The sequence below is a fragment of the Cyrtonyx montezumae genome, unplaced genomic scaffold (assembly GCF_038088225.1).
Source record: "Cyrtonyx montezumae isolate F1298 unplaced genomic scaffold, pur_monq_1.0 scaffold_11, whole genome shotgun sequence".
In the NCBI taxonomy this organism is placed as follows: domain Eukaryota; kingdom Metazoa; phylum Chordata; class Aves; order Galliformes; family Odontophoridae; genus Cyrtonyx; species Cyrtonyx montezumae.
The window spans coordinates 10988318-11131395 of NW_027071837.1; the positions used below are offsets into that span (position 1 = coordinate 10988318).

Sequence of the window (143078 nt, forward strand, 5' to 3'; positions counted from 1 at the left end):
GAGACTGCTCCCACCTGGAGGGAGCAGTGCAGCACGCTGTGACAATGGCCATGAGAGCTTCCCTTCCAACCTCCCTCATCTCCTCCATCCTGAGGACTATAAACCCCACAAGTCTCCCTCTGATTCCCTATCACAGAGCTGAAGCTGGGACAGAGCCATTAAAGTTAACTATTACCCAAAGTGAGTGTTTATTTGGGATAATAGAGGCCCTGGGGAAAGTGAGGGAGGGGAGGAGGAAGGCTCTTGTTGCCTTTCTGCAAGATATGGCCAGCCCTGCAGCGCTGGGGCAGCAGCCAGCCTGCCCTGAAGTGGTGCTTGAACAAGACGAATGCTTTAATAATGGTGGGCAAACAACTGCTGGGAGCTGGCTGGGAATGCACAGGTCACCGCCAGCCACTGAGCTACAGCCAGCCCCAGAGCACAGTGATGGGAATGCCTCAGGGTTTCCCAGCATGGGGTTCCCATCCCCTGCTACCTGCAGGGCTGTCTTGTCCCACCATGTCATCTCTCTCCTGCCTCCATCAGGAGATTCTGTTGTCCTGCTCCCCACAGGTCATAGAATCATTGAATCATTAAGATTGGAAAAGACCTCTAAGATCATCTAGTCCCACCAGCAACCCATCCCCATCATGCCCATTAATGCATGTCACTCAGTGATACAACAACCCTTCTCTTGAACACCTGCAGGGACTCCACAACCTCCCAGGACAGCCTGTCCCAATGCCTCTTTCTGAGAATAAATCTTTCCTAATATCCAGCCTGAACCTGAACCAGGTGAGTGGAGGATGCTGAGCCTCCACAGAGGCTGTCTCCTACCTGTGGGCTATGTGAGACCATTCCCAGCCCCTGGCAGCCTTTGCAATGCCCATCAGCAGCCAATTCTCTGCAGTCCTTTGCTGTCTGCAGAGATACCTGAAGAACCTGCCTGGCAGCTCTGTCTCTCTTAATTGTGTTTTCCCAAGTCAATGGATAACTTTACAACCCAGGACAAGAAAACATCAAACAATATAACCTTGGAAGAGCAGCTATCAACAGTAGGGCAGACGTTACGTTAGTGGCTGTGGGAGGACAATAAAGTTCAGAACCAAACCCATTCTGAAAGTCACTGCCACAGCTTGAGGGGTCTTCTGTGGCAGTGAGGGGGGGATCCATGGAGTCTTCTCCAGATCTCCACCCTGCTGTCCACCTCTACCAAGCCCATCAGCCCCCTGTCTTGGTGGCTGCCATCACTTGCCTCTGATGCCAGGACAAGACATGCACAGCTCCGTTGGGTGCCCCTGTGGTGTGCAGGGCCAGGTCTGGGTGCAGGTCCAGCACTGCCTCCCACCCAGTGCAGCTCAGCCAGGCAGCAGGACCCTCTCCTCCAGACTCTCACCTCTGCTTTTTGTTCCTCCTCCCCACCTTCTTCTTCCCTCCCTGTCCTTGACCAGCCACGATCTTGGCATACCTGCAGCTTTATAGCCCCATAACCACATAGTGGGATCGAGGCAAAGTTTTACAGTGGTGTTGCCTCATCATCAGAGCACAAACAAGGCCAAGACAGCACCAGCAGCTATGGGGAAGGCTGCAGGGGGAAAGTCACAGGGGGACAAAGGGGTCTGCAGGCACAGTGAAGGGCTTTTGGCAGAATGAGGCCCTTACGTGCTGCCTAGGTCTCCGGAGAATCTGAGCGGGGGTGAGCCTGATTCGAGCTGTGTCCCAGATTTGACAGCATTTGGAGAAGAGTTTTGTTGCTTTTTTTTTTTTTTTAATTGCTGCTTTCTCCTCTCAGAGACAGACAGAAGCCACTGGGCCTGCCCAGGGCCTTGCATTCCTCTCAGGGTTACCCAGCACAAACAACTTCCTACTGCCTGGTGTGGCTGTGCCCTCCCAGGGCCTCCAGCTGTGGGCTGGAGCACAGCATCACCACACCTTGGGTTCAGCACTGGGACTGAGGGGAGGAAAAGGCCAGGATGGGGAGCTAGGGGTGTGTGCCACTACTACTCATAGTTGCATGATGGCCTCAATATGTCCCAGCCAGCACTGTCCCTCAAAACTGAGCACGGAGGAAATCCCTCTTGGCAATGGGGCTACAGATGAACAAAGAGAGACAGCCATGAGTAGGCCTGAAAGGTTGTGGCTGTTGGGGCTCCCATTCCACACAGAAACAACACCATCAAGAGCCTTCAGGGCCAAGGCAGCTCTCCTCTGATGGGGTTTCCTTTCCACAGCTCTGTTGAGGAAGGACACACTGGTTTCACATGCAATAAACAGCCACTCTCTGGACTTTCATGATGTCACATTTCTCATATTCTCAATGATCCTGCCAGGAACAGTTTGTCTTCATAGCCAGAACAAAGTGCAAGAGACAATGATGGGCCAAAGGGCAAACTGAAGTGTGTTGGGTAGAAGGAGGAGCTCGATGGGAATGTGATGCCTCACTACAGGAGCTGGGAAGGCATTTATCAAGGAGGAGCAACATCCTAGTTCTGTCCAAAACAGCCAGCATGAGACCGTACATCAAAACAAGTTCCTGCAACATCTGTGGAGAAGGAGATGGCTTCAAGGAAGCAGGTTGGACCCACCAGCCCATCCATGACTGACTGGGACATCCACAAAGCTTTTCCCAGTCTTCCAACCTCCCTGGGGGCTCCAGGTGCTGTTCCACATTCTTCTAATGCCTCACTCCACAGAAGCACCCACCTCCTCTACAGCCCCAAACCACCTTCCCCATGCCACAAGTCCCCTGTCCCATGGCCAACATTATCCCCTCCCTCCTCCACTCCAGTTAGGACATTATTTGCAGACAAGACTTCAGAAAGGTAAGACTCAGGCTGTTCAGAAGTTCAACAGCAAATGCCCACAGGTTTCTTCTACCCTTTGCCAGCTATGCAGTGAAGAAGCAGTTTCCAATTCCCATGAGACCCTGCATCAATCACAGCATAAAGAGCAGTGGCCAGCTTCTTCTCAGGCACTGCTTCCATTTCTGTCCAGGTAAGGTGCAGAACTGCAGAGAAGTGACAACAGAAGGTGTGTGGCTTGGTGTCCTGCTCTCGCTGTCCCTTAACCAGGATAACCTGAGAGTGATAGTGAAGCCTAGAAACAAGAGAGGGAGAAGAACCCGGAAAGAAAAACAGTGCCACACCTGGGGACTGTCTAAAAGCCACAGGAGAAGGATGTCAGACAGCTCCTCAGCATCACAACGGAGTTCCAGTTGGGGGAACCTAGACACTTAATGAAAGGAGAGGATTTCTATAGAAAATCTAACTGAAATACAAGTCCTGTGGAAAGCAGTAAGAAAATGTTGATTTAATGTGGAATAAGGCTCATGATCCCACAGGTGTAGCCAGGAGGCAAACACAAAAATGTTGGATAAGACACACGAAGGTCCAGAAATAGTTTTTATGGAGCTGTTTAGTTTAGCCTGTATATATACAGTGTTAATATATATGTGTTTGTGTATATGCCTACAAATACATATTTTCACTATATATGTACTTGTAGACATTTGTGTAAGTGCACGCATGCAAAAGGCACGAGCTCAACAGCCCTGGCAGATGCACAGCTGGCTGTTTGCATGTGTACAAATGTGTGCATACACACAGACTTACACCAAAGGGGATTTTGCCTGCCACCTCCCCAGCCCAGCACTTCCTCATCCCTCCTCTCTTGTCTAACCCCTTGGGGAGGAGGATGCTCACATCCCTGAGGGCTGCTCCTTCCCTCTTTCCAGGGCAAAAGGTGGAGGAACTCCATGAGCCCCTGCAGACAGCAAAAAGCCTCTCCTGCCCTCCTCCTTCTCTGCACAGCATTGCAACATCAGCTGGAGGAAGGGCTCAGCATTCCTCTGTAGTGTCAGCCTAGGCCACGGAACTGCACACACAACATTGCCTGGTACTGTGGGTTATCCTCACACACCAGTCCTGCCCTGCTTGGATACCTGCTTTCCTAACCCAACCAAATAAAAAAGCCTTTTTTCCTTTTACTAAGCTCATAAAACCAACACACACACACACATACACACACACAAGCAACAGGTAAAGGCAACAGGTGCACTACTTACACCAGGAGGGAAGAGAGACAGCATCTCCATGAGATAAAATTTTATTACAAAATATTAGATAGATTAATAGTTGTATGGGCTGTGTAACAAACAAAAAGCATCACCAGCAAAAAAATAATAATAAACCTTCCACCCAAGTTTTCCAGGTCCCAATTACTTTTCCTCGCTGTGCTCACTCTGGGCAGTGAACGATCACGTTCAGCCCGCACAGACGTGCCAAGCGATGCAGTGCTTTCCTATTTACAGCCATTCTGCTGCTATGATACAGGCTGCCAAAGCCAGGTTTGTTCTGTGCAAAGCACAGGAAACCTTGCAGGAAGAGCCCCCTGGGCTCACAGACCTTCCCCAATGTCTCCTCTCTGTCCTGGGAAGGGACAGGGTACAGAGAGTACCTTCCTCCAGCTCAGCTCACTCTCCCTCCCCTGCTGCTGACTTTGCTCCTTCAGCATCCCTCCCCTACTGCCTCAGCTTCTTCTGGGGCTCGCAGGCAAAGCTGCCTTCAGCCACCAAACACAAAGCTGGAGACAGAAATAAAAGAATAAAAGCTGAGACACGCTCTGGTTTTGCCGGGGACTCTTTTACTGTTGCCTTTGCACTAGTAAAACATTTGCATGGCAGCATTTTGCATACAGACCAGAGGTACAAAGATGGACTGGGGTGGGTTATCCATCACGACACTTCTTCCTCAGTCCCCCACCAAAACAATCTCAAATGCAACAAAAATATAGATGCGTGTCTAAGTGAGGATGAGCAGATGCATTTTTTCTGTAGTGAAAAGAAGATAATCAGGTAAATTATTTCAAATTCCCCCAAGATTTAAAGCTGCCTGTTGCCTGGATTGGCATTTGCTGTTTGTCAGCACGTGGGTTTTGGGGATCGGGAGATAGAAATGGGGGCAGCTGAAGGTTTTCATCCCCAAAATAAAAGGGGAGTAATGAAATCCCTCTGAGAGGGTGACAGGTGAGGGGTGAGCCCACCACCAGCCCCAAGGCACATGCAGTCAGCTGGTCAACCCCATGCCTTGTAGTTTAACTCCCATGTTTAGGAGGCTCAGCCCCTTTCACACTGCCCCTGCCCTGAAGGTCTTCAAATGGAAGCAAGAGGAGAAACCCGCAGCACCTGCCCCAGCATGGTGGCTTCTACCACTTGTAGACAGCAGACCTCAGCACACGCAGTGACCCCACAGCCAACAGGGTGAAGCATGGATAAGCCCATTGGCCCCAGCACCCACTGCTCCCCATCAAGACATGATGGAAGAGCTGAAGAAAGGACGTGAGGACATGACCATGACTTGGTGGCCATGGCTGCAGTAAGTGAAAGCTCATTTATGGGCCTGAAGATGCTGCAGTTCAGTTGCCAGTGAGGAGGTGCATCCATCCACACATTCCATAAATTTGTTCAAGGAAGAATGAAAGAGAAGCCAGGGTTGGGGGAGGGGGGAAATCAATATTCTGTTGAACGCACCGGGCCCACTATTTGTTCCTGATTTATTTATTACCTCCACGGCTGCCGGTTGAGCTGGCGTGGCCTGGTCCTTGTTCTGCCCACACCTAACCCCTGGTAGGCTTTGAAGGGGAGCCAATATGCCCTATGCGTCATGGCACCTGAGGAAGTGGGGGCAGGTGCCTTGCAGAGCCTGGGGCAGGGAACCAGTGAGGTAGGTAACACGATCACATTCTGAACAGCAGGATTTATCGGAATTTGTTTTAAAGACGCTTCTTTAGTTCTTTTTCCCCTTTCTGTCTGAAGGTGGTGAAACAAAACAGCACAGACCCAGCGTGATGGGTGACGTCTGGTTCCTCATGCACGTGGTCAAGGCATGAGCAGAGCCTGCCCTCTGGAGAAAGGCACAGCACATTCTGGGAAGCCAGAGCTCACAGGTGAGTTCCTTGCTGTCCCCAGGGTAGCTCGGAGATGCACCCTGGTCCCCTCAGAGTCATCTGGAGTCACATTTCATCTTGGAAGCAGAAATGCTATGGACATAACCAGAAAATCTAGCGAAGCAGGGCAAATGCCCTGCATTCAACAGCACACAGCTTGTGCGCCGTCCCCCGTGTGAGTATTTCATATTTTCTTCCAAGCCCCCACAGAGACCGGGGTTGTCAACCCACGCAGCCATGGGCCGCACTTCTCCATGTCACCAGTGCCGTCACAGAGTAGTTCAAGAGGATTTCACAACTGCTAGGACACCTGGGTCCACCAGCCTTCCCACCCGACCTTTGACTCCTCAAAGGCACAACTCTGAGAGGGGCAAAATGTCCCCAAGAGTTCCAGACACCAAGGAGAGCTGGTCCCAAGTGACAAACAAATAGCAGGCTTGCTGGAAGAAAGATTTTTGCCATCCAAGGCCCACAGCCCTTGTATTGCAGCGAGCCTCATGGCAAGATCAGTCTGTAATTATAATTCATTTTTAATGGCATCTGTTTAAAAACCAGGAATGCTGGGGGTGGGATTCACCTTCTGTCCTGTCAGCTGATCACAGTATGGGGTTGTTCCATGTACGAGCAGAGAGAGGTCCCTCAGAGTAGAGTCCCAGCTGCCCGTGGAGACATAGCAATGGAGGTGATCCCTAGTTCTGGTGTCGCTTCATGTGCAGGGCCAGGTGGTCAGAGCGAGAGAAGCACCGGCCACAGGCCAGGCACTTGAAGGGCTTGGCACCTGTGTGCTTGCGGTAGTGCCGGGTCAGCTCATCGGAGCGGGCGAAGCGCCAGTCACAGCCATCCCAGGTGCACTTATAGGGCTTTTCACCTGTGGGGAAGAGCCACAGGTCACCATCAGAATGCAGGGACAGCATCACCACCTGCCTGCCTGGCTTGCCCCGTGCCCATCTCCTGCCTCAATATGGCCAAAAGGCACTGCAGCACCACAGTGATGGTCTGCACCAACAAAGGTCACCACTGTGGGAAGCAGCGACAGAAAGTCTGTTGGATATTGGAGCATTTCTGTGTACAAATCTTCCAGAGCTCTTTTTGACTAAAAAGTCAAAAATTGCTATTTTCACTGTTAACGTGGGATAAGGGTACACCATGAGGAAGAAAGGGGTCCTCAGAGCCTTGCATCTTGGAAGCCACCACCCGGTTCTCCCAGCCCTGTGGCAGCTGGCTACACGCAGGGCATTGTTTTTTTCCTGGGATCATCAGGCATGACATAATGCCTCCTCTCCACCCACACACCCATTCCCCAACCTAAATCAATGGCGTTGTGCAACCCCCTGCCAGCTGGGAACCGGGTTGGAGAAGCCCGTGCCCTCCAGCAGCTCCCGGCCACCACGCTGAACCCTGGCTGCAGCCCTCTCCCTGCTTGGGTGTGGTGCTCTCAAATATTAGCCCTCGCTCTTAACAGCCTGAACAAGCAGGCAGAGTTCAGGGAATGTGCTGACTTTCCCGACCTCAAATATTTACTGTTTCATCGGCCAATTGCTGAGCGCACCATCGCGGCATGAAGGCACGCACGCACGCAGCGTGCATGCATGGGCATGTGTGCGGCGCTCCGGCACGCTCACCGGCAAACGGCCTGATCCTCCCCCAGCCCCGCTGCCAGACAGGCTGCAGATCTGGCTGGGAAACTGAAAACACACGGCCGTAGCAAAAGCAGCGGCCTCCAGCACACAGCAGACAAAATAGGGTTGAAGGTGCAGAGTTAGATCTGGAGGAGACAGGGCAGTAAGACGACAACTCGCTCCCCAGGAAGCTCTGCACCGTGTGTTTTTTGATGGGGGTAAAGGTGGCACTTGCAGCCATACCTGATGGCAGGTTCAGGGGTCTGTCAGCAATCATGCTGGCATGCTAAAGCGAGATTTGCACTGTGCAACCACAGACATTGTCCCAGGCAGGTGACCTGGCTGGGTCAACCCCACCAAGGCCCTATAGCTTCAAACAATAACAGGTTGAGCTCCAGAATGAAGGGAAAATGCTTTCCATTGTCCCATGAGCTGGCTCCATCTCCCAGGACAGCACGGCAGGGCAAGCTCAAACAAAGGGCCTGAGCTGGCATTCCCAGCCCTGGGGGGCGGGGAGCTGATTGGTTATATATTTAATCTCACAATGGCACCCAGGAAATGAATGGTGTCTCCAGGAGATGAATACAGCCCAGCCCATGGCAACGGACAAACCGCAAGAAAAGACCTGAGTAATGGTGTGCTCCCACGGGCTTAACCCCTCCTGGCAGACAGAACAGACCTCAAAAACTGAGTGCAGACACCCCAGGCTTGCCTGCATATAGCCCTCAACTTTGAGTTCCCATGGTGGCTCAGGTCACCTCCTGGGCCCCTGCCCTTCCTCCTGCAGCAGGTGAGCTGGAAGGAGGCAACCAAGCTCGGGTTTCCTGCCTCGTTACTGGGAAACATGAAAAACAACTGCACTTTATTGGGTTCAAAAACCACCCAAGTTTGCCTGGATACATCTTTACAGCACGGTTTGTAGGGACAACGTGTGTCTCATATAGGCTGCATCCCTCCAAGCAGTGCTCCAAAAAGGAGAGGAAGAAGAGAGATTTAATTTTAGAGCCAGACCCCTCGCATGGCCCCAAGCACAGATCGCTGCTGTGACAACAGTTTATCAGTGCTGGGACAATGTCCTTCCTGCACCTCACTGCCACCCCTTCCGTGTCACTCCCTGCCCAGAAATACTGCACCTCGTGCACAAAGAAAATCTCCTGGCCAGCTTGTGGGAAGGGCTGATAAGGTGGAAAAGGAACGGAGCCAAGCACAAGAGCTGATTCCCAGCCTCAGGATGGGTTTTGTTCGTTGTTCATAAAAAAGAAAAGTGAACTCTGGGCCAGCTTAATTGCTTTCAGTAAAGATCAGCCCTCCTATAAAAGAGATTTATGAGGGCACTGATGGTTCCTGGACTACCTGGTGATCTGATAAAGTTTCAGGTATAATAAATACCTTAATGAGGAGACCTGTGCTTGAATGCACAAGTGAGCTGGGTCTGCAGCAGGCCAGCTGGCTGTGGTGGGAGCATGGGGGCACCAGCCCTTGTCTTGCCTCAGCACCCTCTCCCTACAGCCAGAGGACAACCACTGGGCAGCAAGCAGTCTCACAGGAGAGATGAGCTCACCATGAGCCACGAAAATCCAGCTTGGGAGCCATGGACACCTCTTCCGAGGTCAAAGATACCCATCACGTGCCAATAGGCAATTTTTCTGTTGGCTAGGCAGGATCTGAGCTGGCTAGGATTTGTGAGATCCAGAAGGAGGATCCTTCAGGCTGCACGTGACAGAGGACTGGGGACACCTCCTCCTCCCAACCCACTGGAAGAGCCTCCTAGGAGTTTCCTACGTCCTAGACTATCCCTCCAGAAGGAAAGCAAGCTGCATAGAGTTGTCAGAAACCAGTGCAACCATTGGTTTTTTGTTACTGTTAGCATCAACAGGCTGTCCTGACAGCCACCCCAGCTCAGGGCTGGCAGGGTCTGCTGGCAGGATGTAGTGCTCTTACCTGTGTGAGTCCTTTGATGTGCCTTCAGGTGGGAGCTCTTGGTATACACTTTTGTGCAACCTGCAAAAACAGCAAAGACAACTTCCTGGTGAAAAAGGGGCCCTTGCTGCAACAAAACTAGAACATTCATGTTTGGGATTAGGGGTAGAATGGGCCTTGAAAAGCACACTGAATAGCAGGATGCAAACAAGCCTGAACATCCCATTTTGCTTCAGCCATATCTAAAGACACTGATTGATCTCCAGAGCAGAAAAACACTGACAACTCACCATCTCTTGCTACACAACTGTGACACCCATAGGCACTGTGCTGAGAACAGCAGGGGATAAAGCCAAACCCCGCATTTCAGAACTTCCCTGACCCTCCAGGCAGGATGGAAATATCAAATTCACCACCACAAGCTGCCAGCTGCATGCTGCTGCTTGTCCTGCTGGGCTCCAGAGGTGACTGGTACCACCACAGCAAAGCGAGAGGGCAGGTGGGCTCTGCACCAGACCCAGCAGGCATGATGGGGCAGCCCCAGTTCCCACAAAGGCACACATTGGGACGTTTTTCAGATGAGCACCAACAGGTTTCATCAGAGAAAGACTCCCAGCTGAAACAGTGTGATTTTGAAAAGAATTTCTACAACAAACATCACCCAACAACTGACTGCCCATTCTTCCTTCATGGCCCTGCTTCATTTAGTTGTGATGTGCATATTAAAATATAAATTTGAATTTTGATTACCTTTCTAAGCAACACAGTCATACTTTTTCCTTCCATGTTTCCACATCGTGTAATAAAGCTTTGTGTTACTTCCCCATCCACTTGCAAAGTACAGTTTATTCTCCCAACGCTGGCATTGCCACCAATGTAACACCACGCCTGCAGACACTGTTTGCCATCCTGGAGCACCCACAGAAGCATTTCTCACCGCTGGACTTCACAGACATTAAGAGCAGTCATCAATTGAGATGGACCCAAAAAGGCCTCTTAGGGAGGTTTCACTGAAGGCCCTCAGCAATGCACTGCATTCCTCATCCCACCCACAGTCCTGAAACAGTTTTGGGTCAGAGCTTTGCTTTCCAAACCTTTCAGATGCCAGCAGAACCCTCAGCAGCCCAGATCCCTCTGCATCACTGCTCATGAAGATTTCGGGGCATCACAGTTCCCAACCTCTGCTCCCCATTGTTGTAGACACACCTCTGTGCTCAGTTACAGCTTTCCAGAGGAGAGAGGACAGAGAGGCTGAGCACTCCCCACAGAGCCCAGTTTAGCTAAAATTTTTTGGTTTTTCAGAAAAAGATGTCTCTAGTGTACTCATCCAATTGAAGGAGAAGCTAGTAACTCCTGGATGGGTCTACCAGCTCCTGATGAGCAGGGATGCAGGAAAGCCACCACATCCTCCCAGTGGTGAAGCTCCTAACAATGAAAACCAAAATGACTGACCAACACTTCCACTTCTGGCAGCTCCCTTCATTGGGACGGGCTATCCCAAGTTCCCTGTGGCCCACAGCCCCATTGTGCACAGGAAAGCCCACCTGGACGTGACCTTGCCCTTCCTTTACCCCTTTTCAGCTCCCAGCTTCCAAGAAACGCTAACATCTGGCAAAAGGCTGAACACTCAATAGAGGGAATGCCTTTTTTTTTTGACATGGCACAATCTGTGCAAGTCCCTGTCACTGTATTTGCTGGCAGCAGGTGCTTCAGAAGGTTAAAGCCAACCTCTGCATTTCAACTCCTCTCTGCTTGCACAGTTGCTCTGATGGAAACAGGGCTGAAACAGGCCGAGCTCTAAGCAAAAATGAGGTGAGCTAGTGCGTAGAGACTGGGAAGCAAAATGATTTTTCTTCACCAGCTGCAAGACTCTGCTTGGTCCTTTTTGCTAAAGTCAGAGTTGAGGATTTCCCATTCCTTCTCTCCAGTTCTCCCAGAGCAGCCAGTCTGGCTTGTAGGGGAGCAGTGCCTTGGTAATGCATCCTGCAGGACATGACTCACGCTCTGAGCAATCCTGACTGGAGCAGAGGAGCAGCCTTCATCCCAGAGCCATGGTCCGTCCCACCACCTCTGCCCTATCTCCCACAGCCATTAGCAGGAGGCATAAAATTCAGCACAAGCTGCTAATAGCAAAAACATGGCTGCAGCTTTCAGTTCAAAGTCACAGAATCATAGAATCACCTCAGTGCTGTAGCTGAGGCTACTGATGGGTATGACTCTGTCTTCTTTGCAAAGAAAGAGAATTTGGGCACCATAAAAAGACTGAAAATGTTGCTTGTGGAAATCAGTAGATGGTCTGCCACTTCCCATGGGAGGATGGGAATGGAAAGTAGACAGGAGGCATGGTTTTGCCCATGCAGAGTACAGTGAGCTCCTAAGGCAGTTTGTTTTTGGGAGCATCCCCATGCTTGGGTAGCACTCTCTGCCTCTCAGAGCCAGGCTTGCTGCTGCCAGAGATGGAAAAGGGAAGGGGAGAGAAAATGCATCAGTGAGAGCAGGCAGGGCCAGGACCTCGCCTCTCTGGGGCTTTCAACTCAGGGCCATGTCGCATTTCTTCACACAGAGTGATTCCTGGTCCACCCCTAAGCAGTCCACAGTCTCCCTGTGCCAAGAAGAGACCCCAAAACTAAGCCAAAACAGTGAAAATACCTGGGTAATCACAATGGTGGATCCTCCTTTTCTCCAGCTCAGGGTTGTTGCGTCTGTTATATTTGAGGGTCTGCATGACAGTGTGCCCTTGGCAGAGGGTCCCAAGGCTGTTGGGAACCGAAGGGACCTGCGATGATTGGACCATCTTCAGTCCAAAAGTGGCTTCATAGGATGGTGGGGGAGAGATGGTGTTGATGAGCTCTGGTTGATTTTCTGGGCTGCCAGGCTGCGAGTTGGGGGGCGAAGGTGGCAGGTTCACCCCTGGCACAGCATAGAACTGCCCTGAGATGTTGAAGTTTTCCTGTCCTTGGGAGACGTGTGGGTACTGCTTAACTGGCTCTCCAGCCTGGACATGTCTGTGAAGCACACCGGACATGGTGTTACCCGTGGACATGGTGACACCACTGAGGCTGTTGATGGCTGTGGTGCTGTTTGAGGAGGGCGTCAGGTTGGTAAGATCAGTGCTGCCATTGCCAAGAGGCATCTGGTAAAACTGGGCTTGCTGTGAACTGCTGGAGAGCGGGATATCAGAAGGCATCTCCTGCTTGATGAAGATGTTGTTGACTGCCACTGACTGGGGCATGCTGAAGACGCTGGTGAAGTCAGGCAGGGTCTGTGTGGAGCCCGACGTGGAAGAGCACGGCTGGGAGAAACTGGTGCCGGGCTCAGTCTTGATCTGAGTGAACGGCGTCATGGGTTTGGGGGACCGGTAAAGTCCAGTGCGTAAGTGCGTGGTGTCGGGCAGGATCACATTGATGTTCACACTGTAAGGCGTGGAAGTGGGTTTCTCTGTTGAGAAGAATTCATCTACCACCGAGGCGCTCTCCCGGCGGTACTTCTTGTCTGGTATCATGGGGATGAGTGGCATCTGGCTGGAGAGGTACTTATCCATTTCAGATCGTCCCTGTGGTGGAAACACAGAGAACAGAATCTGTGAAGAGCAAGTTCAATAGGAGTTCAACATTCAACAAATAGTAGAAGGGAACCAGGAGTGCCACAAGAACAGCCCAGGTGTCAGGTGCTGCAGCGATCAGCTTCCATCTCTGACTCCCAGAGATGAAGTCACCCTGTCCTCTGTCCCACTTCCCTTCTACCCACCTGCAGTGCTACAAAGGCTGAGCAAGGCCAAGGATGCCGTCATGGAAGTTCATCTTGATAATGATGAGGCTGGAGATATTCAAAACTCGCCCGGACGCTTTCCTGTGAAACCTACTCTGGGTAACTTGCTTTAGCAGGGTGGTTAAACTAGATGATCTCCAGAGGTCCCTTCCAATCCCTACAGTTCTGTGATTCTGTGATTTAGCACAGTTCTTTGGTCCCACAGATGACAAAATGACAGAATCAAGTGTTCGACAAAAACATCAAGTACCAGATAAAACCTGGAGCTCTGCCTGAGTCAGCCTGGATGTGTTTGGAGCAGCTCACCGTAGACATGCTGACTCTGGCCTGCTTTAAACTCAGCAGCCTGAGCGTACTCATTTTACTCTATGGTGGACAATATTGAGAAAATTAATTGAGACAATTAATCGAGAGTAATTTTGGCTGCAGCCCTAGAAGTCTAAGTGATGTTGGCAAAAATTCCATGGACTGTGAGCCTAAAATGGAAACTGCTAGGCATGCTGTTGCTGCCTTGTCTTGGTAAAATGACTCAGCCCTTGGCCAACCTTTGGTTGAGTTCTACAGCTCTGGACTGCCAGGATAACAGAACCTATAGCTCAGCCACTGCTTGTCAGAGTTCATGCTTGATGCAGCATCCCACTGGATCCAGGCCCAATAATTCAGCAATGTGATGGAGCAACCCTCTAGGAAACTCATCCCCTGGCATTTGATGACTCAACTTCTGCTCTTAGTGGTTAAAAACACAAGCACTAATGCTCTTCTATAAAGCCTCAGCCTTTAATTATGTGGTTATCCCTGTGTCAAGCTGATTGCAAAGCCCTCATAGACTCATTGATATGTAGAGGAGCTGGCAAAACTGCAGGGCTTCCCTGGCAGAGCCTACAGTACATCTGAGGAGTGCAGGCTGCTCCCATCCCACACCCAATACGCTTGAGCTGAAGGCTGTGCAGCTCTGAATGAACTATGCCACCGGGCCAAAGTCATCCCTGCTGTAAGTTCATTGCTTTTATCAAAACTGGACAGGATCCAAGGTACTTTCCTCGCCCTTTCCAGTGAAACACATCACCTGTGCTTCCAGAGAATTCAAAGAGCCTTTGCACCTCTGCAAGCCACACTGGTGATGCACGACTGAGCTGGCTTCCACCCAAACCCACATACATGCCACCAACACATCTTCTGCATGGGTGGAAGTTCAGAGCAGAGGACCCATCCTCAAATCCTGTCCCTTTCTCTGCTCCCTGTGCAGCATCCTGTCTGGGAGAGCCATGCCACAGGTTGGGAGCAGAGCCCTGGGTGCTGCGTGTGAGCCCACCCTGGCACCAAACCGGACCCCTGGGGTGGGACCGGAGGCTCTGGATGCCGCACATACCTGAGCGATGAAACGGCCCCACTTGCCGGGGGAGTGAGGCAGGGGGAAGGCGCTGGATGCCTTTTACTTCTGCCCTTCCCTTATCTCTGGTATTTGAGTTTCTCACCTTCAGTTCCCAGGAAAGGTCTCCCCCCACACTCTAGTGGGTTCTTATGCAGCGGGTGGCCAGGCAGGTATATTCAGTGGAGAAAGGGCTCTAGGTTTAGGATCCTAAACTGCATTCTCACTCAGAGACCATCCGCCTGTTCACCTGCTGCCGTTGCCTGCCCCTGCCCAGTGTCTCCCATCCCTCTCTCCTCACCTCTACCTGCAGATCAAGGTGTGCTTGGTCCCACTCCATGGAGCCTCATAAATCCACTTCTGATCCTAGGCGGCCCCAGGGACCTGGGGAAAGGGTGTGCTAGGGCACAACTTCTCAGAAGAGCAAAGCAATCATTTTTGATGGAACAGAGAAGACGTCCAGCCCTGTCCTTGGCTACGGAACCACTATGGAGGTGGAATTGCCACCTCTGGAACCCAGAACATCACAATGGACCTTGTGATGCTCCAGGACTCACAGGACTCCAGGGATGTCCTCAGAAGGGCTGCCTGATTTGTTTACGGCCCAGGAAAACCTAGCAACACTAGGCAGCTCCTTGCTTGCTGGGCATTGAGCAAATACTTAACACCAAGCTGTTCACCTAAGCACCTCCCACCCAACACTCTACCCAAAAACCACCCTTCATTCCACAGCTGACACAAGAGCTGGGATGACTACGTGCAGGGATGACTTCCTGCCATGCCTGGGTGGGATCGGACTCAAGAATCCCAAACGCAGGTGTCTCTTTCTAGATGCTGCTTACACAGCTTTTCACAGTGGAGGAGACAGCCTCACTGCCACCCAGCTGGCTAGCACCGATTGAGACACCCATAGCCATGGTGGCATGCAGCCCTGCTAGGATCTCAAGGAAGAAGAGGGGAGATCACCATGTCCTCCCCACTTTGCTCTGAGTGGGCTGCTGGATGGCCTGCAATGGGATGGGGGATCTCTTACAGGTACCTCTTACAAACAGGGGCAGAAACAAGCAGGGGGAGGAAGGAGGAAAGCTCTTCACCTCGAGAGGGAGTGGCATCCGCTGTTCCATCCTCATGGGGTGTAGCTGTGGAACAGACAGGGCTATGTTAGTGGGAAGGTCCTCCTGAAGCCAGGCCACCTCCCGCACCCCTCAGGTATGTTTCACCCCTGCAGCCCCAGCCAGCACTCCCAAGACCTCGCAAGACTCTGCCAACAGAGGCTGATGGAGGAACAAGCAGGGCTGCAGGGTCAATGAGTAGAAACCTGTCCCCTAAACTGTTCTCTCCAGTACCCCGTTTCCATTGGGATTTTACTCCAATGGGTGAAACCATTCTTCAGAGGTTACCCAGAGCTGGGGAGCCATCCTGAGCAGCTGGGAGAGCCTCCATTTTCCTCCAGCCCGGAGGTGGGAACAGAGCCATGATACTGCCTGCCCTCTATTCACCAACAGCAATTTTTTTTGGCTTGCTTTCCTCTTTGGAACCACAGGCAAGGGGAGGAGGGGCAAACACGGCTCCCAGCTCACGCAATCACACTCTGTTTTTATGTCTTAATCCTCACCAAGGGGTGGAGAGGGCCCTGACACTGTGTGTGCAGGATCAACAACAGCCTACAACCCACTTTCACTCCACACCCTTCTCCTGCAACTGCTGCCGCCTCACAGCGTGCCCTGCTTTTTCTCTACTAGCATTCACTGAAACCATGAGGTTTCCCCAGGACTGTGGTAGAGCCTCATCTTCTCACCACAGGATGGTTCATACATTTAATAGACTGGGCAGTCAGAGCAGCAAGGGATGAAAACCAGAATCAAAGCAAATTAGCAAAACCAACTCTACTAAGTTTTCCCACTTTTGAGATGTATGTATTCTGAGAGCTACTTCCAAATGGAAGATGTTTCTTGCAGGTTGATGACACAAAACCATGCGGCCTCAATAGGACAGGTGCCAAAAGAGCTGGGGACATGAGATCTGCCACCTCTGGAGAACTGCTGGTCCCATGGGCTGACTGGAAGCATGAAGAGATGCTTCATGGTGAAGCCTCTGGGTCAGAGTTATAATGGTTTTTGGAGGTTTGCATCCCATCACCTGCAAGAAACAGCTTCATGATATCACATGCACAGTTCAGCTGCTGAGAGGGCAGCTGAGGACTCTGTGGTGGCTCACATGAGGCAGGAATGACCAGGCACATGCTAACTGTTTTCTTGCCTTCTGAGAACTGAACCAGTCACGCAGCCTCAGCACTCAGTGCATCTCAATACTGGAAGAGCCATCCCACCCTGGCTCTGTGGAGAAAGACTACAGGGCCTTCCAGCTGAAGGCCCAGCGGCTCTTTGGAGGGCTCAGTGACCCAGTTTCCCTTACAGGCATTACTAATGCCATTGCTGCAGACAAGGATGAGACATGGGGTCAGGAGACGGGCATGCCCCAGGCTTCACTGACTGCTCTCACAACGGTGCCAGAAGTCATGGGTCACTAGCTCCAGCAAAAACTGAGCCAAGGGGAAACTCAGCCAAAGCAGACATCAACAAAACCTCTGTGCATTAGAAGCATCTCCTCCAAAACGGGATGTTTGGTTTGGTCAGGAAGGAAAGATCGCTCTTGTGGCTAGCAGACACTGATCCAAGCACTCCCACTCTGCAGCCACCGACCTCCAGAAATCCTGCAGGAAACTCCTGCCTTGGAGATCCCCATCCCTCGTCTCAATCCCATCCGAGGCAGGCTGAGTAGTTATCAGGACACTGATCAACAAACACAGAGCCCCAGACAAACATTTCTTGTCAGGACACACAAAAACGGGAGCTTGAGCCAAGCAGGACATTTTGGGAGCAATTAACAGTGAGCATCGTTAAAAAAGCGCGAGGCATAGCCAGCTGATGAGGGAGGAGGTGGGACACGTCCTTCCCATGATTAAATGCTTTCTAATCTGTAGTTGATAAATAACAAACTGCCACAGAAACATCAAATGTGGTCACCACAGAGGAACAGGGAGAGAAATCGATGTTTGCTAAACAGGCAATGAGCTCGGGAAGTTGGCTGAGGGAGCAGCTGGTGGGGGTGGGGAAAGCAAGCTTCTTTGCTTCTTAGCATCTTCCAGCTCTCCTGGCCACAGACCCCTCCTGCTGTGCAAAGTGGGGACCCTGAACTCCCTGCCTACTCCCCAGCTCTGGGGGACCTCCCCGAGCACTCATAGTGTAAGGGCAATGGTGGGCAGGCCGTGGGATTACGTAGCGCAGTCTGTTTCTCCTGCCTGCACCTGCATGAAACTCCAGCCTCCAAGGGAATCAGCAAACAATGGGGAGGATAATCATCAATCAAAAGCCATGGCAAGTACCTGGCAGTGCCCCTTTAAAGGGACACGTTATAAATAGACCGTATTTATATACAGATTTGGTTCAATATCAGCATTTATTGTCTCCCTAGTTAAATATTGACTTGGGTAAATATTTGTTTCTCTGATCATTTGGTTTTGATATTGACCTCGATCAACGTTATTTTCTGTTTGTTCCTCAAGTCTTCTGGAACTCTCTGCAAAACAGGATTAGTAGAGAAAGGCCCAGGACTCTTCCTTTCACGTGCACAGGGCCTAGCACTAACTGCTGCAAACAGCCCAGCATGACTGCAGGCAGACTGCCAAACCCTGCTCCTAGCTAGGTGGGTGCTACAGGTGGGCTCCTCTGATTGCTCACCAAAGAGGTGAGCAGCAACTCTTAGAGGCTAGCGCTGCCCCCAAAGCATTCAACATTAGGTGCAGTGGGGCAAGATTCATCTTCACGAGCCTGGGCCACCTGGAAAGCGAGCATCTAAGCCCAAGTCTCTGGGCAAGCTCGCTCTGGAGCCCATGGAGACAGCAGCCAGAGGTGATCTGCCCCACCAACTTCCTATTTTGAAATGTTCACACCTTCTTATTGGCAAGAGCACCTCTGGGAGTAAGATGAGGCCACAGGGATGCACTCTTCTCCCACACGGACGTCCCATGGATATTGCAGGAGCTGAGCCACACTGCCTTGGAGGGTTATTTGGGAGCTCTGTTCTGGCCTTGCAGTTGAACTACCTGAGTTAATTATCACCTCTTGGAACCGAGGGATTTTCTTAAGCCCAAGATTTGCCATCGAGGCAGATGTGGCCAGATGGCCTCCGGCTGAGCCAACAGGCAGCAGTGTTTCCAGCAGGCTTGCTGACTCTGTTTGCTATTCCTTTCCTCCAATGGCTGATAAGGACTTGCTGAAAGGCAGTCTACCTTGGTTATTTATCACAGAAACCATGCCACCACAGCGAGTGATCCCAAAGGCCAGAGAAAGCAGAACACCGTCATCTAGCTCCAAGGTCAAGTACCCAGAAGCAGGCCAGTTTGGAGCACTCAGGCTTCAGGGGGCTTTGAGAACATGAGCAGAAATCTTTTCAAAAACATCACCTTAACTGAAGTGAAAAATATCTACGATAGACCTTAGAGGAAGCTCCATCCCTGCTGCACCATCTCTGAACACCACAGCTACCTGGTCCACCTCTCCTTGGAGAGGACTAGGTTGGGATGAGAGGTCTCATGTCAACAGTAGAGTAAATACACAGATTTCCCTCTTCCCAGACCTATCAAGCACAAAACAAATGCCTGGATGGAGCCTGAGAGTGGGTGGGAAAGAGGGACAGCTCTCTCCTTGCCCATTGCTCCCTACTCTGCCCTGGCAGAAGAACAGTCCTCTGAAATTATGTCTGCTTGGGAGGGGATGACACAAGAACATCTTCTTCATAAGTGAGTCATGTCTTTGTATGCAGTTTTCTCTTTCTGAAGTGCTGTTGCTCAGCAGAGGCTGGGGCCAAGCCCATCAAAGCCAACTGGAGGCTTTTCATCAACCTAAATGGGCACACGCTGCTGGAGCCTGCACTGGATGGACTTGAGTATGGATGCTTTTTCTGGAAAGATCAATGATGCAACACCATTTCAACTCTTGGAAGATCAGCCCCAGGCAAAGCATGCAGGAGTACAAATGCCCCCCAAATCCACACATACAACCAAAAGCTGACTTTCAAGAGCCACGCAGCCTCTGCTGCTCTCTTCAGCTAGAAACTAGCCCTCCTGCTGCACCATTTTTCTATCTTGATTGAAGCCTCTGCTCCAGCACTCCCTCTCCTCCAAAACTGACACGATGGAGGCTCTCATACATACCCCAGAATGACCTAGACAGATTTATCCACCTATTTCTAGCTATTGAGTGGCCACTGAGTGCTGGGCTGGTCCTTGAGCTCTCCAGCAGGTCCTGAACCAAGTATGACAGTATGACCAAGTATGGAGGCTGTTAGCGCTCACAGGAAACTTAATCCAGCCAGATAATGGGTGGGATTCATTCCACCTCACTCAAACCATCAGAAAGCTCATACTCATCAACCAGCCTCTTCCAATCAGAAGAAAAGATGCACGTTCCCAGGGCAAGGTCTGACAAAGGCAGAGTGAGTCATCTGCTGCTTGCTGGGGCTTGTGAAGTCCTCCTGGCAATCAACAAGTGATAAGACAGGCCCAAAAGCTTGTTCTTCCTCGTACAATGAGTGAGGCAGACCCAATGCCCCATGCACATCTGGGAGAAGCAAGGTCAGGTTTCATGTGTGGACAGAAATCCCACCATCTCTGCAGCTTTCAACTTCCTCGCCAAACCAGTTAGCAAAACAAAACAAACCCTAAGGCACGTGGAAACATTGCATTTGAGTGAGTAGGTCTTTGGGCCAACTTCTTTCTTCTGGGCTTGCACAGCGCCTAGCATGTTACAAGGCCAAGTAAACACTGCCAGTACTTTCCAGTGCCACACGCTTTCTGGTGTGCATACTGCCCTGTACATTTTCTAGCATCCATGCTGCCAGCAGGATCCTCAAGCAGCAAGCCTCAAAGACTGTCCTCCAGCTTCCTTCCCTCAGCATAAACCCTCTCCTTCCACGTTCTCCCTGCATAGAAATGAATAGCTGGATGAATATGGAGAAATGAACAGGTGGATGATGAACAGCCAACGGGTGGATAACGGCCTCTGCTCCCACAAGGGATCAGTACCTGTGTTTTTGGAGGCCGGAGGATCCGACCAGACCCTAATGGGACAGATCTCTTGCCATTCTCCTGCTAGTACTGGAAATACTACAAGGAGCAAGGTCATTAAATACATCTGAATACTTGCAAATCCTGTCCTTGGTGGAAATTTGAAGGTCCCTGTCGCATTAAAAAAAAATTAACAAATAATTTTCAAAGAATTCTCCGAGCATTTCTGAACTTAATGAAAGATTCTTTGTTTGAGTTTCAATCTGAGCTTGGAAGGGGCTGAGCCTCTTTGATGTGGGAAACAGCCCATGGGGGTTTTTTGAGAGTTTTCATGCTAGCTCAAGTTCTGAGAACATCTGAATTGTAAACACTGCTTATCCAATCCCCAAACACCAACAGTACCCTGTGACTCATGTAATTCACCAATGCAGCACAAGAAAAGCAAATATTCTAATCAAGGGGCTCAGCTAACAAGACGGTGGTAAGTGTGATTATTTGCAGTGGATGGGTTAGATAAAGGAGTTCAGTGGACCAGGGAGCGGGAACAAAGTAGCGTAGGTAGCTGACCAAACAGGTTTGAGAGAGGAAACTTCGTAGTGGATGATGCACCGCTCAAAAATGAGCTTCCCTAGACCTTTGTGAGTAATTCCAACCAACGTGTGCTTCCCACAGCCCATTCAGGAAGAGCGATAAAGAGAAATCCGTTGCATTTATTACAAGTCTGAGTCCCCTGCTCACTTTCCTCCCCCCTCCCTGCTTTTCTAGTGGTCAAAAGAAAGCAAACACGCTTCCCTGGCTTATTTGCAACCTCTCTCGTTCCAGCAAACAGAGAACAGGCGGGAGGAAAGGCAGCAGCACACCTGCAGCCCCCCTTGGCTGCATCCCCTCTGCAGCCATGAGCCCGGTGTCCCGCGGAACAATCGCCCTTTGTACCACGTGCACAAAGCCACTGTGCTCCTGCAGCTCAAAATGCAGCCGAGCTGCTTGGGCCCACACCTCGCCACCAGGGAGTCTGTGGGTCTGGGGGATGAAGCAAAATGAAGCAGCAGTGGTAGTGGCTGAGCTGAGCTGAGCCCACCATCACCCCAGCAGGTCTTCTTGCAGGGACACAGGGACGAGCCCATCCTCTCTGCAGACACCTGCCAGGCAGAGAGCACTGTCCTTTACACACGCAGACCTGCAGGCTGGTCCTGGAGGCTGAGGGCCTCAGCTGATCCCAACACAACGACTGCAGTCCCCTCTAAGCACCCACCGCCCCGGTTCCAAGCAGGCTGTGCAGGGCACTGGATCACTGAAGAACAGGAAAGCTCATCCCCAGTCCTCACAAGACCCACAAGGAAAGGGAGGCAATGACTCAAAGAATATCCTGAAGTTGGAAGGGACCCACAGTGACACTGAGTCCAACCCCTGGCTCTGCACAGGACCACCCAATATCCAAACCCAGTGTTGGAGAGTGATGTCCAGACGTTACTTGAGCTCCATCAGCTCAGGGCCATGCCCAATGCCCTGGGGATGCTCCATGCCCACAGCCCTCCGGAGCAGACCCATTCCCTGACCCCACCCCCTCCTCTGACACAGCTCCGTGCTGTTCCCTCGGGTCCCTTCGCGGTCACCTCGAGGTGAGGACACACCAGTGCAGAGCAGAGTGGGACAATCCTTTCCCTTGCCTGGTGGCAGCGCTGGGTCTGTACACCCCAGGGCATGGTTGGCCCTGCTGACTGCCAGGGCACACAGGGCATGGCAGGGGACAGGCTGCGTTTCCTCTGTTCTCTGTTTCCAGCCACTTCTTCCTTGTGTCCTGACCTAACCCAGTGTTGCAGCAGGCCCAAGGGACCCTCCAGTTTCAGCTCTGCACCTGCAGCCGATGTGACCCACCAAACCACCACAGCCATCCTCAAATCCTACAACGGGAAGGACGACTTCCCTGCCAGCCCCCACTGTCCCCAGTTTTAGCAATCCAGCTGTGGTAATGAGCACCACATGAGCTGCACACTAGGAGCCAGCTCCTGTGCCACGCACTTGGCAGGGACCAAGGGACACGGCACCACCATCCTCCTCTCCGTCACCTCCTGGCTGTACAGAACCACCCCCAGGATCACAGAAACCTGTTCTCATGTCCTCACTTCCACCAGCTGTGGGACAGCTCTCACAGGAGGGCAGGGTCTGGGTTTGCACCACAGAGGACAGCACTTGCACCCAAGGGAGGCAGGTGGAAAGCCATGGGTGGCTCCAAGAGGCTCAGGGAACTCGGCAGTGGGGTAACTCAGCAGCCCAGAGAGCAAACCCAGGCCAGAGGGATGCCTCTGACAGCACCCAGCCCCAGGGGTGCCACAGTGGGGACATCTCCTTCTCCCCTGGAACCCTCCACAAATGTGCCTTGGGTTTGTTTATTTTCCTTCTCCCTCTTTCTGCTAGTACCAGCCCCTTGGGATTTCAAGGGAAAAATTCTTTTTGGTCAATCTAGCCAAAACAGGAACGGAAAAACATTTCTCTCTCCTTACTTCTTGCTTTATAATTTGGGTCAAAGTAGCTGGAAAGGCTGAGAAAAGGGCCAAAACAAGTGCAAACTCCATGAGTGCCAGATCTCCACCCAACACAGATCGAGCGATGTTTCCACCAGCAAGCAGCTGCCCCCCTCCCCTCTTCAGAGCGGCGATTTGTTGAGTGGGGAAAAAGGACTGAGATAAGGAGACCGGTGGGACCGTGGTGGGTGGGCTCTGGGGGGCACTGGGACACACTGTAGGGCCGGAGCAGCGACAGCTCACAGCCTTGTCCAGCGGCACCGACAGCCAGCCCTGTCCTGGCAAGCCACGGGCAGAGGGCAGAGCGGGACGAGGTGCCCCCATGGGGCAGCCATGGGGCCGGGAGCCGCCCTCTCGCCACCTCGCGGGGCCCTGCTCGCAGTGGCACTGGGAACACAGGGCTCCTCAGCCATAGCCCCACTCACCCCGCTTCTCTGGGGAAAGATGCCAGAGCAGTAGCTCCCACCAGATTCCCATTGGGAAGAATGGCCTGTTGGCAGAGAGAGGCTCGAGCACCCTAAATCCTGGTCTTTATCCCCCGAACACATCGGGGGAAACCGTGGGGCTGGGAAATTTCAAAGTGCGTTCTTTCCCTGCCATGAGGCAGAAATACAATTAATGATCTTAAAAACCCTGCCCTTCGCCACGCATGGAGTGATCCCAAGTGTCTGCAGTGTCTCCAATGGTGCGGGGCCCTGGAGCTCCGCTCCCAAACTCCAAAACAGCAGCGCAGAGAGCAACGCAAAGAGGGGAAGGACAAAAACATGAAACCAAACACGGCTAGAGAAAGAGCCATGGAGGGGAAAGGCCAAGCGGGCAAAAAAGTGCCGAAATCAAGAGAAAAAGCAGAATCAAACCACCCCGTACACTGAACAGGACAGAATCCAACCAAATGCACGCAGCTATCGGTCTTCTGCTGGGCTGCAGCACCTTTACCGGGGGCCTCCGCCTTACCTGAGCCAGGTCGGGAGGGTTGTCCGGGGCCCGGGCAGGAGGTTTGATGTCCTCGAAGACGGAGGAGTCCTCGCCAGGCTCCCCCGACATGGTGACGGGCTTCAGAGGGGTGAATGCTGAGGAGTCGTCGGGGAGCGGAGCACGCAACACCAGCCCGCTGCTCATCCCTCCACAAACCCACTCCCGGGGACGGAGCTGGGGGAGAGGTGGAAAAGGGAAGAAGAAAAGGGGGTGGATAGGAAAGGGGGAGAGGTGGAAAGGGGGAGGGGGGGAGAGTGAGGAAAGGGGAGAAAAAAGGAGAAAAAAAAAAAGGAGGAAAAGATGGGAAAAAAATAGAAAAAGGGGGGAAGAGGAGAATAAAGGGGGAAAAGGAGAAAAAAGGAAAAAAAAAGGAGGAAGAGGGGAAAAAAAAGGAGAAAGAGGGGAAAAAAAAGGAGAAAGAGGGGAAAAGTAAAGGAAAAAAAATATAAAGTGGAATAATGGAAAATTAAAAAAAAAATAAGGGGGGGGGAGGTAAAAATGAGGAAGAAATGGGGAATAATACAATTATTTTCCTTAAAGGAGGGGAAAAATAAAAGGCGAAAAAAAGGAGAGGAAGGGTGGGGAGGGAGAAGGCGCCGGCAGTGCGGCCCCGGAGCTGGCTGGGAGCCGGGTGCCGGCCGGGGAAGGCTTTACCTGGGCTCGGAGGAGGATCGCAGACCTGCAGCGCGGTGAGGCCGGGCCGGGCCGGGCCGGGCCGGGCCAATCAGGCCCCGCTGCGGCCCCGCTGCCAGCCCCGGGCGGATAAAAGCGGCCCCGCGGGGACACGGCGCGGGACGGCGGCGGCGGGGTCGGCTGCGGTGCGCTCAGCCTGGGGGTGCTCCGTGGGGAGGGGCGCGGGGGTGAAGGGGGTCCCGCTTCCTCACACCATCGGCTGCAGAGAAGGGCGAAAGGGAAAGCGGGTAGGTGAGGGGGGAAGGAGATCACTTTATCTTTCCCTCGTTTTGTTCGTAGTTTTAAACAAAAACAGAAGTTGTAGAAGGTGCGGGTGCGACGGCAGCGAGCGCTCGTCCCGAGCTGCGGCGGGAGAGCCGAGCGATTCCGCACAGCGTTTGTTGCAGTTATGCCTTGTTTGGTTGGGGTTGTTTTTTGTTCTTTTTTTTCCAGTTATGCCCAGTTCGTGTTTGTCTTTTCTTTTCTTTTCTTTTTGTGGATTCCTTGTTGTTTTTTTCTTTTGCAATTACAGCCGGGTTGTTTTTGAAGTCAGGGAAAAAAATAAAATAAAATACAAACAGTGCCCAAACCTGGAGCAACACGGGAATACGAACTGCCTTCCTAGCCACAAAAAGAGCCCCAGAGCATTTCTCCTGCGGCCCCGTTCCCCGCAGCAGGCTGCTCCTGCACTGTGGGGGTCCCACCGCACAGCCCTACCTGGGGGCACCCACCTCTCCATACGGCCCCAAATCCTCCCCGACTTCGCCTCCCATCAGGTGCAGCTGGGCCGGCCCTGGGGGAGCCCCACGCAGGAGGGCCCCCTGGGTTCCCTTCTGCCACCAGCAGCAGACAAAGCTCTGCAGGGCTGCCCGCTCCCCCGCTGAAACCCAAAACCACCTCTCCTGCCTTCTCCTTTCTCCTGCGGCCATCGAACCTTTCCAGGGAGCCCTTCAAAGCGGGTGGCTGCCCCTCCTCTTGCTAAACCAGTCTGGTGAGTGCGGGCAGGAGGTCCCCAGCCCCCCCAGAACCAGGAACAGAGGTGACCCTGCAGCACGGGGTGACCCCGCAGCCTGGGGGGAGAAGCGGGGATGAGGTCCCGATGTGGGGTCAACCACTTGTCCCCCACCAATCAGTGCCCAATTCCCATTGGGAAGTCAATGAGAAGAGCTGTGGGCGAAGCCAACCTGAAGCCCAGATCCCTGCTGAGGGCAAGGCAGGGTCTGCAGGTGCCGTGGTCACCTCAGCACAGTGTTAGAAGGGCCATGGGTCACCATGGCTGTCTTGAGGAGGGAGCAGAAGACATAAGAACGGGCCTGGGGTTACTGAGCTTGGTTGGGATCCATTTCCTGCCCCAAGGAACAAGTTGGCCTGGACATCTCTGGAGCTCACTTTGCCCTTGGTCTGGGCACACCATGCAGAGGTGCAGATCAGAGGGGGATCCTGGCTGTGCACGAGAAGGTACAGATGTGGGATTCCAGATCTGTGGATTCCAGATGCGGGGAAGTTACCTGTGTCACCATGCTGAGTTGTTTACCTGCAGCCTTCAGAACACATCCTGGAGGCCTTCGGGGTCTGTAAGGCTCATGGAGGAGGTCATGAGGTGTGCGTCCCCATGCACTGGGCACAGAGAGGGCCAGCAGCTCCCATGGAGACTCAGCAGGTTGAGGTCCATGGGGACAGGGCAGGCCTGACATCAGCCCACGGGTTGGGGTCTGTGGGCAGCACCACTGCACGGCTCAGGATGGTGAGGGAGCTCCATGAGAGCCCTGGGCTAAGGAGGGTGGGTAGAGGTCTCTAGTGAGGAAGCTCAGAGCAATTAAGGGTGATTAGCCCCCTGAGGGCACAGGGGATCAGGCTGGGATATTTAGGGAGGAGGCAGGAGCCCAGCAGGACCCAAGAACCTTCCTCAAGCACAAGCCATGCCCAGCCTGCACAGAGGACTGACGGGAAGCTGGGACAAGGTGTGGGGACATGCACGTTGTGTCCTTAGGTGTCTCCATCATGGGTGCAGTAGGTTTCCCCTCCACATCTCAGCTCTCCTCTTGGGGCACCTGGAGACAGCATGGGATGCGGCTGTAAAGCACCCGCTATAGGTTTTGTTTTTTGCTTTCTTAGACCACTTGCTTTTCAATAAAACCTCAGAAGAGGAACTCAGGGGTCCTGCAAAGGAGACAGCGAAGTCCTGCCATGCCATCCCCAGTGCTCGCCCTGCCACTGCTGCAGCACAGACACACACCACCAGGCTCCTCCTCTTCCAATGTTATTCCCCTGTAGAAAAACGTCAAATGGTTTTGTACAAATATCACAGCTCCAGAGTTTTAAATCCCGTGGTTAAAAAAACAAAAAACAAATGAACAACAACAAAAAAAAAAAACCCACAGAAATGTCCTCATCCCCTGCCCCAAAGGGTTTTACCCCACTTGTCCTGGGCAGACTTGCAGACAGACCTTTCACTGCGGGACATCAGTGGTGCTGGCCCCCGAGCACTGTCCTAGCTCCTGGTCTGGGGCTTTATGTGTCTCCCCAAGGCTGCAGGGAAGATGTAGGGGTGCCTCCCACCACCGAGCATCCAGATCAGGTGGGGAGTGCTGCTTGGGTACAGGGGACATGACAAGGACACACACACACACACAGCCATGATGGAAGACCAAGGAGCTCTGCCTCCTCCCAAAGTTACAGAGAAGCTTTTTGAAGCTCCTCCCTCCAAGAGGACCTGAGGGTCCCGGTCCCCTCACCCACCCCACCCCACAGCCCCGTACCCCACTGCTCTCCCAGCACAGGAGCTGGGCCAACCCCACAAAAACAATTACAAAGAAAAGTGCGTGGCCACAGTCCGCAGGGAGGCTGATGCCTTTTTAACTTATAAATGGTTCAACTGTCCCATAGTCTCCAAAAACCGAAAGTGTGCCCCCCCAGCCCTTCCCCCTCCCCTTAGAACTCCATAAAAATCACAGTTCCACATTCCACAAAGTTTCCCTTTTTCTGGCAGCGGTGGTCTTCTGGGTGGGTCAGGGGTGGGTGGGTTTCTTTTTTAGTCCTCCCCCTTTTTCCTTTCTCCCTGTTCCTCAGCACAGGAAGAGGCAGTGCAGGTGGGCTGGGAAGGAGGCACACACAGCTGGATGCCTCCCCACCTCGGCTGTCACCGTGTCCACACCGCACTGCCCCTGGGAGGGTGAACGAACAGAGCCAGGAGGGATGTCCAGAGGCTGCAGCGAGAGGAGCTTCCACGCGTTGCCAGTGGGGAGGAGAGGCTCAGAAAAAGAGGAGTGTGTTTCGGAGACCATCCTGCACCAGCGCAGGGCTCGCCAGCCACCAACCCCGCAGTCCCTCCGCTGCAGCCAGGGAGCAAGGCTGCCTCCGTGTCCCTGCTCCCCGTGCTGTGCTGCTCACATCATGATGTGCCGCCGGCGGTGCAGGGCCAGGTGATCGGAGCGGGAGAAGCTGCGGTCGCAGTCCGAGCAGCGGAAGGGTTTGATGCCCGTGTGCTTGCGGAAATGCCGGGTCAGCTCATCGGAGCGGGCGAACTTCCAGGCGCAGCCCTCCCAGGTGCACTTGTAGGGCTTCTCACCTGCGGGGAGTGGGGGGTCAGCACAGAAGCGGGGTGTGCCCAGGCAGCCCCAGCCCTCCTCGTCCGCCCTTCCCCGGTGTGGCACGGGCCGCGGGCGCCACCGGCTGGACGCCGTGCTGCGCGGGCCGTATGTTAGGTGCAATACGGTAGCGTGCATGGAGTGGTGGTTCCTCATGTGGGCGAGCACTAGGTGTAATACGGTAACGCCACTAAAGCGGTGGTGTCCCAGTATAGGTGTGCATTATGGCAACGCCCCTTAACGCAGTGGTGCCTCGGCGTGGGTGTGTGTCGCGTGTGGCTATCTATTAGCTGCACTGTAGTCTAATAGCTGCACCACCATCACAGAATCACAGAGCGGTTGGGTTGGAAAGGACCTTAAGCCCAGCTCCACTCCCTGATGTGGGCTGGCTGCCCCGGGCCACATCCCACCTGGACCTGAGCATGTCCAGGGATGGGGCACATGTCCAGGGATGGGGCAAGCTGTGCTCTCTGGGCAGCAGTGCCAGGGCCTCACTGCCCTCTGAGTGAAGAATTTCCATTTAACATCTAAACTGTATCTCCCCTCTTTTAGCTTAAAACTGTTTCCCTTTTGTCCTATCAGTATCAGCCCACACAGAAACTTGCTTACAAACACCCTCCAAGTGCTGGAAGGCCACAAAGAGGTCTCACTGGAGCCTCCTCCAGACCGAACACCCCCAGCTCCCTCAGCCTTTCTTCTCAGGAGAGGTGCTGCAGTCATCTTCACGGCCCTCCCCTGGTCCTGCTCCAACAGCTTCACACCCTTCCTGCCTGCAGGTGCGCAGCCCCCAGTACAGCACTGCAGATGGGGCCCCACGAGGGCAGAGCAGAGGGGGACAGTCCCCTCCCTCTCGCTGCTGCCGCCCCTCTGTTGAAGCAGCCCAGGTTACTGTCGGCTTTCTGGGCTGTGAGCACGCGCCGCTGGCGCACGTCCGGCTTTTTGTGCACCAGAACCCCCATATCCCGCACACACACACGCGGGATCGCCCGACCCAATCGCAGTTAACGTAGCACTCGGCCTCGCCGAACCTCACGAGGTTCCCACGTCCCCGCTTTCCGAGCCTGCCGAGTCCCCACCCCGCGCAGCAGTGCCCTCGCGCGGCTCTACGTTGGGAGCGCGGCGGTAACGCCCCCTACGCTCCCGGGAAGGGGGGTGGTGGTGCGCGTACATTCGGAGCAATACGGTACCACCCCCGCGGCGGCGCGGGGCGGAACGGCGCCGCGCCCCTCCACGCCCCGACCCCTCCCACCCCGCGCCGGGGCGGAGCCGGGGGCACGCGGGGGCACAGCGCCCCGCCCCCACCCGGGCCCCGAGCTCCGCCGCCCGCCCCGGTGCCCCCCCCGCCGTACCCGTGTGTATCCGCCGGTGGGCCTTGAGGTGAGAGCTCTTGGTGTACACCTTGTTGCAGCCCTCAAAGTCGCACTGGTGGATCCGCCGCTTTTTCAGTCCCGGGGAGTCAGCGCGGGGCAGGCGCGGCGTGGCGGCCCTGGGAAGGATGGAGGGACGGATGGCTGTGAATGGAGGCGAGCCCCCCGCTCCCCCTCCCGCCCCATGCTGCCACCCGCGAGCGCACTCACTCTCGCTGCAGGTCCTGGAAGGGCGCAGGGCCGCTCTCCGAGGCGCTGTCCTCGCTGTCACTTGGCACATCCATGGGGTACACGGCACCGGGGTCCATTTTCACTGGGGAGGGTGGGAAAGAAAAGCTATTGAGGAACAAGGAGGGATGGGAGGGGGTGGGCAGGCTGGTAAGCTTGGAGACAGATGTCACCAACCGCCCAGAAAAGCCACCGCACTGGAGGGGTCACCCCACCCTACAGCAGTCTGGGGCAGAGCTGACCCCCGTGCTGTGTGGGTTCAGCACAGGAATATGGGGAAGGGGGGGAAGGGAAAGGGGTTCAGCTTGAGGACATCGCTTCCTGCCCGAAGCGGGGAATGTCCAGGGCACCCCACCCTTGGGGAATGGGGACGCAGTGGGGACTGAAAGCAAAGCTGGGCGGGACAGGCAGGCAGGCAGCCAGCAGCACCTCCCTGTCCCCTGCTCGGCACAGGCGGATGGCCAGGGCTGGGCTCCCTATGGGGGCTCTGGTGCCCCACGCCAGGGCCTGGGGACACTGTCAGGAGGTTAAGCTCCTGGTGGTCCTGGGGAGACCTTGGGGGGAGAAGTGGGGTCCCTCCAGGGGTCCTGGACACATCCTATCAGGTGAGGTTAACCCGGTGAGCCAGCCCAGCACCACGCCAGGCCCACAGAACAGGGGGTCCCGAGTACCTTGACAAGCCCCTTACCGGAGCCGGTGTTCTTGCCGTCGCCCCCGATGAGCGGGACGGTGATGGCGGTGACGCCATCGGTTGGCATGGTGGTGTAGACGACAGGCAGCGACTGCACGACCACGGGGATGGTCTGCAGGTTGCCCATCTTACTGGGCAGGTTGACGGAGGGGATGGTGTGGATGACGTGCAGGATCTGCTGCCCGCCGCTGCCCTGCGACGATGCCAGGATGGAGCCGGGTGACAGCACGGCCGGGATGGCTGAGGTGGTGCCGAGCCCCGAGGACGCGATGGAGATGGTGGGTGCAGGGACCGGGGGGGCCACCAGCAGGGGCGAGGACTGGACGGGGGGAGGCGGCGCGGGGGCCTTGGACTTGTTGAGGGAGAGGTCGACGGGCTCAGCCTGGGGCTGGCTGCAGTCGGAGGCCAGCAGCTCCTCGGGGGGCTCCGTCTTGATGTCAGTCAGCAGCACTGGGGGCTCCAGCGGCGCCTCGGCCAGCAGCGAGGACGAGCTCATCCTGGGGGCCGCTTTGCCCCGCCCCGAGCCTCCTGCCTGCCAAAACTGGGGGTGGGGAACGAGGGGGTGGTCAGGGCACTCCGCACCCAGACCCATCCCTCCCGCTCCCCGCCCCCCCGGCTTATTCGTTCATTAACATTAACATATCCATCAATTCACCAACTCGCTGCACACCATACCCACCACAAAGGGTGGGGGGAACCGGCAGCCCCGCACCTGTTCCAACCGCTGCCCCCACGCGCCTTTGTGACGGAAGGGGCGGGGCCGATACACAACCACCCCACCCCGCTCCCCTCCCCCGCGCCTTAAAGGGACCGCGCTGCCCTCAACCGACCCTCCCAACCCCCCCCACCGCACACACCCCTTCCTCTTAAAGGGGCCGCTCACCCGCCAGGCTCCGCGGGGGGAGCTCCTCCGCGAATGCGCGGCGCTCATCCCCTCGGCGGGCAGGATCATGCTCCCGGCCCGCGCCGCTCCGCGCCGTACCGAGCCGTGCCGAGCCGTGCCGTGCGAGAGGTGCGAATAGCCTCGCGGCTCCACCCTGGCTCGGCCCGGGGTGGAGCTCCTTAAAAGGGCCCGGCCGCGGCGGGCGAGCAGCAGGGAGGGGTTGCGGGCACGGCCCGGCCCCACGGGCACTGCACGGAGCCGCCCCCCTGCAACCGCCCCAACGGGCGTACGACCCCACCCTCCTCCCCACCCCCCCAACCCCGAACGCCGGAACCACCGCTCCGCACGACCCCTTCCCGGCCAGCCGCCCCCAAGTACGCACCTTGCTGCGGGCGCGGAGCGGCCCACGGCCCCGCACACCCACACCCACGCGTGTCCCCGCCCGGGCACGCCCGGTCCGCACACGCCCCGCACACGCGGAGCCGCCCAGTGCTCCTTTGGGGGTGGGTGGGACGCGAGCAAGGACCCGTGGAGCGGGGAGCACTCGCGGACCCCACGTCCGCGGGAGGGCACAAAGGGGTGTCCCCTCCGCTGAGTGCCCCCCAGCGCTGTCTCAGGGGACGCCGCACCCCGAATCGGGTTGGGGTGCAGCGATGCGAGCCCGGAGGGTCCCGATGCCCCATTTCTCACCACGGGAAAGGGAACTCAACGGGAGCAAGGGGTATTATGGCGGGGGAGGGGGCTCAGCCTCACCTACGGGGACCGGCTCCTATAGCACTCCTATAGCATCCACACATTCCCGCCCAAAGGGCACGAGGGACGGGATCCGCGCTGCCCTGCAACCCCAACGGAACACTTCGGGGGGGGGAAATCACCCCTTCTGATCCCGTTTTGGCTCCTGCCCCCCCGGCAGCCGCGCAGGGGGGGCCCTAAGCGCCTCGGGGGAGGGTGGCCCGGCCACGCCCCCCCCAGGAATTTCCGCCCCGCCTTGCCCGCGGTGCCGGAGGTCGGGAGGGAACCGGGTGGAGGTCGGGAGGGAGGGGTGGGGGGAACACAGCTGGAAGGGGGGAAAAAGGAGGACGGGGTCCCTTCCCCCCCACCGCGCTCCGCCGGTCTATCCCAGAGCCAGCCCCGGGCATGTCCCTTTAAGAGCAAAGGGCGTGGGGGGGTGAGGTGGGGCGGGGCGCGCGCGCGGCGACGTCGCGCCTCGCACCCCCGCCCCCCCCCGCCCCACTCTCCCCCGCTGTGACCTTCTCGGCGCGCGCCCCGCAGCGAGGCCGCTCTTAAAGGCGCCGCCGCGGGCACCGCGGGGCCTCCCCCACCTCCCGAGCATAGCCGTGCGCGCCCACCATCCCCCCCCCTTATACAAACGCTCCCCGTTCACAAAATGGCCCCCACCGCACGCCCGGGCCCGCCCACGGCCGCCGCCCCGAGAAGGCACCGAGCGGCCCGGGCGGGGCGTACCGGAGCCGGGCCGAGCCCACCCGCGGGGCGCGCGCTGCCCCTTTAAGAAGCGGCGGAAGATGGAGGTGGCCTCAGCGGCCCCCGCCCGCCCGGCCCGGCCGCACTCACTTTGCCGCGCGCCTCCTCGCAGTGCATCGCCGCGCTGCCCCGGCCCCGGGCGGCGCCGGGCGGGGCGGGTGGGGCCGCGCCGCGCCCACGGGCGGGGAGGGGCGGGGCCGCGCCGGACCACTCCCACACCCCACCCCATCCCCCAACACCGGGGCGCCCCCAAAAGTGACATCAGCGGCCGCGGCAGCCAATGGGCGGCTCCCCGCGCGGCCGCGTTGCCGTGGAAACGGATGAGGGGTTTGGGGAACGGGTGTCCCCCCTCCCCCCCCGATGAGGGGTACCCCCAAAACGTTGGGAGGGGGCAGCCGGGGCTTGGGAGATCGCAGCAGCGATGGCAAGGTCTGCAGCCCCGCCGAAGGTTGGGGGGGGGGCGGTCCGCCCTTGAGTGCCTGGGGGTGACACGGTGCCCCGCGGAGCTGCTGCACTGCTGCGGGCCGGAGCGGGCGTTCAGGGGAACGCTGCGGGTTTTGCAGCCGGGAAGTGGTGGGAGGTGCAAAAAGTGCCGGGTCAGGTGTCTGCATCCCCCGGCCCTTCGTGGGACAAGGCACTCACCCTCCCCAGCCCACCCCAGCGTAGTGTTGCTTGCAGGTAGCCTCACTCGTGGGCCCTGTGGCCCTCCAGCCGCTCCACACCTCCTGTCCTCCCACCTACCCAGCCCACCCCCCCTTTCATGCACCGAACTGCATACACATCTAACCCTGCGCACCCACCTCACCACCCATTCATGCAGCCCTTGCACACTCACCCACCCATGTGTGCCACGTCCTGTCCCACCCACCCCATATCCATCTACCTCTCTCTCCTCACTCATACCCATCCCTTCCCCACCCTCATCCCCACACATCCATCCATTCACTCATGCATCCAACCATCCGTGCACTCCCCCCATATGCCATCTAACCCTACATCCCTTCAACCTCCCTCTTGCCCTCCCTACACCATCCCATTCATCTCCTCTAACACCCACATACCCACCCACCCTCACTCTGGCCCCATCTGACATTTCAGCCCTGCAGAGCCCTGGCTTTGCCACATCCTTCTGAATGGAGGGCTCCATTTGCACTGGTCCTAAAGGTTCCACTTTAGGGCCTCAGCCCTGTGACACGGCACCATCACACTAAGCCCCAGGAGCACACAGCCCTGGCAGGAGGAGGGCTGAATAGGACAAAGGAAAGGTAAAATGGGACAGGATGAGGCACCCATGGGTGGAAAGGCCACAGTCCAACTGTGCCAAGATGTCCATACAACCCTGTGAGGGTTGTGGTGTACTGGCTCAGTTCCCACCTTCTTTCTACAGGGGACAGTGGTGGACTGAATGACCAATCAGATTCAGACCTCACTTGGAAGGGATGAGGCCCTCCCATCCAAGGCATTAACCCCTCAAAGCACACCAAGGAACAATGCATTTTCAGCCCCCGTTTCGTTAAAAATAGAAAAATAAAACTCTTTGCATCGATGCTTGGTTCAGTCCAAGCAGCAGGAAGGGAACAGTCAGAAAACCCACAAGCAAAGAGCGTACAGCGGCACTCGCTGATGGAGGAAGGTCAGCCAGGCTCCCAGCAGCCCCCGCTATTTGGAAATGGGGCCAAGTGGGGGACTTGCAGTGCTTGAGGCACTGGTGACATTTGTGATGTGGAATGCTGGTCAAGCCCCAAAGGGTGGGCCTCTACAAGCTGACCAAGAGGGATCAGATTTGTGAGAAGCATCGCTTATTTAGGATGGCAAGATTCTGCCAGGCTGCCCAAGCAGGGAGCCAGTAAGAGTCTACTGGAAAGCAGGATGAGGTGCCCGAGCCACCCAACCCAGCAGTTCTGCTGACACTCCAGGCTCCAAAAGAGGCCCCCAGGTTTTCTTCTGGGAGAGAAGACAGCAACACATAACACGGTTCCACCAAAAGGTGTCAGTCATCTTGAAATGAAACCATCAACATATTTCCATCAGCACTGCAGGTGCTTGTGCTTGATATCCTGTGCAGAGCAGCACCAGCACCAGCACTACTTCTGCCAGAGTGCCAAGTGTTGATTTCCACAGAACCCCCAAATACATACGCTCGAGGAAAACAGATTTTGAGTATGAGAACAGCAACACTTCAGCCATCATCAGTGACCATGGAGGCTTAGCAGGCCGGGACACCTGCAAGGGGGCTTTGCTCCCATCTGTTTCAGATCAGCTCCCCACACACACACACTTAACCCCAGCACCATCCCACTTTCACACAGCAAGCAGTTTATCCCTCAAGGAAACCCAGTGGCACCTCCCAGCCCGCTCACACACAGCACGAGATAACCCCGCTTGGTTTGTAACCATGGGAATAAGGCAGCATTCCCTCTGTCCTGGCCTCATCCATCACAGAACAGCTGCCTGCTAGGAAAAGGTACTCTGAGCTGAAGGTGTTGGGATCCACGCTGGCACTGCGGCTCTCAGTCCATCTCCTGCACACACAGCTCTCAGAGGCTCCTGACAGCACACAGACAGGCAGCTCTTCCTCTGCAGGGCAGGAGAGAAGCCATGATTAGAGCAGAAGGAAGGACTGACCTCAGAGCACTGAGGGAGCACCCACAGGAGGACCTGCAGCTGCACTCAGCTCACTTCAGCCCATCAGAAAGCAGCCACGCAGTGTGTGAGATCTGCTCTTCCCTTTCCAGCAAGAACCTGCAAGCACTGAAGACAAATAACCCTCCACTGCATCTCAAACCCATTCACAAGCTCCCTAGAAACTCAGGCATTTCAATTTGTAAGCAGCACCTAAAGCTTCTCTCCCACAGGGACACTGCCTTGATGGTCCTCACTGAACACAATCCCAGCCCTACAGATCACAAGTGCATCTGCTGAGTAGGCGGTGCAAGACATGGCTGTTTAATACCACGGAGGTGTAGGATCGATGGAAGATCTTGTGCACAGCCCAGCCTCAGCCCTGCAGCTCTCAGGTCCCGTATGACAGGCACACCCTTGCAGGTACTTTCCCACTGTGTGGGCCAGAGATGCAGGGGAAAGCATCATTTTGAGAATGCAGAGCGGAGAGCCAGGATTACCACACCCTCTTTCATACAGTAACTGGATGCAGCAAGAAATAAAGGAAGAGGTGCTGACGAGCAGCAGCTCCCCCCCAAGTCAGAGATTCCCCTAACTCACAGTGCTTTTGTTCCTCCTATGTTTAATGGAACCGCACACAAAAATCCACTCGAGACGGACGTAGCATGAAGACATACCAGTGCCAAACACTGCCCACCTGACTGCCACAAACAGCTAACACAGCTCCTGCACACACAGCCCGGAGCTGCCACATCCTACAGCTCCTGTGTACCCACAGCAGCCCCAGCAGGGAGACCAAGCATGCCAGGACTCTCCTGTGCGGCCTTTGGTTCCTCTTTACTGTCATCCCAGAAAGCGTGGAGAGGCCAGTGTCACATCCTGACTGCTTCAGCTGCAAACTTTGCCTCAGCGTGGGAAAAAAGAAAATCTCAAATGAAACTTTGGAATGACCTTCAGTCAATGCCCCCCAAAATGCTGCAAGAGGAGAAATGCAGCTGTTACACACCTGCTTGCCAAAGCTGCCCTGGGTTTTAGAAGAAAGAAAACCCACTTTCCAAAGCTCCAGGATCTGAAATCCCTGGTAGCAAAAATTTATTTTCATGACTGAAGACAAGGAGAAATTTATAAATGTATTCTAGCAACCTACCAATAAAATAGTAAATACTTCATCCCTGTGATTTATATGATCACCTGGGAGCAAACATCCAAAAAGGCTCTGCCACATGCCACTGACAACCAGGAGCATGAGAGCTCGTGCACATCACCTGTCCTTACTTCTTCCCAACCCCATAAACACCAGGAGTCTCTTCTGAAGGTCTGCAGTGAATCCAGACATCATCCATGTGAATAGTGTCCAACGGTAAAAGGAGAAACAATAAAGGTTGTGGTGGTAAGCAGCACACTCATTTCAAAGCCCACAAATACATCCACATTGTTAGATTCTCCTAAGAAAAAAAAAAAAGGTAGTTCCAATCCACTTTGTCTCCTGCCAAAGACCACGTGCGTTGGGCCGCGTTCAGCGCATGAGCAGGCTGTGCTTTGGTCCATCCACTCTTTCCAACTTCTCAAAGTGTTTTCTGGCATTGCGGATGTTGATCAGCGTAGCTGCAGAAGCTGGGATGGAGAAGGGACAGGGAGGGGAGAAAAACAGTCAGCGAGGATATGAGAAAAGAAACCCTCAGAAGCACCGCCTGGGGACAGCAGTTATTTGAGTTCCTATCAGCAAAAGCGAACCCAAATCCCCACGTGCCCTCAGTTCATGCTTCTGAACTCCATACAATGACTGCAGGGTGCTCAGCAGAGGGCCAGGTGCTCTGCAGCTGCTACCTGAAGCGGCCAGTACTGGACTGCACTTCAGTGTGGAGAAGGGACATGGTGTGAAACCACATCTTCCCTAAGGGAAGCAATGCTCACAGAGCAGCAACATCCCAAGCAATGAGCTCACAGATCAGCCCTGCTGCTCCCCAGCTGTACAATGCAGTGCTGGAGGTGTGGGCTGCCTGCTGATGGCAGAGCAAACTACACCGATGCAGTCTGCTCACAAGGCAATTTAGAAGTCACTTCAGATTCTCATTTGCTGCTCAAGCACAGCAATGTCACAGCTCAGGAGTTCACTCAGGGTTGTGGTGTTCACACAGGCTTTCCCTAATCCAGTAATGCAATCTTCCTGTCCTCTTCCTGGATAACAGCTGTGAGTCACACAGCCATCCAGGACACTGGGGCAGCCCTAAGCACTCCAATTTTTAACACCTTCAACTACAGTTGTGAAAACAACTAAGCACTCAGATGTGCCTCTGGCACCACTGCCTGCAGGTTCTTAGATGAACAGATGCTACCACCACGCTACCTTGCCCTCCAGGACAGCTCAGGCAATAAGAGCAGAAGATCGCACACGATCCACCTCTGCTTCCTTTCCAAGAAATCGCTGTGGCTGCCAGATCAAAGCAGCCCAAATTAGTTATTAGATAGGACCTATTGAGTCAGGTCACAGCTGTTACGGTGTCTCCTCTGCAAAGTCACTTTCTAACCACCTTCCCCTCCCAGTGCTCAGAGAGGGCATGCCAGGAGGACAGATCCCCCTGTACCTCTGAGCTACAGTCACTTCACTGCTTTGTCTGGCATCTGCTGCGCTCTGACAGAAGAGCCAGGCTTATCCAGCTCTTTGTCTCTGTGAATAAGAACAGGCCAGAAGCTCATCTTCGCTTCAACTTACGTATTGAAGGGTCTGACATAACCACCATCACATATGTATTTGACGTGAAGATGTCAATAAAAGCAGCAAAGTTAGAGTTCCTGACCTCCATGCTCTGGAAAGAAGCAGCCAGCTTACTAAAGAAAGGAAAAAAAAAAAGTAAATGCACCGTTACTCTAAGAGTGCTCAGACAGATCTTCCCCCACTTCATCACATCCCATGTTTATCTGCATTTATTTGGCAAGTGTTGCTTGCCAAGATGGCCACCAGAAGAGGCAACAATTTGTATAAAGGAAAAGCTCTAGCTTTAGGCTTAATTGAACCAACAAGAACAGTATAAAACCCTCTGAGTGTTGATCAGTGAAGGTTTGTAACTCAAGATATACAACCCCACTCTGCCTCTCTGAGGACACTGTGCCCAAGCAGTCAGCACTGAAGTAATGGCTCAACCATTCCAAAGGAGGTTTACACCCTCTGGAAGTAAGCATAAGGCTGAAATACCTGGAGACAGCTCCCTATGGCATGCTGCCACTTCTCTGTCCCATTCAGGCTCTAAACTCCTGACAAGCTGTGGAACCCCCTGAAGGTGGTTCAAAAGAAAGATACTCTGCAGGAAGCTCTCCATCTTTCAATTCCACATACTGACAATTAGTGCTTGTAAGCCCCTCTCTTCCCAAGCCAGCGTGAGTTTACCAGATCAGTTCTGGAATGTTCCCACCCCACTCAAGAAAAAAAAAAAAAAGGCCTAGAAGAAAACAGTTGTTTCAAAACAAACCTCTTTCACCAATCACCAAAGGAGGAAGTTATGAAAGATAACACACACTGACATATTTAAACATGGCACTTTCTAGCAAGCAACTTAACTAACGCAAATCCTCAGACTGCTGAGGAGGCACAGAACCAGTAATGAGTTTGGAGAGTTTCCTTGCTTCAGCACGAAACTGAAATACCTGCCAGGGTATCTTTCCCACCTAATGACTAAACCAGCTCACCTGCAACTTAGTTTGAATTGTTTAATAATGTTGCTGATTTTCTCAAATCTGTGGATATCCCGCTGTTCTTTGCACTGATAGTGAGAAATGACCTGAAAGGCAGAAAGAGTGCAGAGTTAGTCACATTTCAGTACAGCTTTCTCATGTTCAACAGCAGCTGCGAGAAATTGGTGGTGCCCAGCTCAGGGATTCCCTTTGTGGAAATCATTTGCAGCAATACTAGTGGTGGTTTCATGGTAAGAGGGATGCAGTCACACAGTCCCCAGGAAACCTTTAACAAGAACAGATACAAATCAGGTATGTAAGAAGCACTCCTGTCCTCGTGGGGTCTAAATACCCCAACTTAGCAGCCATTTAAATCTTGACTCAAAGAACACAAAGGTGCAAGGTGGGGAAACTCAAGACCATCACCTCCTGTAGGGCAAACAGGCCTTTGACAAATGCTCTACCATGCAGCATCTAGCATGCTGCAGACTTCCACAGACCAAACCTGAGAAGCATGTAGGATGCCCAGCACTGCTCTCAAACTAAAGCAAGCTGTTCTTCTCCAGCTAGGACAAGTGGAACAAAGGCAGCTGTTTCCCAGGGAGCTCACTCTCCATCAATTACCTGAGTCAGACTAAGGTTGTGCTAAGTTGCCTGCGTTCAGATATGCTTCCCTCCTTCTCCTCCCACACAGAAATCTTGCAGCAAGGTGCAGACCTTAGAGCCAGGCTGCAGAGATGGAAAGGATCAAGTTTTCAGGAGTCCTCGCAAGATGATCCATGCCTGCTTCACTCCCACTGCTTCCACATGGCTGGCAGCCTACAGACCTTTCCTCTCCAGCCAAGCCAGCCAGCAGGCCAAGGAGGGAATCTGCAGCATGAAGTGGGATTGCACACATTCAAATTGTTGCATCTTCATTCCCACAGAGGCCTCCAAAGGAATATCACTTTGATAACATTATAAGAATGATGACAGCATGACATCCTCCTGCACAAAGATGTTAAACTCATCATTTTCTACCTATGGAGCCATATTTAACAGGCCTTCAGGAATTAAGGTGGGATTGTTGTTTGCTTTGCAGGTTTTTTTTGGTCTTTTTTCCCCTCCTCAAGGAGCTTAGAAAACCATTCTCTGTTTTCTACATTTACAGTTGCCCAACTATTCCTACTGGTACAAGTTAAGCCACATTCAAAAAGTCACATGCACGTAGCAAAGGCTTTGGTATCAAAGTTCTTTCCTCAGCTTTCCAGGTTTTTCTGTTACTATGTTCTAAGCACAACTTCAGAATAAGATTTCACTCAGAGAAAGCAGCCCCTGCAGAAACTTAGATGTATGAAAACAACAAGAAGGGAGAAGTCTTTAAAAGCCACCTTTACACTGAGAAAGCAGAACAGAATTCCTTGCTACGAAAATTATTTTTCAGTTAAAAATTAAAAAAAAAAAAAAAAGCATTTTTGAGTGCATATAAATACTACTATGTATCAGCAAGGTGGAACCATTTATCAACTACATGAGGCCAAAAAGCAGAACCTGTCAGAAATAGGAGGTGTCTACTTCTGACAGTAGAAGTGAACAGAAAAGAAACAGCACCAGAACTTCAAAATCATCTCTTTGTTTGCCAAGGAAAGACCTCAGACTTGAAAAGGTCTTCAGGTCAGCAACAGCACTGTTATAAAGCCCAAAGAGACCCATCTGGAAACTAAGAGTATGGTAAGACAAGCAGCAACGATGTGTTTCACCTTTTGGACACAAGAAGTTAGAAGCAGTTACCGCACAGATGGTAACTTCAAAACTCACAGCAACCCAAATGCTTGCGATCCTCTACCCACACTCCAGGTTTGTAGAGCATCAGGCACTTGATAAAAAAGGAATTAGAAGGGGTTAAAAAGCCAGTCTAGGAGGAACTGAAAAGACTTTTTGCAAGCCACAGAGGGTTCTTGCCCTTTGGAGAATTCCTTTCTGCACAGAACTCCCATGGCTGACAAGAGAATGGGGATATGAAACCCTCTCACAGCCTGGATGAGGGAAATACCAGCTGAGCCCTCATCCCAACAGCCAGACGTGGAAACTCTGGGAAGGTCACACGAGCCACCATGTCAGTCAGCTACTTTCAATATCACAAGGCCTGGATCAAAGCATTCTGCCACGTGGTGCTAGCTCCTCTCTTTGGGCAACTGCCTGTTGTGCACTTTCCTTCCAGGGAACTCCATCCTAGGCTGGGCAGAGAAACATGAAGGGCAGAACAGCTGTATTCACCAGGAAAGTGGCTCTCTCAAACAGAAGCACTTCATCTGCCTCAATGATCTGAGCAAAGTTCCTCAGGTTCATCTCCAGCTGCTGGACATTGGGGATCAGCTGATAGACTATACTGGACCAAGCCTGTCAACAAAGAAAGACAAGGACTGCATTATCATTTCTGCCTCATGCCCATGTTACACAGCATGCTCAAAAACTATTTGCAGTTGTGAGCACTTACAAGCCTAGACAAGAGAGAAACTCTTATCCCACTCCACTGTGCATCTGTCTGCTACACTGAGGGCCACCAGTGGTATCTGTTTTCCTGAGCGAACTCTTCAGCAGTCACTTGGTGACCAGGCAAAACATTTAAGCAGTGTTAAAAGAATGCCACAGGCACAACACTTTGGGGGCTTTATTTATTTCTTTATTTTTAATGAAACCCAAGATGTTCTGATGCCATTAACAAAGCTAACTTCTGGAAGCAGGAGTCGCTGTAGACCTGACAAGGGCCACTCAGTAACTAACCACTCACCCTCCTCACGCTCTTGTTTGCAGGTGAGAGGGGGAAAAGACCAAATACAGCAAGGATGGTGTACAGACCTTGTACAGCGTCTCATCCCAGATGGAAGTTCTAAAACAAGCACATTCCAAAGGTCGGGAAAGGCGCCTCAAGTCTTCCTCACGCTCCTTAAAAATCTGTGAAGTAAAATGATTAGCAGTTGAGTGTAAATATTTTAGCCTTTGGTGTGGTGACTGCATTGCATTTCTAGCACACATGTCAAACAACACTCGAGCAACACGCAGCACGGAAGAGAGCAGCAGAGCTTGCTGGCTAGGGCAGACTGTCAGAAACCTTTCCACTAGGTTAGCAGGGATAAGCAGACCTTGGCTGTCACACAGCAGGGGACTCAAACGTGGAAAAACTACAGTGTTATGGGCTGCAAATGTATGTGCATGAGGTTTATAGAGGACCTAAAATCTGACAAGCCCCTGGTCATACGTAAAAAGCTGTGTCATCATGAACAGAGTAGAAGGAAAGCACTGAGAGTTTCGTCACTAAGAGCTGTGTTAGCAAAGCAGCTCTGAGGCAAGCATACAGCCTTCTCCCATTGAGTTCTGCCCTTAAAAAAGCGGGGTAAAACAAAGAGGACAGCCTTGCACCAAACTCCTGAATAGGCAGCAAAAAAAAAAAAAAAAATAGCAGCAAGAGTGCTGGTGCTGTGCCCCTGCAAGGGGAGGCACGATGCCTACCTTCAGCTCACCTTACTGTTTTTAGGAACATGACAGAGCAAGCTGATCTCCAGGACACGCTGTGTAGGCCAACACTTGCCATCCTGGGGCCTGAGATACCAAAGGTTTAACAACAGTTTACAGGGACAGAGATCTGGCCCAGTTCAAGAGTTTTTTGCATGTTCTTCTGAACAGCAGATACTTTTAAACAGCTTTGATGGGCGTGCAATGATATGCACTAAAAATATACTCAAAGTAAGGCCCCTCTTCTGCCTGTCTACCCCATGCTTCAAGGCCTCACTTGAATTTGCACAACTATATACAGCCAGCCAGACAAAACAGCAACACAAAGATCTTAAGAGTCCCCATTCAGTTTGTAGGGAAGAGAGCTGAAAGTGAGGAAAAAGTCCTTGACTCAACCCTCCAAACAGGCTCGTTGAGCTATCTTTGCACTGAGCTGGAGGGCAGAACTAGGAAAGGAGAACCACCAGGCAGAATAAGGGATCTGGAGCCAAAATGCTGCATGGAAGAAGTCTGTCTCTGAAGGGAGGTCAGGGTGTGGCTACAGCCATGGGACCTAGCAAAGCTGCCTCCACTGCTGCCCAGGCACACACTCACCAGGAAGCAGAGCATTTAATGCCACTTTGTACTACAGCCTGAAGGGGCCTCCAAATTTGCTCCAGGTCATGGAGTGGAAAGCAGCCAAGCAAAGATATCTAACCACAGGTTTTTTTCTCCTTGGTATCAGGAGCTGGTTGCTTTTAGCCATAATTGAAAAAAGCAAGGTTGGTAGAAACCCATCATCTTTCAGTCTCCCTGAAATCTTCCAAGAGCCCTGAAGAGAGCAGAAAACACAAAACCTCTTTGTGAGGCTGATCCTCTGCCCAATGCCTCCAGGAACACTAAGTGCTAAACCAAGAAGTGACCTCTGGGCAAATGGGCCCCAATGAACACCTGACAGGAAGCAGAAGCATCAACTGACAAAGAAAGAGGTTTCTCTTTCTAGTGAACCAGGGGTTTCAACCCTTCTTTCTGGTATGCTTTAGAACAGTGTTTACGTAAGACTGAAAATGAGAGCTAAAAAGAAACCAACCACCACTTGTCATCACTGCAATCCTCAACGTCATCCAAATGGTCAGAGGAGAGGTCGAGTTTGCCAGATTTCGTTCAGTCCTACCTCCATCCCTACCCTCTGGAGCCAAGATCTGGTAAAGGCTTTACAGTTGATGTTATAAAAGAAAAGGTTTAAGAGTAGTTCTTCCTAAGCAAGTTCATCAGGTCTCTCCTCCACTGGACTACATGCAAGAGGCAGCACTGACATACAGTTTGAAAAGGCAGAAAGGCCTTGAACAGCTCTCAGCACCTGAGAAGCCCTTCCAGGAACACTGCTGATGGGACCGTGTCTGAGGTAGGAACTAGCAATGCTTCAGCACAGCCAAAAGATGCTCTATTTGAAAGCATTTCTATGGCAAGTATCAGCTTCTCACCAAGTCCCGCTGGTCCTCCTGCACCAAGTCCATCTTGTGCACTAGACAAAAGATCTTCGCATCGGGAGAGTTCTGAAGAATTGCCTCCAAGCATGACTGGTAGTAGTGCATGTCCTTCTCCAGTTCACGGCTTTCTACATCGAACACATAGATGAGGACTTCTACGTTGCGGAAGATGTTGTCCCGCTGACTGGTGAAGTAGTTCTCCATAAAGGTGTCCTGCCTGAGGAGGAGGAGCAAAGAGACTCCCATCAGAGCAGCCAGGCTTCAATGCAGTCAGGGAAAGTGCTGTAAAATATCCCCTGCTAGACACGTCTACATGTTGAGCTGCAGATCACACCACAGGAGGCCAAAGAAAGAGCCCACAGGCAGCTAACTTCCTCAGGATATAAGGCTCCCTCAGCACTTCCAACTGAGCACAGTAGGATGCTCCTGAAGAGCATCTGCTTCCCAGTGTCTTGGTACAGGACATAGCTGCTGCTCGGGGCTAGCACAAACAAAGCTGCATTGCTTTCAAGGAGCTGCATACAAAAAAGCCACAAACCATCAGCACAGCCTGTTTTACAGGATTTAAATGCATTTTGAGTAATTTCTGCTATACACAGCTCAGACAAAACATGAGGACATTAGATCTGGTGAAGCTTAGCAAAGTTTGTCAACTTTTCTGAGGCTCTGTCAATGGGAATGCTCTTTAAAAAGCTGCTTTCAGGAACCACAGAATCACCATCCATCTCTAAAATCGCTTCTCAGCATGCACCTCACTTGGATCAAACTCATGAGATGCAGTTCCACAACCATCATCGCCTGCACCATCACCACGTTCAAGAGACAGTTCAGGTGGAGGGCTCAGGCTTTCTGGCAGATAAACAAAGCAGCCAGCAACGAAAGGGTGGGCCTATGCACCGCACCTTTCATGTGGTGATAACTCAGACTGCAACCAGGGCAGCCTCCTCCTCCCAGCTCCATGCACAAGCCTAAGATGTGGTATCCACTCTCCCCAGAGCTGCCCCACCAGTTTCATTGTGGCATGCACAGTTTGTTCCACTCTCTCCACACACACAAAAAGCATGGCAGTGCTGCAGGGTAGCTGCTCTAGCTACATCCCCAATCTTATTTGACAGAGCTAGCCCACAACAGTTTCAAAAACAAAAAGAAAAGAAAAAAGTACCTACCCTCCACAGTCCCAGAGGTTTAATACCAGGTTTCCTAGAAATCTAACATGGGAGTGTTCCACATCAACTGAAAAGAGACAACAGTGAGATTAGCAGCTGTGCCACACGCCCAGGGCAGAGCAACAACACCATTCTCTTCGGTACAGCCCACAGTTTAGAAAAGCCCATCTAAGCAGCACTGTTGTATGTAAATCCACAGGAGCCCCAGCCTTCCTGCTTTCTAACCAGGATAGTGCCCTCCTGAGAAGCACAGCAGGCAGTTTCCCTTCAGAAATATGCTCCTGATTTTTGTGATATTTTAAGACAGCTTCCAGCACATTCTGCAAGGCTTTGATTAGCCTTAAAAGAAAGAAAAAAAACCCCACACAACAGTTCATGAAAAGACCAAACCTACAGTGAGCACACAGACACTAATTCTCATGGGTGCCTCACAGTACTATGTTAGATCCCAGTGATTCAAGCCATTGTTTCAGAGGAATCACCTGAGTGTCTTTTCAGATCAATGTCTTTGGAAAAAAAGAGGCAAAAGAAGCCAATCATCCTGCCAAAACCCCAGGCACACAGTGAGATCACTGTGCCTCCAGCTGAGCTAACCATCAGCACCCAAAGGGGACCATGAGGAGGCTCTGAGCACTCCTCCAATAACACACGTGGCAGCAGAGGCTGCTGACTGATCAAAAAAAAGGAAGGATGAAAGTCCAACCATAAGGCAGCAAGACTGGATACAGCATTCCTTTCTCTTTCACTCCAGCCTCCAGCTGACCTCAGCTAATGAGATTTGCCATGAAGACCAACAGTCTCCATGACCAGCAGGCAGCCCCTGCTCCTGCAGGGGGAAGGCAAGGAAGGGCCAGCTGGAGGAACAGCCTCATCCCTTGCATGAACAGCACTGGAGCCCTGAGAAGGCCCAGCTCACACAAAGAAGCCTTACTTGTGGCACCCAGGCGTCGTGTGTCTCTGGCAATGTAGTTTGCAAAGATAATGGACCTCATGCTGGTCTTCCCAGACCCACTTTTACCCATCAGCAGCACCTGGGGAGATTAAAAAATAAAACAACAGAGAATTAGCTACCACAGAGCACTGCCTCCTCCATGGCTCCCAACTTGTAGCAATCAACTGACAGAACTCTGGTACCACTGATTGAAATGGCATCAGAAGAGAACCATACCTGGGAAAGCAGATGGACAGCCTTAACTCCTTGCTTCACACCCTAAAACCCTTTCCATCCTGTTTGAATTCTCAGCACCATGCCCATCACCCTTCTCTTTTGCTCTCTCAGGAATTGCTGCCCTTCAAGGCACTGTGCTCCCGTTCTTTCAGCTGGGTAAGTAACACTCAAAGTTCAGCCAGCCCACAGCCACTGCTGCCCCTGACCCTTTTTCCTACACACCATGGCAGAGGACCCATTGCCAGCCTCCTCTTTCCCCAGCCCTTCACAGGCTGCAACGTTTTCCAAAAGCAATGAGAGCAAAGGACCAGTTTTACCTCAAGCTGTTAAAACCAGACTGAAAGCAATCACTTGCCTACTCAGCACTGGCATTCTCCACTCATTACTTCTCTCCTAATCTTGCTCTTTCCTTTTTCATAACACAGCTTGGTTTCTCTCCCCTGACAGCAGTGAAATACAAGTTCCATGCTGAGTTTCATGTGTCAGAATCCTAGCAGAAAACTAAAAGCCAATAGGACAGTACAGCTCAAATACACCATGCTCCCATGCAGGGAAAACAGGCTCCACCCCAGAATCCAGACTGCAGATCCTCAGGCCAAAAGAGAGCCAGCACCTCTGGCAGCAGAAAACTATGGGATGGCTGAGTGGAGAAGAGGGGGAGACGATCCCACAGGGCACAACTCTGCATCATGATCTAAAAATAAATACAGAACCGGTGGCAGCCAACATGGACTTGCACACAAAAACAGCTGTGAAACAAGTTCCAGTTACAAAGTCAAATCCACCCTTTGGCAACAGCTCTGAAAATCAATCGTCAAGGATCAGTTTAATAAGAGCACAACCAGTGCTGGTGCATTACCCCAGTGCCAAGGGCTGGCTGGGAAGGGGCTCGCCTGGTCCTGACCCTGCTGCAAATGCCTCACAGCAACATGGGCAGCAGTAGCCTATAGCATGAGGTGCTCTTCTGGGAGAAACTGCAAAACCACAGCAGAGGCAAAGGCCACTCTCAGAAGGAGCTGACCACGTAGTCAGGATACTTACTCAAGAGTTCCCCATTCTGCTCAGAAGAGCCCCGATGGCTTTGTGACAAAGGCTTTTCTCAAAGCAGTTGGCTGCTCAGGTTACACCCTCCAGCCTAGCTGAAGCCAGACTCCAGAAAGCTCCATGCAGAGCAGGAAAAGAAAGGCAGCATCTTCACGACACCTGCAGGCACTCAGCATGGCTCCACAGCACACGTCAGCCTACAAGGGAACTTAACTCCCAAGCATCAGGCTACAGTGGCCTTTTGGGGAGGTCAGACACAAGCACATAGGACCAGAGGGGAACCCAATCCTCACTCAACACAGAATGAGAGCCAAGTGCTCCTCACATCACCGCCTGGGCCAATCTGAATCTGCTCAGAGCTGGGACACACAGGGCCCAGTGCTGCTGCCTCCCCCTGCCAGGAGCCCTCAGAGCAGTGCAGCACTGTCCTGTTGCAGTTCCTGCAACACCCAGAGGGTCTCGCTGGGCCGGCAGAGCAGGTTGGGGCACATCCTCTTCCCTGAGGCCGCAGGAAGCCCTCAGTCAGCAGAAGGTTTTCGCAACACACACCAGAAATACGCACACAGCCCTTACTGGGACGTGCAGCTCTGCTGCCCGCCTGCCCTCACGCCACCAAACTAACTCCCAATTTACTGCCGGTTTCTAGCACACAAAGCAAACACCGTGAGAGCCCCCGGGAGCAGCTGACAGCCACGGAACGCCCCAGGATACCGACGTTAAGACGCAGCCACGTTAGCAAACGCAGACAGGGAATGGAAATCGAACCGCTCACCTTCTTCTTCATGGCTGTGCTCGGCATCACCTCCCTGCAGAGACAACAGCACTATTACATCGCTCCCGCTCGCAGGATGAGCGTCAGCCCCAGCTCACAGCAGCACCGTGTAAAGGGGAACCTCCCGCCCCGCACGGCCCCGCACACTGACAGATGCCGCTGCGGGCCCGGCCGGGAAGCGGCCCGCGTCACACGCCCACGATGAGCGGCATCCCCACGACCGCAGGCCCAAGCAAGGGAACCGCGAGCTCCCGCCCCGCTCCCGCGCAGCCGCCGGGAGCACCGGGCCTCTCCCAGCCGCGCCCCGCTACCTCTATCCGCGCCGGGCACCTCCCAGGACGGTTCGGCGGTGCCCGCGGGCGGCGGGAGCCGTGGGGGCGCGTCTCCGGGCTGCCCGCCGCGCCGAGCGGGTCTGGGAGCCCCGCGCTCCGGAGCGGGCCTCAAAGCCACGGCCTCGCGTGAGCGCGCCGCCCCGCTCGGCTCCCGCCCGCTGTGGCCGCGGCCGCCCCGGTTCCCCCCGCGGCGCTCACGAGACTCGGAGCTCGGCGGGCCTCCGCCGGTCACGTGAGCGCTGCCCCCCCACCACGCCTCCGAAATCACGTGATCGGGCACCGCCAACGGCGCAAAGGGCGGGGCGAGGGGAGGAAGAGGCGGAGCTGCTAAGCCGTGGCCGCCACGTTGGGTGAGGGCAAGCCGTTCCGTTGCCAGCAGTTGTAGGAAGGAGCGGCCCAGGGCGCAGTGTGCGGGGCGGCCGAGTCGATAGCGATCCCGCGGCGTTTGCAGCGCGGCCCGAAGGGGCTCCGGTGCAGCGCTGCGTGGCGCCATGTACAGAGGACTCAAACGATGGCGGTAGTGAACGTTTTGGGGCGGGCTGAGAGAACCATTCTCAGCGCCTCCCATATGGTCTAGCGGTTAGGATTCCTGGTTTTCACCCAGGCGGCCCGGGTTCGACTCCCGGTATGGGAAGCAGTTTCACTTTTTGCTCCTGCTGCTTCGGAAATGTTCACACGGTGACGAACCTGGCGACCGGAGCCGCGCAGCGCTGCCACAGCTCCGCAGCCATGGCAGCGCGCGGCCGGGGAGGACGGAGCGCGCCCCTGAGCGAGAATCACAGCTGCGGACAGCGGCCGCGCGCCGCGCGCTCACGGCGAAGCTGCCGAGGTAAAACTGAAGTATATGGAGTCAGTCCACAGGACGAGTGCGAACAGCACCGCGCCGTACGTTAACAGTCCCTCGCAAAGCGGAATTCCGCAGCAAAGCCGAGCCTGCTGATAACGCCGTCACCGCCGCTGCGGGCAGCACTCAGAGCCCCGCAACAGCCGCTCGGCACGCGGCAGCACCGTGCCGGCACGCCACACAGCGCATGCGCAAGCTCCCAGCGACGGCTCACGTGGCACCGCAGTGAAACTGCACAAGCACTGCAACTCCTTGCGCGCTCCCTCCCGCCTTATCGAGCACGGTGGCGCGCGTGCGCTTTCCTCTCCCGTTTCGCAGCGAGAGACATCACAGCTGCACACCGCCCCCTGCCGCTACTGCGAGACTGCGCGCACGCGCACCTTATGTGCAACGCAGCGCGCATGCCCACCGCCCTCCTGCTGTCGCGGGGAAGCGCACCCGCTTCCCGTTCCCAGCGCGGGGCAGCATGTATGCGTAGCGCACCGCCCAGTGACGGGAGACTTGGCGCATGCGCTGCTCTAGCGCGACTCACTGCGCATGCGCTGCTCTAGCGCGACTCACTGCGCATGCGCTTCGTGCCCGGAGCGAGAGCGCGCGCCTGCGCACAGCCTTGTCTTCCGGACGGAGCCCGCGCGCCCGCGCACTCCTTACACTCGCTGCTGCTAGGCTGTGCGCATGCGCAGTGCTGAGTGCTGCTGTTGGTCCCGCCCTCCAGCTGGTCTTTTTATTAGGGAAAAATAAAAATAAAAAACAAGGAAAAAACAAAGCACTCAGCCGCACCAGCACGTCTCCATCTACCACAGCAGGGAAAGGTGAATGAACGGAAGGCAGTTTCCACCTCAGGAGAGCAAATGACCAGTCTGCCTGTTCCGCGTACATAAAAGCTGCAATTACTCATTATTTAAGTAGTGCATTTCTGAGGCTTAATTAAGGGATTCATTCAGATGCCTCACAGTGTTTCTGAAAGGATCCTCACAAAACTCAGCAGGGCTGAGTCGTTTTTCATGTCATTCTCCATTTCTGTGAACACACTTTCCTCGTAACTCTGTACTCAATAACTGCAAACCTGAACCACACGAACCAGTCCGACCTTAACGGTTCGACATTTCAAAAAGATCCCAACCACAAAGCACACAAGCTGCCCCCTCCTTTAAGAACAATGTATGTGTTCTGACTGCTTTTTCCCCCACTTGAGTGCAGCAATGGTATGGCGATGAAATTAGCAGAAGCCCTACAATAAAATTATTTCTGTGTTATTTGCAAACCAACGGCTCGAGGCTGTGAAAGTGATGTTTATGTCTGGCTTCCAAGCAGACAAAAACAACGTGTTACAAAGATGAAGCAGCTCGTACCTGCAAGTGCTACGTTAAGCTCCTTATTTATTGCTCCTGAAGGATCTGTTTCATTGCGTTATAGCTCATACTCCTTTGGTCAATGAAAACTGCCAGACACCTGCTGGGTTTTCTTCTCCCCGTTGTTCAACAGAGCAATTTCCTTTCTCAGTCAATAAATTGCTACAGTATTATATTGGTGTTGCTGTAGAAATTAGTCATAGGGCACAGGCAACATTACATGAGGCCTGGTTAAAACATTCCCCTGAACAGAGCACGACAGCTATATTCAATGAATTAAAGTGATACCTCAGTTCTTTTCAGTCTCTTTGGGCCAAATTCTGCCTCGAGTGTAAATCTAGTCAGATGTCTGCTGATCTCACTGCAGTCCCCATGTATTTTTATATAACAAAGCAGTGAGCAGAACCTGGCTGGTAGTCCCCAACAGGGAATTAGCATTTGCATCACCTCCTTACAGTTAGCTCTGAGATGGCAGGACACGTCCAACCCTTAACTAGCTGGCTTAGCAAAATGCATCAAGAAAGTAACAAACCATTCCTGTCATTTCTAGAAACTGAACTTCTGCTTCCTTCAGCCAGACAGCACTGACCTGACGGCCATACTTCAGTTTTACCTGCAACACCCCAGAGCTGAAAGCTGGCTGACAATGAAAGGTGTGCAGTGAGACCCCCAGTGGCACCAAATGAAGGCATCTGGTTCCTTCCAGCACCTTCCAAGAAGATGTCCAAGAAGACGCTGAGGTTATTCCAAGGCACTGTAACAGAGGAACATAGAGTTAAGGTTTAACTCAGTGAGAAAGGGCTTCTACATCTCACTGCTTTAAGTACCAGTGACCGTGCTGTAGCTCACTCCCCTCACCTTGCACGAGGATCTCTAATCTGGAAGTTCTCGTGCAGTGCTAAAGTGAAAATTCATTTAATGTCTACAAACTGTAATACATTCATAGTGTCTATTGGCATCATTCTCCAGGAAAGCAAAAGTTCAAATTGCTTCATCAGAGGCTGAAAATTATCACCGAGCAAGACACAAATGAGGAACAGAGGAATGTAATACAACTCTAAATTAAATCATCCAGAGAACTGCTTGAAGCGAGGCAGGATGCAGGTTTCCCAGGTCAGCAATCTGAGCAAACTGAAATACATGCTTGCTCCTGTTGAACTCTGGAGCCCTATGTATCTTACGTCTTATTCTCATACTACAGTTATCTCAGAGGGCAATATTAAGAAGCCTAGTTAGAGAAAACTGGGTTTGCAGCATATTTATTTTGTGCCTCTTTGCATGTTTTCACTGTTTGACCAGCTATTAGTGGCAACATTCTGCATGACTTATGTCTGAGAGAAAAGAAAAAGAAGAGTTGGAGTCTGGGATGTGTCCCCCCATTTTTCCCAAAAGGATGTGTCTGTGTCTGTTCTTAACCCCTTCAAGAAGACCTAAAATACGTTAGTGAGAAGCAAGGGAAGGCTGTAAGTAGCTTCACACGTACAAAATGATAAACTGGAGAAATAATGATGATTTGCCAAAAGACAATTAAGATTCTGACACCCTCTGTCAGAAAAAAAAAAAAAAGAGGAGTAGGATGTAGTGAAAATATCATGGGATGGTTCCACCACAGTGCTCTTTCTGTTCCCTCCTAATGTGGGGACTCTTTGAGGACATGGCCAGCCCATGGTCTCCAGAAGAGCCACTGGCCTTTGGGGATCCCTGGCAGGATGGACCACTGTGTATTTGCAATGGCTTTACTGATGGGATGCTCCTGCAGCGTGCTCAGGAATGTTTCTGCACCTTCATTGCCATTGCTGCTAAGCACTAAAACATGAGGCCATACCAGGTGAGCCTTATCCACATAAAACCTAAGGAAAAATAAAACAGCAACAGTACCCTGGCTCTTCTTCCTGGTTAGCAGTGGTTAATTTGCATTTTGTAGTCATTCATCATCCCAAAGCACAGACACGCAGTTGGAAGTGAATATATTACTGCAAATTGCCACCTGCCTGCTACCTTGTGTAACTAAATGCATATTTGCTCTCAGCCAATTTCATGTGCAAAATGGGTTTTATCTCACTGCTGGGGTGCATGCAGAGTGTTACTGCAGCTCACCTACCAGACAATAATTTGATAAACCACTTTGTTTTGATCACGTATGAACATACTGGCTTAGTTTGCCTTCGTATTTATAGCCTGCCTTGCCTCTCAGATATGGTCTGGGACAGCCTGGCATGGCTCGTGGCTTCCACGTCTGTAAGGAGGTGCTTTCACCTGCCAGCCCCTTTCAGCACACCTGGAAACAAAAGCAGGCTCAAGCCTGGCCTGCTTCCAGCACGATCTTTAAGCAATGAGTTGAGCCCAGTCCTGCAGGAGGCAGTTAGCCATGGTCAGTGTGGTAACCTTCAGACAGAACTCCTGAGCTGAGGCTGTTTCATGGCACGCTGTCTTAGCTCCAGGACAGAAGAGCTAGATTGACCTGCACGATTTTAACCTGAAGATGTTCCTTTATTGTGACTCACAGGCCATTGTTTAGTCAGGCATACTGTATGATCCAGGATGTACTCAGAGCAAAGTAGCTTCAGGACAGGAAACCACAACAGACCCAGGCTTATCCTGGCAACAGGATGCTCATTGGTAAGCAGACCCCTAAATAAGGTATTGGAGCAATCTGTCTGCAGTTCTGCTGAGCAGGGCACCGGATGAGCTGCAGATGGCTGACATTTCCAAAGGACTTATGCCCATGGAAACAGTCCTCACAGCCCCTCTGGCACCCACCCTTTGGTCATTCATGCATTCAGACATACCAGCTTTAACGATGCAGTCAGCAATGTGCATGATGACATATAGCTCAAAGCAGTGATACTGAATTATTTAGGTCTTTGGAAAGAAGCTTAATGCAAAAGAAGCTTTTCAGAATATGACAGCAGACAGCAGTTTCCAAAAGCTCTGCAAAACGTGAGCACTGCCCAGAATGAAGGAGAGCCCTCAGGGCTCAATCAGCACAACTGACTCTGGAAACTGAAGTGACTGAAGGGAGTGGGGAACACAGAGAGCAGCATCCCACCTTGCAATCCAAGGGACAGATATTACAAATAGGATATGCATGGCCTGACCTTAAAAACGTTACAGAGTCACTTCTGCCCATCTTCAGCAGGAATGCCTGAGTGGGGAACTTGCACAAAAGGAAAAGTTTTGTCTGTCAGTACTTCTGGGCTAAGGGTGCTTCATCGGTGCCAGTCACTCCTGATCCCAACTGTGATCACCCAAGGCTGAAGTAGACTGAAATCCATTGTTGGCATAAGCTGGCAGTCAGGTACTCCATTGTACATATTCAACAAAGCAATGTTTCTGAGAAATGGTAATTCTGCTGTCTCCTGATTTCTGAGTTCCTGACCAGAAAGTATTAGCATTTCTTTTAAATTCCTTGCACAGGTCTTGCCACTGACCTAGAAATAATTTTAATCTGATAGGCTATTTTGTTGGATGGCAATTAACTAAATTCACTCTGAAGTTTATTTACTTTAGGAAATAAAATCTGTTGTGTACCTGGTTTTGTTTCCAGAAACAGAAGAAAACCAGTGCTTTGGGAGTTTGTGTCCCTTCCAACACGCTCCCTATTCATTTAATGGCAATCAAAATAATGCTAATCCTGGCAACATTTGCTGCAGTGATAAAAATGTTGTCTAGGCAAATCCAAACACTCTGTTCCTCAGCTCCATACAATCCCACCAGCACTGCTAATGAAGATTAAACTTTCAGCTCAGAAACTTTAGAGAGACACAGCACCCTGCATAACATTGATGCTTTCTCTACTACATTAATTTTCTTCTCAGCAACACTGCTTCGTATGTCATCGTTAATTGCTGATAGTTTTTATTCCCTTAAGGAATGTTGCTTCAGATCTATACCATTTGATCTGCTCTTGATGCTAACTATTAGAGCTCATGAATAATTTTACTGATGTTTAGCTTCAATTTTTGCTGCCTCAGCTTCAGGTCATCACTCTCTGTCCTATCCTGTATGAAATGGATTTATGCTGTCCCACAGGAAAGGAATTAACAAAGTAAGGAATATGCACTAGGTGACCTTGAAGACAAAGCCCCAGTTATGTCTCCTCAGAGAAATTTCTCTCCTAAATTTTAAAAATGTAGTTGTCTCCGTCTTTCTGTTGCCAAAGTCTTCACTGCAATGCCCTCAAAGTCAGACCTGCCCAACAAGTAGCACAGGTTGTTACTGATCACCAGTGATTAAGTGACTTTTAATAGTACAGAAGAGTGCTCATTTTCTCCTGAGTTTCATGTTCTTTAACCTAAGCAGTCACATCCTCCAGCTCCAAAAGAAAGTTTGAGCTGCTTATACTGTTAAGAGAGAGTTCTCCTAAGGACTGAATTTGAGACTCAAGCCCATTTCTAGGAATACCAGCTTGCCAGCAGTCTGCCCAGAGCAGTGGGAAGGAGAAGATGATGCCCTTTACAAAACAGATGACACAATCAAGAAAAGCTCACCTGGGCCCGATGCTACTCTTCTTTGTATGAAGTGTTCAGAGCTCAATGAGTGATTCACTCCATAGATAACCAAAAACACAGAGGGCAACTAAGCAAAATATAGACAGTGCACAAAAGCCAACGGATTTATTGCTCTCACAGCTTGTGTTGTGGAGAGGAGTACTTCAGAACTGTGTCTTCCAGGGAAGAAGGGAAGTGTGAAAGGCTGAGCTAATCAAATTAGCAATGACAATAATTGCAAACAACTTCACTGAATACATAACGCTTCTGAAAAGAGTTATAATTTAAGTGGCCTCTTTGCTGTTCCCCAGAAAATTGGCTGATTTTAGACGAAAGACAGCATGAATAAGAGGGCCTTAAAGAAGCCCTAGCCCTGAGAAAATAAATCCAGTTGTGATTCAGACAGATAAACTGGCTGAAAATAACTAAGAAAGAAGTTACAGGCCAGGCCCTTTGCTTCTACCAGATGATATGGGAACTTCATATATATTTTTTCCCCTCAGAAAAAATAAGCCACCTATGAAAGCATTTGAACCTATCAATCAGCAAAATATTCTTTGAAAGACAGACTGAGATCTGCCTTATCAGGGCACCAAGAAGCTTAAACACTTCTAATTATTTTTGGATGAGATGCTTTCTAAATAATTACCCGGGTTTGTCTTTGATGCAATAGTGGCAGCTAAATCCCAAAACTGCCTTCTGACACCTCTTTGGGTCTCTGTGCAGTTCTGTGCTCCGAATCCCTCAACGGTGGTAAGTAATTCTGCCCAGACTTGGAGAGGAAATTCCTACTTAAGACAGCCTCAATGAAGTTGTCTGAATCCTGGCGATTTAGGAGATGAGAGCTCCATGCTTTCATGGACTGAAAGCTGAGTGGGTTTCAGAAGCAGACTTGCAGAGAGCGGCACGGCTCTCACATAGATTTGTTGTCAGCTCCCCTGAAGCCACTGGAGCAATGACAGCTGACACTGACAGGTCACCTCAGGGGAACATCTACAGTTATATGAACAGGAAAAAAGATATGCCAGAACGTGGTCTATGTCAAGACACCCACAGCTGGAAGCTTTCCCTTCAGACAAGAGCCTCCCTGACTTCTTTACAAAGGCCCTTACAAAGCGGGTGGGGTGGCTGCTCCCAGAGATGGGAGGAAAGGCTCAGATGAGGCTCTCTCTACAGTCCCCTACAGCTCTTGCAAGACAATAGTCTTCCTGAAGCCAAAGCGATCCGAGGGAAACAGAACTGTGCCATTCCACATCTCTGACGGTAGTACCACTGTTGGTATATATATGCAAAACTGGCCAGCAGATTTATCTATTTGCCAGCCAAAAGGCCACGTTTGCCAGTACTATCTTGCTTTAAGTTCTGTGAATGGAATAGGGAAATACAAAATTAGTTTTAGAACTGTGAAGTCAAAAAGAAAAAATAAATTCCAGCAAAACCAAGATATACCCTTTTAAATACTGCAAATGCATGCAAGCTCTTTGTTCTTACACTGGATTTCATTTTCAATTGCCTAATATGATCTGAAGAAAGTATAGCATCCTTTAGTAGCACATTTCTGAAGTATTTAGTTAATGAAAGAAAACTAAGAAAAAAACTGTAATGGTTCATGTGAGAGCCGTAACAGACAGTAATTGCTATTAGAGTCAGTGTCATTATTGAGACCAATAAATAAATACTGATTAGTATCAAAAGAAACCAACGAATTTTCATAAGATACTCTTTTAGGGAACATGAGAAATTTCTATATATGCCTTTAAACACATACACCATTCTGACTGCAGGTGCTCGTGTCCCATACGCCTGTGGATAGGTAAGGTTTTTATTATTATTATGTGTCCACAACTATATTGCTACCTAAGAAATAGATCCATTCTTAAATTCATTTGAGCTTACATGCTCCCTCTTCCTAGTTAAAATAAAACATAACTACCTGATGTCCTTTGATGCCATTGCCAAAACATAAGTAACACAGTGATAGGCTCTCATGTTAAAAGGAAATAAAAAACACAGCATATAAGGTACATATTTGGTCATGATGACTCCCAAACTGTTGATGCTTGCAAGTGCAACTCAGCTGATCCAGAAGCTTCTTTCAGCCACACAGTCCTCTATAAAGTAAAATCTGTTTTGTTCAAAGGACAATGCCAAGATACTAATTAAAGAAATGCCCTTCTTTTGCAAAACCACTGTTCTGTCTAATCCAATGACAAAATGCCAAATGTATGTAGTTTCAGTAGGTAATTCAGTAGCAGTTTCAGTAGTCTCAGAGCAGTCAGGTTTAAGGTCAGCCCAGGAAATACCAACAGTGACTCAGGAACGTGGCTCAGGCAAGGACAGTGTGCCCTGGGCTGAGGTGGGACCAGGCCCGTGGGTCAGTGGCTGTGGGTCCTCTGTGAAGGTTTGTTAGCTCCCTGCTGCAGGTTGCTGTGAACTCACCTGAGAGATTACTTATAAATTCAGTAGCCTCACCTAAACTTTTACCTTTGAACACATGTGAAGACTCTTCCCATTTCTGGTAGAGATTTGCCTCGATGTTGTGTCTAACAGAAGGCTCCATACAGTGCTCCTCATTGTGTCACCCCTGCCCTTCTGCAGCAGCTCTGGAGCTGTTATCACCCAGATGCTGTTCCTCAGTTCCTAGGGAAAACACGAATAATCACTGAGACACAATTGTAGAAATAGGTCTGCAAAAAACAATGGCATGAGGAACAAACTGAAATTTGGCTCCAGACAAACAAGTACTAAAACAAGGCCTGGTGAGATGAAAGGAGGAATCAGTGAGTGAAGAGGAGTCTCCAGGGCCTTGTCCTCTTTTTATTTATGCCATACCAAGACATACCAGACAACAAAGACACACACACAAAAAAGCCAAGTCTTTGTTTTCTTTATGATTATATGCTTCAAGCAAAGGGATGAGTTATATACAAGAAGTGTACCCTTCTGTCTGAAATGCCTTGTTTTCTTGCCTTTGAACCAAACTGCAAGGTATTAATTTAAGGGAAAAAATGGCGTCATCCAAAATATCAACAAGTTCTGTTTATTAAAACAAAAAATGTTTAGCATCCTGGGATTGCACTGAGAATGAGAGGTTTATTTGCAAGCCTATTTTCTACTCAACAGTCTAACTAGTTTCCTGCTGTGCTGTGTCCCTAATAGGCCCATGGATTAAACACAAAGTGTCTTGTGCTAAGAGGCTTCAGACTTATTGCAGGGAGAGACTATGTATGGCAATGAAGGAAAAGTTAAAAAGTAAAAGAAAGGGAAAAAAAGAAAAAAGAAGAAAAAGTTTCTTAAGCCTTTTGCTGCCCTCTGGTCTCCCAGGAGGATTCAGAGCCAGAAGAGAAAACACAGAGAAACAGACTGAATTGCTGGAGGTCAAACTGGAATTTACTGTGTAATTTAACGACTGACATGGACACAACAGAGATATTGCTATGAGGGGCCTATAAGAGGCCAATGGAACTGTAGGTATTGCACCAAGTGCTATTAACTCTTTCCTCCTGTTACCAGTATCACAGAATTATGGTTGGGTTGGAAAGGACTTCAAACACCTCCCAGCCCTACTCCCTGCCATGGGCTGGCTGTTCCCCACCAGCTCAGGCTGCCCAGGGCTACATCCCACCTGGCCCTGAGCACCTCCAGGCATGGGGCACCCACAGCTCTCTGTTCAGCAGTGCAAGGCCCTCACTGCCCTCTGAGTAAATAAAATTTTCCTAACATCTGACTTAAATTTCCCCCCCTTTTTGTTTAAAGCCATTCCCCCTTGTCCTATCACTGTATTCTACCACCTGTAGGCCAAAGCTCATCATCTTCATGAAGACATGAATGCTGGATGTTAAATTTGGCTGTCCTCATACAAAGACTGCTGTAGTAATGGTAAAGGAGAAAAATACCCTTCTTTTGCCCTGATCCGAGTTTGGTGCTTAGGTAACATCAATTGAGGGCTTCAAAAAACAGCTGCAGGAAATTATCTGGCTCAGAAATATTACAGAAATAGTTGAGCAGCTTTGTGGAGTCAACCTTTTTATTTTTATTTTTATTTTTATTTTTATTTTTATTTTTATTTTTATTTTTATTTTTATTTTTATTGATAAGTATTACATGATTACCAGTGTAATCATGGAATGATTTGGGTTTGGCATTGCCAACAGAGAAACTAAAGCACATTTCAAGATCAAAGTACAAGACAGAAATACAGCGTACAAGAGTTCTGGGGCATTATAAATTTCATATGTTATTATTTCAGACATATTTGGGGAAGATATTTGCACCATCTGACGTTCCTGGAAGGCTTTGCACTGCTTTCAGTGATCCCAGTCGTAGCTCAGAAAGAGCTGATCTAAATCTAAAATAAGGCATACAGAAAATAAAGCGTCTGTTTCCTTCTTTAGATTTAGATTTGAATCTCAACCCCATCACTGAATTTCTTCATTAGTTCTGGTAAATCATTTTGACTTTTATTACTTCTATGTCCGAAGCTCAATTTCCAAGATAAGAATCATTTTTTTTTCCACACAGCACTGCAAGGGTTCTTAAAAAACATGTAAAATACAATGACTCCATCTGAGGGAAGATTGATAGATAATTGAATATATCTTCTTAGAAGAAAACATCTTTAAAGCACCAGAAAAATCTCTTTCTGTCCATAAGGAAAACAGAATTTCCTTTAGCTGAAACCCTGACTAGACATTAGAATAGGCTGCAAAGTGTGCTTAGAGCTGCCAGGAAAACCCTGGGCAGAAAAGATTTTCAGATTCCAGTATTAATTTTCAAGGATTTTGCTTTTAAAAACAAAGTCCATGTGAATGTTTAGTTCGGTCTTGAAAGACAGTTGGGGCATCAGATGTCCCGTGAGCTAACCAGCCCTTATTTCAGTTACATAGTGAATGACACAAAGGCTGGAAGACTAATTTCAAGATTACCTGCCTACAGCCTTATGCAAAATTTAGAAAGAAAAAGTACTGTGTGCTCACTTCCCCTGAGCAGCGCGGGCCTGGTGGCAAGGGATGCAAGAAGCTGGTATTTCACTCGGGCAGCAGAACAGGCTTCACATTCACAGCATGGGGAGGAACTACAGCTCCCTTTCTCCATTAGAAATTTTGATGTGAGATTAAACACTGGTGCCCATGAAATACTTTACCTGGCCTCTGAAAGAAGATTAGGTGACTTAGAAGAGCTGCATTTGTCTTGGGAAGTGTCTCATGAAGCTCAAGGTCAGGACAGTTGTCAGAATTCTGAGTAGAATCCATCACATACAAGGCTCCTAATCTTTATCCGGATTTTAATATACCAAGACTTGGAGTACGGGCTGCGCTGGTGCTGCAGAAGTACAGCAGCTGGTTATCTTTTTCACATCCTTTATGTCCCCAGTGAGAGCACAGTAAAGTCACCTGTGGCATGTTCCCAAGCACAGCAGCCAGCAAGGGTCCCTGTGCAGTCCCAACACTGATCTTTTATTTCTATCTCCAGTTGCATGCAGGCAGAACTCTTCAGCAAAGTCAACAACAGGATTTCTTCAGCTCTGCTTTCCTTGCACATCTTACCAGTCTCTGAGAGCAGTGTCACACCAGACCCATAAAATAGCACCTCCCCTCAAGACCGAGCACATTTTAGCGTTGCAGATACAGACAGCATGCTTGGCAGTGTTATCAGTGCTTTGCTTGGAACCAAACTGTATTCAGGCCACGAATGCAAATTCTTCTCCGTTTTGGAAGAGAGTTGGGCTGAGAGGAGAGAATAAATAAAAAACTATTTTCTCCTCCTTCATTTTCTCAAGTTCAGAAAGAGGAATAAACTAATTAGGGCTGAGTTTTCCACTACAGTAGGCTTGTTAAAAATTTGCTAGAAAACTTATAATTTAAATGAATAAAACTAGTGTATATGAACGCTGACAGGCATTTCTCATTGCACAGGTCTGTCACAGTCGTTTACAGGCAGGAGCATTTCCTTCCAGTTCTCTTTTATTATGGGGAACACAGAGGGCTCCTGTCAGACACAGCTCTGCCAGCACACCCGATCCAAATTTACAGCAGCAGCAGCATACTGTAATCCTCTGTCCAAAGACTCAATGGGCTGTGTACTTCCATCCACACCACTCCTGTGTTTGAACGCTCACCTGAGCCATCCAAGATCTCAGGAGTTTCATTTTAGCCTCTCTTTGCACTATGTAATTTATTCCAGGACGAAAAGTCTTGCATGCAGAAAACCAGCATATCCATCGGGCAGCACTCAGGAACTGACACTAGAATGGCATTTTCCAAATGAGACAGATCTCCAACTTGCAGTGAAAATCAAGGGCTCCAGCTGTGCCCATTCATAGGATCAGACTCAGCAGAGGTACGGACAGCCAACCCCTGCTCCTTGAGGATGTGTCCTCCTGGGTTCGGCTTTCAGAGCAGTCCCAGTTCCGAAGTCATTGCTTCCATTCTGCGGTGGAATGAGTTTTCCCTGCACACGCCTTTGCAGTTAAACTCCTCGGCATGCCCATGGGGAAGCTGGTGCCTGGCACAGCTGGCCCTGCAGTATTACATCTAACCTGTCAGAGCGCATTTTCAATCTCATTATTCTGGGGGCTGGCGCACCGCCAGATCATCTCCAATGGTTCGGCAGCACAGGATCCCCTGGGGTATATTTTGTTTTCAAATGTCTCTCTGCAGCCTTACACAACAAAGCTCAGCCATAAAACCTGCACAGAGGGCGTATTTCTGTGCTTACTAGACACAGATTAGTGGCATGTGTATCTGGCTCTGAAAGTCCACACGAGTGTCGGTCTGCCTGCTATCATAAGCATCTCTGCTTGGCCTGACAGTCCCATGTTTGTGATGCTGAACAGACCAAAAAACAGCCTTCCTATAGACTAAAAGTCCTTTCTGGAAATACAGGTTTCTGTTCTCACTCTCCCTGCATTCAGCAGTAAGTAAATACACAGTAGGTCATATCAGCTTGAGTTGATTTTGAATGCATTTTCCCTGTCCTTTTCACACCCTAGACCTCAATCTTCCTTTTTTGCAGCATTTTCTCTTGTAGCTCATATAAATCAGAGTGAAGCATGTAGAAAGTATTCTACATCTGCTACCTGTTCTTTCTGCCTCACTCTATGCTCATCTGCTCTGCAAGAACAGGCAGACTTGCCAAGTTGCAGGCATCAGCATCACACAGAGAAATGTTTCCAGCTACAGGTACCTTAAAAAGGAATGAAGACAGTTCAGGGAAGTCAGGACTAGAGGCACACTGCATCCCCTAAAAACAGCACAAAGATAACGGAAGTGCACACATGGAATATTACTTGAAGTTGGAAGGTAGAGTTACAAGAAATAACATATCTAATTAATCTTCCAATCTTCCAAAAAGAACCAAGGAACATAAAATCACAAAAAATAAAAATAAAAAATAAAATAATTAAAAAAAAGATCTATATAGTATTTTCTTTCCCAGCAAGAGGCTCATGGAGGATATCTATGAATGACATGTTAGCTTTCTACCCCTGAAAAGTAGCACATTCTTTTCTTGAAATGCAGTATGAAGACTATTTTCCATGAATATCTAAGAAGCAACAGGCCTGAGAACACTACACTAAAGCAGCAGTTACATATCTTGCCATGTAGCAGGTTTCAATATATACTGAATAGAAATGTAAAATATTCAGTGAAGAACTCGGAACGATATTTGTTAAGATGGGAGGACTATCAGATCCTCTATCATGTCAGTTCTTGAATGGTCAAAGTGTGGTGTCAGTTTGAGAAGAGATGGATTTGGATACTGAACCTGGGACTAGATATACTAACACTCATAGATTTCTAAGAGTTGAAAAATTTGACATGAATTTTCTGAAGAGTGCCTCAGGTGGGCTCTTAGTCAGGAAAGAAACAAGATAAGAGAGAGCAAAAGAATGACCAGCAGGCTAATACTCCTAATTACAACCCTGTAACAGATTATATCTGTAGCCCTAGGCAAGCTGCTTCAGCGCTCTGCAGGGCCTGACAGCTAAGGACGAAGCAGCAATGAGCAGCAGTACAGACAGGCTCTTTGATGTGCATTGTAACTTGCTATTTCATGTGGATCAAATAGTTACCAAGCACTGATGGATTGGTTGAGTTCAGGGTACTACAGAAAATCTCAATACCCTCTCTAAATCCCCTACAGTCAGCTGTCCTCTTGATCCATATCCTTAGCAGCGTGCTCAGGAGGAGAATTTCTTCTGTGGTTGCTATTTCTCTAGTCATATACTAAACAAGAATAAGCATGCTAAACGAACAGAGTTAAACAAACAAACACAACCAACCATCCTCATACAAGAACAAACAAACAGCATCTCTGAGCCCAGCCAAACTGCCAAAGCTTTCTCAAATGGGGTCAAACCCAAGGCTTTTTTGAATCAGACTGTTCATGTAAGCAGTTATTGATCCAGTCCCTTTAAACTAATTACTCAAACTATTTATCTGGGCAAAAAGAAACAAAAATTAAGTCTTTTATCAGCCTCAGCACATGCTTGGCTTTCTGGCAGTGCCAGTCAATCCCTTTGTAACACTATAAATTGGTTGCACAATTTGTGTCTTAAACATCTTTAAAAGCAGACAACTGGCAGTGAGATGTGCATGTAGCTTAATCTGGTTGTATTTCATAGCATGTGGGACATGACATTGAGAGGTACCTCAAGAATTCTGACAGGTTTTCTTAAACTACAGGTTGTTTTGTTTTGCTGACAAAGGGGCACTGAGGTATTAGTCTGCCAGACAGAAATATTCCTGAGAAGACGTGCTCCCAGGAAAGTAGCACCACCAGTCATTTGATCAGTATTGGCTTAAGCAGTCCTCACCACGGTGCTGAAGGTCTCTGGGCTCAGCCCTAAGGATGATACAGCAGAGACCACAGGGTGAGTTTCAGAGATGGGAAAGGTCCCAGTGCTCTTCAGAAAGTACAGATCTCTCCGAAGGCTCTCAATACTTGACTTAATGTTTGTACAGACAGTGCTGAAGTGCATGAGTATACAGAACAATCATCCAGCTGTAAGAAAATAAGCACTGCACGTACTCACCTGCTTCAATGATATGCATTTGTCCCAAAAGCAGTAACTTTCCTCTCACAAAAATACAGTTTGTACTGAGACTGTTGTGAACAGGATTAATGTGGTCATTTGGAGAACTGGGAACAAGGAAAACCCTGCAGCTAAAAGACATTGTTAGGTGTTCAGATGGACAGCCTCACCTACATTATCTGTTATTTATGCAGAGATAGACGCATGCATGTATGCACACATCTGCCAACCTGCTGGGGAGTACGTCACTGCTGGAGCTGCTGCAGCTTGCCAGCACTGGGTATTCAGTGAGAGCCTCAGCTGAACATACTGTTCAGATATGTATCCAGCTGTTCATACAGAACAGTAATCACGACACCATCGACTTTCAGAGCAGAGACTTCAGGCAACACTTGAGACTGCAAACCATCTCAGTAACTACCAGCTTGAAAGATCCAAGCTGGTATCTTCAGATTCCTCCATCTCTTCCCTTATACTTAAGCTTGACCTCATCCTCCTTTTATGAGACTCAGGTAACAAATTCCTGCCACCAATGTGCCCCTAGTTGTCCAACACAGCAGTACACATGGTACGAAACATACTGATGCATCATGCATCAGAACTCAGCTGGCTCTGCAGTGATGGCATTTATTTAAAACACGTCAGTATTTTGGATTTTTTTTTTCAACTACAGCTCTGAGCCCTATATGAATATAACATCTTTAGATATTTAATATTTTGATATAACCATGACTACCTGTGACTGCTCTGTCTGTCTATAGTGACAAGAAAGATCTTGAATCTGCCTGCTGCAAAAAATATCAGTTACTGCAGTTTGGCAAAGTACAGCACCTTCCTTCAAGGTGTCTTAAGCAATGGGTCAGACCCAGAGAGAGCTGCTATAAACACTGACTTTACCATTTCTGCACCAATTCAGCTACCTCAGATAATTCAGCTTCAAGACAGGACAAATTCAGCTTCAAGACAGGACAGTGCTTATCTGGGAGTCACAGACAGTGAATGCACAACTGTCGATTTCAGTCCAAAAATTATTATTTTCTGGAAACTGTGTAGTGACACCTTCAAGCAGTCAATTAACCTTAGCAGTGCTCTGGGATATTCCCGAGGCTTTTTTTTTTTTTTTTTTTTTTGAATACTCAGTGATAACTATAATGGATTATGCTATCCACATGCTTCTACATTCCTTCTCTGTCTACTGAAAAGCATGGAGATGCCAAAAAGACAAAGTTCAACAAGTGCACATACTGTGCAGTGAAACGCAGGTCTGAGAGGAAGGGGAAAATCTGCATTTGCTGTCCTTCTTTGGGCCTTACCAAGAGTCTGAGCAATTGAACAGGAAATTATTTACTTCATTTCCTATCCCATTGCGTACCACAAATTTACTCCTGCTGCAGTAATCTCAGCTGCACTGACCACGGCTTTCAAGCATCTGCACCTTGTCAGGGAGATGATCCCTGTCTGCAGGATCTCAAAAGTCACCACTTTCACATTATATTTAACTGGCAATATTTTACTGACCTACTGCCCCTTCCTATAACCCCTAGCTATGTAACTGCAACAAGAGTTAGACTCTTCCATTTAACAGGAGTGTATCTAAACACACAGTTTATTACAATAACTGTGTATGACAGTCTCAGATTGTACTTTGAACATCCAGGTAAATTTAAAACATACTGCTAGCACATATAAATACTCATATATCCACAGAATTCTGAGCATCTCACAGGTATATTATCACCATAACAATTTTTTTTAACAGAGAGGGTAACTTTTAAAGTACACAGATAAAAGACTCAATTTCCTATATGAGAATTTCAGGAGACATCCTGTAGGAGAGAACCCAGCAGCAGGCTCCCAGCTGTGTGCATGCTCCCCACAAGCAATGTGCCATCAGGGCTCCACCTAAAATCTGTTCAGCAGCAACAACACATCAAATTTCCAGCACTGTGCAAGAAAAGTGACAGCCAAGTAAATCAAGTACTTTGTCCAAGATCATTCCAGAGATCAGTTTCTGTGCCAGGAACAGAACATACCTTGTCTACTTTCCTACTGTTTATTTTTACTCATTCTGTAGTGACTGCTCCATGGCTCCCATGGACATCCTCTCTCTCTTTGTGTACATGCCCTCCAAATTCTTTTCCTCATCCCCCTATCTCCCCAGCTTAACCTTAAGGCGAATGATGCACATTTAACAATTACAGCCTCCTCTCCAACTGAGTTCTTCCATCTCCTTAATCCCTTTTTTTTTCTCTCTCAACTATCACTGCGGCACGGAGGCAACCTGAATGTGAACACTGTCTCCAATCTTACTGTAATATAGACTTTGAAAGAGTCCAGGAGACATCCTATCACTTCTGCTCCTACCTCAGACAGTCTAGGAGAGCAAACCCAACCTGCAACAGTGTTTGCTTCCACCCTACACTCCTTTCAAGGCAGGCAGGTAGGTTCACTCTGTCCTGTGCTTTCAGCACAGCTCCCATACTATACAGATTCCCAGTTACCAGCAATCTCTGCATAGTTTTGACATCCTGTACACTAAGCAGTAACAAACAGGTGACCTCAAATCAAAGTCAGATCTCCCACATTAAGTATAACCCAGTACTACAGATGAGTATAATTTCCTGCAGCTCTGTTGATGATAGTGAAAATTAATACATCTTAATATATCAGCAGAGCTTGCCACAGAAGCTGAGGAATGACGAGGAATGGGATCCGCTATGTCCCATGCAAGGTTTATTTTAGGTTTATATTTGAGAATGGAGGTGACCCACAGCAGTCAATTCAGATTCACCTCTTTGTGGACAGATTCTCAGTCATCATCTACAGTCCAGGCCAGCTGCACATCCAAGAAGTGATCTGTACACAAATGTTTCATTATGCACAGAAATGAGCAAGAAGTTCAGAAGACATCTCAGCTAGAAGCTGCCCATTCCTGTCTGTCTCATGATAGGAGGAAACATGGGAAGTTCAAATGCAAAAGCAAAACAAACTGGCTGAAGAGACTCACCAGCTCACTATGTCCTGTGGTATATCCAGAGGCAACAAACTGTGTCGAGAACGCAAGATGAGTTGAAACTGTGTGAGAGCTAAAATGATCTGCAGAAGGAAATCAATACAGACAAACCTGTGCTAAGGAGCCACATGAGAGATTAGAAAAGATCAGTAGCTTAACAAGAAGTTTTTGAGGAACAGAAAAATTAATCATACTTACTATGCTTCGTAATGCCTTTAAGGCAGAGCTTGCCTAACAGTGGTGCTGCATTCCCATTGATTTCCCCGTAAGGTCCATGATGTGTGAAAAATTGAGGAGCTGTAATGAAAAATTCTTTGCCAGCTAGATTGGAAAGTTAGCTTTGCAAAAGGAACTTGCATCCAACTTACATGAAGCAGGGGAAAAAGCATACTGTTCACGACAGGGTAAGAAAACAGCTTGGAGTAAGGTGCAAAGCTTGTAAAGCAGGTTGGGTTTCCACAACCAAACTAAGGAGAATATAATAACATTTGCAAAGAATTTTATCCCACCTGGACAACCCTTCAAGCCTACATTGTTGGGATTTTTTTTGCCAAGCAGAGGGAGGATGACTTTCTGGGTGCTTGTGTATTCATGCAAAACAGAAGGAGAGGAGAAGGAAATGTACTGCATCTTCAGAAAGTTACAGTGGAAGGGGACTGCTATTCTTCTTTAACACAAAGGACAACATTGTTTTCACTCAGCATCCAAAACATTTCAGAGCCAGGACAGGATTTTATTTGTGGAAATCAAAACCCATTATTGTGTGTTTACACTTACAAAAACTCACCACCTCTGGAGTGAAATGTGACAGCTGTTTCACAAACAAGAAGCAATTTCCACTGATGAAATTCAGACAGTGCAGCAGATAATAGTCTACCCTGCTGCCTTACAAGCCTTCCTCTTTTGGATATTCTTTTTTTTTTTCCTCCTCTCTCTCTCTCTCTGATGTAAGCCAGATTTCCATCAGACTCAGGAGAATAACTGGGATTTAAAACATCCTAAGAGTGGCAACGTGTCCCCCAGACACGTATCTACACACATAATGTGCCTGCGTGTTTTCCAGCCAGCAGATGGTTGCCTGGTTTTATTCAATCAAAATGTTTTTGCTCACAAGTGCCCTGATGGACACTTTCCACAGAAAAAATAACCCAGATGGACGTCACCAATGTAGAACCAGAATATCTCACCCAAGCCTTCCTCTCTTGTACCATCAGCATAGAACCTTTATTTACAAAAGCACCTGCCTTTCCAGTTGTGCTGTATCCTTTGGGTATGCAATACCCCTGTGCTGAAGCACCTACCTTGAATTGAAGGAAATGCTATCCCATCTTTGGCTCAGGTTTTAGCCCCATTCCACTTTGTAACAAGAACAGAGTGTACCATTTATTGAAATCTATCACAATAATAGCCAGCAATGCTTTCCTTGCCTCTGATGCTTGTAAGATGAAATACTGGCACTTTCCCACAAGGCTTTTTTCCTTCTGAAATCCTGCTTTGCATTCTGGACTGACAGACATTAAACCCCAGAGGAATTTCTACTGAGGCTACATGCAAATGCTCCAGCACTAACAAAACCTGCTCGCTCTGTAATAACGCACAGTATTGCCCTGATGCCAGGATGTGATGAGAGCCCTGCAGGACTCTAAGTCAGTTCGAGGTGCTGTGCTCCACTGATGCACACAACTGAAGAAAAGGGAAGAGGACAAAAGTGTGTACTGCTTCTGTGACAGTGAAGACCAAAGTGACAATCAGATTCCTGGGAGGTGTGTGAAGGAGGCTCATTTCAACAACTGAGAATAACGTATTTTCCAATTTCTCTGTGCAGAAAGCCTGCTGCATTCACCTGCCTTCCTATGTGTAGTGAGTGGTCTGCACTCTTATGTTTCTGCAGCCACCTTACTGTCAGCATCCATGCTAGCAAGTCACAGCAAATTCAGGTATAGCCACAGATCTTCCTTGCAGATACATCTCATCACCCAAGGCAAAAACATCTCAGCTCACATGAGCACTAGCAGTCCATGTTGAGCCATCGTCTCGGTTGGTGCCCTCTGTCACCTTGATGTGTACTTGCAGAGAGAAGCCACCCTGGGCATAGGCTTTATTAGTGAGCACAGCCTCACCAGGGGATCTCATGCTGCACTGGAATGAGCCATCACTCTTCTCATACTTCTCTTTTCCCGCAAGCTTTAGAATTGTTGGATCGGCATTTTCAGTATGACTCTGCCAAGATGAACTTGAACTGCACACGTATCTGTCTTCTTCACATCAGTGTGAATCTTCTTTCATTGCTTCCAGGGTTGTTAATCCTTCTCCTCTGGGTCTGTACCAGGATGGCTTTTTTTTCTTGAGGATAATCAGGCTGTCAAACAGGATTCTGGAAAGGATATGCAGTTCCAGATTCACTTTCATTTTCCATATTTCTTTGTAACTGGTTAATTTAGTCCCACTGGAGCAGGAAAAGGACAGTTAAGAGTTGAAGGACAATTCTGGTATTTTGTTTTTGAAGGCATTTGTAGGTGATAGTAGATCAGAAGCATGTTTCAGATCTTACAATTAGGAGATGTCCTAAAGATAAAGTTAACAAACATTGCAGGAAGGAACTGGAGAGTGCAGAGAAGAAGAATAAGGATTCACTTGCAGTAAACTGCTAACACAACTGTTCAGCCAACCAAACTGAGGGCCCATAATAAAAGAGTTAGAGCTACAAGGCACCCCTCAAAGGGCCAAATAGCTACAGAGAGCTGTTCCCCTCAGCATCCCTTCAGCCATAAGACCTGTACCCTGCTGGCAGCATAAATCTCAGGAGTTGGGCTAGATTACATGTAAAGGTCCCTTCCAACTTAAACGTTTCTGTGATTCTGTGATTGTAGACTGGAGTATATAAGAACAGACATACAAATAAACCCAGTGTCTACAGTGCAGCAGATCAATGGCATACCTTTGAAAGGAGAGAAGCAAGGTATTTCTTGCATTTCTTGTCTTCCTTCCTCAATCCATACTGCAAGTAGAAACTCTAATGAAATGCAGCTCCTTCTGGGAAGAGCAGCACAAAACAACTGTTATTGTAACATAAGGGAAGGAAAACACAAGGGACCTCCAGTTTGACTATATCAGACACCAAAACGAGATCTATTAAGCATCTATGTCCACAGGAAGTAAGAGACCATAATTTACCATCTCATCTGAAAAACAATTTTCAGCAGTATGAGGCTGCTAGCAGCAAAGTGTCTTGCTAGTTTATTGGTAAATCACAAGAGAGCATCTTCAAATGAAGCATCAGTGGCAGGCAGTGATTTCTGCACAATCCTGTGCTCACAGCTTGAAAAATTCCCAGGGTGTCTCAGCAGAATCAAACAAGATAAAGAGGGAGTGATTCAAGTAATGAGTAATAAAAAGGCCTGGGAAAGACTGTCTAATCATAAACAAATGTAATATAGGCAAGAATTAATGAGTGTGGCAAGACAGAAGGGAGTTGATGGTAAAATGAGCATGAACAGGTGACAATTCAGATGTAATATGATTTAAAGTTTCCAATCCCACTTCGGAAGTCCCAAATTTTATTTCATTTATTTTAAAATGAACCACTTAAGAACTCAGATGTGAATTCAGCTATTAATTTTACCAGAGGCAAAGAGGACTCAGGGTTAGAGTTTCGGACAGAGCCTACAACATCAGGCAGCATTCAGTCTGACTAAATTCACTTGCTCTACCATGTGAGATAATATTAATGGTGGGACTGGATTAAATCGAGTCCTCCAAAAAGAAAAGCCATTTATGCTGAGAGCAGCCTCTCTCTAAGCAGAGAATGAAAGGAAAATTCTGTCTGAAGCCATTCTGTGTAGTCCAGGACCAGTTTTCTGTTTTAATTAATGGGACAGCTTCACAAGCCCCATGGTCATTTGTATACTCCAGCAATTTCTGCAGGACCTGCAACCACATGCCAGTGTGTGGGAGAATGAAACACAGTACTGGCACTGAGAAGCATTCCTGATTATTATTATTATTTTTAATTACCTAAAAACTTAAACCACGACAAAGTTATCCCTGGGACAGACAGCATATAATTATCTCCAGAAAGGAATTTCCTTACAGTTTGGATATTAGGAAAAATTTCTTCTCAGAAGAAGTGGTGAGGTATAGGAAAGAGTTGCCCAGGGAGTCACCATCCCTGAAAAGGGTCAATGTGGCTCTGAAGGGAAGGGCTTAGTGGGCATGGTGGTGAAGGACTGACAGTTGGACTAAATGATCTTAGTGGTCTTTTCCAACTTTTGGGATTCTATGATTTTATGATTCCTTCTCCAAAAGTATTAGTCTCATGAATAAAGCACAGGGAAGGAATAAGAAATGTTCTTCCAGCACAACTTTGACCCAAACTCAAATGCTTTGGGCTCCCAGGCTGTATCTCCATCAGCCAGATCCAAAAGAAGCACCAGCACTATTTTCACTCACACAACCTCATATGTTGCTCACTCTTCAGCCATGAAAACCAATGTACCCTGAGTATTTGGGGTGCTGAGCCATACCATGTCACCCTTGCCGGCAAGCCACCGAGAGGAGAGTACCAGGGGCTCCTCTGTGCTCAGTGTAACACACAGTCAGGCCATGATTCCCCAGGTTTTATCCCAATTGCAGAAGGTGGAAGCTTGCTATTCCCAGCCATATTTATTTATCACTTTACTCCTGTCTCCATGGAAACAAGTCATGATATTAGAGGCTGAAAGAGGGAGGTCGGGAGGTGTACAGGAGCTGCTGGGAGCCAGCAGCACAGAGCAGAACAAATGCTAAAACTAGAAAAGTGTAATTTCTCTGCAAAGAGCAATGAAATAAGCGGCAGGAGAGTTGAAAAGTACTAAATGTGAGAGGCCTTAACTTAATACCACTTCAATTATTTAACAAGATTGTCTCATCTATGTATTTGGATGGGTATGATCATACTGCAGGACCACTGAGGTCGTCTCATCACTGCTTACAGACAGTGTCAGCTTATTGTAGCTCTGCACCCCCCAGGCACCTTTGAATTACTTTTTATCATCCTTCCCTAGAAGAGATGAGCAAGGAATAAAAGCCCTGAAGCCAGACACTCAGAATTGTGCTTGATCCTACAGAAATCAGTGACACCAGGTGAGTCCAGATGTGGTTCTAAACAAATAAACACAGAGAACAGAAGTAACAGAAACACAGCTAGAAGATGCATGCTGTGTGAGCCTGCATCTCCATTCAGAGATGGTTTTGCAAGGGATGACAGCCAGACTGTACAATTAATACAGTACTGACAAACTCTCTTAAGCTGTTGAAATGCTTAAATTGAGAAGAACATGAAATCTCCTCCCTTATTCATTCTATAAGCGAGATAAATATAAAATTAAAAGCATATTTCAGACAAGGACTACAGGAGATGGTAAGACATCATAGCTGCTGGTGTTTTTCCCCTCCAGCATTTTACATTTCACTTACAGAATGTCCATCATCCACTCCCTAGGGTAAATGCAGACAACTTTTTTTTTTCAGCCTACAGGAAGAGCCATTTGAATCGTTTCATTTGTAACAAAGACCATGAACTACATCCTTGATACAATCTCTTGTCTGAGTTACAGAACAGAGGGCGAGCCCAACTGAAAACAATGGCTGTAAGAAGTAATTGTGACGCCTGGACAGCGTTTCCTGCAATTAATCACTGGCATAATTAAAAACAAAAAACCCTACCTCCAGCTTTGCTTCAAATCAATTTATTGTCTACTTTTGTCTGCCACACTGAAGAGTGAATCAAGTTTTGTATCTTCAAGTACTCTGTCGTCAGGTGACCCATTGCCACATTCAGTACCTCCAGTTTCTGGAGTTTTTTTGTAGAAGACCAAAGCCCACCTGAAGGAAAAGTTTGCTGCTATGTTCCACAGAATAAATATATGACAGCTACAGATATTTTAAATACGTATTTGTTCATTTTACCTTTGCTTTAGAAAGGCTATTCCCACTACACTGAATTGCAAAGTGTTTCCACAATTACTGGGCAAACATCTGAATTCTCTGAGATGGAAAACTGCTCCTGATCTCACAGAGGGCTGACAAGACTCTCCATCTTTAATAACTCAGTCTTTAACAAAGGACAGATTATTTCCCAGTACTGAAATGCCAGGTTATTCCAAGTAGTCCACTGCTACAAAATCAGCACCAATACCACAAGTTCAGAGAATGTGTCAGAGGACCTTCCGAGGGGCTGCCTATGAGACCATTTCATTTTAGATTTTAATTTAATAACATGGAATAACATGCAAGACTTGCAGGATACGTATATAATGTCAGTGCAAAGTGGTTTGTTTATTTGTCTTCTGGCCAGAAACAAACAGGTGCTCTTACAAGGGGAATTGGACTGGAATTACAGGAAATCCCGGGGAAGATTTAGATTAGATTTGAGGAAACATTTTTTCTCTGAAAGAGTGGTCAGGCACTGGGATGGCCTGCCTAGGGAGGTGGGTGAGGCACCATCCCTAGCGCTGTTCAAGAAGCGTTTAGATGAGGTGCTAAGGGATTTGATTTAGTAGTTGGGTAGGGATAGTGATAGGAGGATGGTTGGACTAGATGATCTTGTAGGTCCTTTCCAACCTTATGAACCTATGAACCTACAGAGAATGTCTTCAATACAAAGAACTGTAAATGAATTCTACTTCTCAAACATAGAAGTGATAAGGCCAATATCTATCAGCTTATCTTTAAGAATCTAAAATCTCTAAGGCAACAGAGAACAACTGAGAGTTGCCACCGAAGATGTTGTGGCACGTATTCATCTGACAGAGTTTATGTGTGTGATCAAAGGACCTCAGCCCTCTGGGAAAGTCCCACAGAGTTTAATAAGACGTATAATCCTGCTGACCCTTTTAAATGATATCTGAGAGTTCTGTGCCAGATGAGATCTGTACCACCTTCATTCCCTGTCCCTCTCACCAAAATGTATGAACTCTTCGTGGAGGTGAGCCAGGGAGGCTAGAATATAAATATCCTCTAGAGGCAGCACATCCATATTGCCCTATCAGAAAGAACAAAGAAAGAAATCGGAACTAATTAGTATTGTGATGTGTCTGAAGCTGGATTTAGCATCATTCAGCAACCACAGGCAGTGAAGGAATGAAGAAAAATGAAGCCAATTTGTGGCTCAGTATTTATTAGCATTTAGATAATATGCCCCATCCATCATATAAAAGGCATGTTTCAAAAGTACCAATGCTCGTGCGTTCCGAGTGCCCAGAACCCTCGTAAATCGCATTCCTCTGATCCTGCTGAGAATAAAACACATTCATCTGGAAGCATCACTGGGGGAGGACATTTTTTTCTTGTGATGGAAATAAAGACTGATGATACTAAGGAGTCATAAAAGCAAGAGGCTGCAGATTAAGATAGAAGCAATCCACTCCTTCCCAGTGACGTGCATGTGTGATTTACAAGCTGCCAAGCATGGCCATGGGATTAAAATGGGAATAAAATCCCAGTTGACATTGACAGAGAGGATCAGAAAACATCCAAAATCTGCAGCCAAGTTTGCTGCTCTGTTACACAGCTGTTATATTACAGGCAGAGGAAGGGAAGCCTGAAATTATGGAAAGGGAAAGAGGTACTGGAAAAGGAACTAGTAAAAATGACAGCATAAAAAGTTTGTTTCCTTTGTTTATCTTGAAGGTGAGTAACTGCAGACAGCAGCAGATACACAAAAGTCTGAACAAGAGATCCATTTCCAGATTTGCAACCCTTCAGATCTCAAGCAGCCTAGATGAAGGCTACACATGGCTTTCTAAGTGCAGTTTAATTTCTACAGGGCCATCACTTGGCAAGAGACAGATTCTTCTATCATTTATTGCTCAGTGCAGAGGAGACAGAGATGCAGGTTCACAGCTCTATTGCAGTGTTGGAAAGCATGTTGTATTTCTCCATTTTTCAAGTTTATTCTCCTGGCATTGCAAGACCAGACTCCCAGAAATCTCATTGATGTGTGACTCAGTGAAAGCCTAAGCATGTGACTGGACTCAGAAAATTAAGCCTATACATAAGCACGTTGATAAAACAAGGCCTATTAAAATGAGAACACCAAACGAGTTATTTCGTGCAGACTTCTGCCCTGCTGAAGTTTTAATGACATTTGACTTTTCATCCCACATCAGCATGGGAGACATCAAAAATCTTGTAGAGATTCTAGGAAGAGTAACTTCTTGCCTCTCTTTATTTAAGAAAGTAAGGGTCCTAAGTAACTGTCAGTTTGAAAAGAGTCAGGCTGCTGAGTATTTTATTAGCTGTTAACTAAAAAAAAAGACCTAACCAAAGCAACTCACTTCATAATGAGCATCCATCAGTAAGGAATGTAAGTGTGTAATGCTGCTTGTTAACACAATGTGGACCTGGTCTTTCTACTCCTAGGGTAATGGCTCAAGTTTTGTTTATTTGCATAATCTCTGACAGCAGGTCAAGTTAAAGGAGCCATTTCTGAGTAAAATGGTGGTTCCTGGGCTGTTACCAGCAGCAGTAATGCTGACAGAGGAATTAACTCATAAAACACATTTGACAAACAGATGAGCTTCAAACTCTCTAGTGGCTCAGGACTATAATAAGCAAGGAGTCTAGTAAATAAGAATAGTTTAATTCAGGAACATGCATTTAATGTCAGTGCTATACATCCACGTATCCTGAAAACAATTACTGATATGCTGAATGAGCAGCTGTGTTTCTGGAGTCTTCTATGCCAGCAAATACTGGAGATAAAGTAAGCTTAAAATAACAGTAAGTTGCAGTGGCATATAACTGTTTCCAGAAAATTCAGCATCTGCATTTTCTCCCCACCATGTGCATGCACATTCATAAGGTAACATAATTTAAAGTCGTGGTGTACCACTGATTTCATTTATATGTACACCTACCCCATAATCACCTTGCAGTCATTCCCAGGGTCTCAGCAGAAACAGCTTTGCTGAGATCAAAACTCACTTTGCCAACGAATTTCCCTCTCAGCAGGCAGTACAGACCAGTGCCAGCCCACAGCCCACAGCCCTGCTCCCAGCCCTCGGCTCCTCCTGCCTGGGCTCTGGCCCATGGCAGCCCATCCCCAAGCACAGGGGCTGCACACATGCTGTTGACTCTTAGCTGGAGCAGCAGCACATCACTAGCCAGACCCTACCTGCGTCCTCTGCCTTCCATCTACTTCATAGAGGCCAGACTCCTGCAGCCTACATGTAGCAGCCTGAAAGAGGCAAGAAAATGAGAAATAAATATTCAAAACCAAGTGAGGATGGTGCAGAGTATCAATACACTTTGATAAGAAGCCAAGGCCCTGGACTTAAAAAACGCTTAAAGCCGTGCCACATGAACACCTGCACTTTTTGAAACATCAGCATTTCGACTGCCAGCACTACCCGACAGCATCAGCTCTTCCCAGTAAAGATGGCTGCTGCAAGGAATAAAGACTTCTACCAGTCAATGACCAGTATGGACTGGTAAACTTGGTCTAGTTTCCTAAACATGTCATAAATAATGTACCACCTGTACCAATGCAGAAGCAATTCCTCTGGCCACCTTCTCTACTGCCCCGTAGGATTATCCAAAAAGCCCAGCCAAACACATGGCTGAATTGCTGGGCCCATCTCAAACATTGGCTTCCAGACAAAATGCCATTTGACATTTGAGAGTCTGGCACCTTGCAACTCCTACAATAAAGTATATGAGTACAAAAGAAAAAAACTGAGCCTCACCGTAATGAGCTTTCCCTGGGGAGACACAACTCCCAACTGCTCCCCAGATGACTATAACAAAACCTTGTGGAAATGGAACAGGGAGGAGAAGCTGCCTGATTCCTTCAGTGCAGTTCCCAGAGACAGCTTCAGTCACACAGACAGTAGGAATTAGACTCAAAAAATACAGTAAATTAAACATGCATAGGTTTAGACAGCTCTCGGAAACAAAGAACACTATGCAGGTAATAATACGGCCGTTCACAAAGCGAGCATATCACCTTCATTTTGAACCTTAGCCACCCCACGTTATGGCACAGCCCAGGATTAAAGCTAAACAAGAGATGACATTTCAGACACAGTGCTGGAACCATACATACCCCTTCCCTGCCACCAAAACAATAGCTTCGTTTCTTTACAAGCCAGAAAACCTTCACTAAGTCTAAGCAGCAGGCAAAACAGTTGAACCAAACAAATGGCTAGCAGCTTGCCCATTGCCAGTGACAGCCGGTACTGGAAGGGGCTTGTGGGAATAACAGATGAGTGCACTTTTCCATCCCAGATACTCCTGACAGCCCAGAGTATTGGTAATGTCATTGGCATCATGTGTTCATGGTCATGGTACTGAGAGGTAAAGGTGTGTCCATGGCTGGTCCTGCTGAGCACACCAGGAGGAGCCATCACTGCTGCTACCTTTACTGTTCCATCAAACTCTTCATCTTCTTTCTGCCTCTCCCTTTGCTGTCGCTCTCTCTGAATATATTTTTGCATTGTTGCTACTTCTGTCTCAGCGTCTGCCTTCTGTTAGCTTTTCTGCTTTGGTGATTACAGATCTTTGGATTCACACACCTGTGGCTCCGCAGTCTCTCTGCCTGCCCTACACAAGCAGCCACCCACACAGCTGCGAGTGAGTGGCATCTCAGAGTGACAAGTCCTACCAGATCGGCACAACATTCTGGGTATCTCTGCCCAGAAAGCTTGAATTGTGCAAGACAGGACACAAAAGGGAGCTGAGTGCTTTGCTCGATGTTGGAACATATCAACCTGACTGGTTGCAAATCTAAAGCATTTTGTGTTTTGTTTGAAAATCCTAAAATGCATCGTAGTCCCCATGCTGGCTTACCCCATAGCTTGAGCTATCTGACACTGCCGTCAGGTGTCAGGTCATGCTCACCAGAGTGCTCAGCCTGCACCCAAATGGACAGGAGGGCCCCACTGGCTTGAGCTCACATCCAAAATATATGAGGGCTGCTCCAAAAGTAACACCTCCTATTTTATGATGTTGGTCCCTGATTTCAGAGGTGGATGTTGGTGGTATGGGGGCAGAGGTTAAACCTTCTCATCAACACTCTGATACATTCTGTTGCCATGCAACAGACGGCAGCAGAGAGGCAGTCTGGTAAAATGGTGTCTGACATGAAAGTATGTTTTAAGCAAAGGTGTGTCACTTCATTCCTCAGAGTGGAAAAAATGGCATCCATTGACATTCATTGATGTTTGCTGAACATTTATGGCTACCAACAGTGAATGTGAGCACAGTGAGGTGGTGGGTGGTGAAACACTGTGAAACAGCGGCTCTTGTTCATCACCAATGAAAACGAACAGCTAATAGTGGTGACTATGTTGAAAAACAGTGTTTTGTAACTGAGATTTTGCTCTATCAAATAGTGTTACCATGCCCTTTGTATCTGTTGTAGTTTCCATGGAAATAAATAGGAGGCATTATTTTTGGAGCAAGCTGCATAGTATAGATTGACCTGCTGTCCCTGATGTGGACCTACATCTGAGCACACAAAAAGCTTCTTGTTTTCATTTCTTATAAATGAACACAAGGCTGCCTTCCTGCACAAAAAGTCCACGATGCTAGTGATGTACAACTTTAGTGCAGACCTACAGCAAGCTCATATGATGGATCATGTTTCCAAAATGTACCTAGCATGCACTAAAGAAATTTGACAGGCATCTCATTTGAGCTACTGGCTGGGACTGTCCATATACCTGCAGGACTGCTGAGCCAACATCACATTCATAACATGCTTCCCACCTCTATTTCTATTCAACAGGAGCTGCAGATTATTATTTCAAGGAAGGTTCACAGTTCTTCACAAATTACTGTACTTTTACTGGCACACAAGCAAAAGTGCAAAGCAGAATTGAGACTGTGTAAAGAAAATAGCAGGAAAGGCCCCATTAGGGAATGCAGGAGGCATTCAAGGTCTTCTCAAGATTAATAGCATTTCTATGGAGATTTAGTTGCCTGCCTTTCTGCTCATGCTTTCAGTAAGAAGCTGCAGCAACTTAACTTAAAATTAAATGAAGCTACTTATATGCATAAAGTTAACCAACCACTTAATTAATTTCCTAGTCAGTCTTTTTTCCTAAAATTAAAGAGAGGGAGGCATTCTTGTTCATTTATCTCACAATCTAAATCCTTTTTTAAAGGAAAGATTGATATTCTGCTTTCTATTCAAGGGGAAGAGATCTTGTGTATGCAAGCATGCCATCCTCTAAAAGAAATTTAATGCTCATCAAAATCCTCCTGTATTTTAGTATGCCTCTCTGAGCATCTCATTTCTTAGCTAACAACACTATGCACCGTGCACCAACACGTTCTTGCACTGCAGCATGTTCCTTCCACTTACAAAGAGACAAAATAAAAAAACAAGAAGTGAAATGTTAAGAAGAAAACGGAGGCAAACAGCCCCTCTGCAGAGCACTGCTTGAGTAGAAATCAGTTATCTCATGTGCTTTGTCAGGAGGTGGCATCCATAGAACTTCACACCTCTTCCCTTCCTCAGCTACCTTGTCCCTTAAACATAACAGCCAATAGTGACTAATCCTTCTCCTTTCCCAAGAACAGCATCCCAAGGTTGGTCAGCCAGGGCACTGATATGTGCTTACACTCCTCAAATCTGTAAAATCTCTCAGGCTGCCTTCACTCTGTGCAGACATTTCAATCACTGGTATTTGCTCCCTTATATTTAGATAAGATGTCAAAGTACAGTTATATTGTCAACGTTTTAAGAGGTAGAAGAAGCAAAGTTTTGCAGAATATCTGTGACTGCTCATCTTCAATGCTTTCATTGGGTGTTTCAGCACAAAGTGGAAAAAAACCCATCTCCTCTGCTTCTGCCCTCCCTCTCAATATATCCACACTCACAGTGGGGAACTGCAGGAAAATCAGTGCTTTTTTCACTAACACTACAACTAAAGCAGCATGAACAAGGCTTCTCACTTCCTGAGCAAGTACCAGCAATTCATCACATTTTAAAAGTTCCAGCCTTCACGAATTCTGAATTTAATATTTTTCCTCTGACTTCTGATTAAACTTTATATTTTAATCACTTGATACCCCCACAACTACCTGGGAACCTCTAAGACATTGCCCTAACATGGTCAGTGAAACATTAGGATTTTTTTAAAGGAGCCTGGTGCAGCCCAGGAGCTTGGAAGTCTTATTTAATGCTCTACTGTACAGGTAGAGGAATAAGCTATTGAGGAGGCTCTTGCTTACATATTCTCAACATTCCTTTTGTATCCTTGTCTTCCGTCCTCATCCTGATACATGCCAGTATCTCTCCTGGATCATTAAAACATCCATGCACGTGGATAGGAGGTACGAAGTGAGAGATATCTCATCTTGTAAGCAAAATGATGGGTAGCCCAGACTCATAAGCCCAGATCCTACTGCTGAAACCTCCTATATGCTTCAGAATTAAAGCTACTAAAGGTCTTGGATTACTTTGAAGAGAAGCAAACTTAGGTGGAAGAGAAAAAATAATAAAAGCAAGCAGCAACTTAGTTTGAGAACCCACTTCCTCCCTCACCTACAGAGCCTAATCCTGCTGCAGAGCTCAATGAAAATACTCCTTTACAGGGTAACAAGAAGATAATTTGACACTAAGTAAGTTGAAATCTGGGTTATGGGTATCAAACTACACAGTTCAGTGGAACTAACTTGATGTAGTAAGACCACATTAGTGTTAGGATTAAATGCTAGCAGTGTTCTCACTCCATTGCGATTGCAGCCAAGCAGCATTCCACCCACGTTAAGCTACTGCAGACTGCAATGGAGCAGCAATTGCATCTTGCACTGATGGCTACCTGCAAGAATAAACCTTTAATTGCAAATAAATTTAAAAGTTACCTTTCCTCTTTCTATTATTTTAGAACACTATGTAAATTCTGCAAGACTTATACATGGGGAAAGTTTAACTCGCCTTTTCTGTCATGACTTTTGCTAGCTAAAGATAACAGGCAGAGGTTCCACAGCCTTCTGTCCCCACATTTCTGTGTGGCAGCAGACACAGACAGACAGGCAGAGGGCTGATGCAGACATCTGTGTCACTTTTCTGATAAGATCTGACAACATTAACAAGATCTGGGAATGACTAGTCATGGTGAAAGATCAGAAATGGCTCCGCTTCACCCCTGAATCCTGACAGCAGAAAATGGGTGAGTGACATATCAGAATGGGAGGAGGAAAGATAAAAAAAAAAGGGCAAGGGAAAAAGCTAATTACAATCTGCAACCAATTTAAAACATGTCTCTTGAACTCACTATCAGCACCATGATCTGATTTTTCATCCATCACATAGTGCCTGATAAACACTGATACTCCGTTATTAACATACTGCCATCTAGTATCTATTAATACCTGTTATAGCCCTCTGTGTTGTAGTATTTTCCCCTCTATCTGCATTTTTTCTTTCTTTTTTCTTTTTTTCTTTTTCTTTTTTGCTCCTGTGGTCAGACGAGAATCAAACAGTAAGAGTTTCTTGCTAACTCCTTTTAACATTTCTGATAAGGTTATCTGGGATCCTAATGGTACATCCTAAACTTAGATTCAAAAGCAGACAATCACTAATGGCCTCCTGTGAGCAGTGGAGATTCTGCTCTTTCTAAAGGCTTTAAAGTTCCCTGCCGTGGACTGAGCAGTTTGGTCTTCTGACACGGAAAAGCTGTCAGTCATCTCAGTCAGTGCCCTCACTAAGCAAGGCACTTCATAAGACACATGACCCAGCCAGACAAGACACGGAGCAGGGAAAGGCAACAAGTGGCTTAGATCTCTATGGCATTATTAGGCACAGGGATGGGAGCCGACATGCTTCAGGCATGGGCTGTTTTTCTCCCTGCTCTTCACCTTTGCCTGAAAGGGAATGTATGAACAAAGGGAAACTTTAGCAAGAGTTTAATCAAAGCTTCAGGCAAAAGGGCTGGAAGTCTGTCCGTGTCTGCTAAAAGGCTGATAAAACTTCAAGGTCTGTTGTCTGGCAGTGCTAGCACTATATTCCAGATTCATTATCAGGCTAAAACAGAAAGCCCCATTCTGCAAAATGCAGGGCTGGGAAGAAGAAGTGAATCAGTCCCAGAGACTCTTCTGTACATTAGATGTCCTTGTTGGCTGTTTGCTTCCTCACATGTATTCATGTTGCTCCATTTGTGTTTAGCAAAGACACGGTCCATTTCTCTTCTTTCTCTGCAAAAATGATCACCAAATGAAAGACAAGGTTCCCTAGGACAGGATGTCTGTAAGGATCAAAGGGAGACAGTTATTTTCGCAAGCTGGTATTGGAAGCAGAGAAAAAGAAGACAATCCTTGGAAGAAAAGTTGCTTTGACTTCTGCAGTTACCCCTCAGATGGGAGCTGTGCTGTCCAATAACAACAAGAGGGCTGAGATCAGGAGGGAGGAAGGCTGCCAGCCCTGTGGAGGCTGATGTCTGGCTCCATGGCTGCTCTCCACTCCAGCTCAAGGCTGGTATATATGACACAAGAAACAGAAGAGAGTAAATCAGCAATTTAGAGGACTCATTGTCTACTTAGAGGCACAAGGAAGTATGTGTCCAGTCCTAGACTAGTGTGCAGTGAACAAAACTCCCAGTCACGTCTCAAACTGCTGGCCTCAGTATTCATGGCTGTCCTGTTCACATGCTCATCTGAGCAGCATGCACAGTGGATACGGAGGGATTTCTGATAAGGAAGATTATTACACATGCTAGTTTTAAAGACCTCTTCTTCCCCCGTGAGTTCATTAGTTCCAATGGAAAGAGGGGCACAAGAAGAAAGTGGAAAATAAAGAGGCAGCTAGCTTGAGACATGCTAAACTCTAAGCAAAAACTGTGAGAAAATAAAAGTTATAACCAAATAAAACTGTCTTTCAGGATTTGATGAATTCCTGTTTGTGAATCTGACTATTTAAAGGATCAGATTTCATCCTGGTACATAAATTTCCAAAGTTTGTAGGAGCTACTTCAGCTTACACCATTGGTAGATATGTCTGAAAGACTGGAAATGCCCAAGCACAGAAGTAATTGCATGGCAGCTTTCCTTACTATGAGCAAAACTGGTTACTTGAGACCAGTGTTTCTGAGACCACCAGCATCATGACATAAATTACAGGAAGTCATACCTTCTCTGCCAGACTTGTGGGAAGCTGTAGGATAGGGCTCTTTGTGTGGGGTGTGCTCTCTGGCATTCCCTGCAGCCTTGCACTGTTAAGAACAGATCACAATAAAAAAGAACTTTTAATGGAAAGCAATTGGTACATTCAGTTTGTGTGCTCTATTAAAAAGTAAGTTAATGATAGAAAAAGCTGGCAATGTTATCTAACCTCAAAACAGGAGTCCTCTGGAAAAAGATCTGATGAGGTAATTAAGGGGCATATCATAATATAAATGGGCAAAAGGGCTAATTAACATTGGTAAAATCAACCTCCATTCTGCTGTTTTCTGATTGCCAAGTTCTTCAATTTCCAGCCATTATAATATGAGTTTAATGTGACTTTTTGTGTACAAAAAAGAGCTTTCTTATTAGCTGTGCCTTGTCTAGTCTCTTACTTGCATGCCTGCCTGGATTGAGTCACAGTACAATGAGTCTCTTGCCTCCTGAAGTCATGTAATTATTCCAGGATCTTAAATTAAAAATAGGGCTCTTGTAAACCTCTCTGCTCAGAAGAAAAATATAAGTAGGCAAATCCAGAATAACCACTGTATTTGTGCCTGTGGAGAGACTGAAACAACAGTTTTGAAAGATATCAAATGTCATGTGTATCCTAATAGAAAACTAATTATTCTGGCAACTCTTTCAACACCATCCCATTAGGGGACTCTGTCATCCCAGTGGATATTTATGGGAGTAAGTACTTGGAGAAATCTTGCTCATGACCCTATCTGTTATTACTTCTGCTTCTTCTGAAAATAAATCTCCTTGATCTTCCTGGGAGAACAAACGAACCCAATGCTCAGAAGCACTTTGGGCCTTGCCTTGTTCCCCTAGCATGCTCTTCTGAGTCTGGATTTCCACATGCCATCTGTAAATTTATGCCCTGGCTCCTCTGTCCTTGCCTTATGCTTTGTGGCTATTAAGGGACCACGAAACTACTTGAATTCCTGCTAAATGCAGGTTCAAACAGTGTGCCTGTTTGTAGAGGAGGGCATAACTATTTGCAGTGTGCTTTGGGAGCTCCTACCTCCAGCATCGTCCTCTGGAGCGTCAGACCACTCAGCAGCACCAAGAGCAAAGAACTGCAAAGAGACAGGCTGCAGATGGGAGATTTCCTTATTTTTAAGCCATCTCTCACATACAGGCAGTTCATGTTTATGGAACATGGTGCAGGAGTTATCTTAAAACCAAAGCGCACCTTCAGCTATGCATATCCTGGACAAATCTGAAGTGAACCATACCCTCTAACCTCCTCTTACAGCCTTTTTTTTTTTTTGTCAATCAGAGAAAAGCATTTCCTACAGGAACAGTTCATATGAAATTTGTAAATCTCTCCTTGGGGAGAAAACATCAATTTCCCCTTTTACCTGTCATTCTTTTTCATTTATTGAATCAATAAGGCATGAAATTTGGCAGCCTATATGAAAAATATGAGCTGTTCATATCAAAGAGATCCTGGATGGATAAAAAAAAAATCATACTGTTAGAATCTAGATCCAGTTAATAGGAATAAAAATAAATAGAAACAGAATCTAAATGTAAATGAACATTACATCACCACTGGCATTTAAGCTCATTTTCAAATACAGAATTAGAAACAACCTTAACTTGCATAAATGTACTGTGTATTGACACACACTGCTCTGCTCTGAAGACACAGGTCTGAATATTTTGTCTGTAGCTTCTGTCTCCCATAAAAACCACAGCTGGAAATACATACTGGACAAGGAGGAAGAGGGATTCTGCACAAGGGGCAGATCCCTACTTTCTGGTCAAAGGAGAATTATAATTATCAAGCTATTGCTTCCCTGCCCTTACTTGTAAGCTGTTGCAATATGACAGCCAGTTTGTCTGAGTTAGCCTTGCCCCTTTGGGATGTAGCCTGAATCTATGAGTGGCCATATCTGTGCTTCCAGCCATTAATACAGGTTCTCCATCTGCTCAGATGAGGGATGCCTGTTACTGCCATGCATTTACATCATGAAGTCCTTTCTCTCCAATGACCTGTCAAGTGTAATTTCCCTGAAATAGTTAGCAGGAGGGCAGTGCTGTTTCTATGGGACAATCCTTGTCTAATCAAAGGCAGTCAGTGGGTTAGCTGCTGAATGAACACTTTCCAGCTGGGTGGTGAGGTACTCCTCTGTTTGATGAGGCAGCTGAATGTCACCCCACTGTGTCCTGCCTTCAGGGATGACAGCTGATTCCTTGCTTGGCTTGCCTCTCTACAGCCTGAAAGTTCTCATCTCTTACCTCCAGAGATCATTGTTCAAATAGCCATGTTTTCCTCTTTACATAAGGAAATAAATTGCTGGTAGTTGCTCTAAGCTAATATTATCCGTAGGTCACTGCAGCTTTTCTCAGTGTCTTCAAGCTGTAAGGGCATTTTTCAAAGATACTCATCCAGTTCTGTGCTCTGACTGCCAACCTGATGAATGTAATTTTTCTCTACTCAAAGGTGAGCCATTCTGCTCAACTACAAGCATAGGGTCCATCAGTTAGATGAAGATGCAGTGATTATATCTGAATCTGGTTCTTTTGAGCGTGACTATGTCTCACACTGCCTATTAAAGAGCAAAGTTTAACATTACTCTCACTCCCACTAATCCTTTTGTGTAATGTCACATTACATATTCACTTCTACAGCTATTTTTGTACTTCGAGATCTTAACTTGCATCTTCCAGCTTCCATTTCCTTTGAAACTCCATCACATTCAGCACTACAGATTTCTTCTTATTTACTAGCACACAAATACACAGAATTATATTTTTTATCCCACTGAAATTACAACACCTGTATATTTCCTTCCTGAGGGACACACCTTTGCTCAGAGATTTTTCAAGTTTAGAAGACATGGCATAATAAGGGGGAGACAATTTCTCCATCTACTTGCTGCCACTCTAATGAGGCTGTAGAAAGACCCCATAGAGATCCTAGGACTCTAGCAAAATCCCTTTGCTAGCCTTTATTCTGTCTGGATGGTTTTATTAGGATGTTAGCACAGCGTCACGCTTTAATCAGCAGGAAGGCCTCGTTTATTGCCAGCTTGTTTGAAGACGAGCAGAGCATACAGTCCTAGTGAAGTGGGATCTAATTACTAAGGTTTTAATGAAAAAGCACTATGAGGAGATGTTGTATAAGGCATGGAAAATCATGCATGGGAAATCAAGACCTCATTGGTTGCATGGCTATTTGTGCAGCATCAAAGTATTTTGTTGAAATACATGACTGATTTTAATCAAACATATTGATATATATAAATATATCAGTATATTTAATCAAATATTCTTAACAATTATCTTTGAATTTCTGCAGCTCACTGTGGTGACTGAACAACACCTACTTTTGAGTTGTTGATCTCCACTGACACAGAGACTTGTTCCTAGCACTCTGCAGCTGGTAATACCAGTATTTAAATTCACTCCTGAAGATTAGGAAATGTATTCAGTTGTCAGGTTCAACTCAAATTGCAGATACACATCAAGAAACTTCCTCCATTTACTGTTCTAAATAGGTATATTTTCTGTAGAGAACAAGCCTGTTTTGTGTCTACTAGCTTCAGTTCAATTTCCTCAACATCAAGCAGATTGAACGTGAAAGTATATGATTTAATTCTAACAAAGGAAAAGGTTAGGATCCTAATTATTTAATGAGAAAGAAGATAACAAATAGAAAAACATAAACAAAAATGCAATTTTAGCATTGAATTCCTTTCCCAGCTGACATCTCAAATCCTTGAGATATCCACTAGCTGTATGAACTCCAGGCACAATTTGCAAACTGCAAATACAACCTGAGTCATCTTAAGAGGAAAACTTTCACTTCTATGAAACTGGACTCCTCCACAAAAAAAAAAAAGAGAAACCTGCTCAATTTTTCTCCCTTCTTTTGTTCAAAATGTTATTCCCAAACACTTACATTCTTAACCTGGCACATATTTCCATATTTTGGAGCAGAACAGCTCCTGCTTTTCAGGACATTTGAAGTGAAACCTCGCTGAGTTACCATTCAATGACACTGTTCTCATTTCTTCTTCTGGCACACCACAACGTTTTGAAGACTGTCATGACACAAATCATAACAAGCACAGCTCTGATAACATTATTCAACAACTCCATTAATCTCATATGACAGTTCTGGCAAAAATTGCAGCAAGATTTAGGTTTCTCAGGAAAATCATAAGATAAAACATTAGTAAGGCAGATGACAAAGGAGGTTTTAGAGATGCTTTGTCCAACACTTTTCTTTGTCCTTGGTCACTTTCAGGAGTTCATGACATCATATTCATATTTCATAGTCTTGGATCCCATGGGTCAAAACTCTTTCTTTATGAAAGGCTTCTACTTGGAAAATGTGTCAGCTTCACCTTGGGGAAAGCAAGTGTCTAACTGAAGAAAGAGTAATAGGAAAGGATTCACTACTTGTGCTCACAACTCATCTCCGGCATTTTGTCCATGTGTTTGTCTTAAGCACTGTCTCCAGCAAAGGAGATGGCTTCAGAAGTACAGATGCTTGGGAATTCGACAGTTTTGGACTAATATGCACATGAAGACAAGTAATGTCCTGTTTCCAACCAGGAACAATCTGTCTCCCTTCGTGTCTCCCCTCTGGAGAAGGCTGCTCTGCACAGATACTGGATGCTTTCTGCTATGGTGAAAGACGATGGTGATCACATCTTTTGATTTTGCTGCCTAATTTAAGAGGTATCTCTTATCTCTCCACAGAATAACACTCAGGCCACTGAATCTTTAGCACTTACAGACACTGTGTACCACAGAGAGGAGCACTACATGGCACTAAATGCAGATCAACTTTTGTGGATACTGAGATTTATAGCAACAGACATGGTTAAATAGGCTGGACTTCTGGGCAACTAATAGCTATTTAGCCTAACAATTAGGGAGGCAAGGACTCATTGGTGGCACATCATGGGATTAATCGATTATTTTTATAAAAGCAATCAATAAAATTGATTTCCACATGGATTTTTTTCTTACTTTGATTTCCTAATGTCACTATCCTGGACCATTTTGAGCTGGAAAGTCAAACCATAGATTTGGAAATATCCACAGAAACACTTGTGACAACATCTAAGGGAATCACAATCTGTTTAAAGTTCCTTCTGCAAGTTAAGGTATAATTTCATTTATTACAGTGATACTAATAAAAAACTACTGGTCCAATAAAGATTTTCAAGAAAAACTACTTATTCCCAAATCCGTACTGGGGAAAGAAGAATCACAGAATCATAGAATGATTTGAGTTGAAAGGAACCTTTAAGATGATCTAGTTCCAAATCCCCAGCTATAGGCAGGGACATCTCTCTCTAGACCAGGTTGCTCAAAGCCCCATCCAGCCTGGCCTTGAGTGCTTCCAGGGAAGGGGACATCCACAGCCTCTCTGCACAACCTGTTCCAGTGTCTCCCCACCCACACAGAAAAGAATTTCTTCCAGATATCTATTCTAAATCTACCATCTTCCATTTAAAACCATTCCCTCTCATCCTGAATATATCATCTGATTTCAAGAATGTCTTGGAAGATGAAGAAAGGTAAATTTATGCACAGCAATGATCAGAAAAAAATGGGAAAGTCAATAAATATTTCTTCTCTTTTCCATGAAGAGAATTTAGAACTACAATTAGATTTATAACCAGAAAACAGCATTCAGTATTCTGAAAAAGAACTGTGTCCACAAAGACTTAAGCTTCAGTGTAATGTAATACGGGGTCAGTGTTGTTATCAGCTATCTCTAATTTCCACCACTCTGAATAGATCTTTTCTGCCCAAGAATTCCATTAGAAGATCAGTCAAATGCTGCTTTCAGCCTGAAATCATTATCTGGTTGCAAAGGATCTGAGACTTCAAAACTAAAGATATTTTTCCTTTCTTATATACCCACCCCCACACACAAATGCATAAGCTCTGAGATCGTGGGAAGCTTTTATCATTGCTGAGTTTCTCACTTGATTTGAGATCATCCAGTCTTTCCTTCCATTTGTTCTCCCTGTGACATGTCATTTCACTGTGGAAATGTGTCATGGGTGCAAAAGAAACTATACAAGGCACAAGATGGAAGAGAGTGAGTAAGGAAAAAGGTAAAACCTCATTATAGGTAAACAGCAACATCTGCATTCAGACTTCAGTGAACAGTGACAAGAAGCAATTTAAATCTCAGCTGTTGAGCCTGAACACATATTTAGCAACACAATGGGTATGGACCACTGCTGATGCTGCTGCTGGCAGAGCCAACATTGCTACAAACAGGACTGTGTGAGGGGGAGCACACACTGCTGCAGACACTGGCAGACAGCATAAAGGAAGGCCCAGCAACGAGGAAAGCAGAAGCAGGCCTCCCAAGTGCTGTGTGCCTGTTGGCTTTTAATGAGGAATAACCTGTTCTGAGAAATGAGTGAAGGTTGTGATGACTGATTCTGTAGGAGCAGCACCTGGCAACCTGTGAAATGCTTTGGCTTTGGAAACCAGGCTTCTATGAGCACAGAAGATGATCTGCCAGACAGTTACCCTTGGCAAGGTGCTGGATATGCCAGCTCTGAGAAGTTCCAGGTAGAGTCAGGAACAGCTATGTCGCCTCTTATTAAACACAATGCCCCTTATTTTGTCCTACTGTATGAGGTAATGAGTTGAAGTTCAGTAAACATGAAGACTACAGGTGCAGCTGAAGAATATTGGAGGTGATTGTCCCTTATACAACTCAGATGTGCTGAATTACTTTGCCAGGAATAGGACTGATAAGGTTTGAAACAAAATTCTTAAATGAGGGAAGACAGGACAGGGGCCTTAGTCTCTTATTTGCCAGCAGCAAAACAATAGAGGAAAAGGATGTTAATTAACTATCTGACTCAAGGAAGGATGGCACCCAAATGTAATCCTGCCTGAGAGGGTATACATAAATCCTTTAAAAGACAGGAAAAAACTTAAACATTTCACAACATATGCATTTGCTCTGTAATGCATAGATGTGCTTGGCACTTTACTGACAGAAACACTGGCAGGTCTCTGCCTCAGGGCATCTATAATTAGAGCACAGCAAGGGAAGATGATGGATAAGAGTGTATGGGAGGACAGGGATGCAACAGTGAAAGCTCACGAAGAGTTTTACATACATTTCTCCAGATTTGTTGTTGTTGTTCTTTTCATTTAAATGAGATATATTTAAAATCTAGAACTGAGAAATGACAGGACTTCCAATTCTTTCCTCTACAAACTTTCTTCTACCCCAAACCAGAACAGAAAATGCAAGTTTTGAAATTTCTCATGAAATAAATGCATTCAAAATGGTGCAACTTTCTTAGTGGAGCTGGCTTGAAGGTTAGGGGACTACGAAAGCAGTTGTAGAACAAGCATTGCTGTGGCACTGAGCCCCCAAAAGCTCCTATGTGTCCAAGAGCTGCGAGGGGTGGCACACTGACATTGCTGTGGCACCGAAGGGAGGCTGGATGCCAAACATGGCAGCTAGCATTTCATGGGCCATTTTAAAACAAAAGCCCTTATTTAGATACGAAAGAGAATAACTGAGGTGAACTCACAAGTCCTGTGGGAGCCAAAGAGAGATCAGTTACTGACTTCTGAGAGCACATCACTGGCCTGGTGACATTAAAAACTTCTGATCCACAGCCCCATGCAAGAAACCTGAGCAGGCAACCAGTTCCTAGACCTTTTCAAGTCTATTAACACAGTCCTGAACCACACAGCTTTCCCTCATATCCATAATTGTGATTTGAAAGTCTCTATCTGTATCTTGCACATTAGTGAGTTACTCTATTTTCCTTCTGCCTAAGAAACAGTCTGATTATGGAGGAGTGAGAAAGGCAAACCATTTTTTGATCTTGCATCTTGATTCTCAGGAGAAAATAACCTTGATTAATTCTTTCCTTGATTTGCATTCACTAGAATAAGGCCTTTAGTGGCCTGATGTCACTAATATGGAGGGGGAAACACATTGGGTAGATCAGTAAAGGTACCCTGCTACAGATGCACCTTTATAAAGCCAAGCACATCAGGCTAGGAGCAAAGCAACATAATCAGCCAGAGTGCCCCTTTCCCCAGCCTCACAAACACGAATGGAGTACCTGGAAACCTGGAAAGTGGCAATGAATTACTCTCAGCAGGGTAAACTGCACGTCTGTGGAGAAAGAATTGTGTTCCATGCCATTCATAATACAAACAACATCAAGGCAAAGGTTAGCAGGTGGCTGCTTCCCTTGGAGCTGTAATTAATATCATCTGAGCAATGCAAAGAGACCCAAAGAATGCCAGGTGTCTCCTCTCTGAAACCATCTGTGGAAAAACAGGATGTTGATCCTGATAACAGAAGTCTTTCCTGCAAAGCACGAAGTTAGGAGGACGGGGAAAACAGATTCTTTGAAGGAGCATCAGTTACTACTGTGATTCTATGGCATACCTCTAAGTGTAAAAGATGTAAGCAACAGTGACCAACAAATCTGACCTTTCAGCATCTGCTGCCATTTAACATTCTTTCTGTAGATGGCAGATAACTGCTACTTATAAGGCAGAGGGGATGCAGTAAATGGTTTTCATGCCACCAAAGAAATCTAATAAGCGGATCTGAATTTCGGGTATACCACAATTTTGCACTATTTCCAATATGATTTCTCATCCATCCAAGAACTGATGCATAAGAAATCACCTGTTCCTTTGGATACTTCCATTAATTTACCCCACTTCTCCTAAAACACGCCACAGCACTCATGTCTAGTCCACTAAGGATCATATCCTGTAGAAAAATCCCAGCCTCTGCTATAACTGTTGCTAACATTAAGATGACTGCAAACTACCTTCTTGCAAGCATAGGTGGCACCTACTTTAAAAAGAATAAAGGTGCTTGTGGCTATATAACAAAGGAGACAGGTAGAAGACTTTTTCAGATTGCTTATTATATTTGCTTGCCTTAGGTGTGCTTTCTGCCCTTCTCTGGTAACTGTACAGACAAAACGTATGGACAGCTAAGGATGTGCACCAAGCCAGTGCAACAGTGGGACTGTCTAAGGCTCCTCTGCTCCACCAGATTCCTCCTTTAATGCAATGACAACTGAATTGCTTTGCATGGAGACTGTAAGAACCAGGGAATGGTATGTTACTGTCTCAGATAAAAATGAACAGATCAAAAATGAAAACATTCTGTGCATCTGACATTATCAGGCTGAGTTCCTGCTTTGCACTGCTTGAGTAAACAAACTGAAAGACACATTTTGATACCTTGCTAGTTTTCCTCTATAAGAAAGTGCTTGTAGGTGCACCAAAAGGCTTCTAACTTACCTCTCAATGTGTCTGCATTGCTTGTGTCCTGCTGCTAACAACTAAAGCTGTTCAGGGAGTGATTCTCCTTCCTCTGAAACCTCTGCTTTCAGTTCCTCTTATTTGCTCTCTGGATATAAAGATGTAAACCTGCTAATGGCCAGTTTGCAATGAGACTCGGTGGAATACTTTTCCTAGGAACTTTGGAACGTTTCACAAGCTCAAACTTCTACCTCCCATTCCTCTGAGCGATAACCTGCTGCTGTTTTACATGTCTCGTTCCCTCCCACAAAGGCAATGGAGAGTATTAGAGGCAGCATCAGCATTGCTTATAGAACATAAGGTCCATAACATGGACTCTGGAAACAGGTGCTACCCTCCACCCAGTGCCAGGGATTGCAGCAGATCTGTAGCTAGAGATGTCAAAGGCCACGTTCCTATCGACTGCACAAAGAAAGTTTTCATATGGAATCAAACTTAAGGGCTCTGGAGAGCAAAAATTTTGCTGTTGTGCATATGAGCATTCAGAATTTCTACTAATTACAGCAATCTGTGCTCAGCAACTCTGAGATTAATTAGCACAAGCAGCAACAAGACTTATAAAAATGAGAATATTGTGCTCAATTGTCTTAGGAATGGAACACCCAAGTTCTGCAAATTCCAAAACTGTACCTTGAATGGAAGTAACCTATTCCTCTCCATTCCCATTCTGAGTTGTGATTCACAGAATGTTGGCCTCAACTCCAAATCAGTGAAGTTTTTTCTACTATTCCTCTGTGGCCTAGTTAAGTTCAGATGTTGGAAAATAATGCCAAATTGATAGAATTGCTATTTTCCTCTGCTTAAAGAAGAATAAAACTATGTTAAAGAAGTCTGATTTCCCTTTTCCTGGGAAGAGCTGGTATTTAGCAGGCCCTGTAATGGGAAACATTGTTAATATAAAATATAACATCATACAGCTTCCCTGTATGTATCTCCTTTCCTCTGTGCTATTTTAATAAGATTAGAACAGAAAATATAAATATTGTTTTAACTACTGTTTCTGTACTTCCCTGCAATCTCCTACAGATTTTCCAGAGCTCAAGCTGTGTAACAACAGGCCTTACAGGCTTATTCTGGATGTGATCCTAAACATCCACAGAGCTCAAAAAATTCATCTCAGTGAGCAATGAAAATATATTTCAAGAAATTAGTGACTAAAGGGAAAAGTGTCCTCCCTTCTAGATGAAAGTGATTTATGGATCCACTGGCTGCCATCATTCGTTCACAGATTTCAGTTAGAGTTACAGTTATGCTGGTTCAGCCTTATTTTTTCCACACGCTCCTGGCATCCTTCAGGTGCTGTAAGGGAGCTGAGGATATGACTTTCCTCACAGGTACTATCACAAAGCCAGCAACTGCCCTTCTGACCAACTACTGCTACAACACAGCACTAACTTTGACTCCTTACCCAACACCATCATGTTCCACAATGGATAAGCTATCACAGGCACTGTGACAAGGTGACTTGCTGCCCAAGCCACAAAGCCCTCTGCCAGCTGTTGAAGCAGGCTGGATCTCCTTCAGATCTTTATGCAAGGGGTCAAACCCAGCCCTGCTTAGTACTCATGCTAAATAAGCTGTGTCTAACAGATATAACGGTTTATAACAGATGTGCCTGATTATGGAACCTGAGGCTCTGTAGTGCAGATTTCTAATGTGCCTGCCTTGGTACTTGTTAAAATCATTAATTATAACTTTATGCAACAACAAATTATGTAGGACAGCTGTGCTAGCAGTACCATAATTTGTGTCAACCCCCTATGGTCCTATTGGAAAAAGTGATCTAGGAATGCATATGCTGCAAGAAGATTTTCTACTGGCACATTTCACTGAAGGTATCATTAACACAGCCTGGGATTGGTTAGAACAGGAGAAGCAGCACTTCTAAGCCTTTCATTCCTGTTACCAGGATTCTTCAATCATATCTCAATAATGTCAATTTGCTGGCATTGTTGAAAATGCCCCCCCTGAACTCGTCAGGCACCTTGTATTTAGTCGTGTTCTACATGGGTGCAGCACTGAGAGGAAAACACACATTACTGCTGATCAGATAATGAGACACTCCCAGATTACAACTGCCATTCTGTGCTTCAGCAGGTGCCATTTCACCATGTGCTTCTTTCTGTAAGCGAGCTGTTGGGAAACAGAGAGGTCACTGACTATTATCAGCAAAGCACTAGTTATTTCAACTGCAGAGCAAACCCATGCATGCTGCCCCGTCAGGCCTCTAACACTGTCCTTGGTGCAGTTCAGACCGTCTCCTTTCCAGAACCTGCTCCCAAATGCCCCACATACCATATATCCACAAATAGGTTATATATAAAACACCTTCTGTGCCCTGAAGCAACTCCATCTCAATCCCAAAGCAGCACACTGAATGCCAGAGGAAGCCAGGTACAAGCGGACATTGCAAGTTTACTCCTATCTCATGGTGCCATATGCTGTACTGTAATATTTCGTGCCTTTATAAACGTGTTGGTTTACTTCTTTTTTCAATGTGCTTGAGAAGTGTCTACCACAAAGTAATGTCACTCTACTGAATTAAAAATAACACGCCAAAGTATTCCTGGAGAATGATCTGTTTGGTCACGATGGGGTACTGGATCACTGCAGTACAAAAACGGAGTGAGCAAGTGAGTGACAGAAACACAGAACACCCTGAGACAGATTTCAGGAATTAGCTTGCTGTAAGGGTGAGTGGAGGAAGGTGGCACTTAGCAGGCACGTGGCTCACTATGGACTCTGTGTTCAGCTGTCACTCACCCATTTGCGTGCTCCTGGGAACTTGAGGAAGAAATTCCTGTCTCTTGGAGACAGCATCCCTCCGTGTAATGTGTAAATGGGCAACTGTGATGGAAACTCTTCTGCTTCACCGTTCCTGAAAAAGCAGAGGACTCCTCATCCCAGCCAACCAGCTCCAAATGCAGCCAGCATCCAGAGGGATTCCTCCTCATAGTTATGAACCTGAATGCCAACAACAAGCATGTCAGAATTCAGCATGAGGGCACGCAGTGGTTCATGAAAAGTTAATATCCCATCACCTAACAATTTTTTGCCAGAAGTATTTCAAAATATTTGATTGTATCATTTATTTTCTTTTAATAAATTTAGTACTAGTGAAAGAATTGTACGCTGGTCTGACTCAAACATTTGCCATTGTAGTACCATGTACTCACAGCCTGCACAGTTGCAGTAACTAAAACTCTTTCCTTTGTCTTGCTTATCTTACGTAGCGTAGCTAAGGAATTGATCATTCCTAAACTAAAAGGAAGAAGCTCAGTTTTTGCTCTTATTTAGCCACAGTCTTTTTTCATCAGAAACATCTGTTCATTTTCAGTGATGAATGAAGACTGTGTGCTTTTCAAGAGAGCTGTTTGAAATGTTTCAAATTTATTTCTTAAATACCTACTATAAAGCCCTGAATTTGAAAGACCTTAGTCTCTACAATCTAGATCTGGATTGCTTGATAAAAAGGGAGACCTCAGTGTATTTTCTCATCTTTTAAATATGTTTGTGCACAAAGAAGTATGCAGGCATTCTCACATATGTGGAATACACATGGAAGTATCACACATTTTTCCAGCACACAAAACAGTTAAGTTTCAATAAAAAATCTGCAAGGATCTTTTAATGTTATGTAAGGAAGAGATCTCATATCTCTTTCATATTTTCTAATTTTCATTTAATAAGCAGGATGGTACGTCTCAACACTAAGACAGCTCTTGCTGCTGAAGCCAATGCAAGTCAGGAGTGAACTGGCACAACATTTGGAATGCTGTTGCAATGTTACCAGATCTTGTGGCTCTAATCCCAAATGTTATATCCTATAATATTCCTAATTTCCCAGCTCCTCAAATTAGAAATAAAACGTCAAAAGCAATCCCCAAACCACAAACTGCAAATGAAGTAAATGCTTGGAAATTGCAAAAAAGATGAAGGCTTGCTTCTGAAAATCTAATAAATTTTAAGTTGGCCTCAAGGTTTGTGAAAAGCTGGCACTGGCACTCTGCTACGGTGATATAAGGAGGTGAAGTAAGGCTGCAGAGGCTCAGTGCTATTTTCTCTTTTTGAAGGGTACGACAGGTGGCTGATGTCATTTCTGCGTTAAGCAAAGTGCAGGGAAAATACACCCGAGAGCTTAATGCTGAATCTACTGGCCTAGAGCAGGAGAGCAAAACAGCACCAACACGGGAACACTAGAGGGAGCAAAGGCAAGAAAGCAAATGAAGAGGAATAAACACAGGAAGGGAAAGGCCACACCAGTTTCTGAGATAGCTCTGAGGAGGGGAAGGGAAAGGGAAGGTTTTGTGCCTCATGCCTTGTGCACTGTGTAAAGTCCACCGAGTATACGAAAAGAGGGCGTTCCTTTCTAAGCACGTATGACAAAAAGGAACCATTTGTATTCTCATTTTGCATATGCAGGTCAAACTCAGCCTTCTTTCAAGCAGCTAACACATTTCTGGCAATGCCTTTGCCTGAATTCACCTGCTCTTCAGGACAGGCCAGACCAATCGCATTCCCCTGATGCTGTATCTTGAGGGCAAGAAGGAATTTAAAAAAGCAAAACACATTTCATCATTTCTCAGGGAGCTATGCAGACATACCTGGTGCACAGAGAGCAGATGATCCCACCTGCTGCTTCTTTCATCTTTGGTCTGGAGCTTCCTAAAACCACACATGCCAGTTTCATGCTTTCTCATTAGTTTTTCCGGTCAGAATACAAACAGCAGTACATCCCAACCGTGCTCCTCTGCAAGTCATCAGCATACAACACAGCCGCTCTTCCCACAATCTAATTCTCTCTCTTTAAAAGTTATTAGATGTTATTAGCACTTCAGGACTCATTTTACAGCTCCATGCTTTGATCCTCAGCTTACTCAAGTCAGTTCCCACTGAGCTGCTTCATAACATGTTTAATAGCTAATTTGTTTGGACATCATTAAAAGTATTAAGGCTCCAGGCAGTGAGGACATGCCAATTACTGAGTCAAGTGATTTAATTCCAAGGAGGCCAGTAGGAAGCAGCAGTTTAAACTGCTTAAAGGCTTGTACTTCTTGCTGCTTAGAAAACCTGCTGATTTTGGTTCAGAGAGGCATACTTCTGGATCAAGTGCTCTAGGTGCTCAGCAGATGCTGAGACATGGGCTGTGCATGTGAAACACCAGCTTAAGGGGCTCTGTCATGATGAAGCCTGACTTAGCTCTAATAAAACACCACTACAAAAGAAGGCAGCCTTCTGAGAAGCATCATTCTGGTAGGATTTTTTTTAACCATTGCTTTTTGTTTGTTGGAGCTCTCCTTGCAAAGTCCTGAATCTGCATCTCAACACACTAAAGCTTAATAAAAAAATTCTCAGTGCCACTTATTATTTCAAAGATATTCTGTAAAATAGGCATCCAAACTAGTCCACTCTAGGCATGTTATCATAGAATCATAGAACTGCTTAGGTTGGAACAGATTTTAAGCCCATCCAGTTGCAATCCCTGTACCTGGGCTGCAGATGCCCCCCATCATTTCAGGCTGCATAGGGCCCCATCCTGCCCGGCCTGGAGCACCTCCAGAGATGGGGCACCCACAGTTCTCTGGCTTTTAATAGCCTTTGGAAAAGCTTTACTCGAGGGTAAATTATACCTCATTATTTAAATCTACTGCTGTATTGATTCTTACCAGTGGAAGTCATTGTTACGAACTAAGCAATATATTACATATTAACAGCCAGCTATTAGTTATACCTCACACCCATTCTGGGAGGTGATGCTCACAGCAGCCAATATGTCCTTTTGTGGCACTCTTAAGCCAATTTCCCAGCAGTCAAATGGCTCCTTCTGCTGTTATTAATTCCATCTTCAGTAGAAATTTGCAGTTTGGCAACATTAAAGTCAGCAAACCTCTCTAATATAGATTCATTTTTCAGGTTTAAAAAGGCATACACTATGGCATCCTCACAAGGCCTCCCTTGATGCCTAAGAGCTCCAAAGTGAATGAAACTGCACCAGTAACATTGTACTGTGTATAATATAACAGAACTACCTGCTTGAGGAAAACATTGGTCAGAGGAAGGCTACATTTGCTGACACCTGGGTTTCTGTATTGCACATTTTCTCATATTCTTGAATGGCACAGTTACCAAAATCTGACATTAGCTGTATCTTTGTAAATCCTGTTGTGGTAGTGCAAATGCAGCTGCACTGGGAGTTCCTAATAGCAAAATTAAAAGAAAGAAAAATCACACCACAGAGCAACATGGTACGCAAATACCACTTTCAAGTTAGGTACACGTAGCAGCTATACAAAAGACATTGACAAGCTTTGAGTGGAGAGTTCAGACATCCAGAAAATACAGTAGCATCTGGTGTGTGGAGCAGAAAGAACAAAGCCCTCCAGAATAAATCTGAAAGGGGAAGAAACACTAGGGCCTGTGAAATCTAACAAGTGATAGATGTGCAAATGAGCCAACAACGCATTTTACACTTTACCACAGGTTTCAAGTTACTTTTTCTTCCCCCAACATGAAGAAGAAACACAACTGTGAATACAAAGACCAAAACACATGTACACATAAATTCAAAGGTTTATGTAGATATAAGGTACATCTAGCACATAGGTATAAAAATCTATTAAAGCTCCATACCTCAACAGCTTCACAGAACCACAGGGGTTGGAAGGGACCTCTAGAGATCATCCAGTCCACCCCCTCTGCCAAAGCAGCTCCCTAGCCCAGGTTGCACAGGTAGGTGTCCAGGCAGGTCCTGAACATCTCCAGAAAAAGAGACCCCACAATCACTCTGGACAGCCTGTTCCAGTGCTCTGTCACCTGCACTGTGAAGAATTTCCCACACACATTTGTGTGAAACTTCCTATGCTTCAGTTTGTGGCCATTTCCCCTAATCCAACTGCCACACACTGCAGAGAAGTGTCCAGCCTCGTCCCTTTGCCTCCCCCTCCTTAGATATTTATAGACGTGGATCAGATCCCCTCTGAGTCTTCTTTTTTCAAGGCTGAACAGACCCAGGTCTCTCAGCCTTTCCTCATAAGGTGTTTCCTCATAAGACCAACTGTTGGGAAAAGAAGATGAAGAAAATAGAAACAGATCAAAAACCCAATCACATTTACTATGTCTCGAGGATAGGTAGATACTGCTGTGGAAGAAAATCTGGGCTCACTGCTGCAGCAGTAATCCAAGGCTTAGCCCCACCACTCTGTAGCCTGGGCTCCTTTGGTGATCATCTGCACAAGTCCACCTAGCACTGTCCCACTGATAAAAACTTCCAAAGCCACTGGCCAATTAAATCCAATCTCAGAAGGGTTCAAGGAAAATCACATTTCATGAAAACAAGAGGCTGGATAGAGCAAAGAGTCAGTAACTCTCCTTAGAGATACCTCTTGCAGCAAGGTGCTAGCTCATTTGCTCTACACTAATACCTCACGCGTGAAAGAGATGAAAATGCATCCCTTGCCTAAACAAAAGTCAACAGAAATGTGGTGCAAGGCTGCAGTGCATCTTAAATGACCTTGAATATAAATACAGCACTGCTAACAGAACCTAGTAACAGCAGTGTGATCTCATTGGATACTTCAAACCTGTGTCCACAATCTTGTTTGGAGCCCTAAGCACTGCAGAAGAAGTTTTGGATTAATTCAGCATTGAACCCACTTGTGCCTACAACTGAGCTAAAACAGAAAAAAGACTGTTAAAAAGATTGAACGCCGTTGTCAGAACCTGAAGCATGCAGCTCCCATTCAGAAACCTTTCCTGGTAATTTATAAACACACACGATTCTTTTAAATACCCAGAGCACTGAGTACCATCTCTTCCTACACAGAGCCATTTTCTTTCTGATATATATGCACATATATCATAACAAGGTAACACATGCAATTTGTGAATTTCCAAATCTCATCTCTAGAGCTATATTTTCTCATTTTTCCAGCCACAATTTGTGTCCCAGGGTATGAGCTGAGGACTGAATCTTCTGCAGCAATCAAACACTGACTTCCACAATCCCAGCTCCAAAGGCAGAACATTCCCTCCAGCATAAGCACAGGGAACATCTGAACTGGTCAAAGAATACCTTTGAAAATATATTCATAGCACTTGTCACACATAACAGACCAAGTTTGCTGTGATCACTAAGTTCTATTCTAGTAAAGACTGTCTCAATAATGTCATGATAATCTCAGTCTAAAAGCTGGTTAAGTTTCCAGGATATGCTATTGGACGTGATGAAACTCATGGTCAAGGAAGACAAACCTTCCAGCTAGTACAGCATGCTGGACAAAACACTCCTCCTGGTTCTCCCTGCTCCTCCTCAATTTGTATTCCAGCCCTAGGAACAATTCTGAATGAACTCTTTGACCACTGCACACAATGAACAACCAATAACCATTAAATGGGAGATCCCTTAAAAGAACTATAATGATTTTTATGCCCTACTACAGTAATGTACCTAGTGGTCCTCCTTAAGGAGTTACAAATTGCCCTTTCTTTTGTGTCAATATTATGAGGAAGAGCAAGACAAACGTCAGTTCTCATTTATGCTCTATGTAACTATGAACACACAAAACAAAATCTATAAGACTACAGTTTCCAAATAACTAAAGAGATGCGTTAAAAATTGTTTCAAAGAAAATAAGCAAAAAGCCCCACATTTTTCCTTAATAGCTCTGCTCCGGTGGTCAAACACACACCTGCTTGCTAGTGTGATTATCACTTATTTGGAGTATTTTGTCTTTCTTCAGCACAGCAGAGCCTGCAAAACTATCAGAGTGGGAACTAGATCCTGTCCTGGTCTAAACACAATGAACAGAGCAGTTAACTGAATCTGGATTACAGAACTTTTCCTGCTGTAACAACTGAGCCAGCAGAGAACAGTTTGAATCCCAGATCCCGTGCCAAGCTTGCAGCTTCCTATTGTGAAGAACTCTTCCCTTTTATGAAGCAGAGAAACCACTGAGAAACCCCAACTGTAGAGCCCTGTTAAGCTCCTCTTAGGGTTACTTGCAGATTACAGCCACAAAACACCTCAAAGCAAATGTTTATACTTTGCTCCATTAAATACAGTGGGGAAACATTAAATACAGTGGGGAAAACAGTGGGAGTAATCTAGCACACCAGAAAAGATGGCAACTTCTGCAAATATCTCCCTCCAACCACTCAGTTCCTAACCCTGCAGGATTTCAAAGTCCATAACTTCTTTTAGCACACCAGCTGCTTCTCCTTTAGAAATGGTAACAGCAGGCAGTGTGAAGATGACATGACTTGGAGACAAACCAGTTTTATTTAAAAACAACATTTATATATATATATATTACACACAATATTCCAAGTTAAAAGAACATTATTGAGAAACCTAAGTCAATAGTCAAAACTTAAGAAATGTCAGAATTAAAATTGGCTATTCAATCTTAGTTTGAATCTTTTGTGTTACACAGTATGCTACTGCCTTCACTGACATGATCAAATACAATTTGTTTTGCAGGACCCTTGCCTCAGCCAGTGTAAAGGATATATGATTCTCAGTTAATGAGCAGCTATTCAAAATATGTTTTCTTCTTGCTGTTTAGCGTGCAGCCCATTTCTGATGGCTTGCCTCCACAGGGGGTTACTCAGAAATAGTTGAACAACTCCCTTATTGAATGCTTATTACAGAACAAGATCATTTCATCTCTGCTTAGTTTAACCCACTTTGCTTCACCAAACTCAAGCTCTACTTGGAGAGCATGTGATTAATTTATTCATAGCTTTTCTAAGGCACACATCAGAAATACATTTTTGACAGATTTATTGTCCCAACACTTCAATTTTATCTTGATAGATTGTTGAAAAAAATATTAGAGAGTTTCTGTGTTATAAAAGCATTCATTAATTTGGGATATCCAATTTAGAAAATGAGAGCATTCTTTTTGTAGCATGCTTAGCATTATATGGTGCTTTAAATGCTAAAAACTCAGTTCCAGCTACAGCTTTAAGTATATAGAGCTGCAGCAAATCAGATATCATCTCAAATTGAGTATCCAGAAAATGAGGAACATTCAGTTAATGAACACTTCAAAAAGGTTTCATTTTCAGCAACTTGGCATTAGAATCTTGGTAGTAAAGTCAGAAATTAAATCAAGTTTTCCATGAGCACATTTAACCATGTTAATAATGAGACCAAGTGATGTGGTTATGAAGAGAATAAGCAGCACAGATAAAAGCTTGGGCTCAACAGTAAGCAGCCACAGGGCTGCTGCACTGCTCTAGAAAACCCAGTTTCCCAAGCTTCCTTGCCCATAGGGAGAGATAGGATTCCTCTAAGGTCACTAAAACTGTCTTCTCCTTTTGAATGCTCTCTGAAGGAGACCATGCTTGGTACCATTCATAGGAGATCAGCACATTCATCTCCATGGATAGTTAACTCATAGTCTGTACAATACTAGCATGCATAACTTGGCTGAATGTGTATATTTTAACAAAGAGAAGAAGCCATAACGGTGACAAATATAATCACCGCACCAGCTTTCAGTTCCATACATCAGGACTAGAAGCACCAATACCTCAGAAGAAAAGACCAAAAAAAAGAGACATAGACAGTTAACAGAGTTACATGTTTGGCAAATTGTTCCAAACTGTTCAACTGAAAAATAGAGCCTAAGCAAAAAGCTTGAGGAAAACTGGAGAACAGAACAATTAACTGATGATCATTAGTCCATAATAAGAGATAAGATGCCATGTGCTCAAACTGATGTTTTTCTGTTTGTCTTTCTGCCTCCAGGCATCCACGTGAATAACCATATCATTTCTGGCAGAAAACAGGGAACCAGCAGGGTACAGTGCAAGATACTCAGATGCCTGTAGTTTGGCTTGTAAGGGGCAATGATTCAGTGGGAATGAGAGTTAAGTGCAAAGAAGAGACATACAGATCTATAGGGAAGGGAGAACAGAGATGGATGTACAGCATAACACTGCAGACTGCCCCTGGAGTATGAGAGAGAATGTGCTGGGAGTGTGGCACAGATTACCGTGGGCAGCAGCATCTAGCAGGTACAGCTAGTTCGGTCTTCAAAAGAAATGAAGCAAGTGTCTTTAGAATACAAGCAGAGAGCTGCTCTCCAGAAGTGCAAGAGAATTTAAGCAACTTGAGCTCTCTTTGCATCCTCTTAAATTCAAGCTCCTTTCAGGCTGGAGCAATCAACATGACCACAAAAGCACTGCATGCCCACCAGCATGGAGCAGCAACCACAAGAGACCATCCCAGGCATTTAACTCTGTAAAATAATCCCAAATGCTAACCCCACTCCTAATACACGGATGTGAGAGTAGAAGCTAGTCAAGAAGATGGAGGAGTGGGGTTCACAAGGAGCAGCTGACCAGAACTCCCCTTTCCTGCAGCCCCAGAGAGCAGCTCCACAGAAGAGCCCAGCTCCAGGGCTCCAGGCTGGGCTTCCAGGCAATGTGCACAGCGAGGCAGCCGTTGCCTTTCTGCTAGTGAGAGAAAATGAGAGACTGTTAACTGCAGATCTGCCAAGCGTCGCATACAGCTTTCTCATGCTCTGAAAGCTTCTGTATTTTAAAAGAAAGGCAGAGATAGAGAAGCAACAAAACACAGGAGGGTACATATAGAATATAGAAGTCCACGTATGTGAGTAACCAGCTGTTATATGAACGGGAGATATTGACCAGAGGCATCACTGGTGTTTAAATCCAACCAGCACTCTACGTGAGGCCAGACAAGCAACAAAAGAAAATCCGAAAAGTGACAAGGCTGGTGCTGGTAGAGACCTATTCTGGGATTATTCCATGTCATTTCAAAGATCATGACAGCTTCTTTAGCAGTTCTGACCTTTGCAGTGCGAGACAAGATGTACCTATTCTGTGTGCATTAGAATGCTCTTATTGTATTTCACACTTCTGGCACATGTATTATTTGATTCAAGCTGTTTTCAGGAAGTTTTGATCCTGTGAAAGATGCACATTGGACCTCTAATAAATAGCACTAGCACTAGAATTTTATGCAGATATACACCAGAGTTGACCTCACTGGAGAATTCTAGATTTATACTGTTGTTGTTGAACCAGAATTAATTCCTCACCTAGTAGAGGCGTAATGCAATAAGGACAGAACTTTTCCATGCTCTTACACATACAGAGGAAACCTGAAACAGAAAACCTGCCCCAATAGGAATTTTCTCTTTGCACTTGCAAAGTAGCACTCATAACTGGAAGCCACAATAAAAGTGTGCTGCCTGTAATTATGGATGCACTCATTTCACTGACACTTTTACTGAAATCCTTCAAAGTTTTTAACCTTAGTGGAATTCATTGTAACAGTGAATTCTACAGGAAAACAACATGCCATACACAGAAGTATTCCCTTCCATTAATAGGATCTGTAACCCTTATCTATTTCACTGCATTTCTCCCTGATCTCAAGTAAATAACTAAATAAATAGATGCAGTGATAAATGAGGAACTTCTTTTTACTTCCTCAGCTTTATTTATTTTCTAATCTCCTACCACATCATCTCCTGCCTCCTCTCTTCTGGAATAAAGAATTCAGGGACTGTCATTGATATTCAGGTGCCATTTCAGAGCTACTCATGTACAGCAGGAGCAGAAGAGCCATCACAGAACACCCCAAGTTGGAAGGACCCACACAGATCACAGAGACAACTCCACTTTGCTAATCCAACCAAAAAAAGTGCCTTTTGAAATCTCAACATTCACTGCATGTTGCACGATCAGATTGCATTCAGTTAAAATCAGTGATGCTGATAGATGGAGCAGCAATACTACGGTAAGCCATTCACACTTTATGTGCTTATCCAAGAAATGTACCATTAACTGATGTTTTTAAAGTGATTTTCTCTCTTGTCATGAAATCAAACTTCCTCATTAGGATTGAAGAGAAGAACAACATATAAGCATTGAAACTTTCTGCATAATGCACGTCCATTTCTTTACACTTGGTAATAAATGCTACTCTTCCACTACAGTCAGTATTTTTAACTTTATCAGATGAAGAGGAATTTGATGGCTTGGCTCTGATAAGAAACTTTGCTTGTAATAGCTCTTTTTTCAGGTATGCCTTCTCAATTCTACACAAGGAAAGCCATGCTCCTTTCTCACTGCACCAAGGTGAAATGCTGACCTATTACACATAATGGTTTTAGTTCAGCCTTTACATAATGAGATAACAGTCTGACAACACTGAAGGCACGAAAATAAAACACACTGCAATAATCCCTTTGTACCAGGTACCTACACTATTTGATCAGTATCATCAGTAAATGATGTGCTTTCATTTGTCACTGTAGTTTAAATTTCTAAGTGAAAGGACAAACTGGAAACATGAAAAATTACTAATTACAACATCGAAAATAGAAGCAGTAATGGAAGTGTCAACAATCTGACTGGGTCATCAGAGATTTCTGCAGTGATGAATAAGGAACACTTCACTGCAGACTGAGAGAAAAGCTTTGGGTGATTTTTCAAAGCTTGAAGAACTTCTCAAGGAGTTACAAATACTCATTTTTCTCCTATCCCTTCAATTACCATTAGAACATCTTGTGGTCTTTCTAAGGCTCCAATGAAATTCCAATAGCATTCACTGTCAAGAGATAGACAAAATAATTTTTGTGCTTGTGAAAAGTCCTATAGGAATCAGCAGGGCTTTTATATATTACTGCTGACTTGGACCTGTGGGCTTAACCATGACATAAAGTATTTACTGAACTGCTGATGTCCTGGAAAATAGGTGATTTCCTGGAGGAGACAGAGCTATAGCACATAGGGATTGTTTTCATCTGGTCAATAGCCCTCTGATATGGCCACAACCTTCATAATACCTGACAGTTTCTGACCACTTACAAGCACTGAAATACCTTCAGAAAGATTCAGAAGGTGCTCTATCTGACAGCACGAGACATTTCAGTTTATTAGTCATACTGGATATTAAGGACAAGTATCAGAATAAAAAAAGACTCAGTTTAGCATAAAACATATTGGACCATTTTCAGACACTTCTTATTGGCTGACTTATAAGATCAGAAGCAAAAATATCAGGGAAAGTTAAATATAACTAAAAAGGGAGGAAAAAAACCTACATTTGAACTACTATAAACTGGTAGAAATTTGTATTGCCTGGACTTTGCATATGTATATGCATACATCTCTGTACATATACACATGTACACAGCTTTTCCAGCTGACATAAGAAACTTCATTTTAAAACTGTGGATAAAAAAGAAATACAAAAGGAAGATTTCTGAAATGGATAAGACAAGAAAACTTGTCATTAAGGAAAAAATAACTTGGGGAAGAAAATAAAAGTAAGGGTTATCAAGACTCATGAAGCTTGTTGTTTTTCATTGCTATCTAATAAAATAAAGAAATTATTAAAAAAAACCCATACACCTGTTGAAAATCAGATGTCTGTCCACCTGGAATGAAAGCTGAGGTCAATTTTCAGGTAAAAAAAACCCCAACAGGTTCCCTGCAAGACTAGCTCAGAAATACACCATTTTTTAATTTAAAGCACAGGGACAGTTTCGAGCTGTGTTTTCTGTACATCTGTATTGTAGTAAAAATGCAAAGAGCTTTTTCTACACTTCACTGATTTGCCCTATAAAGGAACCAATTGCTATTCTCCTCTCCTCCACTCTGAGCAGCTGTGCTTCCCCACTCCGAGCAGCTGTGCTTCCCCACTCCTTTAGGACACCGCAGCCAGCAGGCAGCCTGCAACAGGCACAGGCTGCCCCTTTACATCCAAGGCTTGGGGAATTGAGAGCAAGAAGCCTAAGTTATACCCTACAGAGAAACCTGCAGAGAATTTAAAGCTATATATTTTGATTGACACTGACAGGGAAGTTGTTTTTCTTGGTTTGGTATCTCGATAAACACGACTTCCAACCCAGAGGGCCCTACAAACTAACTTGAGCCCTTCATTAGCAAGTTGCCAGGAATCAACATTTTGTTTCAACCTTTAACTGCCAAAGCTGGCTGATTTGTCTGCAGGCTGAAGGAAGTGCAATTACTCTGTAGACAGGTGCAACTGCTTGATGACTGAGTAATTCTGGGGCACACAGCACACAAGCTGCCCTGCAGCTTTATACAAAACAGACAAATGGAGCCTCTTGCTTTCGTAGTGGCAATCCACTGCATTCCTGATTTTCCTTTTGTCAGAAATCACGCATTTGGGTTTTTTTGAGGCAGGATGATTCTGTAAGCAAAGACCACAACAGCATACTCCTCCAAGTTAATTTCTTTTTACTAATATGGACAGGAGGAAGGTGGTGGAAGGTGGGATGTGACGTAAAAGCAGACGGAAATGCAGAACAGTTGCTTAGCACTTATCAAAGTCAGGCCCACTTCTCCAAAAGATAGATGTTTATTTTGGTAACCACATTTAGGAATCTGCATTTGAGTTCTGGTCTCTAAATAACCTAAACACATCAGAGGCTTTTCAAATGCATCACTGGCAATTAAATAAACACAGATAATAAAAGTAGTAGGAATCCTGCTGCAGTCCTTGGCACTAAGGGTCACTTTCTGCTTTGCATATGCTCCTGATGGGAGCTTTACCACCTCCTCAGAAATGCCAGATCAGAAAAAGGTGTCGCAGAAACTTAATTCTCAGCCAGTGGGATAATGCAGGATCAGCCACCAGCCTTCCTGCCTTTGTCTGAGCAAGATAAAAAAGAAAAAAACAACAAAGCTTGGAGTCTGAGACCATTATCCAACACAGACTGTTTTATGTGGGCATGCGTGTGTTTTAGAATGGGTCTGTAGCATCTACCTGGGACCTAATTGATACAGCACGGCACAATAGAGACAAACCAAGCATCTGAGATACTAAAAAAAGCCAGTGGAAATACCACACTGACAGGCAAGGGGATGGTGCTCGAAATTACTTGGAAGCTGAAAACATCTATTCTACGTTCCACTCTATTTCCTACTCAATTAGGAAAACTCACCTGATAAAAGAAGTAAAAGATTACCCTGTTTAATGACACAGATAAGGGAGACAAACAGAAGCACTTATTTCCCATAAGCGTCTCTTGCCTTTGTCTCAGCCTGCTTTTTATGCCTGGATTATGCTAGCACCATTAATCTTTGTGCCTGTGACTAACTCCCGGGTTTTTATGTTACTGACCTGATTCTGCACTGACACGCTCCTCCCCATTCGGTGAAGCTCCCCATGTGATCTATTCTTCCCCCCTAAATAAAGTTGAAAAATTTGGCTGCGCTCAGTGAGCGCTGCTGAGGGTGAGTAGAGTGGTTCCACCCTCCCCGCAGCTGCAGCACAAGTACGGCGCCCGTTCAGCTGCTCTGCTGGAAGGAGCAAGGGGCAGCAGAGCACCCAGGCGGGGTGGGCTTGGGGACCTCCACCGTCAGGCTCCAGCTTCCTGCTGCTGTATGCTCTCCCCCTCTGAAAGTAGCCCAGCAGTCTGAGGAAGATGTGGCCGGAGAAGGTGAGTGCTGCATGGCTATGATGAATCCTTTGTGCGGAACCGGAGTCTCGTTAGAAAGAGGAGGGAGGAGGGGGCAGCGGCTGTAATCTTTTTTAAAATGAACCAAGTCAAAAGCTTCCCTTCCTTCCCCATTATGCAGAAGGCGTGTGAGCTTCCTTCAGGGGGAATCCAGCTAATGAGCTGTTTCTCCGATAAAGCTGATTTTCCCATTATGGGGTAACAAAACACAGCAGCAAAAAAAGCCCGAGCAATGAAACTGCCCACTGCAGATGAGCTGCTTGCTCGGCTGGGCAAGTAGGTGCCTTGGAGGGCAGGTGCATCCCACTCTGCCCTCCGCAGCCTCCCACCGGACTGCATGGTGCCACAGTTGGCACAGTGCATTACCCAGTGTCCACGGCTGGCGTGGCAGGGCTGGTACCCAAGCATGAAGGGTTAGCATGGCACGGCACCGCGGTACCGGCATGCAGAGCTGGCACAGCACAGCACTGTGCAGCACAGCATCCAGGGCTGCAGGAGCACAGCTCAGGACCCCCAGCCTCTTTGTTCACCTATAGCCCAGGAAGCCTCAGCCCTTTGCTCACCAAGAAGATGTGCCCGCTTCTTGCCCTCCATGCCCACACCAGGTCAGTACATCTTGCTGTGCATGCAGACCAAACCCTGCAACCCACACAAAGGGGTCCCCCTCAGTGCCCTCCATCCCCTCCCACTCACAGCTAGAGCACTGCACTCGCTGCCTCTAATGTGTTACCTCAAATGCATTTCAGGTAACTTGCCCCCAGTTTGGGATGTGAGTTCAAGCTAAAACAAAAGTCAATCCACACTAATCAATTCCGAGTGCCTAAAGTAAGTCTTTATTCCCTTTTCCCCCCTGCTGCCTACTCCTTCAGGCTCAGTGCAGGGACCAGCTGACCACATGCTGGCTCTTTTCATCCAAAAGACAAAGCACCCGTGCTTTAATTCTGGGAAATGGGAGACGAGCAGCAGAGAAGAAGGGTGCTCACTGCTTACCTAGAACTCTCAATTTCAGCAGAGACTGTCCCAGTCCATGTCATGGGGAAATAAATGTGATCTTATTCCAGAAATGTATGAAGTAGCAGCATCACAAATGACATTCATCACTCCCCCTCTATCCCCCTCGGCTTCCTCCCACCTTAAACTTGGTATTTCTCTTGCAGTTTTAAGGATAAAATCCCCAGAGTACTGAATATGCTGTAGTCCTAGACTGCAGCTATCCATCAAGAACAGGCTGGAAGGAGAAGAGTTTTCTTTTTAAATGAGTTGGATGAACATCTGAATGTTCAAACAATCTCTTGCTCTTCGGTACATTTAAAAAAATGTTATCCCTGCAGGAGTTTCAATCTTGGCAGATTTTAAAGAAAAGCTGTGAAGTGTCCCATCCATAATTGCATTCCTTAGCAGAAGTAGGGAAGGAGAAAAAAAATGAAAAGATTTAAAAAGGAGGTGAGATAAAAAATAAACAGATCTCATTTGTTCCTCTTCTTTTCACAACCAGTTAGACCAGAATCAGAATCTTCCTTCACCTGCAAATAAAATGAGACTGTAATGAAAAGGCTACTGATTGTTTTCAAATCCTATTTTACAAAACTTCTTAGGATTTTGTTCATTTAGATTCAGCTGTAAACTGCTTTCAAGTTTTCACTTATCCTGTGATTCAAAAGAACAATTAAACAATCTACTTGGACCTGGACTGGTAAGTATTTGCTCTGACTCAAAAAACAATGTAAAACAGAGCACAAAAACAAACTGATCCTAGAAAGAGACAAATGGAAAAATCACCGAGTTGGAATATCAGTGTAGACTAAGGAATTGCTTGTACTTCAGGATTTGTGATTTCACAGAATAACATCCAGCATACAGGCTAATAGAAGAATTCACAGGCTGCCTCTCTAAGTTGCAGGCTGTAATTGCCCCTAGTTTTGAAAGGTGTGTGGGAAGAACAGGAAAGAATGGTCGTGCAAAAGAAATGAATACCAACTGAATTAGAAAAAAGGTAACCATGAAAAAAAAATCTCCAAGGGAAAAAAAAGCAATCTATTTTTTATAGGATACATTTTACAGCTGGCAATAGAAGATTGCACCTATATAAGGAAAAGCAGAGGGTGAATTGTCTGGAAAATCCATCCTCTGAGAAGGGGAATATTATGAGCTGTTTTGAGAAATCTCAATGTAGTTTTTAAAATGCAATGAAACCTATTTCTAAATGAACATCATAAAGGAATAGACCTGCTCAACTCTTTAGAGAACAGCACTATGATATAGCACTGTTTTTCAAATTCAAAACCAAAAAATACACTCCAACCCCTTCCCCAGATATGAGCACTTGAAAGGGCTAAGAGACTATGCCTGTCTCTTTCCTAACATGTTTTATTGCAGCATCCATAAGCCTCAGTCAGCATGCCAATTGGGAGCTTTTAATACACAGTTTAAAAGCTACCCTAAAAATGTTATACTAAGATTTCATCGATCAGGATGATAAACTTTGTTTACACCACTATACAGACAAAGCAGGTACATTTTGCTAGCGCTGATTTGAGATGGGAATTTGCCAAGCATTCAGTCTTCTGCATGATTTAGTTGCAGTTTCTTAATGGTAATAAGCACCAGCAGCTTCCTCAAGGATTTGAATTTTGCAGACACAAAAAGCAGTATTTGCAAAAACGTGCAGTTACAAGAAGGCTGTAATCACACCTGAAATGCTACTGGCATTTATCAAATCATAGTTACACTAAATGAGTGCTACACTATCATGAGAAGCCACTAATCAAAACAGTGGGATAAGTATCAATTTCAGAGAGAGTTTAAGTCTTGCAAATCTGTTGCTTCAATAGCCCTACTCTTCAGCAATTAATTAAATTAAAACATTTTCTTTTTGTTAAAAAAAAAAAAAAGCAGAAGTAGCTCCACATGGGTTCTTATAAACTGAAAGCCCAAGAAAATAGTATGTTACATTTACAGTTCACATTAAGCAGAGACAACTGCCCACATCAGTTACACTGGAATAACTAAAAAGCAAACATCCTAAGCAGAGCTTGCAGCCTGCAGCTTCCATCTGAATCAGCAGAGGCTGTTTTGCTCAGCATCCCTCAGTGCAGAGGTAAGATAGTATCAGGATCTGTACTAAAGTTGCTTTTTGTCATACAGTCTGTCCCTCAAAGTTACCAAAGCCTTTTGTAGCTTTAAGGAGAATCCCAATAGACATCATTGCTTTTACAGGAACCAGATTACACCTTGTCAATTTACAGATCTGATCAATGCTGGAATGAGGTAATGCAAGCGCTTCCAAAACTTGCAGTCTTTTCCTCCTATTGAAATTGGTGGGGAGGAAACTTCACAGAAAAACCATCAGATGGTCAAGAAAACTTACACTATATTCCAAAGTATAATAGAGACAGAGCAGGCTGAACAACTGTTAAAAGCAGAGTTTTCTTTCTCACTAGGATAAAAATTGGGTAAAGCATTCAAAGAGACTGAGGCAGAACTTTAGACCCTTAATTAAAAAACTGACTTAACTTTGCATTTAAGTTGCCTGTTATATCACTGCACGTAATAGTAAGGGTATCATGCAAATTAAGTTTCTGAGGAGTGATTCAGTGTAAAACTCTAATATAGATCAATTTTGGATTTTGTTTTCAGATTTACAAGGAAGACAAAAAAACAGGTAGTTTCATTTTAGGATATCTCCCATAAATCTGTGGTGTTTAACACTTAAAAATCCAGTGATATATTACAAACACATCAGAAGTATACTGCTGTGCTGTAGCAACCCGATGTTTATTATTTAAACCCATACCCTCACAGTACACAGAACCTACTGGGAATTATGAAACCTAGCTGGCTCTCAGCTGAAAGCTGATCAGACTCGAAACCTCAAGATTTCCAAATGTATTTTAAGTATCCAAAGATAAAGACAGATCTGTACTAGTACGTATAAGCATTTTGAAAATCAAAGAATCACAGAATGGCTTAGGTTGGAGGGGACCTGAAAAGATCATCTAGTTCATATCCCCTGCCACAGGCAGGATTGCCATCCACCACATCAGGGTGGCCCAGGGCCCCATCCAGCCTGGTCTTGAACACCTCCAGGTATGGTACACCCACAGCTTCTCCAGGCAGCCTGTGCTAGTGCTTCACCACCTTCTGAATAAACTCTAATGTCTTACCTAAATTCCTTCTTTTACTTTTAAGCCACTCACTCTTATCCAATTAGGCGGTGCAGAAAGTGTCAAGTGGCTTTGGTGGTTTTACATACATATTTATAATACCCATGAAATCTGTCCCTTTGTTTTGAGTTTATAGATGCGGTGAAAAACAAGTAGCAACTTACTGCTACATCTCACATTCTGAAGTCTTTCCCCTTCTACTCTTCTCCCATTCCTTCCTCCCTCATCTCTGCTTTCATTTGCTCTCACTCCCACTCCAGCTTTCATCTGCAATTTCGTGCAAAAGTGTATTAGTAGATGCCTTGCTACACTGCTCTGAAGGAGGAAAAAAAGCATCATTTACATATCAGGTTCAGTACATGACGGATACATTTCATACAAATGTTTTCACATCAAAAAGATGCAAATATGGAGAGGAGGCACAATCTTCTGTAACGCAATAAAAACAGAAGATACAATTTAAAAGGCAGCAGAAAAATTTACAAGTTGAAGCAGATAGAAAGCAAGCCTGAAACAACATTAAAAAGCCAGTACTTATTAAAGATGATACAAATGCTAGAAGGAATTCAGCATTTGATTTAAAAATGCTGTATATGCTTGAGTACATGAAAGAGACACAAAATAGAAACCAAAGATTCTCCTACTCCTGGGATCACAGAGATTTTTTATAGTAATTCACAAGGAGTGTGTTTATAGTTTCAGGTCAGTGATCTTTGAAAAGATGCTTTTGTGTTCACTTGAGAACAGTATCATAAAATTGCTTCACTTACTACTGGTTTACATGAGCTTATTGACCTCTCTTCCTCAACAAATAAAATCAGAAAGACACAGGAAATAAACCTGAGTTAACCTGAAAGTTAACAATCAACTTCCTATTAAAAGAACAAAAATGCAGTACCTCACTTAAAATGTCTGCCCTCATCCTTTCACTGAAGGTGAAGATTTCATATGTTCACAGAACGCAGTCATTCCTTCAGCTGAAACAAAGAATTAGGAAACAGAGTTATCCTGACAGAATGAAAACAACACCCAAAGTATTGGCAACTAAAACTCCATACAAGTCTGGCCTCCAACCAAACACTTTGATTATATGTGCTTTTAAGGATTCATTATTAAAAAGAATAATGTGATCTTATACTAACACTAATGACAACATTATTCATTACCGAATTACTATCAAACACAGAGGTAAGTTTTGCCCACACAAGATGGCAAGGAGTCTCGGTGAAATAAAAAAGCTGACAAACAACATTCTTTCTTCTTTTCATAATTCAGCATTTGGCAGATGCCAATAACTGAAATAACATTTGAGATCAGTTTGTCACTAATGCCCTTTGCTTCTCTCCAATAAGTTGCATTAACTTTCAGAAATCAAACTCAGAAAACAAAAGACAACGGCTGTCCTGAGGACACTACAAAACAAGGAGCAGATTTTGTTCTTCTGAGCTTATACCAACTTTTGCTTTACTTCACATATTAGCTTGCTAAAATATAAAGATATGAAAATATGAGCTACGGAAACAAAGTCCATGTCTAGGTAAGGACACATACTATGCATTCAGCTTACAGATAATTTAATACACTTTCATTAAAAGCATTAAAAATTTGTTCAAATAAATATAGTACACTGTTTGTTCCAGGCCAAAAATATATATTTTTTCTTTTGTAATACCTGAACCATTCTAATATATGCTATTAAATGTTAATGGGAATTCCTGAGATACTAGTTTGCATATTTATAATTCTCAGACAAAACACACTGTAGACTTATGACTCACACATGCAAACAACCCAACAATGGAAGAACAATTTATTCTGTTTGAATTAAATTAGAGCACAGATATTGAAGAACATTTTGGATGTTTTTTAATGGAAAGTTTCTTCAAGATAATGTGAGCAGTCCTCTCTAAACTTAAGCATAACACTAAAGGTTCAACTGTTCTTCAGAAGCCAAAATCTCCGTAGGATATTGTAATGTGAGCTACACTATGACATTTACCACTGCTGCTACTGTGTCTCTCCAGTGTTGTGTAGAAGTGAATAATCACCCTCTCAACTTACTAGAAAGGCTCTTTATAATGCATCTCAGGGTGCCATCGAGTATGCAGCTGGCTCACATTTAGCAAGGTGTCCACCAGAACCCCAGGTCCTTCTCTTTCTCTGCAAAACCACTTCCTAGCCAGGTGGCCCTCAGTGCACACTCTGCACAAAGTTATCCCTTTCCAGGATCATGTCTTTGCATTTCCCCTCATTGAACTTTGTGTTATTCCCTCCCCTTCCAGTCTCACTGTGTCCTAATCTTCACAGTTCTCCAGCCCTTACTATTATAGGACTCTTCATTTTCCAATTAGATGAGCAGAGAGAGAAGAGGCATTTAGCCAGTACAACTGAAGATTAAGACACCCCTTGCATCTGCAAGATTTTGAAGAAGTTATACCAGGCATACAAACTATCACGACATTCAATCATCATTCAGATCAGATGATGATATCACAACAGCTCAAACCAGTTTGGATAGGGCACTGACTTGAAAGAAATCCTACTTTCAATCTCTTTGTGGTTCTTGTATGCATGACAGAAAGTACAACAATGGATTAGAAACCTCAGTTTTTCATCCCTCTGGCTCTTTTGCTTCAAATAGAGCACATCATTGCAGAGTGTGAGGTTCTGAATGCCGCTACAGCCCTCAATGGAAGAAAATGGTAATAAGATCAAGGAACAAGGTGAAGCAATCTCCACCCCCAAGAAGTTTAAAATCAAGATAAATGAAAAAGGAGAGTTACCATTGCCATAATATTATCTCCTGAGCTGGAAGACAGGGATGGGGAGCAAGTTAAACCCCTCATAATTCTAGAGGAAACAGTTAACCACCTGCTACACTATCTAGACTGCCATAACTGAACCCTCAGTCAACCTGTTTTGAAGGGCAAGGATTTGCCCATAAAAGCAGCCTCCTTCTCCCCAAATGCAGATTAAGACCAAGTAACACTTTGCAGACTTTTAAAATCAAAGCATTTTTGTTTTTGAAAATGTATATCTAAACTGATTGTAAAACGGTAACATCTAGTCACATCTCTGGAGCAGCACTATGCACTACCTGATGCCTAATGACTTTTACTTCTTCCCTGTAGGATTCTGATAGCTATGGATACAGATGAGATGAAATACAGGTTCAGGCAAGTACAACAACATCCCATTTTCATTATTGCTCAGACACTCCACCCTCCTGGACTTCCATGTGGGTGATGGACACAGCTACTTCATAAAACACAAGGGCATTTACTCAGTTTCTTAAGTTATTTTCTTGCTATTTCTTCAGGCTACCTGAGAAATCTGCTGAATACATAACAAGGTAGCACTATAATATTCTGTTTCTCATAATCTCCTTATATACCCCTTGCCAGTAATACAACATGCAGGCATTCATTAAAGTTATGGTCTGTTGCACTTGTTTTCTTAACTGAAAAACTTTAAATCAGCTTTACAAACACGTATTTTTTGTCCTAAACCACAGTAAAATCTGGCCGTTAAACCTTCTTTAAAATCAGCATTTATTTTTGACTATGTGAACATATTGTTCCAAACTGGCAAGAACTGCTCATTTACATCTTTTAACATCAACAGAATACTAATTTATAGTAAACAGTCTTTATTACTAACAAGAATGTGCTGCTGAAAATACTGCTAATTAGTAAAAGAGACCCTCAGTTCTCTGCTAGCCTGAGTAGGATGAGCCACAGATTTCTGATACAGAGGATGAATTACAATTGCATCCTATCAAACAGATCACCTCTGAACAAACAGTCTGCAAGATCCTTGAAACCTAATTTTGGCCTCAAAGCATTTGGGAGTCGGGTGGAGGGGGTTTAGAACAATCTGTTATTTGAAATAAATAACTCTGAAAGTGCGTACAGCTCCTCAAATTAAAATAACCTCAGCCAAATCCTACTGTCCCGAGTGGAGGCACAAACCAGTAATAATGTGATATTCTTATTCCCCGGATGGGAACTTCCAGATGAGAATCACAACTAGGGAAAGAGGGCAGACAATGCAAAACCAAACTTGTACCAGCTCTTTTAACTTCAGAAATGCTCAGATGAATACACGTTTCAGGATTTGTCACACATAGTGTGTATCAAAGCCAACCAACTTAAATGTGATTGAAATTGTATGAGAATTATTAACTCTGTGCCTGTGGGGAAGCATACCTCTTTACCTCTTTAGTAATCTTATGTCATTTCTTACCTAGGTCATTTTTCTAGATTCCAGATTTGCAATCAGCAAGGACATCTCCTAAACTCCAGTACACCAAGAACAAAGTCCCCAAACCAAAATCCTCTCGGGATAAGCCAAGTCTGAGAGCAAATATCAAAGAAGAAGGAAAAATTGGAAAAAAAAACCTGTTCATTAACATCAGAGCTGTTTTGTAGCTGATTTTGTTAATGCCTATGATGTTAGCAAAACCAAGCCTGCCCCTCAGCAAAAAAATCTGCCTTTGATTTCACACTCTCTTAGGAATATTTGGGGGAAGAAAAAAAAAACTTCTCAGTGAACCAATGTGCAAGACATAAACCACACTTGTTGCAGACCTTGTAGGTTATTGTTTTTTTCTTTAAGCCTGAGGATAAGCTCTGCCACCACAATATTTCTGGAAAACTGATTATTCTCTTCAATTATCTGTTCAAAAATACAAAGGATCACTAACTGGCAGTCAAGCAAGCAGCTTCCCCTCACCTCTCAATAGAAGAGAGCAGTACACAAAAGTTTCGACTTCAGAATTCTGGATGTAGACAAACTGTGCTGTAAGCTCTGTGGCACTTAGTATTATTCCCATGCTATCTGGCTTCCAGAACAAACAAAAATTCTGAAGTTCATCTATGCCTGGAGAAACAGAGGAGACAACTGTCTTACGAATGTCACGGGTGACGAGGGAACCATAGTTCTTACTTCTTCAGAAATTTGCACTGAGTGAGAAAAGCTACTGAATCCCAATGGGGCCCAAGTTCAAAGAAGTTCCTGTACCCACACTTCTAGCCTCAACAGAATATGAGAACTTTGCTAAATTAAACACAACAAGAGACACTGAAAATAAGCAGCTAGAGGGGTCCCTCTCATCCACTATTGCACTGATAGTAGTGCTGATTATTATTTTCTCTTTGATAATGACATCCCTAGTAACCTACTGTTTTCACAAGTGGAAACTGAGAGACAAAAAACTGCAGAAAGCACAAGAGGAGTATCAGAAAGACCATGAAAACAGCGTTTTTCAAAGCACATCTGTACTCATTTCATAGAAAAAAGAAAAAAGGATCCCACGAAATATTGTTGCATTAGCTAGAAATAATAAAAAGAATGACAACTACGAAATTTCCAAGCAAATATATTCTTGTTTTATCTCATTTATAAGAATTGTTAGCAGTTTGGAGATTTCCTACAGCTTTATTATATATATTTATATATTTAGTCCCGTTTGTGCAAAGTAAAACCAACACAGTCATGTGTTTTTAATCTCTATTGTACTGCTAATACAGCAAGTTAAACTCTGTTACTCTTGTCTTTCCAAAATATTCCATGGGCTCATGGAAGGCAGGAGGTGAGATTTTGGTTAATGCCAGCAACACAGCTGATACAAAGCAATGGAGCTGCATTGCCTTGCACTCATCCAATCATCCACTTGAAGATATGAAATCCAGTTGTAACCTAAAAGTAAATCAGATTCAAAGACATTGAACAAGCAGCAGCCCAGCCCCATAAGCCTATAGCTGAAGAACTTTGTCTTCAGCAACAGATGCATGCAGAAAGCATGCAGGCTCACGTGCTGAGTTTGCTCACAAGTGGTCAGTCAGTGTTTCCTTTCATTGATCATTCAGTGCTGAGAGGTGCTAGTAGCATTCCAACCACAAGTGGATTAAGGACATCCGATGTTAGTAGAACCTATCTAATCAAGAGCAAGCCTAAATTTTTTTTTAATTGGGCTTGTCATTATTTTTAAACCAACTATACAATGGTGTGTTTCTATTTTCATAGCCTGTAATATGTCTCAAAAGACAGCTCTATTGTGAGTAGTATATAAGTAATATTTTCTAACAAAGTGATGGATGTAATACTAATATATGTAATTGTTTTAACAAGTACAAAACATGTACAATTACAAACAAAATCCGTGCTCAAGTATACAGCTTGCTTGCAATTACCATTGATGCTGTATGTATTTTTAAACAAGCTATAATACTGTGATGATGCTTTAAACTTCTGTAGGCAAAAAAAAATGTTCTATTTAAAAATGTCAAGATGAAGGATGTAAATGTTCTTAAAGTGTTATAAACTAAAGATAGGAATTTTCACAGAATATTCTAAAGGGATCTGTTACATTCTACAGATACATTTTACAACGTTTATGGATCATACACACTAGTCTATGTGAGAACAAACAGTACTATTTTATTACAAAATAAATGAATAAATAAGCAAAAGATATCCATGCCCATAAGCTGGATAATGTTTTTTTTTTTAAAGGTATATTGACCCTTCAAACAACAGGAGCTAGTACCTCACTGACAGAAGGAAGCACTCCCCCTCATTTCCCAGCCCCTCCCCCCACAGATCACATTGCTGCTGGTGCAGGCAAAGATCTCCAGAATCAGTTGCACGGCAAAAGGGAACAGTTAACTGATTGCATAAAAACAATGCTAACTTAGTACCTATAGGATTTATATATACTCACAAATTTATTTTTATAAACAGTGGCATTTAAAACATCAACTCTGTTGCAAGCAGTTAAAATTTGCGCATATTATAGTGATGTTAGTTTTAAGAGTGGAGACAATAAAAAGTCATTTTCTGAAAATCATACTGAATAGTAATAAAATCACAATTTGGAGAACACGTATATTTCAAATAGCTTTAAATGCACATAGTTTGAAGCACTCTTCCTGATACCTACGTGTATGATTTAACTGCACAGAAAGTGACAGTTGAGATTTTTCCTGAAGAAGAACCTGGGTGCTGTGTCACCAAACAGCATCACAGAGAGACAGGATCCCTTCCAACAGCAAAAACATGTCTTCAACAGCACCAGATCAAAGTTTTTATCAAGCTCCCAGTATCAACAAGAGGATTTCAGATCCTCTTCTTGGAACCTGATCAAACTGGTTGTGCTTAAAAAACAAGAAATTCTTGTCATATAACAGAATTATGATTGAGATGGATTTATGAAAAGCAGTGGCTCCTAGGGAGCCTGAAGCATTTCCTTTTCTAATACAGCTTCAAAGATGTAAGACTGATGTAAGCTGTGGGACCAGGTCCCACATTTTCCACGTAGCCCTACCCAAAAAGGGATATGATGACCTCCCAGCTTCAAACATTTAGTGACTGCATTTCACAGCAGTGTGGTTTAAGCTGGCAGGTGACTACGACACACAAGCATCTGGAAATCTGTATCCAGGCAAGTTAATTACAATGAAGCTTCATTTCTATGCAGTGAGTGCTAGTAAACTACTCCAAGTGAGATGGTACTTTATCCTTGGAGAGAAACAAGTCCCAGGTCCCAACTGATGGTTGGGAACAAGACCACAGAATGACCAGCCTGGATGTCAGGTTCAGCTTTCCTACAGAGAAACACGGGGAGAGTGAAAATGGAAACTACACAGCCAAAGTCCACAAGAAACTGATTTCAATGGTAGTTTGAGGAACGTAATTTTATCCAAACAGTCAATAATGAAGAATAATAACATGAAATCAGTTTGTGTATAACAAAACAGTGTATATGAGAAACCCTTCCAAGTCAGTGCAGAGTTAAGAGAAATAATCTATATCACCAATAATTTCTTAGATTACATAACACAACTATGTGTACCACAAAAGCTAGAAAGCAAAAGCTCCAGAACTTCTAGCAGTAGGCAGATAAATTTATTGCAGCACTACAGCTGCATAAAGCATGAATCACCCCTGATCCAACATTACTCCTTTCATGCCCTAGCAAGTACCAACAAGGGATATTTTATATTATATATTAATATATTGCTTGAACTTAGTTTTACAGTGTTTCTTCGGATCAAAACGAAAAAAATCTACTGCTAAGGATGGTGCAAGAGGGGAGGCTTCCATGAGCAGAAAGAGACAATTTACTTTTGTTGTGATTTTCTACTGGCCTCCACATCAGTTTTTAGATTGCTATTCGCAAACACCATAGGATTATGAAATAAACTGAGATACCTAGATCATTCATTCCATGTCCTTAGTAGCTGCCACAGGAAAACACAAGACAAGCATTCAGATATCTGAGTTAAAGGAAATAACTGCAGTAAGCAGTAGAAAAAAGCAAGCAAAAGACAAAAGGTAAAGGCTTTGACTTTTTCAGAGGAGATACCTGAGTTGCCTTTGTAACATTTATGCAAAGAGAACCATACGGCCTCTGTGAGATGAAAACGCGAGTGCTAGTATACAGATAAATACTGTCAGAAACCCAGCCCAAATAACTAATGTATAAGTCACATAACAATACATTTACACAAAGCTTTGACAAAAGAGTTGGACGGAAATATTTCAGTATTCCCATAAAAAGATCTAAATACTGAATACAAAACATAAAAATATCTTTTTTTCATATAGAAATAATCAGTCCATCTTTAAGAGTCCAAAAATCCTTTTTGTAATGGCTAAAAGATGTATTCACCAGCAACAACAAAGATCACATTTTCAAAAGAATTATTTCTGATTACTAGTTCCATATATATGTGCCTGCTCTCACAAGAATCTATACAGATTACTGTGAAGTACTGTATGTCTTTTGCTTATGCAGATCACCAGAGACTTCAAAAGACTCGAGAGAAACAAGGAGCATACTCCAAGGCTAAATAAGGAGCAAAAATGATGTATATAAAAAGAATAGGCTTTAAAGATTAGAAGGCAGGAGATTTAAGGGATTCAAACATTTTTAAGGATCAGAGAGTAATGTGAAAAGCCAAGCAGGAACTTGCTCATTATGTATGTAGCCATGTAAACTGCAGTGACAATTTAAAAATTACAGCCAACTTTCAGGGAATATTGAATGTACTACAAAACCCACTGACTTACAAAAAAAATCGTAGAAGAAACCACAAAGGAAGCAACAAGGACAACTAGCTTTGAAGAATTTAGGGTTGCATTATGTTTTCACTTGGGGGTTCGATCTGCTCAGGATCAATTCGTTCAAGGCAGGTCTATAAGCACCAAAAGGCAGGTGGGTCTAACTGGCTATATCCCAGCATCTCTTTTCCAGCTCTTCTCTGGTTTGTGAGAAATGAAAACAAAGAGGCTGCACAGCACTCTTAAAAACAATATAACCATATTTAAGAAAATTAAAAGGATATAAAATACAATATCAACTGCAACAGTACATATTCTTGCTCCAAAATACTTTTTTTTTTTAAGTTAAATGTTATCCTATTTTTCTTAATAAACAATTGAGCTATTAAGCAGCAATATCATTTATGCACTCAGTTCATAGATAAGGATATTCCTTTAAGATTCCTACAGCCTCCAAGAGATCTAAATGCATAGAAGTCAGGAAACTGGAGACTGATGACAGTCAGTAACTGTGACTCATGCAAGTCCAATGGCCACAAGGTCGCTGCATGAGCAATGCAGTGAGCTTTTGCTGTCAGCAATAATCAGAAAGCTGAGGTGCACTCATGCCCAAAGAGCAGCAAGTATCTTTTTAGGAGGTGATGATGGTAATAATTTTGTTGTCTAACCCATTGAGCTCCCCAGCCATTTTATTTGGAAGCATACAGAATACTAAACTTTCATCTAGGTATGTTATTTGAAAGATAGTCTTTGCCACCTTGAAAACCATGTAAAATTACAAGTTACAAAGTATGTTAAAAAATACCCAAAATATTATTTGACACCTTATGCCATTTAAAACTTATATTTTCCCTTCCTAGACACCTAACCTAGACAGGTTCTATGATTAATTCATTATCATTTGTCGTGTTGGCATCCTCAGTGTTGCAGATTAATTTCTGTTACGGTCTCATTATTACAGTACTATAAATACCCCAATTCCATTTTACTTCTTTCTACAGTTACTTTGCCACCTGCTTTTTCTTCTTCATCTGGGACTCTCACTTCCAATTTAACACAAGATGGTGGGCAAAGATTGAGCTGAAACCCAGTAATTACACCTCCCTGCTCCAGAAAACAGAATCATTTTTCTTATGGATAGAAGCTGTTCTGATATCCCACAAGCAATCCTAACAAAATAATAACAATAAAACAACAAAAAACAACTCATCACTTGTCAGACTAATAACAAAACGCTGGCTTTCATAATTTGAAAAAGCCAAGCTTGCTGGACTGCAATGCAATATTTGCATTTGAGGAAGTGTAAAGTTGAATCATAGCCCAGACTTCAGCACACTGGGTATATCTGGTTCCACCTGCAACAATATTAAACCACCACCCAATTCATCACTGACAAAACAAGTTACATCCACAATAGCTGGTATTCAGTATGTGGCCATACACAGAAAACTTTTCAAGTACTCTATGTCCTTGAGTTTTGTTTACAATTTTCATGCTTTATGTTTTCTGACCTTTGTCTTTCAGCTTTTGCCATAAGTTCCTGGGATCCTCTGAAAGTTTAGGAAAGCTTCTGAGTGTTTCTCCTATAAGGGTGAGCACATCCTGAAATAAAAAGGGAACATGAAAATTATTAAGTTTTGGATCCCAGCCATTTGTCACATACTTGTATCGTAGGTCTGCCACTGGTAGCTATAACCAGTCCCTCAAGAGCAAATAGGTTGGCTGTACCCACCATCACAATTTCACTGTATTTTTAAAGCACACTGTTTAAAAACTTCATTGAGTGATGTGGCCAGTAATCTGTCCCACACAGCATGCAAGCAGAAAGCTATGCTGGTCACTAGAGACCACACCGCTTCTGCCATCCGTGGATGGCTGCCAACATCAATGGCAAGGAACTCGATGGCACCGTGCAGCTCACACACCACACTGTCTGCTGTCCAATGGTTTCTTCCCCAGGGATGTGAAAGAAAAAGAATTACTGCCCTTTCCAGAGAAGCAAGGAGAAAAAGTGAGAAAAATGAAGCCTGGCTTGAGACTGAAGTTCTCACATTTCAACTACAGCTAAAATGGATGCCAAAAAAAATAAATAAATCAGGAAGCCAGAATTAATAGGAAAAAATGGAATGCGTGATACAGTCCACTAATTCCCAATCTGTTCACAAACGTAGGAAAAAGTGGGGCTTCAGAGAGCCATTTCTATCCACTGCTCAGGAACAACTTGCTTTCAGTTTCACTCTGATCAAGAAGTGGTAGAACTCTTCCTTGAGAAAGACTATCCTGAAGAATTGCCACAGAACAGGCAGGGAATTCCATAAGTTCCAGCTTACATTACACTCAATCTATTCCAGAAGGATTTTCTAACTAAAAAACATGAACCTATGTTAGCAAAGACAGAAGACAATCCTTTAAAGAAGTTTCACCACATCTGTAGAGGATGTTAGACATCAGTCATTTCCAAACTCTACTATAGTATATGCAGAAACACAGAACACTTAAAGGTATGTGGCAGCAAAATGCTACATAAAGCATTTCTGAAGAGATGACAAAATATGCTACAAGGCTACTTTTCCCTCCTCCTTTCTAAGTTCTTTAAATTCCCACAAAGCTTTCATTAGACCCTACTTTCCTCTGCCATAATGAGTTGGGAAGAAGTGACAGTCACCTGACAACATTTTAAGTCAATCTTGAGGAAAAAACAAAACATACACCACTAGAAAGAAAAAAGTCAATATACACAGACATGCACAAAAACAAAAGCCCTACTCTAAAGCTGATATCACTGCAACTTAGAACAATAAATACTTGGGAACACAAAGCAAGTACACCTCTGTTTCTACAAACAGTGCAACAGGAAAACTTTGGCTTTCAAACTCTGTAAGCAGTAAATACCTGCTACCTTTACAAAAAGTCAAATTCTCTTCCAGAAGTCACTTCTCCAGTATGATTATATTCAAGATTGAAAAAAATAAAACACACCCCTGTCATAGTTAAGAAAAAGCCTTAGAAACAGACTAAGCTGCAAGCTGCCTCAGCCTCCATAATATCTACTGCAGGATCTAATTCTGCAACTCTTAAGGCAAAGGATTTGGAGAAAGACTAGAATAAGAAGAGCTAACTTCTACATTATTTTGTTATTTGTCATTTTGTTCTGGACAGTCCGTCAGAAAAACTGTGGGGAACTAATCAAAGTGTACCCAAAACAGTTCCAGGACATCATGAAAAAGACCTTCAGCTTATATAAATCAAGGAAGCTTAAATTACTTCATCAGCATGCCAGCCTCATGGCTCCATAACAACATGAAGCCAAATTCCATCCTGAATTGTACTGCATTCAGATCAATTTGACTACATCACTATAAATTAGGACAAAATCTGGCTTAAGAATTCTTTAGTTATAGTAAGTATAAGGTGTTACTAAAAGAACTGTGATACACTTGCTTACTCTGGAATAAATTTGTTCTTCCATTTTTTCTTGGAGTAGAACACTTTCCATTCGTATCTTCTTCTGTCTGAGAAAGGTAATTTCAGCCAGCTCTGCCTTCTTCTTCTTACAGTCAGGACATAGTGAAGATCTGTGCACTTGAGCTTCTGCCACCTGAAGGGTGAGACTTCGATGCAATGAGCAGTGTCTGTCCCAGCAAGATGGCTACTCCATTAAAAATTATCAATTAAAAATACATACATAGAGTCTAAAAACAAATCTTTTGTAGGCAGCTGTACATAACTTCACAGTCTTTGTCACTGTGTGATCTTGATAAGCCTGTCTGAATGCCTTCACACTAAATATATTTGCTTTTCCTTAAGCATTGCCTGTGCCAGCACTGATAGCATAGTTTCACTTAAAATTCTGTATCTCAAAGCCATAGTGCTGAGCTGCACTCCACTAGTCCTTCCTGTAACAGGCAATGTTTCCCTGACACTTGAGGCTGTATACACAGTACTAATTCCTTCCACCTGAACTATAATAGTAAAAAAAAATGACTGCAAATTAACAGATTTGTGAGCAGTTACACCAGCCAACAAAATGCTTTAAGTAGTGTAACTCACGGGTAAACACTCATTACAAATTTCAACCTTACCAGTGCAATCTCTACATAATTTGTTAGCATCAAATACATTAGGAGAACCACCAGCCATTAGTTACTACTGCTTAATGAGTAATTTATGTTCCAGAGAGCTAGTCAGTGCATGATAGCCAGCCTTCCACAACAGCTAATATTAATTCCTGAAGGCTCAATTAAGTTAAATGAATGTGTTTTATCCCATGCTTCCAGCAAGCTAAGAGAGTATGAAGACTTGATCATCACAATTGAGTAACAGCAATTGTTAATCAGCAATTATTCTACCATATAGAATAGCCTGTCTGTAACAAGGCTGTTGCTGAGACCTACACTGATAATACACATACAACCTTAAGTACAAGTCACAGAGTTTATGATCATCTTTACAAATTTTAAGAGGAAAATAAATCCTGAAGCAATTGATTCAGACATCTACATGCAACTCCACAGCAGAATACAAACAAAATAATATTTGCAGTTTTCTTTGCAAGATAAATGGTACTAATTTCACTTGTTAGTCTATTCTTCATGAAACCTTGAGCATATTTAATAACACCACACAAATTCCAATGTTTATGAATGATCAATAATTTGTATCTGATTTTATTTACACAGATTTCATCTTGTTATATAGGCCTAATACATTACTGCAAGAGCAACAGAATCAGTCCTAGAGAACATGTCTCAAGCCTCTGTGTTCTTACTCTTGATTTCTCCTACTCTGCATAAAAATGTTATTACGTGGCAGTAAATACAAAAGTAAGTAGACACAGCAATCAAATTTACTTTTCTTAGAAAATCCATTATTACACTGTAATACAAATGAAAAGGCAATAAGAACTCTACAGAATGGTGGGTTGATTAATGCTAATAGCATAAAAGAACATAAGTTGCTTATTTATACTGGTTGAGATTTCAGCAGGTAGCCTCAACGAATGCCAGAACTGACTTAAAAGTATTCTTCTGTTAGCCAGATGAGCAGGATGGGATATGTCATTCACTTTTGCTATGCTGTTTGGCAATAGATTAAAACCAGCACATGTGATAGAGTGAAGGCAAAATAAATTACTGTAACTGCTTTTTTTTTTTTTTAAATCAGAAACACTTTGGCAGATACAGACATTCTGTACCAATTTCAAGCAAGGCACAGGCATTTGCCAAAGCCTAGATTTATGAGTAAAGGCATCTGTAGGCAATGACTGCTACAAGCACATATTCCAATCCATCTGCACAAAGCAAGAATGCAAGTATCGCTGACCAAAACAGTACCAGTGTCAATCCTCTGGATAGATGCAGAGTTAACAGAACTGCTGTGTTAGAATGACTACCTGGCAGAGGGGGGCAAATATACTGGGCTGGTGATAAAGAACAGCACATGCAACTGTGTAAAGATGATATAGATGGTTCTTAATAAAGGAACTGAGGAAACCAAGATCCTATTGGACATGTCTTAATTTTCAGTATTACTAATGTCTAAGGGGAAGAAAGCTGGGGGCAAGGGGTGGCTTGTTCCTTTGAAATACTTGTAATACTGGAGTTAACCAGCAATGTACAGAATACTTCTATAAGTAATGGGTGCAAACGTAACTGGAAAACAAGGCTTCTGGGGCATACTGTGGACTGCAGTAACTCATGCTAACATAATTCACCATCGTTGCTACCATCACACACCACACCTGGTTAAAAGTCTCCCGGATGTTTTTCAGACGGATTCTGTTCATTAGCCGATCAGGAACGATGCCATTCAAGTCACTTGCCTCTGATGCCTTTGATGTGAATCCACGCTGCTGCTTTCTTGATGTGCCACCACTTGCCTGCTTAGGGATCCTCTGCTTCAGCATCCTCTTTATCTTGAAGATGCAAAAAGACTGGAGAGCATCCAGTTCTTCCTCCGATAACTCAGTGGTTTCTGTCAACAAAACAAAGTGTCAATTACTACAGCAGGGGAAGACAATTACTGGTCTTCTATCTGTGCAACCTCATATTATCTATTTAATAAAAAACAAACCCAGTGTCAAGCCTGGAAGCAATGACTGTAATAACAGTGATACACAATTTAAATCAGAATCCAGATAACTGCAGGCACTTGCATAACAGATGCCTCCTTGAATTGTCTCCTAAGAGAAAAGAGGATAAGAACCCCAAAGAGTTACACCAGTTGATGATACTGCATAAATTTATTAGTAAATCTAGCACTACTTCTTGCGTATCAAATCAGAGGCTATTGCAGTAACACTGAAAAACATTTCAAACAACCTGTAGTTATGCGGGTTTGTTTTTCTTTTTTTTTCTTTTTTAAGAAATGTAATTACTTTAAAAATAATCTCCTCTCAGGCTTCAAAGATCCTTTAAGAAACTTTTACATGACCTTGTTTAAACAAGATCTTTCACTCTTATCTACTCCCTTGGCAATGGCATGTAATAAACAAAAACAGAGATTACATTTCAGATGGGCATCTAAGGATGGATTTAAAACTTCACACAGTGCTTTGAGAGAGATTTTCCACTTCTTTAAACAGAGCCAATCAATACAGACAACCAACATGAGGAAGTTTTTTTTTTATGTTGCAATTTCATTACTTCATGAGCTTAAATGCATAATGATGCTGAGCTGTTTTTAAGAGATACCATCGTTTTCAACTATTTAAATAGGGAATTCTGTTTCCTCTACCTTAATACCAATTTTGTTTTTTTTTTTATACAACTCCGAAGCCCAATGAAACACTTGACTGTCTTTAATGAAATGAGAAGTGAGGAAACCAAACAATACAGCAAGAATTACCAGAAGCCTGGTGGATGCCTCTGCATACAGCTAATGCTAACACAACACTCCCCTTCCAGAGCTGTATTCTGGCAGTCAAAAAGAAGGCAGACAACATTGACTACACTCGTGGTAAGTTTGTTTCAACTTAAGTACTCAAACGGATAGTCTATCACTTCAGCAATCCTTCCTTGTTACGTTTCATTCATTGTCAGGAATTTCCCTTAAATTGAATTTTACTTTTTCTTTGTATTCCAGGGTGACAGCCAGTGCGTAACCATTAAACTCCTATTGATTATGCCAAGGCACCCCAAACACAAATCTTTACAACAATGATCAATAAAAACATAAAACACTTTTTAAATATGCTGTGATTAATGTCACCGGAAGCAGGCAAGCCACTGCAGTGGAATTTCACAAAGAAACCAGGCATATCTTCAGAAACACAGCCAATCCTTACAAAGATTAAGTGGATCCACAGTTAAGACTAACCAAAGTGGAAATTGGTAAGCTTTGCCTTACAGACAAGGAAGATGCATGATTTAAGTGCAACTGTCACAGTTCAAAAATCAATCACCATATAGCAATTTATTCCTCCTTACAAGCTGGTGTATTGAATTCACTAATGAAACAGTGATACTTCACAGACAGATGAATAAGAGTTACAGTACTGTAAAATGCAGTTCAATAATTTTTTTTCCTTGGGTAGGATCATGAAAGTTTGCACAGGTAAACACCATCAGATCATTTTCCTTGCAAAACCATAAGACGTGAACTGGTATTTGGTTTAACTACACTAAAGCAAAATAGGTATTCATCTACGTTGCACAAAAATAGAATAAAAAACCCCAAAAGTTACTGTAAAATAAAAGAACAAGTCGATTAAAAATACTAAGATGAGAACTTTAACAAGCAAGTAAAATACATGAGGTCTCCTAGATACTTTGTGACAACTTAATACCAGACTAATTCATTCACTAAAGTTTCTTCTGACACATAGAAGCACATCTGAATGAAGAACTGGTTTCTAATAATGCACACATTAATTGTGTGCTGCCAGGCATACGCCCATTTGTTCACAGACACCTACAGACCTTAGGAGAGACACTAGCAAAGAGAACAGAAAGTTTTAAACTTCATCAGTAAATAAGCTCCAAAAGAATAGAAGTGTTCAAAGATCTAGGACTATAATTTTACAGAAATAAGAACCAAAGGTGATTAAGTGTAAGCACACAGTTAAATTCAGAGAGAAAAAGAAAAAAGGAGTGTATTTTAACTGCATAACAACTACCTACCTAGAAGAAAATCTGAAAGTTTAAAAGCAGTCTGCCTGTCCTTCCGCTGAAGGAAGGGAGACTTATACAATAGGATCTACATTGAAACTACGTTGGTTTTCAGTTCTATTTCTTGTTTTTTCACATATTCTCTCTCTTCCATCTTCGGACTAGACATGCCTGAATGCTCAACCTCCATTTGTGGTGACAGATTTAAATGTCATTGTATGTCTGTCTACAGAGAATAGCTGCCAGAGCCAATTATTGTTCCAGGAGCATACTTTGCTGATGCTTCATTGCTCCAAGTCGTGTATTCCATACCCTCTTCCTTGGAGGATAAGGAAGGGACAGGTGACAAGAAGAACAAAACCAGACACCAGAACAGACATTGAATGAGAACCATGTATCACACAGATATAGGGTAACAAAGCACAGGCTGTTTAGAAAGTAAAGCACAGACTGAACCAACAAGCTGCTCTGATGACAGCAGCAGTCGGTATCTTATTTCCAGTGGTGAGATAATCTCCACATCTACATTATACAACCTGGTGCGTGCCTTATAGCCAAATGACCTACATAGATCTTACTTTCTGTATGCAACCACATTTTTAAGTGTAAGATTTTGAATCTAGAGATGAAGTAGAGGGGAAAAAAAAAAGGTAATTTGTTTTGCTAGTTTTCCTTTACCCCGATTATCTAATTTTGATTAAATAGAAAAAAACTTAAAGCTTTTTTACTGTTATAATTTTGTTATAATAATAACAAAATGCCTCTATCTTCTACTTTAAGAAAAACTGTAGAATGGATAAAAGAGAGAACTGTGAAAGGCAGTAACTGATTGGTACCCAAAGATTAACAAGACAATATTTTCATAATTATCTAAATTGCATTTGTAAAATTGAGTACAGCAATTCAGATTAACGCACTGATGGCCCAATAAGGAGACATAAGTTTTGAAAGATTTGTTCAGATAACACAATACGGATAATGGATCTGATAAATCAAGCTGTTTAACAGAAATATGAATTCAAAGCCAATAATGTTCTCCAGCATGATGCAGGATATCCTCAGTTTCCACTCAAGAACTGTTGAAGAGACAACAGAAAGAATCTCACAGAACTCATTTTTCAGAAGAAACTTACTCCTTCCCAGTTCCCACTTGGATGTTGCTGGTTGGAATTTCCCCATTTGGCCTGTATCAATGCTATTTCACTACAAAATAGTAAAGCTTTCTAAGAGATTGTTGAAGATAGAAATCTGGAACCTCATGGCGCAGGCCTGCAGGAGTCCCACACCCTGTGCAAGTTAGCAAGCAGAAAGATTAAGTGCCAGCAGGCTCAGGAATAAGAATGAGCCAGCAAAGACTAATGGGTACCTGTTCCCTCCTGGAAACAGATAGAGCTTTCTCAATTTTTATGGACAACTACTACTAAAAGTATTAAAGTAGTAATCTACTATTTGCTGAGCCAGTTTCAATACAAGGACATGTGGAAATTTGTTCATGCAGTACACACAAACTAGATCTGCTCAAAGAAACCTGCTGGGCAAGCTGGAAAATCATAAATACAGAAATAAAATCCTTATGCTTCCCTCGGTGCTCTCACATGTACATACATGCCAGCACCTTCCACCTGACCACCACAAACTGCAGGTATCTGCATCTACACCAGGCTTCTTTTGTTTTAGATTTCTTAGGTTTGATACCACAGCCATAATAAGCATAGTATTTTAAACTGACAAAACTGGCAGACATATTTCAGTATTTCAGCCACAGAACTATTTAATTCTGCTCAAATATCTCTGCATCTCCAAGTAACATGCACTAACAACCAAAGGTCTTACTTTTGCCGGCAGTAGTACAGGGGTAATACTGCATAAAAAGAAAAAAAAAACAAAACAAGCAAAGTGCTTAACACGAACACCTTACAAACTAATTTAAGTGTGAACCTCTCAATAGGAGCTCAAGCCAGACTGTTAAAAAGCCCCACCTGAACTTTCAGACTTAACTGAATGAAACAACTGTGGTTTCCTATAGTAAATTTCAAAGATGATCAACTGTCTTTGGAATAATTGACCTGGAGACTTAGATAGTTGTTTTTTGTGCTTTTTTTTTGTGATGCATTTTTCTAATAATTAGTTACTGCACAACTGAGGTAAAGGTCCACATAAGAAGAAAAAGCAACAGCTATGATAAAAACTTCCTCACTTCTCCTGATACAAGCATCATGATTTTTTCTACTTTTAAGCCATAAATAAACTAGGAAGAACAAGGACATTCCTGGACATTCCTACATGCAAAGCAAGACTTTCCTTATCTAACTGTATCAGTAGTAAGACACAAGAACACTTGCTTTATTACCCGTGGATAAATTCAAAAGCAACATGCATATTCAGTGCATGCATCTTTCCTTCTGCTAAATTTACAGTGGGGAATTTACAGTGCAGCAGCCCAGCTCTAAGAGATCTCATTTTCTATCATGCTTTAAATGATACCAAGTTGATAAAATAATAAGGGGCTCAGAGCCTACTGAGTGCTGAATTAAGTCAAGGAGAAGGAGACATTCATTGGTAACAGCATGCAGAAGTTGCTGTGCTTACTTTGTACACAGTGTTAGCTGTACACTGATTTACTATATACTACTTTTAAAAAGATAGACTGTTAAATACCTATGGTGATGAATTTGGGGATAACCTGTCTACCACATGCCAGCATTGTGTTTACACAGGAATGAAGCCTAAGCATGAACTTTCTTATTGACAGAGCTAGGAAGCACACTGTACCCAGAGTGCTCAACTACTCAGATGGCCAGGGATAGGACAGACAGAGAGCAAAGCATCCATTTTACACATTACCTTGAACTAAAAGACTCAGTGACCAGCCTGCCTACACCTATCCATAGCCCATAAGCCAAAGACAAAATGTTTCTTTGTGCCAAACTCAGAGAATAAAGTCTTGCCAACTAATTTTCAAGGAAAACCCTGTAGAGACCTAAAACCTCCTTAATGTGATGTTGCTGCTGATAATTTGTTTGATGAACTGGAATTCAGCACATCCTCTTCAATCTTGCTATCAATCAAATGATCATGAGGCTCTGAAGCATTTTAGGAAGATTATCTCAGCATACCTCACCAGGAGAGGCCTCACTACTAAAATAATCCACACTCCTTTACACTTGACTCCATGAAGAAACTCAATAATAGAAAGATAAAAGCTGAAGATGACGTAGGAACTCATAACACTGACTCACCACCGCTGTGAATGAGCTATGCAATTAAGAGTAGTGTAAGAATTATCTTAGGGCAGGTTCTTGTGTGGTGTATAGGGAGTTTGAGGATGTTTCTTTGCAAGTGCAATGCTACAAAGTACCTCAGCAGTGGGCTATACCTGATGTATCAGTCTCAGAGTGGACCCACAAAACTTTTGACATTTTTCCCCATGTACATGCAAAGGAAGATACACCCCTCCTGCTTTAATTATTTTTTCTTGTTCAACCACAACTTTCTTGCTCTTTTTTAATTAAAAATAGTATCTCTGACCCACTTTTTAGAGAGACTTGAGCAGCACTTCCATCCCACCATCTGCTCTCACATTTCCTTGCATAATCAGTGCATGCAAAAAGCCTCCTCCTTTCTTTTCCCCACTCCTCCTCCATGCACTACATCATTGTGTTAATTAAAGTTGTTCCATTGTTGCTGACAAAGCTGATGCCCTGCTGCCTCCTGCAGCTTAAAGAAGGAACAATGAGGGCTGCTCTGTGAGTAATGCCTTCTATGTTATTACATTGCCACCATGTCAAGAGGCAGATGCTGGTGATAAGGCAGTAGAGGTTGAACCTTCCCATCAAAATTCCATCACTTTTTGTTGCCACGTGACAGATAGCAGCAATGGGGCAGTCTGACATAGAAGTGCATATGAAGCCAAGGTGTTTGAATTCTACTCTGGAAAAAAATGCACTCATTGACATTCATTGATACTTGCTGAACATCTACAGAGAACAGAGGACATCAACAGTGAAGCAGTGAGTGCTACACCTCAGCAGTAGCAACATAAAGACAAACCACATGTTCTGGACAGCCATACACAACAGTGTCACCACAAAATGGAGAGCATCTCAATTAGTTCATTTATATGAGCTAATGCTGGTGACTACATTGAAAAAGCATTTTGTAGCTTTTACTCTATTAAAGTGTTACTGTGCTCTTTTTATCTGTGGATCATGGAGATAAATAGGAGGCATTACTTTAGGAGCAACCTATGCAAAACATTATGAACAACTGATTCAATAATTAACACAAACGATCTGCAGGGTGAAAACATTTCACATGTTCTGAAGGCATGTTTATTTTTGAGGAGAAAACACACTCCCAGTACCTAGACAGCTGGAGAGAAAAAACTGAACAGACTTGTAAAATTGAGATTTCACAGTTAAAAAAAATCCACATTTTAAATTTCTGTAGATTTATCTGCACCTTGTAATAACACATTACCAGTACAATGCCCCTGCATCAGGAGCAGCAAACCTATGTGTTACATCAGACAAGAAAGCACAAGAGAAACTTTATATACCCAACAAATTAGGTCTGCTTAATTACCTGGCTTATCTTTAATAGCTTGTACATAAAATTTTAGTCTACTTAAGAATTCACATCCCCTTTGTCAAAAGAAAGAATTATCAACTCCATCTAAGTTAGTGAACTCACCAGCACGAGTTCTGATAATGAATTTTACTTCTTGCTTAATGCCAGCTTCCTTATTTTTCAGAACATCAATCAATTTCCCAATGAAATCTCTTTCTACAGCTGCAGAATCAAGTACTCCAGACTGCTTTTCTAAAATGAAAAAAAAAAAACGGTATTCTTGAACATATATTGTAAAAAAAAAAAAAATCAGGATTGATAAAAACCAAGAGGTAAATCCTCCACTTGAACACAGCTGAGTTTTCCCTGGTGTGGAAAAAAGTTTCAAGCCACAGGACTTCACAGATGACATCAATGACTTCAGGATGAAATAACAAGGAAGCTTCTGTCTCACACAGGAATCTCTCACTGCTCATTCCTAATCACTACACTGAATGGTTATAGGATAAGCTGGAAAGAAGAGATTTACACATTCCATTTTATCTGCAATGCTGACTTAATCTCAATCATGGCCTACATAGGCTCTTCATTTGTGGTGGTATAAATCAAAGAATGGCTTGGGATGGAAGGAACCCCAAGGATCATCAAGTTCCAAGCTCCCTGCCACAGGCAGGGCCACCAACCTCCAGATCCAGTACTAGACCAGGTTGCCCAGGGCCCCATCCAACCTGGTCTTGAACACCTCCAGGGGTGGAGCATCCACAGCCTCTCTGAGCAGCCTGTTCCAGTACCTCACCACTCTCTCTGCAGTGAATTTCCCACTGGCATCCAATCTAAACTCATAGGAGCTTAGGCTCTGACCTCCAAGGCTATTCGCAGTGCACTTTTCACAGTTTATGCTAATTCAGCTTCTCACCACACAGATCTAAAGCTCTAAGAGATAGGTTTGTAGTAAGCTCTACATACCTGTGTGACTTTGGTCTGCCAACCACAACACGCTTTCCATTGGATCCAACACAGCAGAATGCTCTGTATCTTCTGTGGAACAATACAGTTCAGATGATTTGCTCTCATGCTGGCAGCTAGCTACTTCTTCCTCGCTGAAGGACTCCCAGGTGTCTTCTGAATAGGCAGAAACAGAGCTACCATAAGTCTGGCTCAACTCCTTCTGGTGCTTTTCATAGTCACTAGAGCTATCTGATGAGGTAGTAGTCATGGCACAACACTACAAATAAAAACAAAATAAAAGCATATTACAGGTTCAGTTAACAGGAAGAACAATTGAATTATGTACAGCTGTGGGGAGGAAATACGGACAAATATTACAGCTGAAATCCTATTTAGCCACCAAAACTGGTGGATGAAATAAATACTTAATGTGTTACATCAAAGCAACACCCTTGAAAGCATTACTGCTGATCACAGTAATGCATCATTAAGATCTGCTGGGTAATCATACAATAACAATTACAATCAAGCACTGCCAATGCATTTTGATGAGCATTCCTTTCGAGTCTGAATGTAAAAAATTGCAGGTAACACCTGGATTAAGTAATTCATGAAAACAAAACTATTAAAAAAAACATTCAGTTTCTCTTAGATTAAACCCCCCACCTCTTGAAAAAGCAAACTCCCCTTGTTTAGATTAGAGTTTGTCTAGAATATTAGAAAATAACATAAGCTCAAGCTTGCTAACATTCTCAAAATGAAGATAGTCACACTCACAGTGTAGGAAAAAAATTAAAAAAGCTCTCAAGAACGAAGTTAGAGGAATAAAACAGACCTCAGACAGGTAGCTACCACGTGACTGACATGCTTTCAAGCTTTATTCTTTTCTTTCTTTATTAGAATGACATACTACACGTTCTCCCTTCATATCTAACAGCTCTCCTAAATAATTCCCCCCCCCATTTCCTCCCTTGCTCTCATAAGGATAACAAATGAATGGGTGATATCCCTTTGGAAAGATGTTTACAGCAGCAACAACTGTGGCTCTTCCATCAGAAAAATCAGAACCCCAGAGGGATGAGAGTGGGTAAAGAAAGGAACCGTCACCCTGAAGTACAGCTACACCACTGTACATTGGTGTTCATTAACTGTTTAAGAACTTAATTTTGAAGGTACTGACTTCAGCTATTTCCTTCCTAAAAGGGCACTGCTGCCTGTTCTACACGCCTTGTTACTGACAAGGTTCTTCGGTGCACTATGTACAGATCCTGTGCCCCTAAATTCCAGGGCTTTTTCCAACAGTTGATTTCCAGAAGTAATTCGGAGCACCATGTTTCTAAGATGAAAAGTTTAACTTCTGTTTTTAACATGCGCCTGTAGTTAAATCATAGTTCTGATCTAGCCCTTAAATACTAATACTTTGTCTTTTTTTGTCCACTACATCAACATTAATTCAGACTCATTAATTAAATGAAATCTGACAGAGAAGAAGAATAGTAGCTACAAACTGAGTCCATCAGTGTTCTAGCCATAGCTGGCCCAAGGAGCTGCAACTGCACACAGGATGCAGATAGAGGAGACTACCATCAATCCATCCCAACCATACCCAGTAACCATTATTTCTCATTGCCTCATCTATGTGTTTCTTGAAAACCTCTAGAGATGGTGACTTCATCACCTCCCTAGACAGCCTGTTAACTGCCTCATCACTCTTCCTGAGAAAAGACTTCTCTTAAAATCCAGCCTGAACCTCTCCCTGGCACAACTTAAGGCCATCACTTCTCATCCTATAGCAGTTACCAGCAAAAAGAAGCTGACCCCCACCTCACCACAACCTCCTTTCAGGGAGTTGTGGAGAACAGTAAAGATTCCTCTGAGTTTCCTCTTCTCCATATTGAGAAATACCAGTTCCTTCAGCCACTCTTCAAAGCACTTATGCTCCATACCCTTCACACCTTCATCGCCCCCCTTTGGATAAACTCCAGGGCTCCTATAACTTTCACGTAGTGAGAGATTAAAACTGAATACAGTTTTCAAGGCACAGCCTCTCCAGGTGTGTTGTATAAAGCAGAGGATATAGCTGCCACTGACAAGTTTTAAGATGATACAGGAAAGACATTGGTCACAATTCAGTAGTAAAAAAGGAATAGTTTACCCTTTTCTAAAGGCAAAGGGCCCCCTGAAAAAAAAAAAACACTCCTAAAAGAGACAATCTCCAAGCAGATATGCTTCCCCATCAGCTGCCAGCTCTTGAAAGAGGTTAGGAAGGAGAGAAGCCAGGGTCCAACCCCTCCCAGTCACATAGGTGAACTGCTTGCACCTGTGCTTCAAGGACTGGCCAAGCACCTTCTCCAGGAGCTCAGCTGCTGGTTCAGGCTGTGACCCAACAGTTCCCGTACACCAGTTAATTTTGCTGGGATGATTACCACCTTGCTCCTGCTGGCTGCACTATTTCTGATGTAAGTCAGGATGCCACTGGCCTTCCTAGTCAGCCAGGCATATTTGAGACCCACATTCAGCTGGCTGACAACTAACACACCCAAATCTGTTTCCAGTTGCCCTGCCCCAGGCCTGCAGTACTGCAAGGGCTTGTTGTGACCAAAGTGCAGGACTTGGCCCTTAGTCTTCACAAAGCTCATCCCACTGAACACAGCCCAGCAATCCAGCCTGTCCAGATCCCCCTGTAGGGCCTTCCTACCCTCAGACAGATGGATGCTCCCTCCCAACTTGGTGTGATCAGCAAGCATACTGAGGTTTCACTCAATCCCCTTGTCCAGATCATCGATGAAGATAAGGCCAAGCCCTAGAGAATGCTGCTGCTGACCACCAGCTGGGGTTAATTCTCTTCACCACCATTTCTTACCTAGCAAAGAGCGTTAAGTGTCCAAGGCTGACAGCTGCTGCGGGAGGCGGTGTCAAAGGCTTTAGTGGAGCCTAGGCAGATTACACCCACAGCCTTACCACAGCAAGGAGCCCGGCGACGCGTGGAGAAAAGCTGAACAAAAGCTCCAGCTGCTCTCGGGAAGCAGAAATGAAGAAACACCTACACTACAGCCAACGAGAAAGCACCCACGTTCTGGTTAAAGCTTCACAGCGGGGGACACAGCATTTCCTCCCTTATTAATCCACATCTTAAAGGACAAGCCCCCTTCACAACGCCGTGACCGCACGCTGCGGCCCCCCCCAGCAGCCAGGCTGCGTAGAGCTGCGCACGCAAACACTTCCCTTCCCCCGCCGCCTCAGGCCCAGCAAAGCACGGCCCGGCCCCGCCCCGCCGCTGGGCAGAGGGCGGGCGGGGTCGCGGGCGTTGGGCTCACCGCTCCTCAGGCGGCGGGCGTTGGGCTCACCGCTCCTCAGGCAGCGGCCGTCGTCTGTGAAAAACGAGGGCACCCACCGTCTCTCTGGGCAACCCGTGCCTCCCCGCCCTGATTGTAACGAACTTATATCCAATCTAAATCTCCCTTCTTTCAGTGTGAGATCTCTTCCTCTTGTCCTACCGCAGCAGACCCTGCAGAAAAAGCCAGTCCCCTTCTTTCCTATAGCTCCCCTTAGATATTGAACGGAACTAGGCTGGCCTAGCTGAGGTCTCAGCTTGACCTTGAGATATTTGGGACGCGAATTTTGTCTTTCGTTTGCAGCAGCTCAAGTGGTCTTGATTCTCTTGAACGAGAGACTTCTGCGTGCTGCTCTCGTAACAGTTGGCCGGCATGAGGAGGGAAGTGCATACTGAGTGTACGAGGAATGAGCACTCAACGTTGCCTAAATGTTTTGGCTTTCAGCATTTTGCTGCTTCGTGCTGGTCCTTATTATTTTCATCTTACTAGCTACAAGAAATTAAAATAATTTACATGGTAAGGGTTAGTTTCATATTCCCCATCAATACGAATTAGAGTAGTGATCACAGCTGGGAATGGAAGGGGCAATCACGCATCCTGGGGAGTCAGCTGAATACCAATCGGAGCAGCTATCAGCGCAAAGCAGCCCTTTATTTAGGCTGCTAACATATGGAAGGAGAAAAATGTAATTAAGAAAATACCAGCTCTTTAGATGAGCAAAATTTGCATTGCGTACTAAACCTCTCTGACCTCAAGATTCACCTTTCATTGACTGTTTTATATTATGTTTTTCTTCTCAGGAAAGTAATGTTGCAAACAAATCAGCAAGCACCCAAACTGAATAAGAACACTTTCTGGGAGAAACTTAAGAGGTGGGCTGACAGTTTTCACACTCTGAGTTACAAATGATTGTGAGATAGGGTAGAGAGGAACATTACCTCTTCCTTAAAATTCTAATCAAGATACACAGGGAATATTACAGAATAAGAATAATGCAGATCCTCACAGTTCCCACTGGCTGACTCCCTGTCAGCTTGATACTTCGTTATTTATCATTGTCCATTTTTTATGGTAACAGTTGACATTAGGTTATTACTGACCTGGTTGATATTTGAATTTATTCCCTAGAGGTTAAAGACTTTGTAGTTTCATTTTCTCAGTCCTTTTTAAAATTCATAATTTTAGAGCATGGAGAATATATTGTTCTATCAAGTTTATTTCTTTGACATTTATTCAGTGGAAAGTGTGATCCTAATATTAAAGGCATTTGAATTGAAGCCCAGGATACAAATAAATCTTTAAACTCATCTTCCCTAAAACAGGTCACTTTATCACTGCAGTTCCTCTTGTCAGTGTCTAGGAAGTTAATATGTTGAACAGCATAATTATTTGAAACGGTATTTGTTTTTAAAGTGCTTATAGGTGATAATAGATGGACCACCCCAATTGTGTCAGAAAGCATTCAGATTTCTGACTGCTAATGTAATAATGTTGGTCCTATATAGAGCCATAAAATAACATTGTGTGAGAAGCGGTGACAGGCCTTTACTCCAGCTCTTCTCTTTATCATACGTTTTATTAAATTTAAACACAATTGTTGAATTTCTTTGTGTAGCTTTTGATGCCTTCTTCTATGAAAGTTATAATAATACTTTTAATCAGAGGGCTGCATAAGAATTCATACTTGCTGTGTGTGTTTCTCACATAATAATAGTCTCATTAATGCTGCCAGCAGAACTAATTGGGCTGTTACATAAGGTTCAGTATCCAGTTGGAGAATTGCAGTGTGAGGCCAATAGAATTAAGCATATTCTGCTGGTGGGTAAAGCTGAAGTCATTTATGAGATGCTTCCAAAGCCTTACTCTCCAAGAAAATGCAGGTACTGTGAGGGGCTTGCTTAGACTTTGTAAATATGAAGGACAAATGCAAGAACTCTTCTAAAATTTTCAAAAGCAAGTTGTTGACAGTTCAAGATACAGTAAAGGTTTTCTCCTTTATCAGCACAGACATTGAAAGTACTGCCAAGTAGCACCTAGACACCATAAATCATTGGTGAGAACAGATAGTTTCAAAATATTACAAAAGAAAAACTCTAGGGCACAGGGCATCTAAAGAAGTCATTGTCTAGGGCTCACTGTTTTTAAAATGGTTGTTTCAGTTCGCATTAATTCACACCTCTAATTAGAAAATGGATTGATCTCTTGCTTAAAGTTGCTAGTGACTGGCTGATGTCCATGTCAAATCAAAAGTGTGCATACAAATGAAATGTTATTAGTGACTGCTGCTGTATGAGTTTAAATAAATATAAGTTGAATGATAGCTGTGGGCTGTGTTCTGTAGGCAGAACAAAAGTGTATGTCAGACCTGAATTTATCCATAGTACTTGTTGCTTATACTCTGGATCATGGTAGGAAACCACGGTCAGCTGTATCTTCACTAGGCTTCCTGGTGGAGAAAAGAGGACTGAAAATCTTTTGGGGAGAAAAAGACAAACTCTCCAACAGTTTTGTCCTTGCTCATAGCATCTCTGCAGGCAGATATAATTTCATCTGTGTCAGACTTGGTAATCACCTTGGGGAGGAATATGTTATGAAGTACCAGGTCATGAAGAGTGTGACAGGTGCCTTGTTCTGTTTTTGTACACACTAGTTCTCTGAGTTACTGGAGAGCACTGCATTCCCGTGGAATTCCTTAGGATGAGACACAAATTATAAGCAACACTTGTGACTGCAAAGAAGCCCCAGCTGTATTTCCAGTGTTTGGTATTGGTGCATAGGCTAAATTTAAATTAGCATAATTACACTCTATCTTCCTAATTTTGCTTTGTACTTTAAGATGGGTAATTATTCTTACTCCCTGTGTGTCTGAATGTGCTATTAAATAGCAGTATTCACTTTCCTACGTTTGGGTGCATTTCAATGCAAACTGCATAGACTGCAGATTGCCTTGTGAGTCTTTTCTCTTTGTAATTGCAGTAACTGCAATAAATTGTAGTAACCTTATGGGAAAACATCTAGAAATGCAACAAAATTCAATTAGCCAACATTACAAAGTATCTATTCATATGCACAATGTACATATATGTAGTTTGTATGTAATCATACAAACTCCTCACCAGAGACATAAAGACCTGTTTGAGAACAGTCAGGGCTATGGGAAGTGCTCTGCCTGAAGAGCAGGAAAGAAGCTGATGTGGTATTTGACAGTGGTTTCTTACAGTGCAGGGGTAGCAGATATGCTAAGTCTTGGCCCAAAGCAGTGATGGAGCACCTGGTGGGAAGGCAGGGCCAGCCCAGGGGAGCTCAGGTGCATGCAGTGAACTGAGTGACTGGAGGGAGTGGAGTCAGGATCCACTCCTTCCCAGTCCTCGTTTAAGTGTTGGCAGCTGAAGCAAAAGGTATCTTGCTGAAGAT

At 45.3% G+C, this 143078-nt stretch overlaps 4 protein-coding genes, 2 long non-coding RNA genes and 1 other non-coding gene across 13 annotated transcripts; 2 read left to right on the top strand and 5 right to left on the bottom strand.

Annotated features, from left to right (window-relative positions):
• Positions 1 to 6564: 6564 nt before the first annotated feature.
• LOC136044303 (Krueppel-like factor 5) lies at positions 6565 to 24829 on the bottom strand. Of its 3 annotated transcripts, XM_065729543.1 has the most exons (6): positions 24817 to 24829; positions 24142 to 24336; positions 15693 to 15737; positions 12111 to 13014; positions 9483 to 9542; positions 6565 to 6790 (listed from the first exon to the last, which is right to left on the bottom strand). In XM_065729543.1, exons 2-6 carry the CDS (start codon positions 24304 to 24306, stop codon positions 6612 to 6614), a joined length of 1353 nt encoding a protein of 450 aa, XP_065585615.1. In that variant the 5' UTR covers positions 24307 to 24336; positions 24817 to 24829; the 3' UTR covers positions 6565 to 6611. The 3 variants fall into 3 exon arrangements, with proteins under 3 accessions (XP_065585615.1, XP_065585616.1, XP_065585617.1); XM_065729544.1 differs by lacking the exons at positions 15693 to 15737; positions 24817 to 24829 and having other exon boundaries at positions 24142 to 24351; XM_065729545.1 differs by lacking the exons at positions 15693 to 15737; positions 24142 to 24336; positions 24817 to 24829 and adding an exon at positions 14900 to 14968.
• Positions 24830 to 27878: 3049 nt separating this feature from the next.
• On the bottom strand, positions 27879 to 33231 carry KLF8 (KLF transcription factor 8). Of its 4 annotated transcripts, none has more exons than XM_065729547.1 (5): positions 33163 to 33231; positions 30705 to 31248; positions 29999 to 30101; positions 29771 to 29907; positions 27879 to 28402 (listed from the first exon to the last, which is right to left on the bottom strand). In XM_065729547.1, exons 1-5 carry the CDS (start codon positions 33187 to 33189, stop codon positions 28221 to 28223), a joined length of 993 nt encoding a protein of 330 aa, XP_065585619.1. In that variant the 5' UTR covers positions 33190 to 33231; the 3' UTR covers positions 27879 to 28220. The 4 variants fall into 4 exon arrangements, with proteins under 4 accessions (XP_065585619.1, XP_065585620.1, XP_065585621.1 ...); XM_065729548.1 differs by lacking the exon at positions 33163 to 33231 and adding an exon at positions 32344 to 32442; XM_065729549.1 differs by lacking the exon at positions 33163 to 33231 and adding an exon at positions 31973 to 32038.
• Positions 33232 to 36745: 3514 nt separating this feature from the next.
• Positions 36746 to 48868, bottom strand: LOC136044336 (ras-related GTP-binding protein A). Of its 2 annotated transcripts, XM_065729605.1 has the most exons (10): positions 48786 to 48868; positions 48475 to 48508; positions 46422 to 46521; positions 45491 to 45557; positions 44319 to 44541; positions 42202 to 42297; positions 41620 to 41742; positions 39379 to 39470; positions 38408 to 38523; positions 36746 to 37308 (listed from the first exon to the last, which is right to left on the bottom strand). In XM_065729605.1, exons 2-10 carry the CDS (start codon positions 48499 to 48501, stop codon positions 37211 to 37213), a joined length of 942 nt encoding a protein of 313 aa, XP_065585677.1. In that variant the 5' UTR covers positions 48502 to 48508; positions 48786 to 48868; the 3' UTR covers positions 36746 to 37210. The 2 variants fall into 2 exon arrangements, with proteins under 2 accessions (XP_065585677.1, XP_065585678.1); XM_065729606.1 differs by lacking the exons at positions 48475 to 48508; positions 48786 to 48868 and adding an exon at positions 47014 to 47568.
• Positions 48869 to 49368: 500 nt separating this feature from the next.
• TRNAE-UUC (transfer RNA glutamic acid (anticodon UUC)) lies at positions 49369 to 49440 on the top strand. Its single transcript has one exon. It is a non-coding gene; the product is annotated as a tRNA-Glu (tRNA).
• Positions 49441 to 51297: 1857 nt separating this feature from the next.
• LOC136044350 (uncharacterized) lies at positions 51298 to 64695 on the bottom strand. The gene is made up of 3 exons (XR_010621806.1): positions 64530 to 64695; positions 57977 to 58132; positions 51298 to 51756 (listed from the first exon to the last, which is right to left on the bottom strand). It is a non-coding gene; the product is annotated as an uncharacterized LOC136044350 (long non-coding RNA).
• Positions 64696 to 109257: 44562 nt separating this feature from the next.
• Positions 109258 to 119213, top strand: LOC136044349 (uncharacterized). The gene is made up of 3 exons (XR_010621805.1): positions 109258 to 109457; positions 116770 to 116990; positions 117888 to 119213. It is a non-coding gene; the product is annotated as an uncharacterized LOC136044349 (long non-coding RNA).
• Positions 119214 to 122742: 3529 nt separating this feature from the next.
• On the bottom strand, positions 122743 to 136599 carry CUNH8orf48 (chromosome unknown C8orf48 homolog). Its single transcript, XM_065729611.1, has 6 exons — positions 136348 to 136599; positions 135505 to 135633; positions 128445 to 128677; positions 126150 to 126302; positions 124216 to 124306; positions 122743 to 122904 (listed from the first exon to the last, which is right to left on the bottom strand). The coding sequence occupies exons 1-6, from the start codon at positions 136595 to 136597 to the stop codon at positions 122873 to 122875; spliced, it is 888 nt and encodes a 295-aa protein (XP_065585683.1). The 5' UTR covers positions 136598 to 136599; the 3' UTR covers positions 122743 to 122872.
• Positions 136600 to 143078: the final 6479 nt, after the last annotated feature.

Bases quoted from the DNA above. Each gene is read 5' to 3' on its own strand.
- LOC136044336 (XM_065729605.1), bottom strand. From the start codon at position 48,501: ATGCCGAGCACAGCCATGAAGAAGAAG. The intron at 39,471-41,619 runs GTGAATACAGCT...TCTGCCTTTCAG, and splicing joins TTGAGAGAGCCACTTTCCTG to GTCATTTCTCACTATCAGTG. The intron at 37,309-38,407 runs GTAAGTTGAAGC...TCTCCATCCCAG, and splicing joins TATGTCAGACCCTTCAATAC to CTTCTGCAGCTACGCTGATC.
- CUNH8orf48 (XM_065729611.1), bottom strand. From the start codon at position 136,597: ATGACTACTACCTCATCAGATAGCTCTAGTGACTATGAAAAGCACCAG. The intron at 135,634-136,347 runs GTATGTAGAGCT...TTTTCATTTTAG, and splicing joins GGCAGACCAAAGTCACACAG to AAAAGCAGTCTGGAGTACTT. The intron at 124,307-126,149 runs GTAAGCAAGTGT...TTTTTATTTCAG, and splicing joins AAGAACAAATTTATTCCAGA to GATGTGCTCACCCTTATAGG.
- LOC136044303 (XM_065729543.1), bottom strand. From the start codon at position 24,306: ATGAGCAGCGGGCTGGTGTTGCGTGCTCCGCTCCCCGACGACTCCTCA. The intron at 13,015-15,692 runs GTGAAGAGCTTT...TTTCCACCACAG, and splicing joins GGATGCCACTCCCTCTCGAG to GGACGATCTGAAATGGATAA. The intron at 9,543-12,110 runs GTATTTTCACTG...CTGTTTTTGCAG, and splicing joins CCACCATTGTGATTACCCAG to GTTGCACAAAAGTGTATACC.
- KLF8 (XM_065729546.1), bottom strand. From the start codon at position 31,659: ATGATCCTGCCCGCCGAGGGGATGAGCGCCGCGCATTCGCGGAGGAGC. The intron at 30,102-30,704 runs GTAAGGGGCTTG...CACCCTCCCCAG, and splicing joins CGGCAAGAACACCGGCTCCG to TGAAAATGGACCCCGGTGCC. The intron at 29,908-29,998 runs GTGAGTGCGCTC...CATCCTTCCCAG, and splicing joins TTCCAGGACCTGCAGCGAGA to GGCCGCCACGCCGCGCCTGC.